The sequence below is a fragment of the Gasterosteus aculeatus genome, chromosome 18, assembly GCF_964276395.1.
Source record: "Gasterosteus aculeatus chromosome 18, fGasAcu3.hap1.1, whole genome shotgun sequence".
Taxonomy (NCBI): domain Eukaryota; kingdom Metazoa; phylum Chordata; class Actinopteri; order Perciformes; family Gasterosteidae; genus Gasterosteus; species Gasterosteus aculeatus.
The window spans coordinates 7,638,751-7,782,929 of record NC_135706.1 but is presented as its reverse complement, the minus strand read 5'-3'; the positions used below and the strand labels follow the sequence as shown (position 1 = coordinate 7,782,929).

The 144,179-nt window shown below is 43.1% G+C and overlaps 3 protein-coding genes across 20 annotated transcripts in view; 1 reads left to right on the top strand and 2 right to left on the bottom strand.

The window, feature by feature from the left end:
- The window catches only part of lama2 (laminin, alpha 2), a 126,285-nt gene extending 103,069 nt beyond the window's left edge, over nt 1–23,216 (top strand). For 4 of the 7 annotated variants that reach the window (XM_040160306.2, XM_040160304.2, XM_078093078.1 and 1 more), the window contains 27 exons: nt 113–295; nt 1,284–1,438; nt 1,816–1,959; nt 4,126–4,259; nt 5,006–5,165; nt 5,249–5,373; nt 5,680–5,842; nt 6,233–6,377; nt 6,585–6,723; nt 7,093–7,104; nt 7,694–7,814; nt 8,002–8,157; nt 8,555–8,608; nt 11,137–11,288; nt 11,400–11,576; nt 13,339–13,483; nt 15,165–15,251; nt 17,635–17,747; nt 19,093–19,186; nt 19,604–19,699; nt 20,090–20,170; nt 20,336–20,413; nt 20,557–20,635; nt 20,870–21,001; nt 21,116–21,246; nt 21,562–21,781; nt 21,897–23,216. In XM_040160306.2, coding sequence (XP_040016240.2) covers nt 113–295; nt 1,284–1,438; nt 1,816–1,959; nt 4,126–4,259; nt 5,006–5,165; nt 5,249–5,373; nt 5,680–5,842; nt 6,233–6,377; nt 6,585–6,723; nt 7,093–7,104; nt 7,694–7,814; nt 8,002–8,157; nt 8,555–8,608; nt 11,137–11,288; nt 11,400–11,576; nt 13,339–13,483; nt 15,165–15,251; nt 17,635–17,747; nt 19,093–19,186; nt 19,604–19,699; nt 20,090–20,170; nt 20,336–20,413; nt 20,557–20,635; nt 20,870–21,001; nt 21,116–21,246; nt 21,562–21,781; nt 21,897–22,057 — 3,437 coding nt within the window. In that variant the 3' untranslated portion in view covers nt 22,058–23,216. The remainder of the gene's footprint in view (nt 1–112; nt 296–1,283; nt 1,439–1,815; nt 1,960–4,125; nt 4,260–5,005; nt 5,166–5,248; nt 5,374–5,679; nt 5,843–6,232; nt 6,378–6,584; nt 6,724–7,092; nt 7,105–7,693; nt 7,815–8,001; nt 8,158–8,554; nt 8,609–11,136; nt 11,289–11,399; nt 11,577–13,338; nt 13,484–15,164; nt 15,252–17,634; nt 17,748–19,092; nt 19,187–19,603; nt 19,700–20,089; nt 20,171–20,335; nt 20,414–20,556; nt 20,636–20,869; nt 21,002–21,115; nt 21,247–21,561; nt 21,782–21,896) is intronic. The other 3 variants (XM_040160309.2, XM_040160308.2, XM_078093076.1) reach the window with 1 other exon arrangement.
- A 1,620-nt stretch (nt 23,217–24,836) lies between these two features.
- Nucleotides 24,837–67,312, bottom strand: LOC120807874 (regulator of G-protein signaling 6). Of its 3 annotated transcripts, none has more exons than XM_040160312.2 (18): nt 67,043–67,312; nt 63,511–63,879; nt 37,121–37,217; nt 35,797–35,847; nt 35,236–35,342; nt 33,294–33,345; nt 32,939–33,003; nt 32,639–32,715; nt 32,159–32,240; nt 31,935–32,009; nt 31,550–31,651; nt 30,968–31,029; nt 29,281–29,391; nt 28,253–28,378; nt 27,062–27,248; nt 26,253–26,342; nt 25,803–25,856; nt 24,837–25,546 (listed from the first exon to the last, which is right to left on the bottom strand). In XM_040160312.2, the coding sequence occupies exons 2-18, from the start codon at nt 63,751–63,753 to the stop codon at nt 25,496–25,498; spliced, it is 1,632 nt and encodes a 543-aa protein (XP_040016246.2). In that variant the 5' UTR covers nt 63,754–63,879; nt 67,043–67,312; the 3' UTR covers nt 24,837–25,495. The 3 variants fall into 3 exon arrangements, with proteins under 3 accessions (XP_040016246.2, XP_040016248.2, XP_077949205.1); XM_040160314.2 differs by having other exon boundaries at nt 26,259–26,342; XM_078093079.1 differs by lacking the exon at nt 67,043–67,312 and having other exon boundaries at nt 63,511–63,888.
- A 5,452-nt stretch (nt 67,313–72,764) lies between these two features.
- sipa1l1 (signal-induced proliferation-associated 1 like 1) lies at nt 72,765–135,023 on the bottom strand. 10 transcript variants are annotated; one of them, XM_078093069.1, is made up of 27 exons: nt 134,748–135,023; nt 128,419–128,545; nt 116,059–116,120; nt 108,317–108,389; nt 103,654–103,832; nt 101,866–103,447; nt 101,529–101,751; nt 101,105–101,235; nt 98,502–98,690; nt 97,139–97,313; nt 95,821–95,924; nt 95,460–95,617; nt 89,859–90,438; nt 87,868–87,966; nt 87,463–87,638; nt 86,871–87,158; nt 86,141–86,290; nt 85,505–85,638; nt 82,489–82,586; nt 81,816–82,330; nt 80,840–81,031; nt 80,108–80,276; nt 79,019–79,253; nt 78,448–78,618; nt 78,017–78,128; nt 77,687–77,765; nt 72,765–76,544 (listed from the first exon to the last, which is right to left on the bottom strand). In XM_078093069.1, exons 6-27 carry the CDS (start codon nt 103,321–103,323, stop codon nt 76,401–76,403), a joined length of 5,580 nt encoding a protein of 1,859 aa, XP_077949195.1. In that variant the 5' UTR covers nt 103,324–103,447; nt 103,654–103,832; nt 108,317–108,389; nt 116,059–116,120; nt 128,419–128,545; nt 134,748–135,023; the 3' UTR covers nt 72,765–76,400. The 10 variants fall into 10 exon arrangements, with proteins under 10 accessions (XP_077949195.1, XP_077949194.1, XP_077949196.1 ...); XM_078093068.1 differs by having other exon boundaries at nt 103,654–103,787; XM_078093070.1 differs by lacking the exon at nt 116,059–116,120.
- Nucleotides 135,024–144,179: the final 9,156 nt, after the last annotated feature.

Below are 144,179 nucleotides of genomic sequence, written 5' to 3'. Positions count from 1 at the left end.
CTAGAGGCTTACAGTTCACCAGTACGCCGTGCACCGCTATTTTAACTGTGATATTATTCTGTATGTAATGTGTAAAGATTTGTGTTCCTTTTCCCAATATTGTTTTTTACAGACACATCAGCTAAACTAGCAGCCACAAAGGCTGTTGCAGCCGATGCTAACGCCACAGCGATCGACGTCCTGGACCGCCTCGGGGATTTGAACCTGCAACTCCGTGGCCTACAGAGCAACTACACCGAGCTGGAGGACAATGTCAAAGCAGCCAATCAGATGATCCGAGATCCAGAGAAAAATAGTAACGTTCTTCCCCATTTTCTGGTTAAATGATACCATAATAAGTAAAAGCAGCAAGAAAATCTTGTGTTGACGTTCTGGGGGCAAGTTCTCCATTGATAAATGCCACGTTTTTGATGTTTTAACCTCGAAACATTTGAGTTTCACAAAAAAGAGTAATAACTGAAACTTTAGATTTTTAAATGCTGCTTTTAAATTTCTCAATTTCTTCGGAGGTGTTGACTCAGAGCTACAACATTGGTGAAATCAACCAAAAACTGACATTTGGTTTCTCTGTCTCTCTCTTTTTTTCAATCCCAACAGCCATCAGTATGTATGTTTTAATTATCTTATTGTTATAAGTGGTGCACCAATACTTTGCTTAAATTTCCAAATAATGACGAGGGTCATGTTAACTACGTGCCAGAACAAATTAGAAGTTATTTGGCTTTCTGTGTCATAATAATAATAAGGACATTTTCAATCACCACTAAAGAATCTATTGTTTAATGGGTTATTTTGAGCCACATCAACGACAGAATTATCTTTTCCAAAAACGGTATCGGTGCACCGCCCATTAGTTTTATGATCATCTTTAATGGCTGTACAGTAAACTGTAGTTGCTTCTAATAATGCCTCAGTTCCACCTCGAGCATGACAGCTCTGCACTCTGCAAAGCATGGAACTCTTATTCTTTCTATTTTTCTTTCTTAATTTAAGTCTTTTTCAGTATCAAACTTCTATATGATTTTAAATGATATAAACGAAAAAGCTGTCTTTGAATGCTGAGCTACACTAATTGTTCTGCTCTCACTGGATGCTCCACCCGTCTCGCTTGTCCGACACATTTCTCCACCTCCTATGAGTAATATTGCTGATTTCCACAGCTGCCATTTTTTCCTGCTGTCTGAGCAGCAATGCACTGTATGGCATCGATGACAATGACTCCTGCGAAGCTGTGTATCACTACTCCACTTTTATGCCCCCCCCCCCCCCCCCCTTCCTCTCAGTCCACGCTGCAGGAGCAAAAGTGAAGGTTTTAGAGGATGAAGCTGACAGGCTCTTGGAGAAGCTGGAGCCAATCAAAAAACTGCAGGACAATTTAAGGCGAAACATTTCACAAATCAAGGAACTGATCAACCAGGCCAGGAAACAAGCTAATTCAGTAAGTTTTCAACCCAGTGTCCAACTGCCGGCCTTCAACGGAGTTTAAGTGTGTGACGACACAATCGTGTCCTCAACAACTGTGTCACAATAATTTATAAAAACTTGGTGGTCGAAAACATGAGTAAATGTGCCTTTTCATGTAATTAGTTCTTCCTATGAATGCTTTCCTGCAAAAATAGTTTGACTGTGGTGATTTATTTGTTTATAGTGGCTGTCCGTTCTTCTTTTCTTTCCAAAAACCATGTTTTCCATAACAGTCACTGAATGCTTATTTTCACAGTCTGAATTATACATTTTGTCGATAATACTTAATTAATTAATGTCTTCAAGGTTAAAGGGTCAGTTTGGGTCACAATGCCAATGTTCTTGTTCCAGATCAAAGTTTCGGTGTCATCAGGGGGAGACTGTCTCCGTAGTTACCGCCCCGACATCAGGAAAGGGAGGTACAACACCATCATCCTTAACGTCAAAACCACCACACCTGATAACCTGCTCTTCTACTTGGGATCAGTCCAATATGTAAGTATGCTATTTACTGAGTATATAGCATAAATTAGCACAAATACACAAACTAATCTTTTAGGAAATATGTCTTTGTCAAAAGTAAATTCTCATTGATTCGGAGATATTTTCGGTAAACTTATTTTAACCTCAATTATTACCAGGGCAGCTAAATGTTTAACTGCACTCCTCAATCAGAAATCAGCTTCTTTTTTTCCCATTACATCAGGCCAAAATATCAGAACTGTTCTAAAGACCAGGGGGTAGTCATAACGCTATCAATCTGAGCTGTATTTGCATGATAGTACAATGATAATAAAGTCTGCTTGGGTAACTAATCTGCCTGTTTCGCTCTGGTGAAATAATGCTCATTCTTTGTCCATATATGGCTGCAGTGTTATTGCTAACTAAATATGAAAAATCCAGTTGAAGATTTCACATTTTTTAAATGTTTCATATTAAAGCATAAATCATATTTAATCGAATGTTGAGTGGTGTGTATATTTTGAAACATTTATCATACTGGGAAAATGTGCACTCAATACACACATAGAATGACACATGCACAGAGGAACGCACACAATTGGGTTCCCGTTTCTCAGTCACACAGAGTGGTTTGTCTAATGTCAGAATAATTAATACTTCCTGACACATACTCACTAATACCCTTATAACCGTAGCACACTGCTGTTTCAAGGCACCACTGATAATCCCTAAGTGAACGTATGTGTGGCAATGTGTTTATTCATATGTGTGTCTTAAGGAGCACCAGCAATTAACCAGGAGTTTATGTCGCTATCTGCTTTAGCCTGATTTCCCCTGAGAAATCAGTGCTTTGCTTCACCTGACTGTCTCGCACTAATATTCTCCAATAAGGAAGAATTCAGTATGAATAGTAATGCTGTGTTGGTGTGTGTGTCTGTGTGCGCACCTCTACCATTTCACTAATAGTGTGTAGTGTCAGTGGAATAATGACGATGCTGCCCTGTGATCTGTGCTAATGAATAATGGTCATTACCCCAGAGAGACTACAGATAAGTGTGTGTGGTTATGTGTGCGTATATTTGTAATTTGTGTCTTCTAACGTAATTCCCCAATAATATTAAATTGTGCACAATACTATATGATTAAAAGATATATATAATATAAAAAAATATTAACAATTAATTCTGTGAATGCGTAGTTCAAAGGACAATAACCATTACATTACATTACATTACATTATTACATTACATTACAGGTCATTTAGCAGACGCTTTTATCCAAAGCGACTTACATTACACTTTTTAAACCCATGGCTTTTTCACATTTTGCCCGGGGAGCAATTAGGGGTTAGGTGTCTTGCTCAGGGACACATGGAACATGGGGGAGTCTGGACTCGAACCACCAACCTTGTGCTTCCCAGCACACCTTCTCTAACCCCTGCACCACGATGACCCCGTAACCAGAGGATAGCATGATCTAAAAATGCTAAAACATTACAGAAATGTCCTTAAAAGACCGAGATGGAGAAAGCTTTAGCATTAGTATAACAGTATAACTCCAGCATTCACTGATTCAATATTCACTTCATGATAACTTCTCTGTTGTCATTAATCGCAATTTGAATTTTGGGAAACCTATTACTCGTCATCATTTTGCATCCATGAGTTGTTCTCATCTCAGGAGCGCAAGAGTTGCATTATACAAATTTTGACAAAAACAAAAATGTATAGAACAGTGACTAATAGTGCTCATTGACGTCGCACTGAAAAGGAAGAAGCGCTGTACGGTGGTTTCGTGTTTCCACCCCGGGCAGATTCCCCTTTACCCCTTTGGTTGGCGAGGAAATAAAATCCATGAATTGATGCAGGCCTCTGTAGATCCGTTGATTTCTGTTGCTTCAGTCGCTTACATTATTCTACCGAGGTTAATTCCAGTATGATCCGTAGGTGTACTGGTGTAGTGGGAGGGAGGGGGGTGTTACTGTGGGGTGACGTCACTTTATGACCTCTGACCTATGACCCCTGATGTGTTGATTGATTGTTCTCCTTATCTTTGACATCCAAATTTATGAAACTGCCAATTGGGTATCTTTACTTATCAATCGAAGGTTCCGGTACGCCGCTCTGGATCGAACAAACAACATCTTTCAAAAACAGATCAGACACAGAATGTTGAGCACACGTCTTGTTTGTCTCTCAGGTTGATTTCCTTGCCTTGGAGATGCGTCAAGGAAAGGTAAATTTCCTCTGGGACGTGGGCTCAGGAGTGGGCAGGGTGGAATATCCTCATCACACCCTGCATGATGGGAACTGGCACAGAATAGAGGCCTCTCGGTGAGACAGACACACACACACACAGTACATGCTTATGATGTGCACCTCTGTCTCATATACAACAACTGTTGAGCACATACGTATCTCCAGGTCCCACTCTGGAAAGTATTACCTCTTTTTTATTATCTTCATGCCATGGCACTGATCTTCAATATCAAATATTAAAAAGGACTAATATATCAACTTAACCCTTCAATATAAGCTAATACAAACAACAACAATGAGATTCTGCATAAGCCAACAACCACACAACATCATTTCTATCCTGATGCGATGGAAATCATGTTGTTTCACTTGGGGAATTCAGCCTTCGCAGTGTGGCACATCGTTGCGCTGACGCAGTGTAATCGAGTAAATCTAGCTTTTCACTGTGAAAGCTTAAATCGGTGCTGCATACATCGCATCCCACAGCAGAGCCATTCACGCCAGGCAGACGTCCTACCTGCGTCGCATATTACCACGCGAGAGATTTCCCATGTGTTCTCCAACGGGATCACACAGACTATAAGTCTTAAAAATACCCCCCCCCCTCAACAGAGAAATGCTGCCCGTGCTTTGAAAACAAGCTCCGAGGTGGGAGATTTCACTTTACAGCTGCGAGGTTGCACTGCTGCAAACTTTCGCTACACTTTTCTATCACTCATCTTAAGCACCGAGACTTCATAAAAACTGACTCCAAGTGGATTCAATGTCTTCAGTCGTTGGAAATCTTCTTGACCCGCTGTGCCTTTTCTCCTCCTCTTCAGAAATGGGTTGAATGGCACCATATCAGTGTATCCGCTAGAAGGCCCCATGGCCGGTATGATGCCGACCCCGGCCAGTGCCAACTCGCCCACGGCCTTCACCATCTTGGACGTGGACCAGAAAGCCTACCTGTTTGTAGGAGGAACAAATGGCGCCGCCAAGGCATGTCGATCTCCCCGTCTGCGTGCAACAACACCAATAAATGTCTGTCGATCGCTGAAGATTCTCTCCTCCCGTCTTTTTAGATAGCAGATGTCGTGCGAACCACAACGTTCAGCGGCTGCATGGGGGAGACCTTCTTGGATGGTAAACCAATTGGACTCTGGAACTACAGGGAAAGAGAGGGAGACTGTAAAGGATGTGTTGTCAGGTATACAAACATTCATTGATAAAGTTTTCACGTCGTGTTCAGGACATTGTGAGAGAAGCTGAAGGGTCACTTAATAAGTAGCCTGGTCATTTATACCTGATGGTTTATTTAATAAGCGGTATGCAGTACATACTGATTTACGTGCACGGTTCCTGTGAGGCTCTTCACTAGCCAAGAGAGAGACAGACAGAAAGAGAGAGATCTTTGTGGCGTTGCAATTTATTTCTGACATTTCCGACTCCTGCGGCAGTTGATATCAAATAAAGAAATAGTAAAATGGAATATTTCTCATCTGTGTTTTTTTAGCCCGCAGCGTTCTGACGGCGAGGGCACAGTGCAGCTAGACGGGGAGGGCTACGCCGCCGTGGGACGACCCACCAGGTGGAACCCCAATGTTTCCTCCGTGACCTTTAAGTTCCGCACGTTCTCCTCTGAGTCTCTGCTCATGTATTTGGCGACTGAAGATATGGTATGTGTGCAACACAGCGAATGGAGTTGAAACCAAAATCATTACAGCATGTGTAAATATCACAACTGATAGCCAGGACTTCCTTTGTATAGTTTGCAATGAGAATATATATATATTTAAGTTTGAAAGTCCCATTTTAGAACAACGACACAAAGTTTCGACAAACTATAATCACAACACACACAAACACAAACACACTTGTCTGATGACAAGTTGAGAGCAATGTCAAGAATCTGCTCTTATATTGTGAAATCCATTTTAAATTCCCATATTTTACCCTCAGTTAAGGATGATGGGCAATAAAACGTATCGATTAATTCCTGCAATACGTGTATAAAGTTAAATTTAAAATGTCAGTTCCTCACAACACGTTCCCTGCTGTCTCTGTAGAAGGACTTCATGTCCCTGGAGCTGTCACAGGGCAAGGTGAAGGTGAACTTTGACCTTGGCTCAGGGGTTGGCAGTGCCACGTCAGCTAACCGCCACAATGATGGGCTCTGGAAATCCCTCACCATGTCAAGAAACAAGAAACAAGGTACACACAACAATCCACACTATGCAGGGATACAGTTGACAAGACAACAACACCGTGAATGAATGAGATGGAACAAACCCGAATCAGTATAAATCCACGTCAAAGAAAATAATTACAATATTTCTTTGTATCATTCATTTGTACAATTTAAATATCATCTCTGTCGGCCCGTTGTGTTGTTTTTTAAGTGTCTTTTTGTTCACAAAGCCACGGTGACCGTAGTGGACATTGACAGTGGTGTTGAGGAGAAGATCGTGTCCTCGTCACAGGGATCAGCCACTGGTCTCAACCTCAAAGAAAACCAGAAGCTGTATTTTGGTGGGCTGCCTACCGTTGGAAACTACAGGTACGAATACAAACACACAGATTCAACACATTCAAGTTGCACATTTAGACAGTCGCATGTGTTTATCGTAAAGCACGCGGTAATAGGTCTTCATTTTGATATATTTCATTCAAAGGGAGACCAGAATATTAAATTGATAATGCAAGAAGCTTTTCAAATGTTAACCAATAACCAAATGTTCCCAATGTAAGTGTCCAAAAACACTTAATTGAGGTTAAATTGAGCTGATCAAACCAATTCGACAATTTCTTTTTACATCTTTTCGTGTGTCACTAAACAATCCATGTGGCAGAACGTCAGGTGGAAAAAGACTTGATTCTGTGTTTGTGAAGCGTGCTAATGTTTTGCCATTATGTTTTGTTTTAACAGCATGACAGCCAGGTGAATAAAACCATTTTGATTTGTATCGCACACTGCATGAGGCTAGCCATGCTGACGCTGTACATGTATGAGTAAATGTGTATGTGTGTGTTTGTTTGTGCCTTGGCTGTCTTCTGAGAGATGCTGCTCTTCCACGCGGCAGATGGAAATCGCTTCCCTTATCATTTAATAATCTAAATTTGATGTTTCTCTGGGAAATTGTGTGAAAAAATACATGACCCCGGCTTCCTTGAGTCGTTGCCATGAAAGGATTCAAATTGTAGTTCGTAGGCAAAGTGTCCGTCCATTTTGTGTGGCACTGCACACAACTATTGTGTGCAGTGCCTACCTAATTCACTAAAAACAATTTTTATCTGACCATTTTTTTTCTATGCGTAATAGACTAAAGTGATTCATAAATTCTATTATATTAATTTGGACACATATATTGAAACTTGACCTACTGAATATTGACATCCAAGCGTCACTCTGCTTCTGTATTCATGATGCAATAGCTTCCCTGCTGCAGTAATTCAGCTTTTTTACTAATTGTATACCATTGATACCATTGAAATTGTCATTTATTAAAACCATTGTAATATTTCTTCAGGTCAGAGGTCACTTTGAAGCGCTATGCTGGCTGTCTACGGGAGATTGAAATCTCCAGGACTCCCTATAGTCTCCTCCGCAGTTCAGATTACACCGGGATCACTAAAGGATGTAACGTTGACGTAAGAGTGTCTACAGCTTTGCTCGAAACATGCTCCCAGTTTCTCAACCGCTTTAACATGTGTGTTGAATGCGTCGTTCACCATGATTTATACGCACAAGTGCCATTCATTCATAAAAGCATGCATCGATGTGTTTAATGTAATTTAGGGCTATACTGAAATACTTGTGATGTTCTCCTTCTCACAGAAGCTGTATACGGTCAGTTTCTCTAAGCCGGGTTACATGGAGCTGGCTGGTCTCTCGCTGGCGGTTGGCACAGAGATCAGCCTGTCATTCAGCACTCTGGTGGACACTGGGACCATAATGCTGGCCGTAGGCGGAGCTTCACCAATCAGCCTGCAGGTTTGGTTTCATATCTTTTTTTTTTTTCATTTAAATTGTGACTCACTCTCTTAATGTTGCAGTTTATCTTGGCTTCAATAATTGACATAATTATGTATGTATTATCATCATCATCATAATAAGATTATTCATTTAAATCATATGGTTAAATATAAAGCAATGATTTTGTCTATGCGTCTGGATAAATTATTGAAACGGATTATCTGGAAGTTGACAAAATTAACTTTCTCTATTTTCCATATAATATATAAAACAATATGATTTATACATCAAATTATTACAAATGGTTAGTCATGAATCCCTGAGTTGGAAAATATAAAGAAACCTGGTGATATATAAACAGAAACAAAGAATTAATCCATTTATTTGCCCCTTCACGAACATCTTTCCATCACAGGCCCGAAACACCAACGTCGTGAGTTCCAAGAGGCGACGCAGACAGTCAGGAGAGGTGGGTTCAACACACAGACACACTCATACACACACAAGCGCTGAACCCCTTTACCTAATGATGTTTTCATAAGTGCGTATTAATGAGATTTGCATTTTTTGTCATCTGGGCTAATTGGATTGTCTTTTATCAAACACACATACACACACACACACACACACACACACACACACACACACACTGTGTGTCCATTGATAGATACTTATAGTGGCTGCCCTAGCTTTTAGCTGACCATGCAGACACACTCAGTGAATGAAGTTTCCATGAGTGCATATTAATGAGATTTAAGTTTGTTGGCCGCTTTGCTGATTAGATTGTCTTATGGCTACAAAACTTCTTATGCATATATATGCAGATGCATGCACATGCTGATCCAAACGCACGCTTCAAATACTTATGCAGCCCGGTTTTGTTCTAATCACTGATAAATACCCAAACCTTGCTGAAAACAGCACATTGTGTTGCGTTGGCCAAAGATTACAAATGTGTGCGTATATGTCTCTCTTCATGGCTGTGTGCTTGCCTGTTTGCATGCCCAGGCAAAAACATTTTGTGTGTACCTATGTGTGTAATGCCTTGGTATGATGGTGTTGCTCACATGAATGCAAAATGGCAAGTGTGTGCATGTGTGTGAGCGAGCAAAGAGGACAGAGGGTTACCTCCAGCTTATCCATCATCACTGGTTGTTGGCCGCATAAATCTATTTTTACTAACTATGCTGGCAGGCAAGGCGAGTGTGTGTGTGTGTGTGTGTGCAGAAAGGTTAAGCGAGGTTAAAAACACCATCAACTCAACTTGGCCTTGACTAATGGATGTTTTAGAGAGGGACATATAAACAGCGGAGAGGAGGAAGGGGACAGGAGACAATGGATGGAAGGGTAGCGGAGGGAGATTTAGAGGTGAGCGGAAGGGGAGAGGGGAAAGAGGAGAAACGATACGATGGGGGAGGAGAGGAGAAGCGATGGTCGATTGTAGACAGAGAGGAGAGATGAAGAAGCATGGAGCACAATAGGAGATAAAGAGAGTGTAGTGACACAAGGGAGAGCCAGAGAGGGGGGGGCGGGACAAAGATGAAGCCAAAAGGAAACACAGAGGACAGAGGATTGAGAAGAAAAACATATCCAGCTTGACCTTTCAGAATATATATTTCAGATACCATTTTTGCCTAAATAAACAATTTATTTTAATGAGCACGTTTGATTGGTTCATGAATATTAAACAAACCGCGCCTCACGTAGTCTGTATTCCGAACACCGGGTCGGTCTGCTTTGCTTACACAACCTTTCAACAAAATTGGCTCACTCACCAAACCCGAAATATGATCATACATGTATGAACTTCAAAAGCTGGGAGATTGAAAACACCAAAAGTAGAATAGATATGTGCGCTAGTGTGGGTTTTGTGTGTGTGAGTACATTTCATACGAGTGTTGGCTCCGTGCATATCAACTGCACAGTTTGTGGCGTACTATTTCGTGGTTGTACACGTCCGTATGTGTGTGTCTGTGTGTGTCAGTCCTCTGTGTGAGTTCATCTGTGAAATGTGCTTCTGTCTGTACGTGTGCCATGTGTCTGCGTCTGTGCACACGTCTGTGTGTGTGTGTGTGTGTGTGCGCGCGCGTGCCTTTGTATCTGTGTAAGTGTGTCTGTGTGAAGCAGCGCAGCGAGAGGCATGTTGTAGCTACATCTCAGTTCAATTTGTACCCGACCTCAAATTGAAATTCCATTTTCAGGTGGTAAATTGTCTCCCACTTCGCCCTCTGGCACACAGTGAATTAAAATTCAAATTAGCCTGACCCCGGCACCACTGCTCTCTAGCACCTCTCTGTCTGTCTCTCTCCTTCGCTCTCTGCCCATCTCTGTCTCGCTGGCTGTGTTGCTCTCTGGCCTCTCATCTCTTCCCCCTAATATCCTCTCCTTTCTGTTCCTCTCATCTCTTGTTATCCTTTCCTCTCCTCTTCTACTCCTCTCATACCTTCCCCCCCAATTTCTATCTAGAAGTCCCACCTCCCCATACTCATCTCCTCTTTTGCCTTTTGACTTCCCTTCAATCCCCAGTGTCTTCTCCCTCCTGTTTGTCATTTGTCCTCCCGTCGATCTTGTTTTTTTCCGCCTCATCCTTCCTTTCTCCTCCTCTCCTTTTCCCCATAACACGCAGGAGAAATATTTAATGGGAGTGTTGAGAACTTTCTATTGAAATAACTGCTGATTTCTTAAATACAGATGTTTTCCAGACATATTTATTTTAGTTTGAAGGTATTAAATAGGTCTCATTTATTATTCTTATTAAGAGCTGAATGCTGTTAATGCTTGGCTTATTCAGGTTAACTCTTGAAAACAATTTATAGTCTGATTGTTGTCCGCAATTTCATTCATTATATTATAATTACCTTTTTGTTTACTTCTGGCCTTCAGAAGTCAGAAAACACGCATAAAAATATGTTTTTTTTAAATCTCAACTAGGTTTGATGGCTGTATGGATTTTAAAAAATGTACCCAGATCATAACTTGCATCTCCATCTCCTGCAGCCCTACCTCTCAGTCCTGCTGAACAAAGGCTCTCTGGAGGTCTTGCTGTTCACTGGCAGCCACAGTCCGCGTCGCGTCACCCGGCGACCAGAGCAAGGCGCGCTGAACGATGGGAGAGAGCACTCGCTGCGCATCGAGAGGCTGGCCGGCAGGTTCGCTGTCCTCTTCAAGCCGCGTCGATGTTCCTACCTGTGCAACGGCATTTAATGTTAATGCATTGCCGGTTTGACGTGCGCTTGTCTGTGGGTGTTTTGTCCCGCCAGATCCTTCGTGGTTCAGGTGGACGAGGAGACCAGGAGGGAGGCAGCGCTTCCCAACGACCAGCCAGTGAGCTTGCAGCGCCTCTTCCTCGGTGGTATTCCCGCAAAGGTGGAGCAGACCTCCAACAGAGCCAACGTCCCATTCCAGGGATGCATATGGAACCTCATGGTCAACGCTGTGTATGTGACATCTCATCTTTATATAAATGCATCCTGATTTATTGAAAAAGACTTTTTATTCAACATAGAATCTAACATAATTTACCATAACATTTTTTCCTTTTATATTAAAATGTACAGCATGTCCTTTATTTTTTTTGAAGTACCAGTGTTAGACCCAAGTAAGTTTGTGTTCTTTATTTATTCAATGCTTTATCTTGAAGTGATTATGGCAATGAGCATCTTAAGTCTCAGGCTACTTCTAACAAGAACAAAATCAACTCAATATTTGAAACTCAATTACGCAAAAATAATAACAAATAAGGAAAATAAAATATACATTGATTGCAAATTGGGTGGGGACTTCAAAGTGAATTTTATATTTCAATTAACAATTCATTTCCCCTTCTTTCCATCGTATCTTTACGCTATTTGTTGAACTTAGCCACTTCCTCCATGTGGACATTCTGACGGAAGCAAAATTGATCAACTTACTTTACTTCACTTTAACTGCTCACCTTAAATGAACCGCATTGGTACGCATGCTGTCATTTCCCAATTGTTCACCCAAAAATGTTTCTCGGCAGTAAAAGGCAAACCTAAATTAGACCAATTTTGTAACTAAGATTTATATGGTTTCAGGAGGTCATGATTATGATGATAAAGTCCACGTCTCTTTCTGCCTCTACAGCAGTAATAGAGCTGTCCAATACTCATAAATCAAATTATACTCCTCTCTCATCTTTCTGTGTTTATGATTAACTCTGTTTGTCTATCGCTCACCACATTTCACCCATATCATCCGACGCTGTGACTTCTACTTATAATAATAATAATAATAATCACTCGTTTTTTGGTTACTTACAGTGATTTGTATTAAAAAATGTAACACTGTTCAGTTATTTTTATCTTTTATACCTCCTTCCTTACATTTTTTTATTTAATCTAATGTACTGTATTGCTGGTGGGTTGTGAACAACATGCCATATTCACAGAAGGCCAAACGCTCTCTTGCCAAAGTTGCCATACGACCAGTTTTTGATGTAATGTAATCACATTAAAACAGCATCACTTTACGGGGGACGAATGCAGACGAAACAGCACCACCGATCCGAGTGAAGCAAATATTCTCTGGTCTGTCGAAAAACTAACTTGTTCAACTGTCTTTTTGCAGTTTAAATCAGTGGTCTCCCAACCACCGGGCCGCAGACCGGTACCGGTCCGTGGGCCACAGCCGCACCACAGAAAGCTTATATTTTTTTTTTTCCTGAAAAATGTTTTATTTTGAAAATTGACCGGATTTTCTCCTAATAACGCATCACCAGGCGTTATTCTTGTCCTTTTACCGTGCACGGCATCCCCCCCCCCGTCGGACCTTCTCGACCAGTCCGCGAAATATTGTCTGAAATGAAAACGTGAGGTAAAAAAGGTTGGGGACCACTGGTTTAAAGGACTGATACTTGGTTATTGGTCTCACAGCAAAACCCCGCAGCAGTTGGAGGAAGCGCGCCACCACATTCGGCTTTAAAAAAAAAGGGGTGCTGGGGTTGAATGACATTGGAAACACTTGCATGTTTTGAACCCCTGTGCTGTTTTCAAATTAAAATGGACCGCATACACACCAGTCAAATTCATCCTTATCAAGGAACGGGAAAATGTAGTTCCTGCAGCATTCAGTGTAAACACACTTTTAACAGTCCCTGTAGCGTTAAACCTTTGCGGTGTCCCCCGGTGGTGTCAGCTTAACATTGTTAAAATTGAATTACTTTTCCATCTCTCTCAGTCTCTCAGATTTCTCCCTCCCCGTGTCCTTTGAGAATGCCGAAATCGGCCAGTGTCCCAGCCTCGCCCCTGAAGGGTTGAAGCCACCCGGTCCTCCGTTGACCCCGACCACGGTAACCCCAGCTCCAACTCCGGGTCCTCCTGCTGTAAGTGGGTCAACTTTGTTATGGTATCAACATGTTTTAAATATGTTAGAAAGTAATAGTCAATACTTTTGATAAGGCAGCCTATATTAAGCTGTTTGCCGATGCACATGCAAACAAAAGAGATACAGTTTAGTGGAATGTAGCACAAACAACCATATTCCAAACATATTTACACAATACTATCCCACCATATTGTCTTGTTCTGGCCTACTCACACACATAAACACACAGCAGTTTCTCTGATTAAATGCAGCCATGGCCTCGCGCTGTTAGTTTAGCGCTTCATCATTTTGCAGTTGAACAGCCCATTAACTTTTCTTTATGGTCCCTTTAGCCTTGAGCCACAAACTCCACCTCTGGCAGCCTGTCATGCAGTGCGGAGCCAGGGTGCTACGCTACGCTAACTGCGTGTGCCATTTATGCTTTATGAGCCCACAGGAGCCAAAACACTCAGCTAACATTTAGCTGCTGTGCTAAAAGGCTTGTAGGCAATCATTCACATCATAAGCATCGGGATAGAGGACTTGTGGACATGTATTTAATATATTATCAGCTTTGTAGGGTTCATAGTTTATCAGTTACTCGCTAAACTACACCCCTAAAAGGACATTGATCGTTTTTTTTATTTTCATGGGCTGTAAGATCATTTGTAATATACAGTAGACTAAAGGCTGTCAAAAAGATATAGATCTACATTTTCCCATCGGCGAAAGGTAAAGTTTCACCAAAGTGAATTGGTTCAAGTTTGTTGGGTGTTTTGTTAATCTAGATTTTGTTCACCCTCTGAACATCTTTCCGTTACAATTCCAACTAATGTCACAACAATGATATTTAATTCACCAACGGATACTGTATGATCGCGAGAACCAACATCTCTTGTGATTTAGTTCATTTTATCAGCCTCTGATTTATGTGTCAATATTTAATTTGTAGAGACACTAAAGTAGTTTCCAAGTTTCTGTTTTGACGGATCATGTCCTGTAGTTAAACACATAACTATGAAAACGTTTTTTTATAATAAGTAATAAGTGATTGGCACAATCTTACACAATCAGTACATTTTTGTTTCTATTTTGAAATGTTTGTGCGTCTGCAGCGCTCTGCTCACAAGTTGCTGCGTGCATTTCTCATCAACAGCAAAAGGATATAGTCTGATTGAAGAAGTAATCACAGCTGACAGTAAACAACAGCAAGTGCTAAAATAAAAGAGGCTTCTCGATCATCCACTTTCCTGTCACAACACATTCTGTACTTGTGATTCTTTTATATATCGGCGAACACACATTTAGGAGGGGACGAGGCCGTAGAACAGACACGCTCCGGTGACCCTCTGACAAATTAAATTATTTCTCTATTCCTTTTCACTTGTTGCTCTGCTTTATCTGCCTCTAATTAGCCGTTAGAACTACAGCTCTCTCTATTATCCCTTGCTTAGTCTTTTACATCCAAGACGGGCAGTCTGACAAGAGACTTCTATCGAGTATTGTTCAATGTTCTTGTGGTAAATTATGTTTCAATTAATGGCCTCCAACGTTTATGACGTCATTGCTCTCCTGTCGCCTTATTGGCGAGCCAGGTGCTCATTGTGAACATGGTGTGCGGTTCTCTCTCTGTGGCTGAAAGTAATCCCCCCCCTCCTGTCCACTCTCCACTCTCCACGCCCTGACCGCCGACCCTGCAGGAGGCCACCCCACCTGCGCCACCCGCTACCACACCCACTGCTGCTCCCGCCCCGCCCACTGACAGACCCGAGCCCACTGCTGACGTGGTATGCACACACACACACACACACACATTTTCTACATTGTTGTCTTTAACATCGGTATGCTAGTATCTAGGATGTTATCATTTAGGACTTTCAAGTCTGATGATTTCAAGTCAGTTTACAGCTACTTTTAATTTGTATCATTTGAATTGAGATTTTAAGTATATTTCTCAATTAAGCAAACTTCTTGTTCAATGAATTCTCCCCCCCCCCGACAAAACAAAGTTAACTAAATCTTTTTTAGAGCCCTGGACATTAATTATTGATAGGTTTGATACACTTAGGGTGAGGTGTTGTATCAGGCAGCTCACGATTGCATTCGTTTTTCAGGCGATTTGCTTACGTCGTGGTTCAAACTGTAGCTGAGTTCTTTTAAATTGGAGTTGAGCAGTGAAACATTTGCATGTAACACTAATCACGGCCAGAGTCTGAAGGAGTAGCTCCTGTGAAAACTCCAGTAAGCAAAGCCAAGACTTTTGATCTCTCCAGAGTGGCAGCGGTCCTCACTATTATACAAAATCCAGACTGATGACCTCTGTTGGTGTGACCTCCAACCAAAGACCAGCCACTCTGAATGGAAGACCGTCTCCCTATTGTTAGCTAAATGGAAAGATGCAGAGGGGATGAGAGAGAGCGAGGGAGGAAGAGGATGGAAGACAGAGAGAAAAGGTGCAGCCGTGGAGGGAAGAAAGGGAAATAGAAAGAGAGTCTTTCTGAACAGAGCGACCGCCGCCTTTTGTTGGCTTAATGGAAAGACGGCAGAGAGGAAGCCAGAGGAGAATGAAAGGAGAGGCTAGGAACGAGCTTCCAAGCAAGTGACATCTCCCCTTTGTTAGATAGGGAGAAAAGTGAAAGAGGAAAAAAGGGGGAGGTTGGAGAGGAAGAGCGGATATGGGGACAGGCAGTGATAAGAGGTGAGTGTCAGCGGTAACAAAGCAAGGTCACCGTGTGGGGAATGTCTTCACTTGAAAGAGAACAAGAGAGGAGAGGAGATTAAGATACACGTGTGTGCGTGTGCGTGTGTGTGTGCGCGTGTGTGTGTGTGTGTGTGTGTGTGTGTGTGCGCGTGTGTGTCGGACAAAGTTAGAGTTACACACTAACAAAGTTAGAGAGAGGGAGAGCATCTAGTGGGAGATGCATCCGAGAGAGGAGGGAAGAAGGGAAAGAAAGACAACCAGAGGAGAGAGGATACAGAGAATAGAGATTGAAAAGGAGTCAGGACCAAGTGAGGAAAGACATAAAAAGATCCGTTGCAGGCTGGAGTGGGGGAAAGAGAAGAAACATGCAAAGTACATATGGTAAGACAGGAAAAGAGAGAGCAAAATAGATAAGAGGAGGAGGCTGAGCAGAACATGAAGAGGAATGGACGAAAGACAAGAGAGCTAAAGGATGAAGGGGCTGATGAGATGAGATTTGACAAGGTGGAATAAGTGAGAGGAGCAAGAGAAGAGGGTAAGTGACTGGAAGGGGGAAAGAAAGGTGAGATGTGGGTGAAGAGGACACAACGTACCCTGGTAACCTGGAAGTAGTGGGGTATTAAAGTAGAGAAAGGCAGCAGGAGGAGCCTTAAAAAAAGAAAAGATGGGAGGTGTAAGGAAAGAGAACACTATAGAGGACATGAAGGTAGAAAGAAGAGGGCTGGTTGGGAGGAGACAGCAAATACTACTAAATAAAATAAATAATGGAGGGTGAGACGGACAGGCAAGAACAGAAAGACGCAGATGGAAGGAAAGGAGGTACAAGGAGAGTACTAGTAGTAGAGAGAAGTAAGAAATGGCGACGCCTTCACTTTTAATGCTACACTGACATCTTCTGGTCAATGAATGAATTGCATGTGAACTGAATTACTCATCTTATACTTTGTTTAGCCTGCTGCCAAAGTGAAGCACAAAGACTTCAGTGTGAATGACATGTGGTTCAGATGATAAGGAAATGTGTGCAGGATCTATTATAATCAAACTGTGGGGGATCCATTCATTTTAAAGTGGTATCGGCCAAATCCACCTTGGCAGCAAATTATTTGAGGAGATGAATAACAAAAAAAAATTAATTAATTAGAAATTATTATAATTAAACCTATTGTGATTGTCCGAGGTGGCTGATTAAATCTAAAGCATTTTGTATTTTAAACATTTTCATTGCACATCTAAGGCCCAACTTAGCCACAAACCCAAAGGGATGTTTATTAACTTCATCTTCTGTGAGCTCTTACAGAAAGTGTTATATCTTATATATAAGAACATGACCCATTTTGACCAATCGGCACTTCCGAAACCCCATTAGCGTGATTGACGTCTGCTCTGCTCAGGCTATGACTCCCGTTGACACGACGCAGTGTGGTGAAACCCTAAGTCAGCGTGACTGACATGTTGTGTCCAATCACCAGGATTCGTGTGCATCAGCCGCGGCCCCGACGGTGCTCGACAACGCCTATCAATTCGGACTGACCAGGAACAGCCACATGAAGTTTGCTTTTGATGACGCAAAAGTCAGAGAGTGGTATGTATTCACAGGGAATCGTCACATTAGTATTTCCTTTTCTGCCGTACAGCCCGACTGGAAGCCTTATTCATTACCGCGTGTACAGTTATGGCCTTGAGCAAAGCTTATCAACTAAACCACTGGGCTCACTGGTGCATTAAAAAGCTTTCTGCCGTGCAAACGCTTTCAAAATAGCTTTGAGCAACTTTTCTTGCAGTTGCACAATAATTTAACTTTATAGATTTCACACGCGGAGCATGATTGGCTAGAAAAAGATCATCCCTGATGAGATGTGATGTCAGATGAGACACAGCACTGGCTAAAACCAACTACTAATTAATCATTCTGACAGCTTTGGCATTATTGATGTGAAGACGTCTAAATTATCGCACAACTTGCAATGCTAGTAGCCCCCCCCACCCCTCCGGTTAGCAGCGGTTATGTAAACGAATCACAAATAAAAGTGGCCTGAAAAGTTGCCTAATTGTTTAAATGTTTTAGCATTATTATTTATGATGGATTCACATACAAGTGGAATCTACTGTTGAAGTTGGTTGAGTGGCTCATCGGAAATACGTTATATTGTGTTCAGCCATCTTTGACAAAGCCTTGTATTTTGTGAGGCCAGTGTTGGTTTTGCATTTAAAAATTTACGGAGGTAAATCATGAATTAGACTTAAAGGCCAATGGTTCTAATTACATTACAGGAATTTGATGATGAATTTATTTGGTTCCATTTCACAAACCGCGTTGATACTTAGCTCCCACGCTGCGGAATACTGCGCTAAATAAATAAGGAAAGGAAAAGCAGAAGTGCGTGAGCGATGGTTTGGTCAGAATGCAGGAAGCAGCCTCTATAGATGACAGTGGGATGAATTACTCAACATGTTCTTGACTTGAACAATACTGAAACCCACCGGATTCACAAAAACTGACACTCGCAGAACAAAAACAAAATGATCCAAGGATGGCGAATTAATTCCATACGGACAAACACCCAGTAATTCTTTAGGTAATGATTTGTCTACTGTGTAAGTACTGTATTTATCTAATCGTTTTGTTGCTGGATTAGCAAAGTAATGGACTACATGTTTTAGACTCTGACTTCACATTGATTTATTCAACCCCTTCTTTAAGCTTGCAGTCCAAATCAAAATGTCAGTGCTGGTAATAATTCAATCAACAAGAAAGCTGACTGGCTTTGTGCAATTTGTACATTTATGTTGTTGCACTGAGAAGCCAGTTTTCTGTACTTCTTCAGCATTCCAATGAAAATGCAAATGACCACAAAGACGCATTGTACCCGTTTTATTACATGTTCTGTTATACAAGCAGAAGATTCATGTTTGTCTGCGTATCTCAGGCTGATATTGGAGTTTGAGTTAAGGACAAAGGAGGATTCTGGTCTCGTTCTCTACATGGCGAGAATCAACCATGCAGACTTTGTCGCCATACAGGTAACATCTGCTGCTTTCACCTGTCAATCTACAGCAATCTTCACTTTCACCGGTTTTTCTCTAGTTCTGTTCAAAAATGTAATCAGCGTTTGTTTAAGCACACGCACATTGCTTCTTTGTATTAAGCAGTCCGTTCTTTGACGTAAGCTTTTGAGCTGTTGAGCAGTAAATCCAACCAGGTAGCTCATAGAGTATGACAGCACTGAAGTGATGACCATTTGGACAGAAAACACAAGAAAAATGTAATCATTTGGACTTAGGGAGCCTCCCACTCCACAATCCTTTTATCCCCCACATGGTCTTCCGTCCGCACATAGTCACAATTTACACAGGCTCGTTTTGTTTGTTTCATCGAGGTCATTTTAGGGGGTTAAATTAATAAGCATGTCAGCTTGTGACGTCTCTCTCCTCCTGCAGATCAAGGATGGACAAGTTTGTCTGGGCTATGATCTTGGGAGTGGGAACATATCTGGCTGCGTGCCCTTCTCCATCAATGATGGCAACTGGCATACGGTAGGACAGCCCTTCATTCAGGCTGTTTATTGCTGAATTTCTATAGAATAATAGGTAATGCAAATACTGTCTTGGTGATATACTGGTTTTACAAGAGTCTGTTACTAGAGTTTATGTTAGATGGGGATATATTTTAGATTTAAAGATACTGTTGGAGACTGATCATTTTCACCATTTGCTTTTGTCAAAGCTTCCCTGTTCTATGCTTTTAATAAGTCACATCATCAATGAACACTAATCTCAATTTTTGTCGAATTTTGTCGAACAGCACATGTTGGAATAATGTTTTTTTTACATCCAAAACCACATATAGTGTGAAACTGTTGAGGGACTGAGCTTGAACTTCTTGTTTATTATTTGTCTACTTACCTACTTTATTGCCCCTCTCAGATCCGTGTGAGCCGTAACAAGCAGAGAGGTTTACTCCTGGTTGATGGGCGATACAGTAAACATATGAACAGTCCAAAGAAGGTATGGTTCTTATTTTAAAGATGTTAACCCTTTCTCACATAACGGCAGACCAGTGAAATATATAATAAATAAATAAATATATATATAATTTATGTTTATATATATTTTTATATATCAGATGTCACAGCTCTGTTTTGTTATTGCATTAATGACTTCTTTTCCCAGGCTGACCTGTTAGACGTTGTAGGAATGCTGTATGTTGGTGGATTCCCAGAAAACTACACCAGCAAGAGGATAGGACCGGTAGGATACACGTGCTTATTTGTATTAGGTTTGGTCAATTACCCGGGGTTCCACATTTTGGCTCATTTCACTAATAAATGTCAACATGACGTTGAATCATTTAGAAGCATTAACGAAACATTTTTTCTCTTTTTTGTTCCCAGATTCTTTACAGTATCAATGGATGTATCCGTGGCCTTAAGATGGTTGGAGGTGCCGTAAGCACCAAGCTTGTAGCTCCAAGTAAGGAATAGTAATCAGTCATCACAGTAAAGCGATTGAATATGATGCTGACATGTTTGTACTGTGACTTGGGTGCGAATAGGAATTCATTTCCATAACTTCCATAAGCGATCTGAGTACTTCTTCCACCTCTGTGTTACACAATTTATTCATGTAATCTGCTTGTGGTTTATCGCAGATATTTGTTCCTAAGATGGTTTTTTTTCTCATTCTGCCTCCTCTCTGTTGTGCTAGGTCACTCCGGTGCAGGTGGTGAGGACTTTAACATGAACATGGCCGCGCCCACCTCCAGTCACATGATTGCCAGATGCTTTGTTGCCACTGAGACCGGCACCTATTTTGACGGCACTGGCTACCTGAAAGCAGGTGAGACCCCAGCAGCTATGTCAGGACCACCTATCAGTGAATATAAAAACACAACCCCAGTCCGGTTTTACACAGGAAGGAAGCACGGTCACATTTTCCCTTCCTTGTCTCCAGTCTCCTCCTACAGAGTAGGTCTGGACGTGTCGATAGCGTTCGAGTTCAGGACCAGCAGAACCAGCGGAGTGCTCCTAGCCATTAGTAACCAAGGAAACGACGGGCTGGGACTGGAGATCGTCGGGGGAAAGGTACGCGGCCGTGACAGCGGGATGGGTTCAGCGTCTCGCCGAACGTTCTCGTTTGTCCTGACAGCGTTAGATAAAAGCTCGACAACCCTCCCGCTCTCGACCGATTCTATTGACGTGTGACAGTTGTCATTCGTTGTGGGAAGTTGAGCTGTATCGTACTGTGTAATGTTGAATTACTCAATCAATCTATTTGAATCTTTCTTCATGCTTTTCTATCTGGGTATCTGGGTTGAATGTGTGTCCTCCACAGCACACTACAGGTTATTGGATGCGTATATATAATATATGCTTTTCGTTTGCCTCCTGTGTCTGCAGCTGCTCTTCCACGTGGACAACGGCGCTGGACGGATCAGCGCGGAGCACGCGCCCGAGGGCGAGGGCTTCTGCGACGGCCAGTGGCACTCGGTCACCGCCGAGAAGCTCCGGCACAGGGCGCAGCTGGTGGTGGACGGGCGTCAGAGCCAAGCAGAGAGCTCTAACGCGCGCTCCAACACATGCGACACCAACGACCCCATCTATGTCGGAGGGTATCCGGGTACGACCGCGAAACCAAGCCTGAAAATAACAAATTCACACATTAGAAACGTTATATGTCAAATGAGATCCAGAGTAAAAGAGTAACTTTAGCATCACTTGTATTCTTCTCTCAGATGGGGTTCGCCAGGCAGCTCTCTCTACCAGGACGTCCTTCAAAGGCTGTTTGAGGAACCTGAGGATCACCAAAGCTTCCAAGACCATGGAGGTGCAGTTCAACAAGGCTCTAGAGATTAAAGGGGTCCAGCCTCTTTCCTGTCCTGCAGTAGCTGCCTAACCGGTACCATAGAGCTTCTCCTTGCTGTTTACCTAAAACATTACGGTCCGGGTCCCTGAACTTGCACAGAGCACAATGTTTGTATCAACGAGTGACACCTTATTTTGTGCAGGTGTGGAATATGAACAGTAGGTAATGTCTACATCAGGGGGACTAGAAAAGGTGTAATGCTTCCCTTCAAAAACAGTTAGTCTATTCATTTAACCAGAGTTTGGAGGCCCGATTCCCTCCTAAATAAGTCCCCATCTGTGGCTCATACCACAGAATTGTAGTCTGATCTCATCAAGTCCGCAAACTTATAGGAGTGACACAACATGCAAAGTTACTTGCTGCAAAAAGACAAGAAAACAGACAAGAAACGTTAAACCACTTTGACATTTGTCACCACGTATGACATGAATTTATCCTGCTTTCAAATTAAAAAATCAAATTGTTTTAAAATGTGTGGTGGTCCACAATGCAACGGGAGATAGTTTTAAGGGTATTCAAGCTAATGCTATTTTGTTATGTGTGAGAAAGCATTAAATCGTATCAGTTTTTACAGTTATATACTGTTACCTGAGTTACATAAACGCCTTTGGAAGAGAATTAACAATTCAATAGATGGTGTGTACCTACATTTGTTCATCATAAACCTTGTTCCCTGAAATGTTGTTTAGAAAATCGTATCACCATTGAAACCATAGAATAAGTTGAACTTCTTTACAGACAGAACTCACACGCGCACAAAGAGGCATCCGGTGATGTGAAGCTAAACAAAAGCTGTCGCACAAATGTCCTCCACAGAAGTCACATCCTTTTTACTCCAAGCAATTCGATTGGACATGAATACTTGCAGTCAATGTTAATACAATAAAAACTATGCAGATTAAGTGAATTCTATGTTTACACTTTCTTCAACATACAAAATGGTGAGTTAATGATGAAAGCAACGTTGACTTTATTTCGTGGTGCAATATTTCTTTAACATTCCACACTCCTCTCAATTGTTGTGCGTTAATTGAAGATTGTCACACGAGCTGGAGCTTGTTTTGCACCTCAGCGATATAAAGGTACAAGGTTTCCCAAGGACGCTAATGGTGGTGTATGTTCTGCATGGTGTGGCTGAAAATTCTTCAGCAGCTATTTCTGAAATATATTCTTTATCGCAGCAAATAAATCGTCCTGTCCTTCTTTGAGTATTACTATTAGACCACTTATATTGAAATGCATTAATCCAAATGATTTAGTAAGCAGTTATACATTTTTCTCTGACACTGCATTTAGGTTTTTGGGGGTATGAAAGAATTTCATCTTAAATTGTTTATTTAAAAATGATATGCTCATTGTCCCAGTTAACTAGAAGGAAATCGATATGGGTGTTTGCATGCTGGTATTAATATTACTATCAGTTGATTAATACAATTGGCAGATATTTAGGTCCTTAAAGTATTAAAGTATTTTCTGAGATGACTGAATGACTATATGACTTTATACATAACCAGGAAAGTTTTGATTCAAGGAAGTTTTGAAAACATTAACAATGTCTTTGCAGCTCAATTCCACATTACACTTGTGGTTGTCCACAGAAATTGCAAACAAAGCACATAGTTCCTCGCTTTCAACAAGTGGTCTTTCCTGAGCTGACAGACAGGCAACGCGTTTTGAGTAGCTATGTGGCAAAAATGTCTTACCAAACTATCGCTTTGGCCTTTTCGTGTTACCCTCAAATGTGAGACTTTTATAATATTTTTGTATTTCAATCTAATAGTCTTAAAAAGTCTTGGTCTTTCCTGACATGCTACCAAATTGGCGATTTATTACATATTTGACTTTTTTTCTAGTTAATAGTCCTTTGGCTATCTGTTTTGCTTTAGCTTTTTTTTAAATACTGTACTGTGACTACATCATGAACCATGATAATTTACTCCACACAATGTGACTATAAGCATGACTTTCAATTTAAATTCAATTCAATTCAAACTTATTAACAATATATATTTTGTAGCCAGGCTACCATGTCATACAATGTTTTTTCTATGACTCAAAAAGTTAACATATGCTTTAATTTCTATATTTTATTTATAAATACTTTGACAAAACCTTTTATATTTAAAATGTTTTTTTCATAACTTTTTACAACATACACATTTCTATGCATATTTTAGGACAGGCACTATTGCTGAATTAAAGTCTCTTACCAAATCCCCATCGCAAATAAGCCAATAAACAAGCACAACAACGTCCTCACAGCCCTCACAGACTCTCACACTCAACCCTTTACCAGGTGAGGGAGGTCAGGGTTTACCCTTCAGGGGTCAGGGTTTAGGGTTTCAGGGGGACGTCGGGATTGGACAGTCAAATAAACGGTTACATCCTGTTAGGCCACTTGTTATTTTCTGACCTTTTGTCGATTTAGTGATTCTTCTTTTTTTGTTGTGCTATTGTAATTTCATGACGCCATTCTTGACTTTTCTTAAATGACTTTATGGAATTTAGTGTTTTTTATATGTTCTCAATGCGCACAACGCCAAATGATTTGACTTTTTAATGACATATTATACCTAGAATAATCTAGTTTGGCTAAAATTAAGTCAAATAACTTCCACATTCCACAGCAATGATATTGTAAAAGCACTAGAGGGCGCTGTGTGACTACAAAGTTAAAATGAGTTCCTTCTTGATGGAACACCATTCAAAATATCGAAAAGCTGCTCCTCATGTTTCTGTCAGATTTCCCACGATGTGCAGGTGAACATCTTTGCTGCTTCTGGAGAAATAAAATGGACTGCTGCATGTCTTTTGTGCATTCTTCTTTATTATCCTGGTCCTATTTATATACGGTAAAGAATGATTCGAGGTCAGCCCAGTGACACCTTGTTACCGCCTGAAGTGGAATGTTCCAAAGCCAGAATAAAGGCCAACATTATATCGGATTGCGCATTTAAAGCACTTTTTTTGTTGTTCACATTCTTTTTGCCAGTACTGTCACATTCCAAAAACAGGTATGGTTGCCCCCCCCCCCCCCCTCTCCAGTGGGATAACACAAGATTAACAATAAGAGAACGTAAAGCGATAGCTCCTCAAAAACTACCATATTAATATGAGTGTAGATAGAAGACAAAGATAAATAAGGAGAAACAACAACGCCTGTGTGGTGCAAGCTTGCTGAGTAGAAATCTTCTAAGAAGAAGAGCAGCAATGTTTATCCTCTACAATGTGACAGCACTGTCCTGGTGTCAGGTCTGGTGACTTATTGCATGCTGTCAGTCCTCTTCAACGCATCCCAGTTGAGTTTCAGACGTGGCCGGCGGTCCGGTCCGGCGGTCCAGGCACGTTGGAAGCCATCATTCGCCTCCCGACGCCACGGCAAAACACCCCGGGATCCTTTCCCACGTGCTCCTGAGGGGCAGGCAGCTCCTCTGGGCGTGGGCCCCCCTACTCCTCATCCAGGCCTGGTCAGGATGACTGCATGAGGCCCGTCAGTCGTTTGCTCGCCAGCGATTTTCCCTGTTAGGAGGCAGAGAGATCGAGGGGGGGCTTGGTTGTCAAGTCAGAAGCTTTTCTGAAGAGACTAAAGACTTCCAAAGAAGTATCAAAGCTCCAAACAGGGATGGATGGTTAGTAGACAAGATAAAGCATAAGATGCCCCAAAAACTGTAACATTTACTTTCCTATTGTAAAGGAATTGGGGTCTAATCCAAACTACAATGTACTTTAATGAATGAAGTCCATGAGGTCGAAGTAGAGGAAAGGGGACACTCACCACACTGCGAGTGAACTTCTCCAGGGAAGTGCGTCGGCCCTGCTCTGTTTCAGGCTGCAGTGACAAAGAAAAGATTCAATATGGTATTACAGACATTGCTTTACTATAACTTTTTGTTATATTATGCATTTTCTTTTTGGATTCACCATGTTGTACAAAAAAACATCAAACAACAAACATCCACAACAGTGAAATACGACACACACGTCAATGCAGCAGTGCTATTAAATGTGATGTTAAGACACCGTATATTCAAGTATAAGGTAGCACATTTCTTTAGAATGAGTTACTTTGCAACTTTGGATCTACTTTCCCAATATAATACTTAAGTAAAGGATCCATATTCAACTCATAATATATCCACCGGTGTGGGCATATAGATCTGAACGGCAGAGTTTATACAACATACAACGTAAATGCTTTGTGAAATGATGACAAACACAAACACACATTTACTTTTTTCCTCAGCAGGTCCTGGTACACATTGGAGCGCAGGAAGCGTGCATAGCTGTCGCTTTTCATCAGCTTGTAGATGTGGTCCTGAGTGGAGGGAGGGAGGGACAGAGAGAGAGACAGAGAGAGAATTTGGCACGTTTGCAGGACTTGTGTGAGAGACGCTTATAAACTTGTCAAAGCAGAATTAAGGGGAGAGGCTACATTAGCAGTTGGCATATGCAAAAAATATGAAAAGCAATATCTTTTTCAGGCTTCTCAATGTGGTGTCCACAATTAAAAAAAATTATTATTACATGTGTATTATGCACGATTCATTTTCTTTCTTGAGGAGAAAAACCCTCAAAAGAAAAACGTATCAATACACAGGTTCTAAGGGCCTGTTTTAGATGTGAAACTAATTACAAATTATATGTGAATGAGTGACTTTCCGTTATTTATGCTAAGCTATTCTTTTGAGATTGAATGTGTGTCCGTCTGTCGGGCAGCCGTTGTGTTGTTTGATTGTTTTATTGAGCCTTACTTTAGCCAGACAGGTTAACCTTTCAGCTGACAGCTGGGACCAAACACGCCGGCCTCTTGCATCACCAGAAGAAACCCTGCATGGTATTTTAAGTACATGGATTTTTCCCCTCGGCCTTCTCCTCACTTTAAATCTAATTTGCAAATGTCAGCTGTATGGATCGTTACGTCCGCGTGTGTTTGACGCGGTTAATGAGGTTGCGTGAAATGGTTCAACTAGACTGGGAATGTCGAGGGGAGGCAACAGTAAACCTTTAACTGTGACGATGTTACTGTTTTCTCACCTGTGCGTCCTCATAGCTGTATCGCCCCGGGTCTTTCAGGTTTTGGTTCGTGCGTTCGTAGCTGTGAGAGTCCAGGTTGATGGAGCTGGGCGCTCCCTCCGCCAGAAACTCCGCCCAAATGTCTTGCGCCCTCTGTGCAACCTCCTGCTGGGGCATCCTCTTCAGGCCCTGCACCGCCAACCAGAATCTGCAGAACAGACAAATTCCCCTCAGGATTTAACATTGTCTCTACTGAAACCCCAAAAATACGTGAAATTATTTGGCCACCAGTGGCTTCTTATTGCACACACATGAAGGCAAAGAGTCTCCCCCACTCCACATTTAAACATATATGGAACAATCGAAAAGTGAATGTACTCAAACCACTATAGATTTGTTCTGCTTCGCTTTATCAAAGGAAAACCTTCCACGGATACTGTCCACAGACTGGGCTATGACTTAGATACGTTTTTAGCCTGATATCTCCATATTTTTTAGTGATGTACTGCCTGTAAGTGGTTTATTTTCGGCGATTCTGGAAATTAAAAAACCAAACTCTTCATCTATTTCTTAACCAGTAAAATATATATAAATATTTCACACTGGAACACTCACAGGTGTTCCCCTTCATCCTAACAGAACAAAATGTCCAGATAGACAAAGTAGTAGACACAGATATGGCCCTTTTCATCAAGGGGATTCCATTTCTGGAGGCCCAAAAATAGCCCGAAGTGCAACAGGATTAAGCCGTTGTTCCAAAGGGAGGCCGGCGAGGAACTGCATGTATGATGAACATCAGAGGCAGCAGAGAGCCTCAGGCTGACTGCCTCCAATATGAGTTTGGTATCTATATTGATCTGTGGACTGGTTCACGGGTAATATCATCGAGAGGGACACTTGGCGCTTCGCTGCGTCTCCCTCAGTCGCCCTCTTCCAGAAGCTCGCTCATAAACAGGAAAGCAATTACAGGTCAGAAAAAGGAGCGAGGGACAGGGAGACATGTAGGACAGCCAAGCACTGATAAGGGTGTATGCTGTCTCTGTCATGCACTATCTCCCCATGTAGCTTGGGTATCATGAGGTATCAATGATTTGTAACACAAATTTTAAATGAACCGCGACCATGCACCACTTTCTGCTACATGTCATTGTTTTGTGCAAAACTCACTATACAAAAAGTTAGAAATGAGTATTAAAGATTATTTTGGCTCACCGCAGGTTCTCAGAGCTGAACTCCGACTCCAGGAACTTTAGAAAGAGCTCTTGTCCTGCCGAGTCTTTCAGGGCCTCCTCCAGGGAGAAACCCCACTTCTTCACCCGCTGTAGACCGGGTTCCTTACTGGGAGGGAGGGCAGAGGGAGGCAGTGTAACTTCCCACTGAATATTCTGACCCCATGTCAACAGTAGGAGGAGAAATTATTTAACTAAAATGGAATGTATGAAGTAATACTCGGTGCAGGAGGGCTGACATAGAGAGTATTTTCTCCTCTGCTAGAATTAATAAATACAGCTGAAATAATAAACTACATTAGGCACAGTGATCATTAATTCCTGCATGATTCACAACAGGCCAAGAGCTGCAACTGCCTTCCCTAATACTGCATTACCTTTATTTGTCAAAATAACCTTTCAAAGGGTGATGAATTATTAAAATGGTCCAATATGTGTTTGGAATACAAACTTGTTATTTGGATTATTTGATTAGCTTTGATCAGTAAGCTGAATAACTTTTTCATTCCTTTCAGAAGAAAACGGGTCAATTAACGTTACCCATAAATATCCGGTGCTCTGTACTGTCTTGACTTGACAGGAGTTAATTGTTATGTTCAATTGTGTCATTGTTCAAGATTCAACGTGTTTTTAGACTTCAATAAACGCTCATACCGCAAATCCATATTTCAGCAAATATGGTTTTACAAATCTTAACAGACATATATCATGTTTTTGAAAAGAGTAGCCCACTGATTCAGCAATGCAGACCTGCAACATTGTCACCCTTGTGATGAGTTGTTGTTTTCAACAAAATTAATAGAGAAAAAGGAGATTTTTCATTGCACGCACCCTTCTTCAATGTCAAAACCTGTCACCTACATAACACAGAAAACACAAATTCACTGTAAAAACACCGATTGGCCCTTTTTATTGGACTCTGATACGTGACGGACCAGTTGAGCTCAATGGAACGAGGAGGACGTGTTCACTGGTTGTGGAGGAGACACCGCTCAGTTTGTGTTGTCGTACCTGGTCTCCAGATCCCAGAGGGAGGGATCATCGCTGGTCCAGGGGTTTGGCGGCTCCTGTCCCGTCACAAACGGGTCGTAATCCATGTACTGCTCAGTGTAGCTTATCAGACTGACCACAGAAACATGCACACACACACAGGACAGGAGAGGCAGAGGGGATAGACAGTCAAAAGTAGAGAGTTTAACACTGCAACCAATGCTTCAATAGGTTTTCAGTTCACCTGATTTAATTGTGACTTTAATGCTGTCTGTTCACATTTTAGACCAAAACTCAAGAATACATAAATCTGATTTGACAAGACATCATGTAAATGAAAAAAACAACAACGCATAGTTTACAATTTAACTGCCAGGACATGGTCAGAACTTATTTTCTTTTTAAAGAGCGATAATATAACCATAGTTTGTTTTTGTATTAAAACTAAAATTAAACATTTTCAATTATGACCTTTTTGATTTACATCTTAAAATAAAATCAGAGCTTACCTATAATAATACAATCTATTCCAACGTACTCACTGACACAAAAAGTACTCCCATCTGACAAATTATTAATGTGAAGTCATTCAAAGCCAATTGCACGATGCTAGTCGCCTCGAACGTTATTGCCTTAAATGATTGATGTTTTTCATATATTCGTTCTTGTGTTTGTGATGGTATTCTTTCCCAAAACGATGCTGAACAGTCAAACTCAACGAGTCAAAAGGTCAAAGGGTCAGGGAGGCGGAGCAGTGCAGCAGGCCGCAGTAACCCCAGTAACGGCTGTCCTGACTGACTGACATGTTGTTGTTGTATCTATAGGGAAGATGGACAAAATACAAAGAATATCTGCCCAACTTAATGCAATTCACCAAAATATCATAATAATGAGTAACATTTGTGACACCTAAAATATGTGCTTTGAGGCATTTTTATACCATTTCATACGGTGCAAGCGATGTATTACTTTATCAATTTGTTGTGTTCTTCCCCTAGAAATCTGCCAACATGGTATGTTTTTAACTTTTTGTAAAGCAAATCAGTTTGAATTAAGTAATTTAAAAGAAAATCCAGTGAAATGCGTCTTTGTTGTTTACATTAACTTTTATCATTTAGCCGACGCTTTTATCCAAAGCGACTTCCAAACAGTGCATTGAGTCAAGAGAGAACCAGAACAGCAACAATGTAGAAAGTACAAATTTATCAAGAACGGCAAACTACTAAAAGTGCTGCACGTAAGTGCTGATAAAGCGCTGACTAGTCCAGGTGCAGTCGGTACAGGTGTGTTTTCAGTCATGTCACAGAGTTTACAGATTACAGACAACTTAAAGAAGTGCATTTCTCATGCAACAGGTTGCAATATTATTACCACAATGATACATTTTCTATTTTTTCATTTTTTTTTTTAATGAAGTAAGATTTTAGGACAGCAGACAGAAATTTGCTTAATGGAAGATATACTTTCAAATGATGACGAGCAACCAGATTGGATCATCAAAGAGAGGTTAGAAGATCCAGAAAAGCTCTATGGGCCCTGCAAAAACAGGGTTAGGGAAGTAGGATCTTTTATTTGTCTTTTACTGCAACATACAAAGGAGAGAGAGTAACATGCAGGTGGGACTTGACCTTGGACCTCTATAGCAGTGAAAATCCATGGAGACTAAACTAAACAAATCCTAATCAGCCCGAACACGAGTTTCTTGTACCTTTCAGAAACTTTAGACATCTTCATACAGTGACGGTCTAGCTGGGTGTTCAGGAACAAGATCTGAAACAGCAGATGACAGAAGTCAGTGTTTGTTTATGCTGGTTTTGTCCAATTTAAACAAACTGGACTGTAAATCAGTTGGATTTGTTCAATTTCGTCTGCCACGTCTCTTGGTATTGCAACGAAAGTGAGTTGTCTGCCAGCGCCAGTGGAAACAGAAGTATTACTGTTTCCCATAATTAAGATCAATTGTTCCCATAATCTAGTGGCATATTGGTTTTTGTGTTGTATTCTTGTTTTGTCTCAAAAAACAATCCCCCTTTGTGCTCGAAAACATTAGTTCCTGCAATATTTGACCGTGTGGTATAAAGTGTAACGTGCAGAATAGAGGCTGTCAACTTTCTCAGCAACACTTTTTTGTCGGAATGACATTCATGCTGGTAACATTAACAAGTATTATTATTAATATTTTAATAACAACTTGCACTTATGTAGTAGTTAGAGTAAATATTACACATCACAGTAAACATGTATACACACTCATCTTTAAATAAGGTTTTCCTTTTGGCAGAATCTTTACCTCCTTTTTCACATCCTCCTTGGTGCCTTTCCTGCACAGTTGCAAGGGAGTGTGTACGGGACTCTGGGATTGCGTTGCCTCCTCCGCCAAACCATAAACCGACTGGGCGCATTGAAGCGGAGAGAGAACGCAGAGATACAGTGTGTGCGTATTGTTTTCCAGCAGCAAATATAATGCATGAAAACAACCACTTTGTAATTCAAAAAAATACTTCTGGCATGAATGTAACATTTCATAAAGAAACATTTCTGTTATGATTATGTTGTTTGCCAATTCATATCCACTGAAATCAAATTCATTTGCATGTTTATTCCTTAAATGAATTCCTTAAATGTTAACCTTCAATGACTTTTCACCAAAAGCTTTGCGCCCTCGGAGCTCATACCTTCTTAACTCGGTGGGGGTTCTTCATGCGTCTACATTTCCTGATGTCCATCTCTGTCGTGTTAACGCATCCAGGCTACACACAACACAACCATACAACCAAAGACAATAAACATTATTACAGTCAGTTCTGGTTGTCCTGAATGATCCCAGAGAGACCCGTGGAACGACGATGAAAAACAGGCAGTATGTAGGCGAAAGACGAGGCTACAATGTGAGGCTTACCACAGGCCTGTGGACGTCCCAGAAGGCTCTCTCCTGGCTGTCAAGGATCTTCCTCTCGGTTTTATCCTTTTTCCTGTCGATCCTGCAGATGGGATCAGTCAACGTGAATGCATAATTCAGCTGTGCACACGTAGCAGCGAACAGGACGAAAGGAAAAGACAGGAAGGGAAGATAGTTTCCAGATTATGAAGTCGGCGCACACTGGACAAATCTGCTGAAAGGACATCATGTGTTGGTAGATCAAACGGACAAGCGTCCCCTGCAGTGTCTTCACAAGCTGTAGCCATCTTGTCAGCATGTCCTTCCCGGAGAATAAACAGCTCAGTGTTCTACCGCGTTGGTTAATAGTCGGTTGATGCACTGTGACAGAAGTCTGTGATACGAGATGTTGCGCATTGAGGTTCTACTGTAGTATTTTTTACCTCAGGTGGGAGTGACATCGTAGTTTTACGAGTTTCCGTGGTAACAGAGCACACTTACTTGACCTGGGCCTCAGCCTGCATGTAGATAAACTCCCACTTCCTGGCAAAGGCTCTCTGCAGCCGGGCAAGGTTCTCCTGTTGGAGAGAAGAAAGACACACGTTAGGAAAGAAAATGTAAAAAGAAAAAACATGTTCTAACTTAATGGAAAATTAAAAACACAGTCTCACACGCGTTCTAGTTAGAGTATAGATCCTAAATGAACACAGTCAGAGATTGTGATTTTCTGCCTCGGCCTTGACACACAAATCAATCCTAAGAAGCATTGATCCGTGTGCAGAGGAGGAATCCAGCACTCACCGCCTCATAATCTGCCAGCTCCAGCCGGGTCTTGTTCTGCATGGTCCGCTTGCACAGGTAAATGGCTACACGAGGGACAGATACAATCGAAGACTGGGATCTATCAGAAGGCCCATACACACATTACCCTCCGTCAATGCCTCGCTCATTCCCTAAGCTCACTGGCAGGAGGTGTATTGGTGATTGACTAAACTGCACTGCAGTTCAGATATATTGGTCTGTTTAATCCTATGAACAAATAATAATGAATTTAATTATATCAAATCCCCCTTTTTTAACACCATATTTTATGATATTCATTTTAGGTATTAACATATTTTGTGAAAAAAATGAATCAAAACTGTTAAACTCTCACCATAGTCTGTGTTCTCAGGCTCCCAGCGGTTGGACGGCCAAAAGTACGGCGCCTGGGTGGGAAACATGTGGATCAACCAGTGGTTAGTGTTTCAGGGACCTGAAGTGAAACCTAGGGAGGCAGTTGCATACTTTGCATCAAAATCTAGACTGGCGACGATCCCCTTTGTGACATCATTATCCTGCTTCTGACTGTGAGAGCAACACATATGTATTCATCATCAGCACCGAACAGCTGACTCCTAAGACGTCCTCCTAGTAAGAGGCGTCCCGCGGCACAGCGGAGGCGTGGGAGTGCTGCAGTAACACAATGAAGCGAGTAAGAAGTTGGAACGCTGAGTAATAAAGGCAGCAGGCAAAGAACAGATGCTGATGGGATTGTTATTTGACGTAGCTGGCAGGGCTTTGAATCACACTTTTAAAACCATCTTTAGTTGTTGCATTGAGGAGAGATGTTTACAGGGTGTTGTTTTGATTTCCTCTCTTTGCCTTTGCGCTTATTTTGCCTTGAAAAAGGAAATGCTAATGAACGGTGATTATCTTCATCCGGCCTTTCTACAATGCCAAACTTTTCCTCTGGTCTCATTTCGCACTTCCCGTTGAAAGAGAACCAAGGTCAAAGGCAAAGTGCACTTCCATCTCGTTTAATTAAACTGCTCCGCGAGTCCTCCAACGAGACTCTGAATAGGAAAGAGGAAGATGCTTCACGGAGATCCTTCTTATCTCACCACGTGCTGCCTCGCTGTTCCCCGCTGAGCGATGTGAAATCATTGTTTCCTATTTCTAATTAGGAAATTCTGGAGGAAACTGTCAAACATAATTGATCAGTGTCGGCGTTGTTTTATCTGTGGACGATTGAGGAGCAGAATGTTTTTCTTCTCTAATACGTCTCTCTGCATTCGGGTTGGTGGCCGTTTATTCTGCCCGTACGCGGAGCTGCTTCCCCGGCTCGCTCCATGAATATTTTAACAGATCACCATTCATTTTTAATACGGTCACATGATCCCAACGCAGTACTGCAAAAGCTGTTGGAAAGCGGACGGGGCCTTTTGTCATCAAGAGCAAGATTGCTGTGTTGTAATTCCATTACGGAACAAGTAATCTTCCAACGGTTGATTAAGGTCTTTATGAGAAGCAAGTGCTCTCACAATGAGATCGACCCCGCTGGACTTTTTAATATCTCTCACACTACTGCGGGATTAGTTTGAGCTTAAGCCAAAGGAACAGGAAATTTGCATTTATTGAACAAAGCAATGGTAATCTGTTAAAATAAAGAGCCTTTATCTAACAATCAAGCTTTCTATTCTGCCATTCTAGCAGAGGCCCTTTCCTGCTGTATTCAAACCCTTTTTAAAACTCTTTTCAAAGCCTGAAATGTCAACGAGCAACACGCACAGTTCTATTCAAAGGATTTCAGACCATCAGCTTTTATGTTCTGTACTCCGCCACCAAAGAGCTTCATGCCAACACGGCGATATGTGTTGCTAGAATGAGAGCATAAGTATAGCTAGAGCTGTAGAGTGTTTCTTAAGACTAGTAACGTTTCCATAGTAGTTCTTCCTGTTGCTGCAGGACTTTCGAATGTTGAACCATAACATGGAGAATCTGGAACGCTTCCGTAATGTTTTGCGCTCACTGTAAAGTAAAACCCTTCACCCGTTTGTTGTGCAACCTCATCCAGCAGAAGCCTCTCAAAATCCAATCAGCGGCCACAAAATCTGATCCTGTCTCAGTTCTCTCAGCCATGACCTCACACATGTAATGGTAATAGAACACTGATTCAAAATCAATGCGTCAGTCGGCAACATTTGACGACACGCAAGGAGGCGTTGGGCAAAGAGCAAAAGTCTAAACATAGAGTATCCTATTGATACCAGGAGTAGCCGCGTCCGCCTGCTCCGGCCTCGTCCGTGTCCCCGTCCCCTCGGACGTCTCCTGCTCACCTGAAAGCGGTAGAAAGTGCCGTCATCTTTGAGGGAGAGGACGTGGTCCGAGATGGGGAAGAAATAGCCTTGAGCTGCAATGAGACTGCCAACGTGCATGGCCTCGGCTGCAGGAGGACAACAGGGAGGGATACATATATACATATATGTACTTGGATGGAATGAACTCAGAAGTATCCATATTAAGACAATGCAATGTAACCAGGGGAAAAGGTGTCTTCCGAATCAACTCTAAAGTGGAAGATTTGGGGGGAAAAAGCCACAGATGCAGTGTTGTGACATTGGAGGTCACACAGCAGCTGCACTCAAGGTGCTTGCTACCATTTTCCATGGCCGGTCCATTCTTTTGAATTTAAATTGGATTTGAGCTTTAGCATTCGGCACTGAAGTGGTTTGACTGGGGATGTGCTGCCACTGCTCCCCCACCACCAGGCCCCAGGTCGGCTCAACAACAAGCGCACAACGAAATGGACCTGTTTCATCTGTTTCTTAAGACAAAGAAAAAGAGCTGCAAAGACATTTAAGTTTTGTTGTCGTGATGTGCTGTTTGTAAAAACCTACCTGGATCGTCAATGGACAGGTTCTTCATCAGCCACTGTACAATATCTGTACCTGAATGAGGTCACATAAAAAGGTGTGATGGTTTTACAGTGTACACACATCTGGTAGACATGGCCTGGGATTAAAGAAATATAAGAAAAGTGGTGACAGTGAGAAAACCAAGATTAAAAAGGCATATTTTTCATTGATGCTCTTAAATGTAAAACGTGTAGTAACAGTTTTATCCATGTAATATTTTCATCAAAGTCAGAAAATGAATTCAATAAGGTTACATCAAATCAGCTGAATTTGAGAGGCTTACTTTTAAAACTGCATTTGCAATGAAATTAACTAAATGTACTATTTCTTTACTGAAAAAATAGATAATCTGCAACCTAAATTAAAGAAATAATAAAAACAAATATGAAAAATCCATTGAAAAGATATATATTCTTTACTGTATCAACCCCGACAAGTCTCCCGACCCCACTAGCGTTCAGATTACTGTCAGTTTTCTCAATTCTGCTCTCCTCGGATACCATTAAGATGGTATCCGAGGAGAGCAGTTAGGATTAGTTAAGATAGCAAAAACTTTTCTTTCTCTGAGTCCCGAGGGAGGCGGCGTTTAATTCTTCACCATTTATTGGTTTTCTGGCCCTCGGCACTCAGCGACAAACCTTTAAGCTACTGTTCTGCACGCCCATCCACCGCCGTAGTAATTGTGTTTATTGACATGCTCTGCTTATGGGAAACCGGGGTAATGCATTTTCCATGAGTGCGAGGACGGAGAGATTGCAAAAAAGAATGTTAATAGCCTTTCTTTGTTTCTCCATCATTTGACAGGAGCGTGTCAACGCCTCCCACTGCGGCTCCAGACTTTAAAGTGATGTAGTTTAGACTGTTTAGGCAATCCCCACCCGACAGGCACAACTGGCTTTTAATGTTGTTATTTTCTTTTTTAAATGTCTAGTCTCTATGTTTCTCATTAACGCAGTTCAACACATTGACCCTAGCTGCAGCTCTGCAGGAGCAGTTGGGGGTTGATTGCCTTGCTTTAGGGCACCTGGACAGTAAGAGAGCAGCATTATTCAATATGCTCGGCACCCTCTTTCCAACAATTAGTCATATGCTTTCCTTCTCCTTCCCCGTCAGCTCTATTCTACAGGTTGAAACAAAACCCACAATAGAAATGCAGCCACAACACACATACGTATGAATATCGAATCCCTTTGAAAAGAGAGATAGAAAAAAAAATAGATGAATAGGTATTAAAAATTGACAGGATGTCTGACAAAAGTATGTTACATAATACAACAGGATAAATAAGTGAACGCCTTCTTCTTACCTGTAACAACACTGGGGATCTTGGTCATAAAACTCTTCACAGTTCTGATGGGCACGCCGTCCGTCTCATCCTGGATGAGCGTGACAATGTCTTCAATCTGCAGAGGACGGCCGCCAAAGAGGACAAAAACGGGGATAAAGACGGAAATGGAAAAGGAGCCATTGTTAAATCGCTACTTAAGATCGAAGCCACACATCCGCGAGCTGACCTTTTGAAAGGAGTTCCTTTTGTAAAAAGATCACATTAAGGAAGTAATCCTGTTTCATGGGACTTTTAAACGTGACCTAATTTCATGGATGGTATTTCAACAACAACCAACCTCAGCAAAATTTAAAAAGAGCTGTAATCAGACCTCTGTACAGTTTCTGTACGTGGCCATTATATCTATAAAGGCTGCAACAACAGCATGAAGAGGATTTGATGTAAGAGGACGAGCTTCAGCTGGATCAGCACGTACCACCGGCCTTTTATCACAACCGTACGCCTGCTGTGCTGTGCGTGTGTTGTAGTAGTCAGATCTGCTCTCTGCACAGATGCTTTCTTGTTTGTGTCAGCGAGTGGGACGTGATAAGTTGGTCGCTCTGGAGACGGCTCGCTCAAAGCGACCACAGAACTCAGCGCTTATGTAAAAGAAAAAGACGGGGGGGGAAGGGGCTACACTGGTTATTTACACCTGGAGCACTAAAAATATCACAATAAAGATATGAAATGCGTCACGAGTCCGTTCACATTCATGGATGAACATAGAAGAAGAACAGTACTCACACAAAGAAAGTGAATTACGTTAGGAGGGAATCCTCTTTTGTACATACATCACATGTCCTACAGTACAAAAATAAGTATTTTGTTCCAGCTGTTCCATATTTAGAAGCTTGAAGAACATGTGAATTATTGCAGTAGAGGAACCACAATGAGGATGAAGGCGAGAAAAACAGAAGAGAAATGAAGCTGCTTCTTAAAAACAAAACGGACACCACAGCATTTTGCACAGATTGTTGGAGGTTTTTTCTGCACACTGGCTTCCATAGCGGGAACCTTCAGTAGGTTTCTTAAAAAAATGTTCCAATTAGTTATTTTGTATGGTTTCATTACATGACAATCATCTGACATATTTATAAGATACCACATGCTAGAAGTAATTAAGTACTGAGCAACATCCCTACAGAACTAATTCACCAAAGCAGACGAGCAATCATGTTGCATTTAATATGTGTTGCAGTTTTAAATCGACAGCATGTTGTCATCAAAACCAATGAATCCGGTTCTGATAAGTCTTGGGCAGGAACTCGTTGTTTAACCCCCGATTCCAGTTTTCCTCCTCAGCTAAGAGTTTCAGAATTGATTAGGGACACCATCACAGAAAATATGAAGCACACGTGATTCCCCACCAAAGACTAAACGTTTCCAGTCAACATGCAAACTGACAAGATGTCTGTTTTTAAATCTGTCTTCTGCACATCTGTTCCTCTCTTTTGCTGAAAGAAATTGATCTTGGCTGTCTGGCAACACATGAGAATCAATTTAATAATGCAAACCTAACAAGACCTTGCTGGCGTGGAGACAGATTTTTAAATGACTAAAGGCTTTCGCTATCAAGGGCAATTTACTCCCCACCAATCAAATCAAATAATCACTGCAGGTTTATTACAGAGCACATGCTCTGAAAGAGCACCTGCACCTTTTGAATCTCTGGTGCTGAAACAGCTGCATCTTCTCTTTACATTTCTTTGGATCATTGGAGCAGAGACAGACAGGTCAATACGGAAGCTATAATGAAGCAGGCGAACCTGCTGCTGAGACAGAAAATGTCAGCTGTGGCCCAGAGGATGTTTGCGCACGGACACCTGGGAAACGTGCTGAGCACTGGTTTCTGGTTACAAAAATAACAATTAAATGTAAAGCATTTAATTCCAATGCTTTCAAACAGTGTATCATGAGTATCATCATTCTTTTTCTACCAGATGGAAGGTTCAAAATCGTAAGTCGGATGAGCTTAAATATACTTTGAGGGGCTAAGTGTTTGATTAGAATATACATATGAGGCCATTTGCTGATTAAACTCCTTGCACAACTGCACAAATGACCTTTAGAACACCCTTCACAATCAAATCCTGAAACACCACACTGATTGAAACACGGTCTTCTGTGCGTTAAGTTGCACTTGAATGCTGACAAAAGTCACGAGAAACCTAAATGAAAAGGAAATGTGAGATGCAGGGTGAAGTAACTTGCTGATGGCCTCTCAAAACAGATAACTATCGTGCATTGACAATATTACATACTGGCTGCAAGCGTGTGCTCATGTCCTGCCATGTGCATGGTTCATGAATGATGGCGGTGGCCTAAGTAAAGAAGGGCAGAGTTAACCAGCACCGAGGAAGAGGAACTGTCTACTGGGTGCAGCGGAGCGCTGCAGGAATGAGTCGGAGAATTCATTATTGCGCTTACGGTTCACTTGTTTTTAACTCAATGTTTTTATTTATTTACTTTTGCCGATGTTGTCATGCTTAACAAATCAGAAAAGTGGTGAAAGGCATTTTGCCAAATAAAATTGCTAAATAGAACAAAAGCTGTTTTGCAATAATCCCAAATCCAACAGAATGCATGTTCATATATGAAGCTTGTCAGATTCCAATGCTGTAAGTAGTTAACTTTTATGTTAAATGCATGTTTTTCCCTTTAACTTGTGAGCGTTAAATAGATTCAAAGAAACTCAATCTGCATTTTAGGTCAATGTCATGCACATATTTTTCATATAGTATGTTTATTTTGGAGCTGTTTCAAAAACCTGACACAATATGTATGAAGAGACTCATTATCTATACCTCCCAGTTGGGTCGTTTTACATCATACATCATACAACACAAACTAAAACTTTCACAACATTTGATATGTTGCTAGAAATAACTTCATTATAATCCCTTGAAATGGAAAGCAGCTCATTTCAGTAGAAATATGGTGTTATGTGCAGTTGACACAGAACGTTGAGCATCATATTGCCGATAAAGTTATTCAAAGACCAAAACAATTTGAGTTAAGTTGTTTAGGAAGGTGGCAATAAATGTCGACCATCCATGTTGTACCTCATGGGGTCAATCATGTGTATAGGTAGGCTTTCATAGTGTAATATAATGTCAAACACTTATGTTTCTAACGTGTCCCTATGTTTACCCTGTTACAATCAGAATTTCTGTGTCTGTTTGATGCATCCATCCCTCACTTTTTATCACTTGCTCTGAGCCAAGAATACTTCCGTATTTCTACTCAAGTCGCTCCAGACTAGCCGGCACAAAATGATAATCCAAGAGCAAAGGAGGTTAAAGCTTGTCACAGGACCAGTGGTCGCTGTGCGATCCTCCCCAAAACCGTTATGATGTGCCAGAATGTCAGTTCCAAATCCGATTCAATACTCAGTGGTATTTTATTTCCTATCAGGAATCAGGAAACATTTATTGCCAAAATAAATAATAAGTGTTCATTAGCACAGCACGGTTGATTTAATAATGCTGCAATATCAGAGAGTCATCAAGTTGAAACAACCTGTCTGTAGTCGTACCCCAGGCAGACAACCGTGGAGTGAGTGGTGTGTGCGATGAGGTGCGTATAGACACTGGGAGTATGAACACTGTGTCATCTCAGGTAACTGTTCCTTCTGAGACGTGGCTCCTCCATCGGTAGGGCAACTTTCCTCCCCTACGGTGCCCGAATCCCACAGTTGCTGCACCGCAGCAGAAATCACATGGGTCCTTAAAGAGCAGATCACAATCAGGCTAAGATTAGACCTCCCGGGGGTCATTGTGGGAATAATATTTTATTTATATCCATCTCTCCGGTGTTCTGGTTTATCCCTTATTGCTATGCAGGATTATGACATTGTAATTTTATTTTCAATGGTCGGAGAATAAAGGCTTATCTGGGTTTTGTCAGAATTACATTTTCAGCGACAGGATCATGACACTGTGGACATTATTTCATTTGGTATTTAAAGGAATCTCAGATGTGCATTTTCCTTTTTTTGCCTGTGGTGATAGTGTGTATAACTCCCATGACTCCCACTCTTTCATTTCCCTAATCAACATATCCTCAGAGAGCCTTGTGCTATGAAATATGTCAAAACCGTGTTCTCAGTGACACAAAGAGGCTAAAGTTATAATGTGTTGACCTTTTGTCAAAGCACGCCATTAAAAGGTTGGGATAATGAGTTTTCCATGCGAGGGAAACCGTTTCATAAAGTCGGGGCACTTAACAGTTCACGAGCATGCGCTTCCATGAGACTGGTGCAATAAGGGAGAACCGGTAATCCAACACACAACCTAATACCTCATGCAGCATATTAGCATTTGTTTTATATTCATGAAGGGGATTAGCATGCCAACCTGGCAAAAGTCAAATTAGTTTCATTGAACTTATTAAATGAGGTGTCAAAATGCTTGTGCGTGGGCATCAGTCACACATCAACACAGCGTCTCGCACTCTCAGCACATGAATTGGCGTTGGCGCAGAGTGGGCGTAATGACTGTGGAGATGGCGAGGCCGTCTGCCCGCATCAAAATGGGTTCATGTCTGAAGGTCAGACACGACGGCCGTGTGACAGTTACAAGGAGCCTCACTGGTTTCAGCCCAGTGCACCTGGCAGCAGGGTGACGTGATCGTTGATGGAAGTGCGATGACCACAGGACGGCGCCGACACGGTCAACTGCCAGCGCATCGCTGCCCGACAGTCCGTGCCGGCCATTAGCAATTCATAAGGCCTGCCGGAATTCTGGAGGACTAGATTTTTTTTTTTTAATCTGCTCCGTTCAACTGAAACAATTCATTTTGTTTTCTCCAACAAAGCGGTGGTCGAGTCCTTTTAAACAAATGCAGACCCGAGGCTGCTGTTCATATTGAATGGAATTGCTAAAAATGAATTAATGATTCCGTTACAAATAGGTTTTGTAGGAAGATTACACTAATAAATATATATATATATATATATATATATATTTATATATATATATATGCACACACAAAATATGATAGTGGCTTAACTAGAAAAATGGTAACTAAGTACTGCTAAGAAGTAATCCTGACTTTCTTCCATCCATCCATCCTTCCAAAAGGTAAAATTCTGCAACACGTTGTTTACCTTTTTGCCTTTGACAAAGAACAAAAACTACTGCCTGGTGGGCGCCGGAGTCCAACGGAGTAAGACAGTCAGTAAGAAACACACTAATCCATCACGCAAATGCAAAACTAATCCGTCTGAAGCTCAGCCTATAGTGAAAAATATGAAAATCATTATTTAAATCAGCTTAATGGCGTATGTAACCGTGGGCGCCTGGGCAGTGTAGGTAGAAAAAAGAAAATCCTTGATATTTAATTAGCGGCAGCAAAGATAGTTTTCCTGCTCACTTTTACAAATAAACATTTAGTCCCTGCTTTCAGTTGATGACATGTCAACAGTCACCAATTCACTTTTTTATCATTAGTTGTTCAGTCGAGCCCATCGCTGATTGTTCTCCTACACAGGATTCAGACGCTTTACAAAAGGTACGAAAAATACTGCTGCCAATCTAGGCCTCCATTCCTAAAACCATCTGTTTTCTTTCAAGTATGTACTACAGCTGTAAAGTATGTGCAGTACGTGGTAGTATGTGGTATACCTTCTGAGGATTGGAACGCATCAAAGTGTCATCTCATCAAAGCGTAATATGGCTATTCATATTTTTGCATTAGCCCTGTCGATCTTATTATTTGCAAAGTAGCAGCGTTCTTTCAAGCGGTTAGTTGCTGAATAAATGGACCGATTATAATAGTGAAGGCTGCCAACGAATAAATAGGTAAGCAGTTTGTAGCACTGTGCAGTCAGTGCATCAGCATGTGGTGTGACAAAGTTATTTTATCTTTTCTCTTCAAAGGGGTTGAATCTTATCCAAATTCAACCTTTGCACCATAATCTGCACATGGGAATCCATCCAACATTTGGTGTTATTTTAGACTAGAGGCTACACAAAGACGCCGCATGCATTGGGAACATTAGCAGTTTAGTAATATTTTTAAACGTTGCATACTACATTGAAGTGGTAGTCTTAAAATATGTCATAAAATAGCTAACTCAGTAAAATGTGTCCCTGGAGGTTCCAGAGGGACAAACGGCTGCTTTCATTGAGAGCATCAAGTTTAATTTAGTATCTGCTACGAGCCTCTATTATTCCTGTCACATAGTTTAATATGCACTGTAATATTCTATCCCTAAGGGGAATAGACATTGTGCGATCTGATGTGACGGGTAAAGCTGCTGCTTTCCTTTAAACGCCCACTGAGCGTGTTACAAACTTTCTGGTAAACACCTGCCTCAATAGCTGCTGATGCTCTTATACTCACTTTCTAGTGTTACGTGGCCTCAATGCGGCTACAACGGTGGGATGATAGTGCAGATCAGCTGAGCCCCAGATCTTGTTTTGGGTTCCAGTTTGCATTTTAAACCACCACGCTGGACAAATGCACCAATGAAATAACTTCTCACTCCACAGCGCTTAGCCAACCGAAGCTCTTTTAGCCGTAAAGACAAAGAGGAAATAATGAAATCCTGGTGCAGAAAATGTTAAGAGGTCAAAGTTCTCCTCAAAAACTTTTTCCATCTGGCCGAAAAGGCCACAGACAGCAGAAAGTGAGACGAGGCCAGACGTCGTCCCGGGGCAATAATCTATCCAGAAAAGATGGGAGTCCAACTCGCCCGCATCCATTGTGATTACTTTGATATCAAATAACCACTTTTCCTATACAGCCCTTATACGCCAAAGATAAAAAATGGCCATTTCATTATCATCATCATCTTTATCATTAGCTGGCGATGACGTTTGGCTACTGCAAAAAGATTCAATAGTGTCTTGAAAAGTTGGCACTTCATTTCCTTTCCTACAAGAGACGGTGCCCGTTTCAAGTTCATTCTTAATTTGTCGGCGAGCTCCATTAGGCTACAATTTACTGCACTGTGGGTGGACGGCTACGTGGGCGTCGCTGAAGCGGCACTCATTAAACTATTTTTCAAGGATCCAACATTAAATAGCACTTGTGGAATGATGTCAGGACTCTTTCGAAAGCTGTTAGGGAACTCATTAAAACTTTTAAGTCTGTCAGAACCACATGAACTGTGGAAAATGCACGTGTTGTGCCTAAAAACTAATCATGCTTCAACTCTCTCCCTCAAGATGCTTTGTTGTAAAATGCGCAGTGCTTTTTCACATGTAGGTGTATAACAGTAAAACCATCAGCAGCTCTAACGATAAGGTGTATGTGGCTTCCGTAGCTACATAATAATTAAACACAAAGCTCTGTAAATGTCAGTCGTCAGTCCGCGGCGGAAGTATAGCAATGACTCTCTGGGACACTCGGCCCAGGTATTTATTGTCCCAGATGATAAAGATTAGATCGATTATATTTAATAAGAGCCGTATGGATGCTGGTCCTTTCATTTTTTCATGCCGTTGCAGGTGTTGCTACATATAAAGAGACCTGCCTGTCACATTACATGACAAATGAATGTATTTGATCATTATGATCGCAATGACTGTCATAAATACTGTATGCTTATAATTACCGCACACAGACCTGGTTCTTTTAAACAAAACCTGCTTATGAAAATCACATTTTTACACACTGACACACACATTTGTTCTCATTTTACAGTCAGATCAGGCCAAAAAAGCCACACTCATGGGTAGAACCTGAACAAATCGCTCAGAATTAAATCACTCAAACACAAACGCAAAAAAGCTTCCTGTGCTGTGTGATCTTTGACATTTCCTATTGATCAGTGGGCGACAAATAGCAGTTCTCAACGCTGTCATGCGTTGATTTTTCTTGTTTGGGAATATGCAGAAGAAACAGTGAAAGCTGGAAGATGAATGCATTCATTGGAGACGGTATTAATCATTAATCGGCAGCAGATGCTGGGGATTAACAGCTGGTGTGAATCTTGTAGGAACCACTTTGCTTTGCACCCTCTGTTAGACGCCATTCTCTGTGATGCAGGAGCTTCAGCTTGACTTCTTTTTCATTACATCTCTGCTGGAGATGGATTATGGATGGATCTCGAGAAAAAGATGAGGATGTTAAAAGAAATCCTCCAAACCTTTGGTCCTCTGTGTACAAGCTATAATCTCATTTTCAGCCTTGCGCTGTTGAACTGGTGCTGTGAGGAAACCAGGGACCAGAGGAGAGAAGAGAAACGCCTAAATGTCTTAAATTATATATCTTTTTCATTTAATATTGTGGCTGAATAAGTCAAAAGTTCCTGGTGTTCCTTTCTACTTAATTCGCAGTTTTGGATGTGCACACAGATCAAATATAACATCTCATTTTGTTTAAGTTTACAAAGTAAGTCCGTCAAAGCTGGTCTGTTATACAGAAGCAAACTCTGAGCATAATGACGTTAGAAGGGTGCGTGTTTTGGTCAGGAGTTTGGATCATGTAACGACTGTGAAGCCTGAGAGACTGAAGGTCTGGGATAGTGTGACATGATGTCTACTTTATATCCTCAGAGGTCCAATTAAAGTGGCGAGTGAGTCTTTGACACATTTTAAGTAGCCTGCTGAAGTCGAGCCATGAGGTCTTCCACAAAGGATCCCAAGTGCTTTCAAAAGAAACCACACCGTGAAAAAAGTTTTTTTTCTTCTCATGTTTATTCATAGAATCTGAAATGTGTATACTTGATTTCTACACATATATTAGGCTGCTAGCAGGGACTGTTGATTTTGAAAGGGTCATTAAGTCTGAACTTAATTATTCAACTTTATTTGTAATTTCTAATCCGAGCTTTGTGACATTTTCCTTATGACTAAATTGCAATTCTTCACTTCGTACAGCGTTGACTGTGCTTAATGAGCTTGTCAATATATTTATAGTGTATTATATGCTCAGGATCTACTGGCTCAGCATTTCAGCGGCTCCTTTCATTTAACCAATATGGTCTGACACTGCCTTCATCTGCGACCAGAGGTCTGTTACCTCCAGGTATAATTAAACTGAGGTCATAAAACTCTCATCCGACATGAAAAAAACTGAATGACATCCAAATAACCTCAGTAAATAACAACTCAACTGAACCCTTGTTTTATTTTGCATTTATTTGCATATCTTCCTTTCAAGGAGTTCACTTTGAAATGCACCAAGGGTGTTTTGCTCCATAGCTTTTAACCAAACCGGAGAGCAGACAGCTGTATTTGCCATGGATGAGAGAAAGCACGTATCCTCCGAGGGCCCAGAACAGACCTGCTCGCCCTGCTCCCGTCTCAGAGCCAGGTCCGTGTTTCTCAGAGGTGAATATTCCCATTTAGTTTGTATGAGCGGAGATTGTCCGTTCCTGAGCTGCCACTGCTATTATGCATTCTTGAGAGCCCTGGACATGCAGGGGAAGTGCAAAGAATAATGACGGCAAGTGTATATCGGGGAGAGAAAGAGCTCATTTTGACTTGATAGCACCAGAGGACATGTTGGATACGTCTCATGGGCCAATGAAGAAGCAGTTCAGACTACAGGATCACTTTAGCTCAGCTGCACTGAGAGCCCCTGGCCACTCATGAGCAAGCTATGGTAAAATTAACTGGGGTTAAGCAACTATGTAGTCAGTCAAACCAACTATTCCCCACTCATCACATTTTTTAAAAATCGTCACAAAAAGAGTTGAGAAGTTTAGGGGCTGTAACGTCAAAAAGTCTGGGATTTACATAATAACAGTGTGAGGATTTTACATACACAACCTTTTTCTCTTTGTATTGCTCTCCCAAAACAAGCAGAAATGCTATAAAAAAAGGATCTTTTAATGAAAACAGAGATTATCTGGAGTGTTCGCGTGTCGTAGTTGAGGCGCCGTTCGTTGCCGGCTTGAGCAGTCAAGGAAAGCCACAACGTTGGAAAGTAACTTCTTTTCAGCACAGCGTGGAAGTAGAGAGATAGATAGCAGCAAGACTTCACCAAGCACCAGGAACACAGAGCAGATATTCTTTAGGGCAGCCAGGAGGAAGATAATACACACACACACACACACACACACACACACACACACACACACACACATCTTCTTTGGTACGTCAACGTTCTCACACATATGTCGCTGTGTAAAGGACTTTCTGACAGCAGCACTGAACTCATCTCAGCAGATGGGTTGGAGTTATTTAATTCACTTGGCAAACTATCAATAATTTACTCGTGCGTGCAAACACTTGCATACATGAGGAGAAGGCGTGCGTACTGCACACATATGCACACTTATATGACCAATTGTATTTCGCAAAAGCACAATATTAAACAAACTAAATGTTTTAAACCTTTCATAATATACGTACATGCATGCGCACAACACGTTCATACTGACAACAATTGTTTCGCCACCGTTAATCCGTGATGCTATTTAACGGTGCGAGGTGATAAAGTAGAGCGTTGGGATACCTCCAGTCACTTCTTGGAACTGTTACAGGCCGTTATGAATCAGCTCATGACAGAAAAAGGAACCTTTGGCCGTGTTGACGAGGTGATAAACCACATACCACAACATGACATCGCACCCTGCTGAGGGCAGTGCTGCTACAGCGCGTTGGAAGTCACTGAAACGCCTCGCGTGCAGACTGGCGTGCTGAGGCAGAGCTGCTTTGGATGAAATGTAAGAGTCAGAGACGTTGATCTATGCGGCTAAACCCACAGAAATATACCAAAAGTATTTCATCATGATTGATGAGGGTGAAAATTGAAAGATCTTTCACATGACAAGCTCCGGAAGATCTTTTTTTTCTAGCGCTTCATTCATTACATTACATTACATTACATTACATTACATTACAGGTCATTTAGCAGACGCTTTTATCCAAAGCGACTTACATTACACTTTTTAAACCCATGGCTTTTTCACATTTTCGCCCGGGGAGCAATTAGGGGTTAGGTGTCTTGCTCAGGGACACTTCGACATGGAACATGGGGCAGCCTGGAATCGAACCAACAACCTTGTGCTTCCCAGCACACCTTCTCTAACCCCTGCGCCACGACGACCCACATTCCTTCAGTTTAATGTTGTATTTGTACGCTAACAAAGACATGCTCACTCCTTTGCACCCTGTCACATGACTTCAATGGAAGAGAGTAGTTCGGACCACAAATAACATAAATATAGATAGATATAGAACGACTTTTATCTCATGGTTCCACAGGACCGTCTCTGAATTATATCCTTAGAGGACTAAAGGAAAGCAAGTTGAGGGAGAAAAATCGTCCCCACAGAACAAGCTCCCCTTCAGGAAAACATTTGTATACTTGGGGATACTAAAGAAAACTGTTGGTGATCGGCCCAAAACATTTGTTGTATCATAAATTCTTTGAGGGCCGCATCCGAACGTCATGTCACTTCGTCCAGAAGCGAAACCTCTCTGGTAATAAAACTGGTGGTGTACCAAAAAAAACGATTTGACCAGACCGCTGATTAGTAAGCAAATGTTAAAGCCAATGTGGTGTGAATCACGACAGATCACGAGGCCATGAAGTCTGGAGGTGTTGTTTGGTCCTCTGGGTTAATTAGACTGCTGTGAGGCTTACTGATGAAGCAGCCTCTTTGAAAAATCGCCCGGTCTCTACTGATTAGTCACACAAACACACACACACACACACACTCACAGACACTCTTTGTGTATTTGTGGGGTTGGTATTCATACAATAAGCCTTGTAGAAGCATGGATGCACACACACGCCAGCACAAGAACCAAGTCAACGAGGGTGATGATGACCATCAAAGAACGGATGCATCAATAGATCCAAAGGTGAGTTTTAGATAACACGCAATCACATGATGGCAGAAATATAATTATGTTTGCACATTACAACCCCCTGACACACTCAGCCAGGACGTTGTTTGAGTTTTATAAATATGTGCTTTTGTACGTTACGAAGCATCCAGAGCCTTCAGGTCACGACGGACAGGTTGGTTTTAGTTTCCATGCTCCGAACCCCCCGAAGATTGGCTGAAAATGTCTGTTGACATTTAAAAAGTTACATTTATTGCAGCATTCTTATTAATTAGACATTTATTTGTGTTCTGAAACATTTTAATTTTGCCTTTTGGCTTTTAATATGTATCTACTTATTTGTTTGCTCTTATTGTAAGTGTGTTTTCCATTATTCTTTGAATGTGGAGAGACAGATTCCATTTTGTCTTCCTGACACCATCATTTCAGTCGGATTAATTTGAACACACTATTATGATCACTGTACCTCAACGTAACCATCTCCAGTTATATGAACCAATTAGATACATTTCAAGCATCTAAAACTTTGCTATGAACAAAGAGCAACGTTCAAATGAATGAATTGAAATGAAAGCAATGTCACTTCTCTCTCCTCAAGTCTTCCACTTCTTTTACTTCTGCTTGGGCGAGTTCCCACTACGTGTGTGTTTGCAGACTGAAGTCAACTTGAGTGTGCAACACACACTTTCAAACCCTGGAGGCTTTGAGAATGAATACGTTTGATGGCTGTCAGTGTCAAAATCTTAACCTGCCAATTACCTCCGGATGAAGAAAAATAAAAGAAATTAGCTGCGGCCAAACCGTCTCCGTCACAGCGGGCAGCAGCTGGACTGAGATAAAACACTGCAATTTGGAATGTGAATAATCACAGTCCATTTTCTTCTGCCACACTCTGATGTTAGATGTGCTGAAATGCCCTGCACACAGGCTCCATTGCCTGCGGTGGCCATTACAGATGATGCATGAATACATGAATGATACATATTTTTAAAAAGGTGCTCAATCATTGTAAAATAATTGCACATCTCAACCCAGTGAAACTTGCTGCTCAATAATTGCTTTTCTACAAAGCAAATTGCTCTCCCTGACACTCAGAAGGACAGAGCAGATATATGATTGTTATAACCATCATTCAGTGGGTATTATTCTCCATCTTACATCTTATATTCTATTTTTATCTTTTATCTTTTATTTGATAAAAATGTGTCTTATGCACTTTGTCTCTTTGCTTTTCATTTTGTAAGTTTCAAGCAAAGCACTTCCTTGTTGTTAAAACTTGCGACATAAATAAACTAGACTTGCCTTTCAAGTCTCTCTTCATCTGGCTGACTGAGAGCCCCGGAAGTCAGAAGTCAGCTGGCTTTACCTCGATTACAGAACTACATTGGCCTTCAGGTAAAAAATTAACGATGACCAACAGCATAACAATGCCAGATGCTTTCTCCCAGCCGCAGTTTGACCTTTAGAAACGAGGCAGTTCAACACAGCGCACCACTGTGTAGATATTCGATTTGGGTGGTTATACGTAGATGAAAAGATTATTCGGACTTCTATCGGATCTCCCAGAATCCTCCGCACTGAATATGTAAGTGAAACTACTAACATCACATCAGCGCCACGTCTTTCTCTCTGCATTCTGCACACCTGCACATTTGAGCTGTGATCAACTGTAAACCACCATTGTTTGTGGTCTGATACATAGTCAGCCATGACACTTGGAAAGTATCTTATCTAATTCAGCCACCATATTTGGTTTTATTGCATTTATAACAATCAGAATAATGTGTTTCAAATAAAGCAAAGTATATCACCATGACTCATTTGCTCCTTTGGAACTGCTGTGTCTGGCCCTGCAGGGGAACTTTCCTCACACGATCAACACCCTGCCAGATAAAAACGATGGCCATTATGGCGCAATGAAGACCTTCTCTATTTGTACTTTAATTAAGCCTCCCGTTGAACTACCACCTGTTTCATTATTGACTGATCTCTGCTGCCTCACACCGGGCCGGCTACAGCCAGAGGGCTTCAGTCGTGATTGATTGCCCTTAATGGCAGCAGAACACTTTTCTCATCCTTTCCAGCGCTTCCACTATCTGATGTAATTGCTTTGAAAGGAGCCATGACGACCATCTGTGAAATGAATGACAGAATCTCAATGTAGAAACTGGAACAATTGTTTCTCATGAACCCAAACTGCTGTGGCAATAACCATCAGACTCAATAACTCTATTTGTTTTGAACCAAACTCGCAGCCTCTTGCTGCGGCAGCTCGATAAATGCCATCACAAAAAAAGTGGCATTAAGCTACAGAGAAAAGCAATAATGCAGACCCAGTCTTCACCATTCAGTGCAATTAAGGACAAATAAAATAATCAAGACTCAAAGAGAGTAAACATCTGTCCATTCTTTGGTTCAAAAGTGCCATCGGTTTCCAAGGCGACATCTCTGTATTTGGGGAGCAATCCCTATCGTTTTCAGTATGGCTGCTATGATGGTGCCTAAGTATCACCTCCGCGTGACAACATGATGCGTACAATTCAAATACCAGGTAACGTCTTTTAGATGAAGGCAGCAGCAGCAGCAGCAGCATAGAAACAAAGAAAACAATCGAAACCTGGTGTACGTCAATAAGCACCAATTTGAAATCTGAATACCTGATCCACCCTAAAGCAAAGTGACACAAAACCGGGTCAGAACCAGAACCAGAACTGCTGTCGTGTTCATGTGATAAATAAATGTATCAGTATTGAGGATTATAGCCTCGGTATTATGTCATGCTCCTTCTAAGGCAGAAACACATAGTGCCTCTTACACAACTGCATTTTTAGAAACAAAGGCCAGAGGTCATGGCTGCCTACATTACATCGCTCCTGGAGCAGCTTGAGGTTAATCAGTTGACTTAAATGGCATTTCAGAAAGGTTAAGGGGCAGAGGCGGTGTAAAACCCTGCAGCAAGGGAACCAGCAGGTAGACATCGTTGTCGTTGTCGTCGTCGTCATCATCATCATCATCATCATCATCATCATCACCACGTTCTGGCAGTAAAACATTGGGGATGAATGAATGATTTTTAGTCAAAGAGCATTCAACACCAAAGAAATAAACAAGCATTTAAATATTAAGGGAAAATTACATCAGACAAATTTGTTGATTTTTTAAATGGCCACAACCATCGGTGTTGCAAAGAAAGACCTCCAATTATTTAGGCAGCTCTCTGGAGCTCTTCCATAGCCACAAGATTTAATAAAAAGTGCATTTTCATATGGTGCATTTCGAGATAATTATCGGATAATGTCAAAGATTATGAATATCTGTCTGTCATCATCAGTTTTGGTCCGAAACTAGATCAAAGCACAGATTGTTATGTCGTGTTTCAGATAAATTCATCCAATATGAATAACGTAGCAGCATTAAGTTCGGGAAGAAAAGATAATGACAATTTATTTGAAAACAGCAGTCTGATTTACCTACACCTGGTGTACCAGCCACATTTCTTTTTTGCATTTGTGCATTTTTCAGGTGTTTTAGGCCGGCTTTCAGGTCAGAGCTGCATAATTGTTACTGTTAAATTTGTTCAATAAATAAGAAATAAATCACCAACGTGCTGCAAGTGATTCCCTCTTCTCCTTAAGGGGGTCACCATCACGTAGCCTAAATGGCAACATTTATCAGATCAACGCCCCCATCTTCTGCAGAGTAAAATGTCTCATCTCCTCCTTCCAATCTATTCACCTGGGCTTTGTATTCGACTCCCTCCGGCGTGTCTCCCTCTCTCTCCGACAAGCAGCATTTATTCACAACTCGAAACACGGCCTCAGTCCGAGGCAGGGGAATGACTGTGACTGTGGAGGCGGCTTTGAAATGAGATTTTATTAGAAACGAGTCGGATGGGTGGGCTTCCCAAACGGCGACAGTTACGATGAAATAGACCTCAGTGAGATCTCCATGCAATCTTTCACTAACGGCGACCCGCGGGGATCGGAATATGACAGGACGAGGCAATTCTGGTGGGTAACATGGAAATGAGAGTCGCATCACAGGAAGACATTCACGCCGTGCTAAAAGAGACTATCGCCGCCCCAAGAAAAGGCAATTTAAAGAGACACTGACATACAAGCCACCAAATGCACGTCACCTTCAAAAAAACATGCAACCTTTTCCCACACGCAAGGGATGTTGCAAGGTGTAAGAAACCCAATGTGATTGCTCAATTTGTCAAGGGTGTGTGTCAATTGCGGCGAAAAGCTGAATGGATTTGCCCTTTAGTCACTATTGATTCCCTCCAAGCCGATTCTTCAGATGAATCCCTGTGGCAGTTCGCTGGCCACGAAAACCTGTCACGTAAAGTGGTTTCAGGGGCAGCAAAAAGTTTTCTCTCAGTTAATTAATGCCTCAAGGAGTAGGAACGTGATAACGCATCACGAGACGAGAGATGAATGTAATGAGGGCAACTTGATGATAAGGTGGTGGGAGCCAAGAGTGCACTACAGGCTGTTGTTGTTGTGAGAGCGAGATGGATGATGGGAAATGTCAAACTCCCAACCACGTTAAACAAAAAACTAGAAATACTGGAGAGAGCAGTTAGACCACTTCTTTAAAACACTACAACGCCTGTATAAATATGTGTGTATGTGAACCGCCTCCGATGTAGTTCTTACAGTTGAATACAAGTTGAATACAACCAGACAACCGGAATCGTCGCCACCTGCTGGCCATTTGAAAGAATGCAACTTTAAGACACTTCTGCATTATCTTCACTTTTCAGAACCGGAGGTCGTTACCTGGGCGGGACTTAGTATTGGTCAATTGTCAATTGTGGTTTCCTGCACTAATCAGGTCCCGCTGATTGCATCTATCAGTTCTCTGTACGTTGTTGCCGGGCTTTCTCCACCAAGCGCTCTTGATTACAGCTCGTCCCTGATGGATATTGATCACTCGCTTTCAGAGAGCTCTGTCTGTCGGTCTAATACATCTCAACCCCGGCTCCACCTCTAGCTTATGAAATATTAACACCTCCTGCCACAGGCCCTTGTAATTGTTTTTTAAATGTTTGCCTTTAGGAAGGAACTTATAGAAAGACTGAATACATAAAGGCAATATGTATCCAGCGATGCTAACAATGCAAAGATTATAGGAGGATGCTTTTGGACGGAAGCACCAAATTAGCAGATTCACTACAAAGGAAAGTTTGCCTAATGGCTTAGAGGGAAAAACAATAAAGAACAAAACATTACACAGGAGGTGAATTAAGGAAATTGTTTAGTCATCTGCGTACATGATTTGTAGGGGAAACGGAGCAGTAAAGAAAAAACTAATTAAATTGAAATGGAAAGAGAGAGATTCATAAAATGAGACTGGGTTCATATAACTGAACCAGAGCCGAGTCATAATACATCAGCCTGATGGTTCGATAGAGCAGCAAACGTCTTTTGACGGATGGCTTGACGTCCTCGTCTTAATGGGCTCTATTGATAGAGTAGGGCTCGGAATAAGGGATCTATAAAACCTCTTTCATCTTTTCTTTTCTGCATTAGTGGGGATGTCGTGTGAGGAAATAGCTGTTGTCTACCTTTCCTGACAGGTTTATCTGGATCACAGTGTTTGATTCATCACCTGACTCAGTTGTTGCTGAGTTATTCGCTTATTATTCGCTCCTTCATCGCGTTGGTTATTCTGCCACCAAAGCTTCTTTGTAATTGCCATTCGTCTGAGTTTAATAAAGATGTTCATACTTTCCTCTTCATTTATTCCTTCCTCATTCAATTTGTTCTTTCCCATTGTTGTCTTTGTCGCGTCCTCCGAATCAATCAAGTTACGCAACAATTGTAGCGCAGAGAAGGGGGGCACAACTAAAGGACTGAATTAGAAAAGCGTTTGGTCAAACATCAAACAGTGGAAAACAATGCATCATATAAATATTCAATTATTAATTTGTGAAACATGGCTTCATACCAGCCCCCTCATTACGCACCCTTCAACCTGTACAACCAACTACAAAATTTTACACGGTGTCTTGTCTTCTCTGCAAACAGAGTGATGGGTTACGGTTTGGGAAGGATTCAGACAGCCGGGATAAAAGTGTAGTTTCAATAGAGGTTTCAACCAACACATTTTAAAGCAGTCTTCATTCCTAATAATGCGGGTTTTGTGTGTTTTATAACCCTAACCAACACAAAGGGGAAAAAAAGAAAATTTGGACTTGAATAAAACTTGGCTGGTAGGGATGCTGCATTGAACGCAGCTAACAGGCCAATTGCTGATTACATCCTCTGCCTGCCATCGCCAAGCACACTGCAGTTTGACTCGTTTCTGTTGATGTTGTTGATGTCATTGTGGGAACATCCTCTGAAATAAGATAAATACACTCGCTCCACCCTTGCCGAGTCCCTGTGGAGGGCACGACTCGGACTGAAGCAGAAAGCTGATGTGGGGCAGTTTGAAGAGATATTGGAGCAACGGCTGGAGGACGTGGAAGAGACGAGGAGAGCCTCAACTTTTTATTTGGAAAAGTGTACTTTTTTGTTGGTTTCCACCGAGCCAGTTATTTTTGGGGCTTGCTTTAAATTTGGTTTTGTTAGAAAAGAGAAAAGAGTTGGACGGTTTGTATGAATGTACGTTATTAATCATTACACCGTTTGCTTTAAGCTGCTTTGAGGTAACCTTTTACAAGACACAACAAATACATATTTTTTCATAATTGCATTGCTCTTTTTTGATTTTGATCCACAAATTGGTGACACAGATTGCAGTTGATCGGGTAAAAACAAAACAAAAACATAATTATGATCAGCAACCGGCGGTCAACAAGATTGAAGGCAAAGATTAAATCATTACTTTAAAATCACAGATAATTTGAATAATGTGAAAGTGCCTGTCGCTTTACATACATTCATCCCTCAGAGACTTACTACATCAACACAGAGCAAATTCAAGCCCATAAAAACAATGAGAAGGAAGAACCGCGTTCCCTCTCTTTCGTTGCATCTATAACTTCTGATCAGAGGAATAACAAGTGCACCAAATCAAAAACACAGCCGGCGAATCAGTTCCAGTCGTATCAAGTCATTAAATGACAAAATCCTTTGTTTACACCCTCTGGAGGATGACACAATAAATCCTTTTCTACTTTTGGCATGACAATATAATTCTATAGTGGCTTCCAAAAAGATCAATACCGATGTTGACTTGCAGTTGTAAACGTTTGTTGTTTGGAGAGAAAAAAAAAGATTTTTTTTTCTTGGATTTTACTATGAAATTAGCTTTTTTTTGCTTAAAGAAACGCACTCATTTTTACAAAGTTGTGTCTTTTTTTGGTAATGTTTTTTTTTTTAAATGCTGTACGATGTTTTATCCTGTCACTGCACTGAGAGAATAATATAATTACTCTTACCTATGGAACATTTCTAAACATAAACGGACCGTTGAGATTTTTCTTATTGTATGAGTTTATCAAATAAAGCGTCTCAGACAAGATAACACATCCCATCGTAATGTGTCTGTTTATATGAACATTGTCAAGGGGCATCGATTCAAATCAAATTCGTTGTATGTCGTGTTGTGTCGCTGAGCGGTTTGGCCTCAGGCTTTAAGTGTTACGTGTTTATCAAACAAAATAGCTTGTGGAAAATATTGCGGCAGCTCATCACAAATCATTACACATGTATGAAAGCTTAACACACATATTCCCAAGAGCTTAGAGAGAACAACTGGATGCTGTTTCAGGCTGGACGTTATGCCTTCATATTCAACTTTATTGACAGACTTCAATAAGAACTTCTCTGCTAAGTTGACTCAGTGGTTGAACACCTCATACAGGCAAACACAAAACTATTTTCCAGACATCACAGACATTTTATATTGCAGATTCCCACCTTCACGGTCCCATTTCACATCTTGTGTGATCAGGAGGTACGGTACAACTTCATTGTTCAACCTAACGGCGGCAACATCGTCTTTCCTCTTTTGCATTTCCATGATTACGTTTGTGCGCGTGGGGATGCTTTTGGGGACCAACATTACAACCACAAGTACTTTGTTGTTGTTTGTACAATATTGGAGCATGAGGCTTTGATATTGTGCTACAGAAGTGAGGGCTCCCAACATTAAGACTCTCTACATACTTTATGACACAAAGCGTGCAGCTCCTCTTATAAACCGCCTCCTTCATGGTTCATTTTTATCCTGGAGGTCACAGGTCACAGAGACCTCGACTGCTTGTTCCAGGCCAGTTCAGGCCAGTCAAACTTCACAACCCAATTCCACCTCCTCTGCATGCACTTGAACTGCAATGAAAGGAATATGTCAAAGGGCAATATTGTTAGGGATTTAAGCCAGAAGTGCACCCCTAGTCAGGAAATTATAGTACGTGTAATAATGTTTAGTGTTAGAATTATAGTTTGTGTGTTATTAGATATTAGTTATTACATTAACATGTTAGATGAAGTGAATGCAATTTCAATCAAACACAATTCATAGTCATTTAAATCATATAAACACTGTACACATTAACATTCTGTCACAATGTGATGTTAAAACCTGGGGACGGATGCCAATTGCCGTCCTTTATGGATTTCTCCCAATTTTATCCCCAAAGAGGGTTTTTTGGGAGTTTTTTCTCCTGTCAGGTAGTAAATGAACAACTTAATGTAAGGCAGCCGACTGAGGCAAATGTCTTGAGAATTGGACCACATGAACTGTCTTACGTCTTATGATGAAGTGTGATGAACGGTGATCATTAATGATGGGCTGTTGTAATGAAGGTGTACTAGTTATAAGATGAAGACTTAAACGATGTATGCTTTGTTAAATTCACTTATTGAGGCATGAAGCCAACTGTATCTACATTGAGTGCATTGGAGTGTGAGGGACAGCTAGGACAGAGAGGTTTCAGGTTACAGCTGCAGCTTCACACCTCGACGTGAAGGGGACAGTCCAGGAGGTGACCCTTTGGAGAAGAAGCCAATGACATTCAAATGCACCAAGGAAGACACACCTCAAGAGTTTTCAAAGGACCAAAGCGGGGAAAGGATTCTCTATTTCGCGAAATATTTTACTGTTCGCTTAGTATTTCACTTTGTAATTGCATTCCCTATAACGTTGTTTAGTTATTAAATACCTTTTGATTTTTGAATTTAAACGAATTGACTCATTCGTGTCCTCGTTTCCGGCCGGGACGAGAACAAAGGAGTGAGGCCTCCCTCGAGAGCTTTCTGAAACCCTAACAATATGACCAACGGCTTTTTTCTATTTAAGAACATTTTCAGTTTTCTTCAGCAGGAAACTCCAGGAAGAAAATAATAATGCCATTATCGTTTGTTGTGACGATTCCTTCATCTACTACCTGTAACCCTTCATTTACTTGTTGCAGCCTAATAAGCCAAAAGCTAATTCATAAATTGCCCCTGCACTCAGTGTACCAGACTTCTTTATCGAGATCAGATCTGAGATGATGATGCAGAGCGGTTTTAACCCCAATAACTCCACAAGCACTGAGCTGCTGAGTTTCTCTTGGCTCCGTTCCCAGTGGTGCTGAGGTTCAGTCAGGCCTACTTTCCCTTTACTGAGCCATTATTCTCTGCCAACACGGATACGAAACTGTACAATAACAGATAAATGCAGTGTACGCAAAGAGAGAGAGTCTGGGCGGCATTGTGTGCTAAACAATGTTCTTCACACGCTATGATGCTTTGTGTAGAAAACGCAATATAATCCTGCTTCAACTTTACTGCCATTGGAAAATGTTAAAGGTATCTGAAAAGTGCTCCAACGCAACATATTACTGTTTCCCCTGTACAACCCGGGGTAGTAAACTTATATATTTTAAGAGATTAGTTGGATTGATTTGACATTACAAAAAACAAACCAACACAAAAATAAGACAAATAAGACAATAGAGTTTGATGTTCTTAAAAAGAATATTCAAACATATGGTCATTCATAAAATTATTTCTGGTAAAATATCTAAAAGATTAATTATAAAAATGCTTCAATAACTTTAACCACACATGTTCTTCCTCAAACCTCAACCAGGAGTTTAAGTAACTTTAAACTCATGTGGGTCACAGAACAACTCCTCTGTTCAAATAAAACATTTCACACTTTCTGTATTTTGCCAGTAAATCCCGATCGAGATTGTGATCCTCTATCCCAATTCAGTGATAACTAGTGTTCGCCTTTCAGAAGCACTTGGAGATGATGTAGGCCCCCTGTGGTTCAAGGCTCTTCTGAGCCACAACATTGGCAAAACGTTTTAGACATCGACAAAAAGCCAGAGCTGTGAAACACTGCAGTGTTGAGTGTTCGGCTCCCTTTGTTGTTGTCAGAAGCTCTTTTTGATAAGTGGGAGGCCAAAGCTATAATTGCAGGATATTCCCCCCATTAAATCAGGCTCATGCCATCTGAAGGGATGTCCACACGCAATTGCCTTTGTAAGTAAATCAAAACGGCCCCTCTCCGTGAAAGTCTCCTTTAACAAGCTGGATTATTTGGAACCTGGAAACCGCCTTTAAAACATGTAAGAAATGCCGCCTTTTCAACTGTAACAAATAACATTATGACCCCGATCTCTAGTGATTTCCTTATCCTGACCACCCCCTCCACCACCTGCAGGGACAGCGGAGCACGTTCTCCAACAGACTCCTTCAGCTCCGCTGTCACAAGGACCGATACAGGAGGTCGTTCCTGCCCAGTGCAATAACATTTACAATAAATCATCCCTGGCTAAATAATGACAATAACAACCCTGTACTGCTGTGATGTTGCTGCTCTTCCTCTTCCTCTTCTCCTTTTACAAATATTATTATTGTCTATTTTGGAAGGTTATTCTTTTGTTTTTGTTTATTTTATTTTATTTAATATTTATCTTATTATATTGTATATAATCTGTATATTTTTATTCAATTTTCTTCCCTGTACATGCTGCTGTGATACCAAAATTTCCCTCTTGAGGGATCAATAAAGTATCAATCTATCTATCTATCTATTAACTACGGCTCTCAGTAATTCTTTATTCCCTATTGACGCTTGTGTTTCCTGTCACAAACTGAGGGTGATTGTTATTCCTATCAACTTTAGCTTTGATTGTTGCAGGAATCATATAAACTATAAACTGGTGGAGACCGATGAAGAAACAGAGATGACTGTGGCTGCTCTGGAAAATGTGTGTATCTGTCAGTAAATTAACACACCTGTCAGAAAATGAAAACTGGATGAAAGTCTGCATCTACCAGGATGTTAAAGGTGAAGAGACAAATGTGTGCTGAAGAGTGACCGATTGTTTCTGGCAGAATAAGAGACCATGTTTGGGTCCTGCTTCTGTATCATGCATCAGTCAAGTGGGTGTTGCCTCCTCTCTTCCTTGTGTGCGTTTCTCCTGCGTACCTCCTGTTCTCCCCTAGAAACTGCCTGCTCCTTTTGTGGGAAGGAACAATCTGCCCCTTTTCAGCTGAATTGTAGTCATTTGACTTCTATCTGTATTTAGCACTTGTGTTGATGATTTCTGTATTCTTTATCATTTTTCTATATTCTAGTTAGTAATAAATACTTAATCACAAAGCGAGTTCAAGATACTTTTGATTTCTCACAAATTTCCACCACAGTGTCCACCCAAGTCCTCTAATGGTCCCGAGTTACACGGGGAGCGCGCCAAGCAAACGTTCTCATTCCTTAATCATGACCTGCTACTTGACGCTGCCCCGATGCATTTCAACCTCTTCACACAACACAGAACACTGGCCTGGACCCAGACAGCGGTGGCTTCATGCTGGGTCCACTGGCGGCAGCACAAGTGTTCTGGCAGTTTGTGTGAGTACTACTGGAGCCTTTGAGCTGTGGTCCATTAACTTAAGTATCGTGCATTAGCTTGAATGTGCAGCTCTACGATGGATTCTTGGAGAAAACCAACAAGCAAATGGAGAAGCATACAGTCAACTATTGTTCATCTCATTATGTTATTCATGCGAAATAGACCATCTGCAGGATTTGTTCTTTGTGTGTTCTGTTAGTTGACACAGATTTGAAAAACGTTATCTGCTCGAGTCTTTCTTCTCAACGCGATGGATGGACGGGCAGGCAGCTGATGAAACGGAAAAGAAGGTCGTTAGCACTGATTCGTTAGAATATTTCTAACAATGCCTCAAAATGAATGCAGAGATAATTCATTGATGCTCAGATGCTGCACGTAAAGCCTCCCTAATTTATTTGAGACATATTTTCTATTTTGGCACCTGTGCACCGGCTGCTTGGTGGGCTCCTTTGAATGGACGGAGAGAGCAGGTGTGGACGCAGCTCTACGCCGCATTAGCACAAGAATGGCTGCAGGTGTATTTATTCACTGCTGAGCTCCAACGGCCATCAAAATATTAACACCTTTCCTAATATATTCCCTTCCACTTTGAACATTTCTGCCACTCGTCTTTCTCACGTAATGATGTCTGCATGCAGGGAGGATGTACGTGTTTGTGTGTGTGTTAATAATAATAACCTTTGTTTAGCTGAAGTCTTTTGATTTGAAGTCCTTTGTTATTTCTGCCAAAATGTGAGGTTTGCGCTTGTCTGACTACAACCAAGGCAACGCCCGCTCGGTTGTTCACCTAACAAAACAAATGTTAATACCCATGACACCATGAATGTCTTTGATATTAATCAGGGAAAACAAGTGGCCATTGTGTGAAAAACAAAAAAATGGTCCGACAAAACCCAGATAAAACGCAACGGTTCAATTGGTTCTTATTTTCTAATTCATATATTTAATTGAAATTAAGACCGGTGATACAGGAACTCAGTGGGGACTCAGGATGTCATTATTTCTGCAATACTTCTTGCAAAGACGAACTGCGGACATTTTTTTCTGCAGTGACCCTCTTCTTTACGTCTCTATGAAGTCAGCGATTCAAACTCTTTATCAACAAAATGTTCAAAGTTTTTGTTGTTGCAAAACCAACCAAGTTCAAGTCCAAATCTCCAGACTGTTTCCACACACGCTGCCAGGTTTGACTTTGTAACGGTCAACATTGGATTGAAAGTTTTTTCAGCAGTCATAAGCCGTCACTTTGTGCAGCGTGAATGTCAACACAGTCTAAATTGTCAAATTAAATCATAGAGAAGTTTTTAACGTGTTGACGAATGGAATTTGGGATTGATTACTTCATTAAACATATTTTCAAGCTGGCCGCCTGGCTGTCGGATGCTGTAGGACGCGCACGCGCGATCATCCTGATGATTGACATCTGGTTCAAACTAACGAGACTGTTTGAGCGCCGATCCGCCTTCGAGGAACCCAGATAGCTTGATGTCTCAATCATCTCGGTAATTTGAGCTGGATAATCGGACATTTGATCGACTTAGTTGAACCACGTACGAGGAACAGGGCCCTCGTTAATATGTATATTGGATATTACGGAGAAGGGTTTTGGAGGTCTACGTATTGAAGAGGATTCTGAGCATGAGGGAGATTCATTATTTTTCATTCATTGGCTTTGACTGAAGGCTTTTCTCTCTGAGAGCCCCTTCAGTTAAAGGTGTGTATTCTCCTTCTGACACTGATCTTGAAACTGCAAAGACTTCATTTATGAAAAATAAGTAATAGTTTTCCCTCTGTATTGGTGGATTGTGGTGAAAGTGACTCCAGAAGAGGACAAAAAGAACCGATGCACCAGAAACCCATTCAATACTAAATCAATTCTCTCAACCTGACAGACGCATCCTAAGACACCTGTCTGCAGGTCAACTCCATCTGGGCCCTGTTCCTCGTATGTGGTTCATATGCTCAAAGACCTTTTTGACCTGATGCCGATTCTTTAAAGAATGGAAGCAGGTGGTGCACTCTTCCAAAACAAATAGTAAGGTCACTCCGGTGAGCCAATTCATTGTTTTTAAAAGAGCAAATGGATGGTTTGGGAAGACAGCAAAATGTGACTTTCTGGTGAAAATAAATGCATAAATGCTCAAATAAAGTCTGACCTGCATGACAAACTGGTGTATAAATAGTATTTATTGTGGCACTCTATATTCTGTTGACAACGTTATTTAAGGCACTCCACCGAGCTCTCTTTACGGTCACGTTACAGCAGCTCAGAGGAATATGGGAACAGGTGACTATACAAACAGCTTGCTAAGTAAACAGGCCTTCAGTTCAACAGCTACTTTAGTCAGACTAGTGAGGCCAAAGGATAATGAAAAATATACAACGGCGCTGTGCAAACAGACACTAACAGCAGTATACACGTACTCTGTCTCCTCTTTTTTTCCACTCATTTTCTTTGTCAAACAGACATACAAATGCACTATTTCTGAGCAGATGCTGGCTGGCAGGTTTGAACACATGCTGGTGAAAAGGCGGATCAACACCCTGGATTGCATCAATTCTCTTAACATCCCCTCCTCTGTGTCCTTGTGAGGTACAAAGGCGAATATAACACATACATGCACTGAAAGTATCACCTGTGGTGTTTTATTTACTCAGAGTCCCCCCTTTATCTCAGATAAACTAGATTGAAAACAACTAGCCTGAATGAATGAAAAAAAAGAATAATCAGACGGACCAGAATAAAAAATATACTGGCGGAAATGGGCTTCCATACAAACTCAACATCGTCGACAAGAAAAGGAAAAACCGACCTTTCTGTAGACGATCATGTTGGGGGAGTCGTCGTCCGGGTCTACGATGCCCATGGACCTCGCGGACAGTAGGGGTCGGGTAGAGGTCGTGTGGACACTCTCCTTAAGTTCCTCAGACCCTTCATCGGTCTCGGTCACCTCAGCAGTGCTCTGCTGCTCCTCCTCCTCCTCTTCTTCCTCCTCCTCCTCCTCCTCTTCCTCCTCCTCTGGCTGCTGCGGCTGCAGCTGCGGTGCCTCGGCCATCACTAGTCTCCCTTTCAGTCTTCTTCTCCTGCTGCGTGGCGTTATCCTTTTTCCTCTAACAGCGTCAGTCTTTTTCTTCCTCCTCCTTTATCTCTCGGATGCCTTCTCCTCTGTGTGTAGCAGCAGCTGTATGTGAAAGAGAGATGTGAATTACAACTCACCAGTGGTCTGTTGTCCTGCTTTCTTGTCTCCTGTCAGCAGGCAGAGGAGGGTGAATATGAGGGCATCATATGTTCTCCGTTTTCTGTGTCATCTTTTCTCTGATATTCCTTCTGCTTTGCTGTCACATGAGATGAGGTTAAAGGAGAGTAAAAGACATCATTTTCAAAGTATGCACTATTTTATCCTATAGCTTGTTTCTTCATCTTAAGTCATCGATAGATACATGGATTCATAAAACAGAAACACCAGTACAACAACATATGGCCCAATGCTGCACACACAAACGCACACTCATGCAAACCAATTGCTCAGCCCTGTCGGCTCTTTCCTGATGGACTCAAAGCTGTCAAAGTATTGACACCTGAGGACAGATGAGTGAGAATAAGGAATAAAAAACAATAACAGTGCAGGAAAGGGTTGTTTGCAGGAAGAAGAGAGGAGAGTAAAGAGAACACACAAATATGAGGTTCCTGGACGACCTCTATATCCCTCTACGTGTCTGACCGACTCAACTCCACTTGTTACAAATCAATGGGTAAAAGCAACCTGCTTTATCTCAGAAATGTTTCCTGGCAGATTGAAGTACAACACTTTTGAGAAGATCAACACACTTCTAATGAAAAGCAGCAGTGCAAGAAGGTCCAAACACTCGTAGAAGAGATAAAGCGGCGCAGGCCTCCCTGGACTTTCCCCAAATGGAATCCCAGAGTGTTTATTGACATCAGAAGGAGCACAGCTATGCATTGCAGGGGAGGTGCTCACGGGAAATGCAGTTCTCAAGTCGTGCAAGAAAATCCAAAGTTCATCGGACAGAAATTAATATATTGTATCTCATTCCTTTTATCGAAATAATTAGTAATGAAATGACCTTAGAGAGGAAGTTACAAGATTTTCAGACAAATTCTAAGAGACAAAGTGAATACTCATATTCCCCAAATTCCAATGTTTGACAATTATACCGTATGACACGGTGTTACTATTAGAGTTTACACACGTTGCACCAGACATCAAACAACAAGTCCTCCAGTTTCAAAACTGACTTTTAATGCCGGCTGGCTGTGAACTGTAAGTAGAGCATTAGACATGCAGACTGTGTGTGTGTGTGTGTGTGTGTGTGTGTGTGTGTGGGTGAAAGGAGACAGATATCGGCAAAGGTATTTAGCTCCATGTCAACCGTTTTAAACCCTTAGATCAATTCTTTCATCAGTCTCAGAGGCTTGTTTCATCGTTATTTGTGCACCATGTGCTCAACAGTTATTCCAAGTCAGAATAAAAAGAAACGGCTGATTTGCTTCCCCGTAACGTGCGTAAAGTTCACAGCCCCATTGCTTAATCCTGCTCATTGAATCACACGTAGCCTGCATGCTGCCCAGGGATCAACACTCAGCCCCGACTCTTCATTTTGCATATAAATGAAATGTTCAGGTTGAACAGGCGCGTCTGATTAGCCTAAATTGCAACGTGACTTTCTTTGTGTGACAAAAACACACAAACACATCTGATGTAATGTCTCATGTGTCTTTCTGAAAAGAGATAAACCTGCGGACACACAAAGAGCCCAGATGTTTACTGACGTCTGATGGTGAATAGACAATACAAGAAGTGTTTCTATGCCTCACTTTACGCCAAACGAGTAGTGACTTTTGCTCTAAATTTAAAGATCCTTGACACTCTTAGATGTATTTAGTGTCTGCTAAACACTGAGAGGAGTAAATCAACTTTTTTTTCCTCCTCATCACATGCTAGAAGCGGTAGAAGCGGAGTGAGACTTCTCGCTGTTTCCCCTGTGGAGCCTCCGCAGCGCAACACACAACCAGCGTTTCCTTCCCCACTCACCCTCAGGCGAGAGTGGATGTGGAGGTCTGGCTGTTTCGCCCTGAGGGATGGATGTAAAATAAAGGACAGCATCCATCCAGCAGGCCGCCATCTTTTATGCACAAGGAGGCATAATGAACATGCCTCCTTGTGCATAAAAAAAACCCAATCACAAACAGTGACGTGTGACACCAAAGAGCGCTCCTGTTTGTCCAGTTAAGGATGATGAACCATCTTAGTGTCGAAGCTTCTTCTCATGAATCCATTTACTGAACAAACTAGACTCACTACACACTGCCAACAAGTGAGAGTAAATAAAGACTGGATCTAAAGTATGGTTGATACACAGAAAAGTGTGTACTGTAATGTACTGTGCTTTAGACAGCTACCAGTCTCTGCTCTTCTGGTTTTACTTTCCTCCAGGAATTTGGTTCCCTTTAAGCGAAAGAGCATTAGTGAGGTCGGACAAAGACGTTGGACAATAAGACTCGGTTCACATTTTGAATTCCAGGATCACGTTCGTTTGAAGCAAACTGGGATAACAGTTTCCTCAAGATAAGATTTTATCTTACCACATTAATGTTATTCCTCGACAAATTGTAAATTCGAAGGTGAAAACTTATTTGGTGATAAACTGGGATGAGATTCATCTGAACAGCATTGCACCGGTTTGACATGGACTCGTGACCACGAAGTCTGAGTCTGATCTGGACTGAAAAGACAGTCAAACGATGTATGACAGCTCGTCCACGCGTTACTATCCAATACATTCAACCGAGTGGAACCAATGACTTGTGTGTGATCGCCTGAGTGAAGCTTAAATCCACAAGTTTGGAGAGTTGGAAGGATGGTTTGAGAACATAGACAGAGATCTCCAACAACTGTCTGTGATCTCTCCATCCGATCCGCTCCCCAAACACTCCCCCTCCCTCCCTCTCTCTGCATCCCTTTCCACGGGTCCATTGCAGACATTAGAATGCACATTTTACGCCAGAACCCAAATGCCTTTGGACCCCAAATTGATAACAAACGCAGTGTCTCTAAACTAACCAGTCAAGCGCGCGCTCGTTTCAATCACAGGTGCGCGCACACATGCACATCTCCGTCATGTGCAGGACTGTAACAGCATCCAACCAGCGGAGATTAACATCGCACCACCGACAGCATCACAGGGACATCAAGGAGCGCGCCAACAGTCCTCTTTCAGTATGATTTACTTTACTCTTAAAGCTACTCCCTCCGGCTTCACCCCTTCATCCCCCTCCTCCCCCTCTCCAGTCCCCTCTTTGCACCGTCCATCACTCCTGCTTACCTCAGCGCCCGCTTTTCTCTCGCTTGGAGCTCCGAAGGCAAAAAGCGGCTTCAGCAACCCATCAGAGCGCTGAACACGGGAGAGAGAGAGGGAGAGAGGGAGAGAGGAGGGGAGAGAGAGAGGAGGGGAGAGGGAAAGAGGAGGGGAGAGAGAGAGAGGGAGAGAGAGAGACCAGGAGAGAGAGGAGGGGTGTGAGAGAGAGAGAGAGAGAGAGAGCAGGAGAGAGAGGGGGAGAGAGAGCAGGAGAGAGAGGAGGGGAGAGAGAGAGAGCAGGAGAGAGAGGAGGGGAGAGAGAGGGAGAGAGAGAGAAAAGCTGTGGATGACAAGCGGCTGCTTATACTACTAATATGCAGACCTTTCTATTTTGTGTGTTTGTGTGCGTGTTGTGTGAGTTTCTGTGCGTGCGTGTGCGTGCGCTTGCATTACTAATTCAACGTTTCCACAGTACATCATGGAGTCAGATAAAGTTGATCTATACATTTTGATTAGGAGTACTTAAGGAGTAAGCTTTGGTTGATAAGTATAGGGACTTAATTGGTAAAAAAAAAAATACCCTCAAAAAAGTAATCAAGTAACTAGGGCTTGAAAAGTTACAGCATTGTTTTCGTGTTAACACATTCATTAATTAAGAGCAACAATTGTGTAATTGCAGGTTGACGCAGTTTTTTTTAATCATTATTATTTTTAAAGTCCGTTGCTCACTGGCTCAGAATACATGCACAGACAAACTACGGATCACAGGAGAGGTGGTCTGTGGATCAGCATTGGCTTGTCACCACACCAACCAATGAGAGCATTTGGGGGCGGGCCCAAATATGCTACAGTGATGACAGAAAAATGCAGGAAGGTAGCAAACTCTCACGTGGACCATTTAATTTCTTTAATCTCTTCCAGCCGGTGGATTTGGGGATTCTCCAGAACTGATTAACCGCTGATATATTTATGCGAATAATTGCAGTTAAAAAAAAGGTGGTTCTGCTGCTGTCCATGGTGCTGATAAAACTTTCATGGAGAGAGAGTGACTTCACTCTATGCTCATGTAAATATTATTTCTCTATATCTTCATATAGCAAATTGTTTGCTGCTTTATTAATGCTCTGATTGTTATCATTTCACAACAATCACTACTTTGTTTTGTAAGGATCTTAGTGTATGATAATTCCCTTATGAATTATACTCTTGAATGTCTCAAAATGTTCTGCTTTCTATAAGACTCTTTCCCTGTAAATGTGTCTAAATCACAAGGTCTTTATGTGGTTGTTGTCTTTCCCGATTGAGACTATCAAATTATGTGTTTGTGAACCCTTGCACACTTTCTAAGGACAAAGCAACACTTCAGTCACGACTTTGTTTAGAAGAAGTCTAATGAAACATGAAGAGGCAGTTAATTGTCTAAAACTATATTATTGAATTAGAGCAAGAGAAAGACCGGTTCTTTGTTTGAGATGACAACAGAATCCTACAATAAAATTACATAATTCCGTACTGTACAGTTATGTGTCTCAAATATATAGATAAAAGCACTCACAAGTTGCATAATAGGGAGAGTAAATGCTCTGGATCCATCTGCTCATGTAACAAAGCACATAAACTCAAATGCTTTTCCTTCCTCTTAAAACCTTTCTGCATGTTCTCCCTCCCATCTTTTCTCTGTGTAGTCTCCTAATTTCTCATCTTTAGAAGTAGGTCTAACAGCTTTTGGGACGAGCACAGAGACACATTAAAGCATCTGATGCAATGATGGACTGTGGGAGGAAACTGGCTGCTTTGCACAGTCAGGACGGGTTACACTCTCACTATGTGTGTGTCTGGGGGTGTGGATGCAACCACATCTCACATGAAAGCATGTCAACACACAGCGTGTTCACAGGGATTCAGCCAGAATATTCCCAACCGCTGGTGCTGGAGACTAAAAATATATTTGGTGCTCTAATTCAACAGAAGATTACTGGGACAGCGGGAGAGGAAAAATGACAGCGCTCATCAGAAGCCAGTTGCTTCTCTCTGCCTTCGCTTTCTCACTTTCATCTGACATTACGTGTGCAAATGGGGAAAAATGGACGTCAATATGCTCACAAATCAATAAATGCACTTACCAACTAACTGCTGTCAAAAACAACATTGACACTAATGGACCACTCTGACCTGACTGATTGACATTGACACGCACACACACACACCCCATGCCACTACTAGCCTCCACTCTGGACTGACTGAATTATTGAACAGTAAACAGGAAGAGAGGATTCCACTGGGAAGGTGTGTGTGTGTGTGTGTGTGTGTGTGTGTGTGTGTGTGTGTGTGTGTGTGTGTGTGTGTGTGTGTGTGTGTGTGTGTGTGTGTGTGTGTGTGTGTGTGTGTGTGTGTGTGTGTAAGGTTGGGTGGGAGTTGCCCGACGTTTTGTGCTCCTTCACAGCTACATGTCTCATGACATGCATTAACACACATTCACCCACGTTTGGACATGTCTTTTAGTACCATGGAGGGATTACTCTTGCTTGGGTTGTGAAATGATCTCAAAGAGACACAACAAAACCACAAAGAGATGCAACACTACCACAGAGATGCAAAATAACCCAAAACAAACTTTACTGACCTCTTAGACATTCAAAACAAGCCAAATGAAACATCACGAATATATGCAAAATTGCTGCTGAGATTTGCAATAAAAACATTGAGATGGAACACTTCACAGAGACACAACAAGTAACAAAGAAGGACTCAAAAAAAGCTCTCAAAGGGCTTAACTTTAAAATATATTAACCTCAGATATTACTATTCAAAAGGATATATTTACTTCTACATTCTTTTTTTAACCATTTTGAAAAACCTACTTTAACATTTAAAAAAATCCTGTTTCTACTGCTAATTTAGGTCTGGGAGATGATGGTAGTACTGTAACAGGGCACCGTGGCTCCTTCCTCCAGCTGCTGCTGGGGGACCCCGAGGCACAATGGGATGTACAATCCCAGAGTGTGTTCTGTGTCTGCCCACAGGAAACGCTTCCAGTCAAATGTGCTTTCACGTGCATCCAGGATGCCTCTCAATCAGACCCCGAAACCAAATCACCGGGCTGCTCGCAATGCAAAAGACCAGCACTACTGGTCTCTATCTCATGTCTACGATTGGGTGGTGGTAGGAGTTCAATGTTTTTCCATAAGTCATTGTCAATGTGCTAATTAGAGCTTCTCACGGTGCTTCACACCTTATAAACCAGCGATATCTAAAGTACAGATAGCTGTGATACCATCATCTGCTCACACAGCGGCAGGTTTATTGTGTAAACCCACAGATCACCAAAGGGGAAATGTTGGCATCTGGAATGACAGCAGACAACAAAGCTGCGCCTCCGAAGAACAAACCGCCCTCTACTTTCCCTCTTCTTGAGGGTCTGATAAGAGCCGAGAGCCGCAGAGAGACATGAAGGCGTTGTGTGGGCTGCTGGAGAGTGTGGGATAAAAACCATCAAGGTTCCACACAAGAGGAAGAAAAAGAGATGACCACATGCTGCTGGTAAACAGAGATGGTTCACTCGTTTTTTCTTCAACGTCACATGCGGCAGAAATATAATGAAGATATGTTAGAATGGAAGCTGACAAGCTGATATGGATTTGTTGTATAAAACTGTTCCTATTTGACTGGGATATTTAAAGGTGCCACTAGTGCAACAATGCCACTGTAAGCAGATATTTTATTCTGGTACATATTCATGATACATATTTGTGTATTCTTTATGTTGCTTTCAGCCAACTCATCTCAGCGTTTCCAGATCAGATACATGTTGATAAAACACAGATCAGGACACTTAATTCTTAAGCCTTCAAAACTGATACGATTTCCACTTTTTAAATGATTATATATATACTTTCTTTACAGTGGTAAACTAATTGTTTAACTGTAAGGAAACCGTAAGGAAAGTGACTTTCTAGGATTAACAGCTTTGACTTGTGTCCATTTGGGTGTTTTATAACGTTGTCTAATTATTACAGGTCAAAGGCCACTGAACTCGTGTCTATCTGTATACTGCCAAGCACCGAACCCCCGACAGACCAAGATAAGGATAAAATATATGACGTTTCACTGTTTATCACTTTAAAGTAGAAATTTGTCACGAACACAAAGGAGAAACAATGTTTTTGACTTAAAAAAAACAAAAAAAAGATTTTCATCTGCGAAATACTGACTCAAACATCCCATTTGCTTTTTGCAACCTGCACACGCCTGATGCTGGAGCGACTTAACCGTGGCCTCATTTGGAAAAAGGCCCCAGTTAGGCATCACACACTTCTCTCTCTGTACAAAATCCTCAAAAGAAACCCAGGTGATTCAGCCCACACATTTTCCACCTTTACCAAAGATGACTAATCTGTGGCCTCCTCCGCAATAAACCTTCCTCCTCCTCTGCACCGAGACGGCGCTCCCCGCTGCGCCGGCCTCAACCAGCCCTGAACGATCACCCCGGGAGAAACCTGCACGGGTCAATCTTGAACTGCGTTGGTCATGAACCAACAGGTGTTGTGTACAAATTAGTTTAGTTTTTTACAGTTTTCTTTAAAAAAAAACATAATTTTACTGCATAATTTTATTTGATCAAGGCTTAAATGCCCTGCTGGTTATCTTTGGATATGTCAGCGTCATCAATGTGATGATAATAACCACGGCGACATCGAAGAGAAGCAATATTGACTCTGTTCGGTCATGACTTTGGTCTAATTGTAAATATGGCAGCAAGGTAAACACATGTTTATCTTAAAATCCATGTCTAAACACAAAAGCATTATAATGCCAGCATCGTTTCAACATGATCGGGGGAAATAGTAATAGGACAAAAACAAACTCAAGGTTACTAATATTGTTGTAATGTAACAACACCGCTGGATAAGGTTCGGGTGTAGAAAGCTCCTCTGTCATCTGTGTGAGAAAAACAATATGGAGTTTCAGGAGAATCTCACTCAGCATCTGCTGAGTAACGAGTGCAGGAAGGAGGAGTAAACAAACACTGGTGAGCAGAGTTCCTGCTCTGACCGGGAGGGAAGTTAAAGTGCAATCAGGTGAATCAGTGCGATCCGGGAACAACAGCAGCCCGAGGCGGACGCAGTCCGAATCCCAGACCTCGACCCTCTGCTCGCCCTCCGAGTCTCGCTCTGCAGAGACGGCAGCTATTCTCTTCTATTTGAGGCATTAATTGAAACTTATCAAAACTAAGCGTTTGAAACGCTGTATGAATAATTAATGTATGATTTATCTGACGTATATTTATTAACATTTAAAAAAAAAATCAAAATTAAATTTATATAGCCTTTTCCACCCAATATATCTTTTATTATCCTATTCTATATTTATTGTATACTATTAGGACTGGATATTATCTTTCCACTGAATTGACTTGATACAAAATGGTTTCAAATAATTACATTGAAATAAGTTTGGTTGGGTATGAAAGAGATTAGAACTAATTCTAGTATTATTTATTAGCTATATTGCCCAGTCGTTTTTGTTAATGGTCATCTTAGTACTGACCTTTCATTTAATTAACTGATAGTAGAATCACCCAATTGAAGATCAATTGGAATTGAAAGTACTTTTGGTTAAATCAGAACAATTGTTTAAATTATTTTAGGTAAATATATTAAGTAGATAAAGATTTCTCTCACCATTATACCGTTTTTAAGTAACAAGTGCAAAAACCAACAAGTCAACAGCACCACGAATCAATACGGCATTTATTTATTTCAGAAACTTTTAATACTGTGATCACTGCAAATGTCTTTTTCATACCTTTACATTTTACAAAGACAATGGATCCGAGATGTAAACAGTATTTTCAACTCTGTATAACGAATGGTCCTCTTGAATTAGCGTGCTTCGTCTGATCCCTTTTAATGTTTGGTTTATTCTCCCAACAGGGGGAAACCAAATGGATCCCGACACAGCGATGTAAGCCGTCAACTCTGAGCTTTGTGAACCCCCCCACAACGACACGCAGCCCACTCTGGTCTGTTCAGTGATGCATGAGGGCAAATAAAAGAAGGGGTTCTGAATAGAGTCTCACTTCTTCGCTCTTTGTCAGGAAACTGCATCGGCAGGAAAACAACAGAGTGACATCAAGACACGACGGCACAGGAACGGATCGATTCACCCTTCTTATCCAAACCCTGTCGACACAAGGATTTTTATAAAACATTGTGCAAAGGGTTCTTTAGAATAAAAGAGATTACAAAATGAAACAGAACATTCACATTTTCCCATATGCCTCAGAAAAGCACCAAAAACAAAGCGGAGGAAAGAATCCAAACTATACGCACTGTAAAATAATCTATCGTTGACACTGGAGTAACTAGTGTGTGTGTGTGTGTGTGTGTGTGTGTGTGTGTGTGTGTGTTTGAATAAAGTGTGTAACTAATCTAATCTAGATGCACACGTTTAAAGATGCGAGCAAAAACATCTGCACAGCACAGTTTGTCATTTTGGCCATACTTCATTTGGAATACAAAAAACTAGAGCACTTTCCATGTACAATAAAATACGAAACATTATCTATCAGTTATTATTGAAGCATCGACATACTGTAGTTTCGGTAAGGAAACCAGTGCTCAGAACAATTTACAGTCAAAACCTGGATTTAGAAACACTTCTGCCAATACAAGTTATATTTTCTGTATCATTTTGAGGATTTCACATTATTGGATGACTATTACACTGCTTTACGCAACTGGCCAACTTGTTAAAACCACCCAATCAAATCATCAAGGGCAACATTTAAGCGCTTGACTTTAGTGTATTCTAATCCAAGAGATTCTTAAAACAGAACCGTTCACGTAAATTGTTAAGACTTCACCGATCTCCCTGCAAAACTGCAGAGCCGAGTGTCCGTTATAGTAAACATTTTACCTTCAGCCTTTTCTATATTCTCTCTACATTCAGACCGGGGGCTGCTTGTGCTTTTTTCTGCAGGGGTTTTAATTGCAGATTCATGATGCAAACATCTCTTTCATTGGAAGGGGAACGGAATTAAGGCTTACAGCAAGCATGTGAACGAGAGTTTCAACGTGCGTGCTCAAGTTAAGCGACCTGAAATGACCCCAAATAGCTTCGTGGCTTCTGCTTGGGTGGCAAGTAGCTTTTATGGGTTTCAGGGAATATTTTTTTCTGATACGCTCTTATCACAGGGGCCCTGAAAGACACACTGCATGCAACTGAATGCAAAAGGCGCACAAACACACACACGTCGCCATACACTACTCGGCGCTGTGTCAGATCCCCCCCCCCACGTGCAAACTTTTACGAGGTCTACAACTATGAGTATTTAAAACTAACGTGTGTGTGTGTGTGTGTATAACCATGCGTGTTTATTTTTCAGGATGAAGAAGAAGCCTTTCCCTTCCATCCGTTCCCCAGGTGCTGTTTCAAAGGCACGTCCCTGCTCTGCCTGGGAGGAAATGACCTAAATAAATGACTATAGGCACGACTGAATACACCGATGAACATTCAAACAATGATACAACGGTACTGCAGCTCCTTCTGATCAACGGCTTATTATCTAATCAGGTACGTCGTTTTTATTTTCCCCAACATGTACTGGACCTGAGGAAAATCTGTACATGTTGAAATGTAAAACACACCCGCTTACATACAAGCACACCGTGGTTCTGCCCCTTTTATCCCCCCACCCCCCCAAAAAAATCTACCTTTGATTGTCACCCAAAGCAGGTTTCTGGTTTCCTTCCTGATTGGTGTACGCGTGGCCTCTCGGTCCGTGTCTGACTGATTGATTGTTGGATCGGCGTGGGATTATTTACAGGGTGACTGGCAGCACATTTAATAATCATGACATTTCCACTGGGCATCACTAGAGGGCACTGTAAGCAACACGACAGCAGGCTGGAGCACTACAAAATACAACATAACACAGAATTAAAAGCATATAGTCCGACTATAGCCAGAATTAAGAAAGAAAGCCATTTAAATAATATCGCTAGTGACCATTTTCTTGAGGAACTAAACACTGATGTCAGTTTTATTGTACGAATAGAACAAATTATTTATTGGAATTATAATACAAGGAAATAAATTAACCTGGGGGGGGGGGAAAAGGTCCCTTCTTACTTTTCCCTCCCCCAAAAAATGTCTCTGTCATTGCAGACAGTGGGATGCGAGTGGAGTCCTCTTTCCTTTTTCCTCAACGCACGGTGCTCACTGCTTCAATGGAAGATAAGAGACCGGCGTCTTTTCTGCGTGACCTTAAAAACATCTTCCCCAGAGCAAACTTTCGCTTTTTTTTGTTGAGAGAGACATGACTTCTTCCTACCGTTTTTTAAGACACATATAATTGGGATGGACCAAAGCACTCTGGATATCAGTCACGTTCAATGGCATCTCTTGCCGATGGCTTATAAATATACTCCTCTGCCAGGTGTTGGTTTGTGCTGTAGAGACCAGCAGCAGGATGCTCCAGATCCAGATATAAGTGACACGGAGGAGAGAAAAATATAATAAAACCTGTACAAATCCATTTTTCTCATCCCGTTCAGACTGGCGTCAAGCTGCTTCCATGTCAGCGGGCTGTAGACGGCCACAGTTGCGGATTTGAGGACAGGAAACACCACAATTTGTTTACACTCCACTCACACGTGAAGGGGACGAAAACATCTTCTGTTCGGTCTTGAGGCTTCAGATCCGTCGTGGATCGCCTGGCCGGACCGGCAGCTTTTGTCGCAGTCACGTCTTTGCGTGCCATTTCGGAGACGTCTTCTCTTAAGTCACTGGGCAGTCGTCTACCCTCTGCTGGGGCGGGTTAGGTTTGGCGTTAAAGACTCATGACACCTTTTAGGGGAAGCTGAGCAAAAACACAAAAAAAAGGGACAGAGAGGTAAAGGCCGGGTATGAACTGCGGGTTGCCCCTAAAGTGAAGCACATCCACTGAGAAGGCCTGGCATGGCAGGGGGGGGGGGGGGTCTGGTGATATTTTGTGTTCACGTCGAGGCAAAGCGGACTTTTCCAGAGAGAGAACGGAGGGCGAAGAGATTCATTTCTGTTGGCAATTTTGGGGGGGGAAAAAAACGCTTTTGGCACAGCGAGACGAAAGAAAGATCAATTCAGCACGGCGGTGCTATTGGAGAGTGGAGGTCAGTCCTTTGTAATTTGATAAACAACACCCATTCTCCTAGAGTCTCGTCCTGAGAAGGTAGATGGTCGGAGGGTTTAGCAGCACCAGGCTGATTGGGAGTCTCACGTTTCCTTGTGCACGGTTTCTTCCCCCTCTGCCCCTCCGTCCAGACTGTGTGCGCGCTGATGTAAGCGAGTGTGTGTGCGTGTGTGTGTGTGTGTACGTGCGAGAGTTGAAATGACCAGGCCGGAGTTAGTTCATGTCGATGGTGTTGAAGACCCACTCGGTGAACTTCTTGAGCTTAGCGGCGGACGTCTGCGACTCCTCCTTGAGTCTCTGGTTGTCGTCCCACAGCCTCTTGATCTGACCCTGAAGTCTCACCTTGTCTTCACGCTCCTGTGCAAGGTGGGGAGAGGTTAGGTAATCAATCGATTAAACAACGGTGCCGCACACCCGAGATTCAACTGAATTTATACGGTCCGTATAAATGTAATAAACACTGTTTGGTGTTTACATAAACATCTCAGCTCTGGAAACTGAGTCTCACTGGACAAAACTTTGAGAGCTTTGTGGGTATTTTATCAGTTGGCACAGACAAGAGGAGGAAAAGTGAATCAGCTGCACGCTGAGCAGCAATTTTGAGGAGGAAAACACTCCATCACTGGGGACATGGCTGGATTGTTAGCCGGGCAACAGACGCAGAGGACCCTTTAGCTTTCAGTCAGCTAGGAATGGTTTTAGGTTTTTTATTGCCATTGTTGTTATACAACTAAATTTTGTTTGGTAGCCCCAAGTCAGACAGCAGCAGTGAACAACAATAAACAATGTACAAGGTACATGATACAATAAACAATGTACAAGGTAATGAGAGACAATACAAGAGAATGAAAAAAGATCCTGATGCTGCTTTTATAGTAGAATTGTCAGAGTAGCGCTTGTGGTAAAACGGGGGGGAGGACACATTGAGCGGTGTTGAACCAATACAAGGTATATAGAAACTATCTAGCTAAACCCTTTTTGCTGACTCTCTTCACAGCTGCAATCTTTTGTGGTTCCTTAAAAAAGGGGGCTGCAATTCATTGTCTTTATTTGACTAAAAAGGGGATTGCAAGAGTAGGTTTACAGGGTTTTTGCAGTATAAATTTGCTCAGATATCTACAACAATTGTTGAACACTGGCAGGTCAGCATGGCTGAAGATTGCATCTAAATGAAACCAGTCCTTTCCATCCAGGTGTTTTCACGTTAAAATAATAACATGCTTGTTTCTAGGGAAATCAAGTGATAAAGTGATTAAGTGCTCAACAGCTGCCTGTGTATATTATATTGAAGACAGTGTTAATTAACACCATCTGCTCCTTGTTCAACTGTATGCAAATCAACAGTATTCCTTAATGGCTCTGGAATAGTGCAAAACACAGTGTGGATGTTGTAAACATGCAGACAGATGTTCTCTAAAACCAATCAACTAAAAATGTGAAATACAATCATAATGTGTTCGTGCATGTGTGTGCGCACATGTTTTGGTCGGCTCTCCCACCTTCTTCAGGTCCTCCTGCAGCATCTTCACCATGGCCTCCAGCTTGGTGACCTTCCTCTCCAGCCCTATGTGACCCTCGCTATGGATAAGAAAGCAACACATAGACTTACACTAACGAAGAGCAGATAATACCATTCCATTCTGCAGTACTATGAGCATGTTTTACACTACGTGTACCTACTCACAAAGCACATGAAGAAAACAGATTTAGTAAAAAGTTTTGTGAATGTGTCACAGAGCCGAGACTAAGGCTTTTAAATTTTTTTTAGATGGATACATTGAAATAGAAGGCAAGGAAACCGTATGTAGAGCGCTTCAGTGCGGGGTTACCTGGAGGAGGGCCGTGACAGGGGCGCAGGCTGCAGCTCTATGTGTGGCTGTTGGGGACTGGACGCCCCGCTGCTTCTGTGGTTTGAATCGCCGAACACATAACTTCTTTGGACTGGAAGCAGGAAAAAATGCACATGTCATGCACAAGTCATGTTAGGCAACCGGCGCACACAATCTGCAACAGATTGTATAGACGATGCCTCTGACTGAAAATATACAGCTGGTAAACCCTTTCATAATGTAAAATACATACATGAGCGGTGTGTAGGACCGCAATGATGACAGTGAGCATCATGATTACTTGATAAAAACTTTAAGCCAGTTAGAAGATGTATCTTACAATACTTTAGAGCTTATTTCAGTAGCTCTTGCCTGTAGGAGAGAAATCCCACAAAATAATTTGTGCATTCTTTTTTTGTAATAGGTAGTACCATAGTGTGTGTTCCTTTCAGTCTCAAAGGTATTGGCCACATCCACCAGATGTGTCCACTCCAGGGGACTGTCTCTGTCTTGAGAGGGGAGGGGCATCAGCTCCTGAGGGAGGGGTCCCCGATGACGCTCCACCAAATCCACCAACGATGTGTCGGATGCCGAAAGGTCACCTGTAAACAATGAATAAGTTGCACAAAGAACAGAATGTAAAACATTTCAAGCCATACAATATGGCCAGAATCCTCTAGAGAAAGAATATGTATAATTTTTATAAATGACCAGTAAGAGAAAACAACCTTTCACAGGGTCATACTTCATACTGCGGTTCTAATGACGCTCCTCAGAACGACATCTCCCTCCCCAAAATTCAGCCTACAGCCTGTTGCTATCCAAAAAGCAGTAGCAAACTGTTGCTGTTAATGGATTGCTACGTCAACGTACTTACAACATCTGGAGCGGCACGCCTCTTCTTCTCCTGCACCGTGCATGTATAAATCCCCAGAGAAACCTCTTTTCCATGTGAACACGTTCCAGCTGTTGTATAAATACCACCAACCACCTCCGCCTTACCGTGGAGTTTGACTCCCAGCTTATAGGAGGGCCGTCTGAGGGGAACACCCCGGGTGGTGGGCGAGCGTGGGAGGGTGGAGCAGCTGAAGAGAACATCTGCGGCGAGGGTCGGTTCGGTAATTGAGGAACACAGGGTCGGGAGGCGTTGGCCACGGTAGATGCTCTCGTCCGATAGGGTGCGATGGAGTGAGCGCCGGTGGCTGAGAGGCTGGCTCGATGGGGATTTCTGGCCGTGCTTCACACGATGGGAAAGTGTTATTGTTACAGGGATCCGAAATATGCACCCATTTATATTGTAAATGAAAACTTGTATGAAGGCCACCGGCATCGATACTGCTGCATGTGGGAACGTTCAGTCCTATCCAATAGGTACAACTCACCCACAGAACGATCATTTCTGTATCAATTACTCGCTCCGCTAAATTAAGAGCCTGGAGAACAGGTTCAAAAAGAGGAGAAAGGTCTCCATCCATCCATCCATCCACCTGCACACCGCTTATCCTGCACACAGGGAGGCGGGGGGGGTCTGGAGTCTATCCCAGCCAACTTCGGGCGAGAGACGGGATCTCAATGAATTGAATTTAAAAAAGGGTGCCACGTTTGTCAACAGCAAAACTATATAATAAATCTCTCTCAGATAAATCCAAGCGTCTAAACCATAACTAGTACCTAAAATACTTGGGACTCAGGTGTTCGTAAGGATTTGAATATTAGGTGTTGCATAGTTATAGTAATGCAACCCACATTCACTTTAAAAAAATCAATAATTTTCCTTGTGATTTTGTACTCTACGTGGAAGCGTGCCAGAAAAGCTTTTCTTCAAGAAATTCCAAGTAGCAAGGTTGAGTAATTGATACACAAATGTAATTTTTACAAATATAGGTGCTTACACAATTTACAGGAGACTGGATTGAACAAACACAGGTAACTTCTTTCCTCACAACAGTAAAAAAGGATTCACTGAAATACAAAAGCTGTAAAAATAGAAAACTGCTAGCAGCATGTTAGTCACGATAGCACCTGTTCCTAGGCATCTACTTACAGGTTGTTCCTGTAACATAGGTCACACACACCAACCCGCGGACATACCTTTTCCTTATGTCTGCGCGGCTGTGGTGGGCTGTCCGGGGCGCAGTGCCTCTTCACATCTTCCTCCATGGTAGATTTGGCATGAGGCTGCGGCGAGTGCATGTCCCGGAGAGAGGGCCTGGCTGCCGGGGTTGGAGCAACTTCCCCTCCACCCTCTCCCGGAGACTTCCTAATACACAGGGAGATGCGTTCCAGGCGGTGCGGCGTTAATGCATTATCCTTATGCAGAGGTAGCAAAGATGTATTATAAAAAATATGCGGTTGTCAGTTTCAACAGTTGGGCCTACATTAAGCATCGGGTGTAATATGCTCTCCAACCACAAGGGGGTAATGGAGTCGTATGTATATCATTACTACAAAAATACATAAATACGGGGTGGACAAAATGGGATCAAATGCAGGCGTATGAAATATTTCTACCATAGAAACTATCACTAAAAATGTTCCATTTTTGGAGCAGTGTGAACCTTGCACCATCACCTCTGACACGTTCTCAACATAAATGCAACATTATAAGCTTTACATCGGGTATTATTGACTGATTGTTATTGCATTCGAGAATAAATTGCATAGTGCAAGTACTCTTCTTCATCTGTCCAGTCCCTGTGGGAAAAAAACAGGGATAAAAGACTAGGGATTCCCTTCTAAAATAAGAGCTGAAAGTAAACAGAATCATGTGCCATAGTTTTAGACCCACATTGTTTCGTAATTTCTCGCCTGCTCTATCCTTACTTGCGTGTGTCCCCGAAGTCAACAGAATTGATGGTGGAACCGGGTTTCCTCCAGCCAATCAGGTACTTGGACTGAGCTCCTTGGCGGGGGTAGAAGCTCTTGGGCCCAGGGGAGGATGAGGACTGGGAGGAAGGGGAAGTGGCTGAAGAGGAGGATTCCTCTCTCGGGGAGCTGTGGCCTGAATGCCTGGCACTGATGGAAAAGGGAAAGACGAATGAGAGCGTTTTTTACAATATAAGAAAAGCTCCGACCCTGGTACATTCTGCATCTTTAGGCAAGACATGTTTGTTTATGGCCTATCTGGATAAGGAGGAAACACATAATTGAGTGTGGCTGTTAGGGACTGGACGCCCCTAACAGCCACACACAGAACTGCAGCCTCCTCTAGGTAACACCATACTAAAACGCTCTTCACCACTTTTTCACCTGCAGTTGTCAGAGACCTTATTATTCCCCCTTTGCTACTTTGACAGAATACAAATGTATCTAAAATGCTGTCCAGGGCCATAAACCGAAAAGGGACGGATGGAATAAGACTCAAAGAAAACAAACAAATCGCTAGAGTTCTCTCACCTCTAGGCACCAATTCAGCTATGTAAAGGTGAACATGTGCAAATTTACTGAGGCCTAATGTGGAAAAATAAGATTAAAACTGCTCCCGTGCTTATTTTCCACGAAAGTCTTAATGAGAGAGCGAGGTGATCTAGTGTGTGGTCCTCTTGGGTGCAGACATATTGGCCTGAAGAGAATTGGGAACATTCTGCAGAGGTCAAGCAAATGCTAAGATGACGCATGACAAAGTGGGCGAGACCAAATTCGATGAGACTGTCCTCTGCCACTTTTATTAAGGGAGAATTGAGAGAACAGAGAGAGAAAAAGCAAACCAAGTATTCAAATTGACCTTGCCAGTCAACATGTGGTCTCATGCAGATAAACAAACCCCCTCACACACTTAAACGCACACACACACACATACCTGGAGTGTGATCCAGCCTCGCTCAGACTGTAGGTGCTGCTGTCTCTAACCAGGAGATGAGTAGGGGGGCTTCGGCCCGTCCCCTCCAGGCTCCTCTCCGCCGGAGGCCCCGGGGACTCTGCCGCAGCCGGCGACCTCTCCAGCATCCGCCGGCCTCCCTCCGTGGGGCTGTGCCACGGGGACGCCAACCTCTCCCTGCTCTCTCTGCTCTCCCTGCTCTCCCTGCTCTCCCTGCCTCCGCTCGGCGCCAGCAGGGAGGTGGTGCTGCCGTGGTGCGAGTGGGGGTGCGTGTGGTGCGAGGCCCCGTAGGAGCTGGTGTCGATGCCGCTGTCGGCAGACGTCCCCTGCAGGTAGCCTCCCCCGCCCAGTCCGTTGGGCTCCGGCTCACCCTGGTCGCCGCTAGAGCCTCCGCCCGCTCCCATTTCGTACCACTTGTCGCTGTCGCTGTGGCCCCCGCTGGAAGCTGTGCTGGACAGCGTGTTACTGCTGGAGTGGCCGGAATACGGGCCGTCCGACTGCAGGAAACAAAGGGAAAACCAAAATGACAGTTGAACTTTAGACAACAGTTTGATCTACTTGGATTACAGTTTGCCACGTATGCAAGCGTATATACAGAAGTCATGTGAGCCACAGAAGGAGGCAGAAAAGAGGGGTAAGAAGTGTGAAGCCTGACCTGGCTGCTCTTCTTCGGGGACAGGTGGATGACCTGCTCCTGTCTCTGGATGCGGGGACCTCCAGAGTAGCCTTGACCGGACTTGGAGACTGGGGCCTCTGCAAAGAAATAGGAAAACATAATCAGCTGAGGTTGGCGACAAATACACGCAGAGCCTGCGGTACAAACGGATGACTTAATGATTCAGCAGAGAGGTTGTTCTGCTCTGCGCTCACTTGTGTGTACTTTGCTACTACAGCACTCGTGCTTCCTGGAGGTTCATAACGATGACACCGTTTTCACTCCGACTCGGTGTCCGTGGCACCAAAAACACAACAACACATCTCTCGTCTTCAAAAGTAACACACATCAAAAAGAAATGCGTCCCCAGACAGTTCCTTCTGGCTTTGTTTGTTCGGGCCAAGCTGTTTCGCGTGTGGAAATGAGTGTTTGTGTCCTGAAGGAAAACCTGCGGTGTAAAACTGTTGTGCTGATGTCTGCATGTTATGCAAGAAGACTCACGGAGTAATCAGCTAATGACCAAGACACCTTATGAGGCAAAGCTAAGGGAGGCATTATAACATCTGGTAGGCTGAATCTAGCAACGTAGTGCCACTGCACTCCCCTGCATCGTGGCCCATTGGGCTCCCTTCACCAATTAGAGATGCTTGTTCGAGTGCCTGTGCATGTAAACCGCTCAAACTAAAAAAAGCACAACAGATCTCAAATGTTGAGATAAGATAATGATGGATATCTATACTGATATGGACAGTTTAATGTCTTAGGAACGGAAAAGCCACATCTTTTGATGGAAATTACATGACAGGTCACGACGACCCACTCAAAATAAAGGTTTTAGCGTGCCAATGCCTCCCCATACCATCACTGAGCCACCACCAAACCGCTACTAACTGCTTCTCTCCTGGAATCTGCTCCATGTTCTGGAGATTGTGGAAGACACATCAAATCTCCTTGCAGCGGCACGTGTGGATGTGCCATCCTGACAAGAGTTGGACAATCTGTAGCCTGTAGTGTGACGAAATGGCACATGACAATGACTCTAGCTAAATCTAACACTAGTGGAAAATTAGTGAAAGAGGGAGAAACTTGAATTGGCCTCCACGTGCAAAACCTGTTTTGGAGGTCGTCTCATTGTGCTCTAGTGCACCTGAAATTGATTAACAACCCATTCTGCAACTTACCCGACAGGATTATTATCAAAGTGCAATTGAATTCATGCCATACCCGTATAAAACATTGTTGCTTTAATAGTTTTGGCAGTGTACTGGCAGTGCATGTAACTGCATTTTTGGAGTTTGGTACATTGTTTTTGTCTGATGTGACTGGTCATCCAGATTCGTGGCTATGACAACTTATTTTGCGACGGACCAAAGTGACGTACGTCCCGGCCCCTCAGCTCGGCGTGAACACTTATGAAGGCTTCGCTCAACAAAAAAACAAAAGCACTGTTAAAAAGTAGCTCTGAAGGGGAAGGGAGCAAACTTACTGCCCAACGCATGAATTAAATATAAACCTGCCACAGGATATCAAATGGAAATTTAGGAATTGCTGTGTTAAAAAGATAAGAAAACCCGGGGAAATAATTAATCTAACGGCTGCCGTGGCTCTTCAGAGAGGCACAAGCGACTGGAGCTCACTGCTCGGCTCCAGGTATCGCTGCTCGCAGCCTTGTCAACAATCCACAGTCTGCAGAGGAAAGCAAAAGTAAGTATTCTGTCCTCTGCCTGACTTGAGTTATTTCCGGACAGAGCACGGCCACATCATCATTACTGAGGACTTGACTGGTCAAGGGTTTAAAAATGAAAGGAAAAAAAAAGAAAAAAAGAGGACAGAACCAAACCACAGACACAGCAGACAGTGTAGGGCAGGACAGCTGGCTGACACAGTCGAAGAGCTGGCTCAGCCTGCATTGTTCCACGCTGACCAATAACGACATAAGTGCTACACAAAACCACGAAATGACAGACTTGGGCCTTTCTCGGAGATTGTGGCGGTCAGGAACAGGTTGAGGACACGGTTGAAAGTAGGTTTACAATCAACCAAAGCGATGACATGCTGGGATTCAGAGGGTTGGTGGAGGAGCACGTTGTGTGTTTTTTTTATGGCTTTTCAGAGACCGAGCTGGAAAACAAAAAGGGAAACTCCCGGGAGAAAAAACAACACACTGCATGGGAGAATAGTCGTAATTAAATGAAAGCCAGTGTATAGGACAATAAAAAAGATGAATGAGAGGCCAACAGCGCTCATGGAGAATGAAGAACAGACTGGAGGAAGTTGGGGAAGGAAAGCCACACAGAGAGAAGCTCGGCCAACTGTGATGGCAGGAAATACAGGAATGTCTCCCCTTTAATTTTCTTCTGTATTAAACCTCATAGAATTGTGACAAAAGCCATTAACTTAAATTGAGATCACTATCTATATAATTCCTTCCTTAATAATTATCATTTTCCTTTTTCGGTTTGTCGCCCCGCCTTTTTCTGTGTTTGCAGAGACATCAAGAGCTGCTCAGTGAAGGCAACATAATTCACAGCTTGTGGAAGAGGCGGACGAACAGAGGGGGTGGAAGGAGAGGAAGACTGTGGATGCTGTCAAAGTTGGTATCTCAGCGCCAAAAAACTGTCACTAGCCGATGAGGAGGCACACACAAACGGCATACACACACTGGAATTACCTGTCATTTCAAAGGATATAGTAGTATGATTAATACGAATGATTTGTTTTCTGCCTTCTCTGTCCCTTCCTCCCTCCCCAGCTATTCAAGACGCATTCCACACACAACCGCAGACAAGTGTTTAGAAAACCACAGAGTAATTAGCACCTTCCGCTCCTATCAAAGAGAATTTGAGTATTTTTTGACATCTAGCATATTTTCCCATGTTTTTGTATCTAAGTGATCACCATCCGTTCACCATCCCTTGGAGACAAAAAATATAGCAGAATAGGGTTTGAAAAGATACTGCAGTACTGCATTGATTTGAATGTATACTCTCCACTGTTTCTCAATAAATATATTCACCTGTTGACCCTCGTTCAGCCCCTCCCCCTTCCTCCATTCTCGACCAATTGGGAGTGGACTTTCCACTGGAACCGCCCTCTCCAGCCACCTCTCTTCTCTCTGTAGACATTGGAGAGTGCCGGCTCCCAACAAACCTGGTGAATGAGCAAACAGGAAGGAGATCAGCATACTTCAAGTATTCTTCTATTTTTATAAACCGTCTGTATCGACTGATTAAACATGTAGTGCGAGAAATAACAGAGTTTGATAACAATGCAACCGACAACAGGTTGCAGTGGGTGGATATATAAAAAAAGATGTTCTGCCAAGAGCGTTGTAATGTACAAAGACACAAACGCTTCAACCTCCCTGTCCTACACAAACCTATCACGCTGTTACAACTGTGAGAATTACAGAATCAGCCGCGTAGTATAAAACGATTAGTTATTATAGGTGGAAATAAATGATGCTGTCTAAAAATGAAAACTGAGCAATAATGCTCTTTGTAACTCAATAATAATTAACTCTAACTATTACTAATAGTAACTATTCAATCGAGACAACTACAAGAATCTGTATGTGATACTCAAGGACTTTGATGCTTCTGATATGCTTTTCTGATACGATAAATCGACACCTCTCCCCCCGCGTCCTTACTGCTCAGGCATGGACTTCTGTCTCCAGTGGGCGGAGCTTCCGGAGGCGTCGCTGGAACAAGAGAGATTGCTGGGAGAGCTGCGGTTGTGAGGAGAGCGACCCAGCGCCATCGAGGAGGCCAGGCTATAGCTCTCACTGCCCGGAGACATCCTGGTGTACCAACACACACACACACACACACACACACACACACACACACACACACACACACACACACACACACACACACACACACACACACACACACACACACACACACACACACACACACACACACACACACACACACACACACACACACACACACACACACACACACACACACACACACACACACACACACACACACAGTAAGAATTGTGGATGGTGGAACTAAAACAAAATTTAAAAAGCACTGCACTTTTAGAGCAAATTGCTTTTAATGCTTCCTTCAGGAGGAAATTCAGTTGCTTGCTACTTCGCAAAAATGCTAGATGAGTAAAATTACAAAAATACTCAACATCTTCTGCTTATAAATATAAACTACATCCCCAATGGCTGCCTTTGCTTTAGAGATTGTTTTTCAACAGTGTTACGGCCGAAATAAGAAACATTTTAAAAAGAGACAAACAAAAAATTGATGATAACTTAGATTTCTTTTCCCGTTTTTCCTGTTGCTTCGGAAGCAAAGCTCACCGCCTCCTTCCAATTTAAATATTACATCACAACCCGTATGTAAAAAGCCTCTAACCGCTTGGTGTCGAGGGGCCGGCCATCACTGCTGACGCTGCGTGGGATGACGGCTCCCCGCTCCAGCCGCTCAGCGGACAAGGTTTTCCCCACCGAGCTTCCCAGACTGATGGCCCGGTTGGGCTGGTGGGGCTGTGGCGAGGCAGTGAGTGACTGCTGGGGGCTGCTGGACGTCCTCTGCCACTTGTTGTTGTTACTGCGGAAGGGAAACTTGTATTCGAAGGAGCCGCTATCGCTGCTGCTGCCCTTGTAATCTGACACAGGCATCCGATAGAGCTCTGAACAGCCTCTGTATGAGAGGAGGAAGGACATTTTGTTCCAGAGGCAAGTGTTGTGTTTGGTTATATAGAGCTTATATAAAACTATATCGTGGCAGGGATGTGTGACTTTTTAAATATCCAATGACCAATACAACAAAGCAGCATCTGTTTATATATGTTATTCGCCGGGAGCTCTAGTAGGCTTTTCGATATCTCTAAGGGTCCGGTGTGCAGGGTTAGGCCATCGGCAGAAATGTAATATGGTATTATTAATTGTGTTTTCAATTATATATGACTGAGAACAATTGATTGACCTCTCCCATCCCCACCTACCTGCGAGGAGTGGCATCATCGTGAGGTGGAATGATTACGACACGGACCGTCACTGAGGTCCGCAGGAGGTCAATCATCTGCTCGTGGGTCAGCGTTGCCACAGCAACTTTGCAGATTTCGACCAATCTGCTTCCCTGTCGCAGGCCTGCCTGCCAGGCGTAACCATATGGCTCCACCTGTTAGGGCAAAAGCGTGATGAGGTTAGAGCGGCATTAGGGAGAAGTTTAATTATCCATTCAGTAACATCCCAGACAGTCTTCACCTAGTTAAAATATTTTTGCTTTCCTATTTTGTGACTGAGTCGCGGATGAGAAATTACCAAATTTGGAATACTGGATTTTTGTTATGTACCTGTACACAAACGTGAACAGATTGTTTCAGTCCATTTTTTACACAGACAGTTACCTCAGCCACGATGCCCTCGTAGTTCACGTGGAAACCCAGTTGCCCCAGGCCATTCCGACGGAGCGTCATCTCGGATGTCTCGCAGCCCTTAGTCAGGAACTGTTTAGAGAGGCAAGAAGCACTGAGATGAATTATCAGGGGAGCGATTACAAGAAAGAACCACAGAAGTCAAGCGTTGAGAAGAGAAGGCGGGACACGGGGAAAGAGGACATTGGACTTTCTCACAGTACAAACTCAAATTTAGGGTGGAGGACGTGGAGGACGTGAGGACGTAGCCACGCGGCCCTTTAACGGTTTACATTTCTCAGGGCCAAACGGATCACTGATCAAACTGCTAAATGCAAATATTCTAGAAAAAAGCCCATCCTTATTCCTGGCTCCTTGTTCACTGAGGTCAGTCACAACTCATCCCTCTCTTTATCTTTATCCATCTGGTACCGGCAGCTTCAGGGCACCTTGCATTTCTTTGTCTGAGCGGGGCAACTCTCCGTTAGTCGAATTCAGAGGCGTGCAATGAATAAATAAATAATGCCGCTGACTGATAAGAAGTGTTATGATGCCCTCTGATGTTTGTGAATGTGGGAGCGGGAGAAGAAGACAGTAAAAGGAAACGGGGGGCGTTGGGAGAGCGGAGAAAGAGAGTCCCAAAAAAAGCAAGTTGCCTGAGGCCACTTCCCCCTCCTCTGGCGGGAGGTAGTCCAAGTGATTGAAGATTAACGCTTGCATAAAATTCAAATGAAAGTGGTTTATTATTGAGTACCAAGCCAAATAACAGTGTGTGTGTGTGCAAATATGTTTGTATGATGTGAACATATCGACGGTGGACTCCTTCCAGGTTACATAAATGCATGATAAAAAAACGTCACTCAGTTTGAATGTAAGGAGAGCCTGAATGTCAGCTGAATGTATTCTAAAGCACTGACGGTTACATAAGAAAACACCTTTTCTCCAACCAGTTTCCATGGAAACAGCTCAGGAAGATCTAGCTCCACTGTGTGTGTAGGTGTATAAACCATTAGGAGCATGTTGTCCAGTAGTAACTCACTAAATAAGTTAGGACCAGTAATGAGACAGCAGCTTTGGCATGGACACAAAACACGTTTTCCTTCTGGCAGCTGACAATAGCAGTAAATAGTAGGATGGACTGTGGGGGGGCAGGTACATGAGCTAACCGCAGCTTAGTCCATTGAATTGGTTTCTGAGATCCGTGATCTGTACGGATCCTCCTTCACGGTTCGGCACTCATGTGAACCTTGAATCAACTACCCGCTAACGATCAGAGCGTTTAATAAAGTTCTACTGCCAATCCTAGAATATGCGATTCGGGCATTTGCATTTTCATGCTTTCTGTTCTTCAATCCCTAATATGGTTCCATTGTGAACAACTAATGCGAGATGAAAGAGACCGGAGCAGAGCTGGTTAAGTGGCTTAAAGACAAAGAACGAAAGCTGTATGTGATACATCCTTAAAATGACTAATTACAATATCTGTTTTCATCAATAAATATCACAGCATTTAATGTCTGAAAAAAACATCAAATGCAAAAGTAAAACAATGACGTTTAGAATTTTACGGGGATCTCTAAAGGACTGCTCTCTTGTGCTGAAATGATCTAAGATCCTTTGAACTTTTATGCACCACTATTTCTCATGTCCTGCTGACATGAATGAACGTGTGTCGATTCTTTAACATTTATTAACAACCACACGGGCTCCTCGCGTGACGAGTTCCACCCATCTGGTAGGAAATAAGTGTGTTCAAATGGACTAACTCAAATAACTGGATTATCTTTGTCAATTATCAACTGGCCACAATTCGATTTCTGCTCTGAAGTTGCTCTTCAAATATGACGGCGGCAGACAGGAAGTCCAACAAATTAATGTGATTGTGGAAACAGAGCAACTGCTGATTAATTATGTTACAAGCAAGAACGGGTCTGTGTCACCGAGTAGACAGCCAACGACGCATCACAGTTTTGGTGCAAACTAACCTCCAGGCGCTTGACCACCTCCTTGAAGTCCTCCGTGTTATTGCCGACGCTCCTCAGGGACGCACTTTCTCCCCGCTCGTAGAAAATCCGCAAAGACGCCGGGCTGCTCAGCGTCCAGCCGATCACGTCCTTGGTGGCACAGTTAAACACCACCGCCTTGGCCTCCTGGTCCAGCAGGATGAGGAAGTCATTGGAGATGGCCATCAGGGCCTCCAGTTCCCCCCCGGTCCCGTGGTCCTCGACGTGGACCGTCCAGGTCACCGCCCCGGGGCTGCGCAGCTCCGCCCCTCCGTACGAGAGGCTCTTCTCCTTTTTCTTGTGGGCCAGCGAGATGAAGGGGAACTTTCCGGAGGGGTCGATGGGGGTGCTGGTGGTGTGGCGCTCCGCCAGGTCGCGCAGGTACTCCTGGCGCGTCCGCGTCGCCATGGCGCGGAACTTGTTTGACTTGTGCGCGGCGTTTTCTGCGTTGATGACCTTGGCGAGCAGGAAGTCCCGGAACACGGAGGACTTTGGGAAGGTCACGCCTTCTGGGATGGGAGGCCCGAAGGAGGGGACGTCTTTGGAGCGGGTGACAGCCACACTACGGGGAGGGGAGAGGAGGCGGGAGGAGAAAGAAGGAAGAATGGGAGGAGAGATCAAAAGAATTCAATGTTGTGTCACAAATCGGTTCAGATATTATCAAACATGTGGCTTTCAATTCAGTATTTTATGACTAAGCTTAATCTACTTAGAACATTACATCACGTCCATTTTATGAGCCAAAAGAAAAGGCGTCCACAACAAACCGCATGCTGTTTGCTCACTCGAGTACGGCAACATAAAAGTCACAAAGACAAAACCATCAAGGCTGAATTTACAAGTGGAAAAGGAAACAGCAAACAAAGTTTCTTTTCTTTGGTGCAAAAATGATCCTCATGGTTTCTGTATTATCGGATTCAAGTTGTCTGGAACGAGCTCTCTGAAGACACCAAGACCGCAGAGAGCCTTCACATCTTCCGCCACAAACTAAAGACACACCTCTTCAGACTCAACCTCGACTAAAGACTAACAAATTGTAGCACTTAAATTGTACTTGTAACGTCACTCATCTATAGCAAATTGTAAAATGGCTTATTTGAGGAAATTGCACTTTCTTGTTTCTTGTTCTCCTGAGTTTGTACCCTATGGTTGAATGCACTTATTGTATGTCGCTTTGGATAAAAGCGTCCGCTAAATGACATGTAATGTAATGTATTGTCTTTATCTGCCCACGTTCTGTACATGCTAAGTTTAGATAGTTTCTTGCTATTATGTTTAATAAGCCTCATACTGCAGCTTGTGCTTGATTTCCACGTCCTCTACAGCCCCGTTCTCCCTGCTCTCGGCCTGGCTTCTCCAAACCCCCTTTTCCTCTGATTAGGTCTCTGGAATGGCCGTTCCATGTTTTCCCTGTCTGGTATGTCGGGAAGTCAGCTGAGCAGCGACTGAGAGGAAGGCGAGCCAAGGAGGCGGACGAGGGGAGGAAACTTTTCCAAATCTCCGGCCCAAAAGCCCCAGAAAAACCAGGGTGAGGGAAAACGTGGCCTTGAAATGAGGACTGTGTGGGGAAAGTATAGGAAAACAAAAGTACTTATTCTGTTATATGACACAAACAGACTGGCAACCATATGAAAGGGCCTTTTTTTATATATATATATGCGTCTGTACAGAGGCGACCTTTCCTATTCTCAACCTCTTTGTGAACGCATGAGCTCGATCACGCATCCTCTCTCGGGTGATAATTGCTGACGAGCACCGGAAGTCGGCGCCCTCGTCCCCCGCGCTCCCTACCCGCTGACACGCATCAGCACACAACGACTAATTGCTTTGTCTAATAAGCAACTAAAGTCAAAATTTCACCCACATATTTCTAAACATACCTCAGAGACGTGTGGTGTTCAATTATGCCAAACGACAAACTGTTGACACCTCATTCTTCACCTTTCATTGTTTGTGACACACAGAGAAAAGAGAGGAAACATCTTTTGATGGCTGAATCCGCATGGAAAACAGGGACCTTTTTTAGTACAATATCGATAATTGAATGATAATACATTAGGTAAATGCGAATACATCGAAACTGCTTACATTTCGACTGATCTCTCATGGACATAAACAAGTTGGGATGGTAGTGTGCGTATACGTGTGTATTGGGCGAGTAATACCAACATAAACGTTCCTCCCCCTGTTGTCTGAGTTATTTCCAAATAGAGAATAATCCGAACAGTTGAATAAAAATGGCATTTTATTGTCGGTTTACACTCCATCTTGAGGTTAAAATGATTACCTCTACTTCTCTCCAAGTCTGGGAAGCATTGGTATTTTGCATAAAGTGCAGTGGGTAAAAATAATAATCGCTGATAGTGTAAATGTAGGCAGAAATTTAGATTCTGTTATAAGTAGATAAAAATCAGTAGATAAATACAGCTTTTCTGGAAATTCTGGAGACCTTTAAATTCCTTAAGCAGGTGGATGCACATGCTCTTCCAAAGCAACCTATTTGGATGGAGCAGCTCGTAGCCCACAAACAATTATCACAACATTTTGCAGCTCCCCTCTAATCGATTCAATTGAATACACTAAAACTGGCCAGAGATAATAATCAACGTTCCACATCGATGTTGTTTCCTGAAGGAACCGGCAGCTAAACGACACACATTGAACGACAGCCGCCCAGCACAAGACAAACGCACAAGGGCAGCGGCTCTCTGGTGAATAGGGGAGCATTAAAGAAACAACATCTTTCTCAAGGGTTGAAAAACACTGCTCCAAATTAAAGTAATGTTGCTCCGTATGTGCTGAATGTATAAGATTCAGTTTGTCAATCAATTTAAAAAGTGCCCACATGTCAGTGTTGTGTTGTGTTTACGGCTTGTTTATGCTGAGCCAAAGTGTCTAAAAGGGTTAACTAAAAGATAACATTCTGAAGCTTTATACTATTGATAAGAAAAATAAATGTAAGCCGGTGTGATTGCAGCAGGAAATGAGCAGCAATGTTTGATATTGTATGCATATCTTTCAATATTTGAACAAAGCAAAGCTCAGATTAAAAAAACAGAATCCTTTTAACTGTTTTTTCCATTTGTGCATACTAGCATAAGAAATCAAAATGTTTAAACTGACAGCCTGGATACAGTCTAGAGGCAATATTCCCCTCCTTTTCTGTAGATGGCAAATGAACCGTGTCTGGTATTTCACAGAGGACCAGCTGAAGAGGCTGTGAGCAGGCCGCACAAATGGTTGAAAATAAAATGTGACCTTTAATTCGTATTCTTCACCATCTCTAGAAACGTCACTCAATACATCACGCTGGAGCTCTAAAAGCACTCGTACGGGTCTCAAACACCTGTGAGTCAACCAGAGCCCTGTGACTCATGCAGGACGGAGACGGGCGACGCAGAAAGAGGAAGGTAGAGGTGTGAAAGCCAGAGAACAAGACGGGGAGAGAGAGAGAGAGAGCAAAAAATAACTGAATGACAGTGAAAAAAGGGAGATTGAATGAGAATACAGGGCGGTGGGGATCGCTGTGCCGTGTGATCCTCGTGGCCGGAGGTTTGGCGCTAGAAATGAAAGAGCCCATTCCTGTGGTTTCGTTGATTTGCGGTCTTATAAATATCCAGTGTGTGGGCAGCAAGACTCTTCCAGTATCTAGGACCTGCTTCCCACTGAGGCAGGGGAAGAAAGAGAACATGTCAATACCTATTGGAGTGGGTGGCTAAGAGGTGTGCTGTATGCATGTGTGTGTACATGGGGACTGGGTAGGCTACATATAACATGCTTTGCTATTCATTATTTATAGATCTTTGCGCAGTGGTGGTTTTAGCTCTGGCGCATGCAGTGCTGTGTTCTAGATGTCAGAAATGAGGGAGCGGCCCCTATCTACCAGACGACGTATAGAACGTTGACGCCACACGTTGGGTTCGTCCTCGCTTTGCCGTGGAAATCCTGTTTTTTTACATGACCACAGGCGACACGAGGGGATGGAGCGGAGTGCAACAGAAAGACAATTTTAGGCAAACAAAACGTATTTTACTTTTGTTACTTTGAACAACTAAAAACACAGCCAGAGGGTTCAAGTTCTCAGTTGAAAACACAGAGAATACCGAGCCAGGACTTGTGTCAAAAGTCTCCTCAACATTTAATGCAATTTGAGTGCTAAAACTGGATAACTATAATCAACATGTGTAAGGAAGTGAGTCATTTCTCACACCAAACAAGACGTGTCCACTGGGAGTCACGTTCAGCGTTACCTCTTTCTATGAGACGCCCGTTTGTCGAGTGCAGTCATAGTCTCACAAGATGCATCTATGTGTAAAAAAATAGAACTGCACTATTTTACAAAGCATATGCAAGCACTCGCAACTGAAGACATCTCTGAATTGTTGCATTGCATTTTTGTTTTTTAACGAATCCAAGAAATACGACAACAATGTGGGCTATGTTTTCCTGACCTCTATGCAAATAAAATACGAACCAAGATACACGCCAAAGCTTCAAAGCATTTAGGTCAAACTTACTTCATACATCGTGACTCAATTCCCCGTGCTCACAACAAATTGGAAATCTACAAACGAAGATATTTATCCTTTGCGGTGTGTGAAATTAGTATTGACTTCAGAAAACCTAATTCACGTTTATGTATTACAGACGCCACGGGTCAACGGTATTTGCTTTATATTCACTTTATTCCTGCGCCCTTTGTTCACGTGTCTGTGTGTGTTTTAGCTCAGTAATGAAGTAGCCCTACAGGGGAAAATTAAGACCTCGCACAATGTGCTCGCACAGCAATTAAAACAGCCATTAGCGGGAGAGAGCGCGAGGAAGAGTCAAAGAGAGCGAGATGAGAGAGAAGGCCAGAAAACTAGATAACAAGACAGAGGCAGGAATAAACGGAACAAAATGTCCTTCACGGCTGAACAGGTAGAAAGTTCATCATTTCTTCAAAAGGACTGAGCAGCAGCGTAGAGAAGGCTCCCCACACTCACAGCCTGCTCTTTAATGGAGTGGTTTGAAGCAACAGCTAAGAGCATTATTATTTCAGCAGTGATAGGAAGGGATTCATGAAAACAAAAATGCATGCATGCTTTCGGGTAAAACAAATTCCAAATGGTCTTATCTGGACTTTTTCTATACACGCTTTCACTACACTGGCATCCATATGAGAGGAGACACTACAAAGCAACCGCCAATTACTAGTGCAACCCCCGCCTTCGGATGAAATGTATTATATTATATATTTTTACAGAGCTGGTTATTAAATGCCAGGAAACTGACAATCTGCAGGCTAATTGTCTTTCTAATTCCATTTTACCACCTGATGAAAATCAGCATGAACCTCTGAATCCAGCACTCATGTAATTTCAAAAGCCATCAGCTGAATAATTTGTCGGTTAATAGGACTTCCTTCCTTGTGTTTTCCAGTCACACAGACACAGTCTCATCTACGATTGTGCTTTAGGGACATCAAAGGTTAAACAATTACACAGATGGGGGAGGCATGATATTGTGAGATAAAAACAGTAATAATTAAATGCAGCTGCAACAATAGAAAATACCCAAAGTAGTGACACAAGTAAACCTCACCTGTAGGAGCTGTTGTCTGAACATGGATTGTGAGCACGCACAACCACAAAGACGTGCTGGAAGTGCGAGCGGATGTTTTTGGGGGTGAAGGGGAGGGCCCCGGGCTCCTGGAATACGATCGTGACGATATCATTCCCGATGTGACGCTTCCGCAGTAACTAAAAGCGCACAAAGACAGCAGGAGGAGCTGGTTAGATGTTGAGTAATACTAAATAATAGCGTGGGAACACACTTTAAAAGTGTGCGCTGACTTTATCTCTTGCATAATCGAGACAATTGCTACTTGAGCCGCGTGCAGAATGAGTTAAACGATCATCGCGACACATCCTGACGGAGATGTGAAATGCTGCTGTTTACCCACCTGTTGCTTATTGTTGGGCGTGTACGGTAGCATGGTAGACACGTGGAACATGATCTCATAGTCCTTGTAGGTGGTGTACATGGAGTGGGTGCCCGTCGAGTCAGCTGTGGAGAACAAATGCTGCTATTAGACGTATAGAATTGTTTATAACTCGTCCAAGGACATTAACTGAGAACCTCAGACAAAAAAAAAAAAAAGATTCAAAACATGCGATATGTACCTTTTTCACTCCCATACTATGAACCCAACATTATCCTCATGTTACCGGCCTTCCTCTGCCGCCAATTGTTGTTCAGTTGGCAACGTGTTCCCTGAGATCCCTGCATGTTCATAACCAGCTGCACAGTCTATTGGTGCGCTCTATTCACAGAACCATCACAATGTGTTTAAAAGGCCATACTTAAACTAGCTAGATTAGTTCAATTAATTACACTCCTTCTAATGGGAGTGCTTTGCGTGGCTGCGTTTAATCAACTAGGGTCCACTGAAGGTTGCATTACATGTCTTGCTAGACAACTGAGTGGGAGTTTTTGTCTCACTGAGCATTATGGTGGATTACTTAATTGACATGGGGTTGAATATCAAAGCAGACATCGATCTTGTCTCAAGCCAATGCAGAGATGGGCGGGTCAAAGGAGCGAAGACCAGAATATATTGGCTATCAGTTTCTCCAGTAGAATAATCTGAGACCAGAGGCCATCTGTCACATGTCTGGTATTAAAGGAATGTTTGATGTTAGTGCAGCGCATGCAGAGGACACCAGGGTCAGGAGGGGTTAATGCACACTGGGACTTTGTCACTTGTCACTTTGTCTCTTGTCTGTTACTTGTTTGTTAGTGCACTTTATGCTTAATATTTTTCTTTTTAACTTTTTAATATTTAAAATGTTTTAACTTTATTCCCTTGTTTTATACTAACCCATAGCCTTATTCTACTAACCCATTGCATTAGCATTTCATCCCACTTTATTTTATTACTTGTGCACTGTTGTCTTGTCTGTCTACTGTCGCGCACTAACCGCCAAGACAAATTCCTTGTATGTTTGACATATTTTGGCTAATAAATGTTTCCTGATTCCTGATTCCTGACTTTGGGGAAGCAGTGCATGTACTAAAGGCGTAGTGCTGTAGGCTGTGCACCTTTAATGTGCACACATGATTATTTTGCCCACAATGAGGCGGAAAAACCTCTTTAAGTACTTTTTATTCTTAATTCATGTAATAGTTTGAAATCCTCCCGCAGTGTGCGTCCATCAACCCGCTCAAGGTGTTACCAGAGTATTGGTAGGACAACTTGGGATTCCTCTACATGTACGTACTTTTGGCGTCGAGCTGGGCCCGGTACTTGGTGAAGCCTTTGAGTCGGACCCTCTCGCCCAGCAGATGCAGGAACTCCTCCAGGGCAGGACCAGCCGACTCATTGTTGTACATCTCCTCCTCGCTGCTCTGACCCGCCATGCAGTACATCACCCCAACTTTCCGCTGGAAGCTCAACTGTAAACAGAACATTGTTGCAAGGTGAAGGTGGTGGGTGGGGTGGAGTGGGAGGAGCGTACAACACTGTGTAGAAATAATGTCGGCGTAGCCATGTTGACATTTTGAGAATTTGGGCTTTTGATGATTGCATAGTGACAGCGAGTGTCAGAGTGGCTCTTGTTCTGTATTATTCTCCTATTTGTGTGTGTGTGTAATAGGGCTGTCAAAATTGCTCAAAAAGGACGTTCGAATATACGCTTTAAAAAAAGACAGATTATCGACTATATGGTTGTGCATTAGGCACCTCAATAACAGGACAAATTTATATAACGAGACATAAATAAATTCCCTATACAAGTAGTTAAGTTAAACCTATTTAACAACATATTACCTGCACAAAAATAAGTAAATGAACTAATGGCCAAGACCGCAGATCTCTTTCTCTCTCTCTCTCTCTCACCGTCGCGCTCTCTGCGCAAAGCGGTTTAAATGAACGACAACAATAAACAAAGGCTGAGTGCTGATCAAGAGTTTTGTGTAAGCAATTTGAGGTCACTATTCTTGTCCCACATACTGTATGTCAGGCTTCATTCAGTGATTGAAACTGAAGGTTTTACAGTACCGACATTGAACGCTCTGAGCGAGCTGTGCTGTAAACACGCAACTTTTCCTTGGCATGAAACGGAAAATAATCAATCCAGTGCACGAAGCTGTTGTAGCCTGTTTAGTCAGTTTTATTCATGCAACATACAGTCAGTAGTCAGGCGCGCGCCCACCTACTAAGCAGACGCGGCGCCGGTTTTTGCTTTGTTTTTTGTTTGTTTTTTACATACAAATATTAGTTTTCAACAACTATTCGAATATATATTCGAATATAGAATATTCGTTGACAGCCCTAGTGTGCAATGACATGAAGGAGTTTCTTTACTTAAATTATTAAGTATGAACAAAAATATCTATCTATCTATCTATATATACTGGTGTCCTCTGGCTATATATATATATCTATATCTATATAGATATAGATATATATAGATATATATAGAGATATATATATATAGATATATATAGAGATATATATATATATATTCGTACAGGATAATGTCAAGGAAACGTGTGTCTTTAATTAAAAAATAATTAATTATGTTGAGTGGATTGTATTTATTAAGATCAAAAGAATAAACCAAATCAACCGTGTCCACTCACCCCCTGCTCGTCCAGCTTCATTAGCTGCTCAGTGACCTTTGGTGTGTTGAGCGCCAGGCGGAGGCAGTGCACGTTGAGCTCCGGCACCAGGAACTCCAGCACCTCTTTGAGGGGCAAGCCTCGAGCGAGACCGTGCTTCGAAGTGGACGGCACTGCGTCTTCCAGGATGGAGCCCCTCAGGGTGTTCAGCTGGAGACAGGGCACCCAGAAGGCGAGGGAAAAGATTAAAGACCGCACATGGTTTTGTGAGTTGTTTTACACGGTTGTGTTTTTAGAGCGGTGGTTCTCCAATCGGGAGGAGGTGTACCCCATTCGGGTAAGTGAAGGCACTCTGTGGGGCGCGTGAGATTCAAAACATATATAATTGGAATTATATACCATTGTTATCAATGATTTGATTGAACCTGGCACAAGCCACCCATCATTAACTGTCAACCGCTGCCACCTTGAAAAGGAGGATGGAGTCGAGGTTGAAGCGCGGCGGCGAGGCTGCAGATTGCACGGAGGGTCGAGTGCCAAGGAAGGCAAACAAGAGCCGGCAAAATTCCATCGGTATTCAGAAGAATATGTTTTGATGGGATCTACGTCGACGAGTTGCAACACACCCACGTTTTTTCATTTCTGTGGGTGTAAAATATCAAACTTATTTTTTTACGAGGCTTGATTTCACTTATTGCCTCCTCATCTATGTTTTCTACTGTGGGCGGAAACCATCAGCAAGGACTTTCATGCTTGGCAGCTCTACCTTGGAAGAGAGACTTTAAATATCCTGGTTAGTCAAAAATGCTTCTAAAGAAAATCCACTGAGGTACTATAAAAAGGTGTGATGACGAGGACATAACGGCTGAAGCAGTCAACTATTAACAAAATGTGTTTTTCTCCATTGATCAGAATAAAACTCTTTCTCTTATAAGAGCTACTGAATTAAAACATTTTAGAAAGCTCCCCAGAATCCATCACACTGGAGTATTGCAGATTCTTGGTCACAATAAAAGAACCAGATTTAGTCTGGCTCAGTTGTTTTGCGGTGCCTCCCATTCAGCTCAGAAAGCCATCAGAAGCAAACTAGTAAGTCTATGTTTGGAAACTGCACGAAAGCCTGTTATGAGGCCTAAAGGCCTGTGTAATTATATTCAAATTACAGCATAAGGCGGCTCTTTTTGAAACACGATCATGGCCATTGATAAACAATGGGCTCAAAATCTACATTTATCCCGTAAAAATCCTGGATAAAAAAAGGGTTGTGGCACTTCATTCTGTGCTTATGCAGGTAAAGCGTCTGCGTAAGAACCCATGCAGTTCTTTAATAAGGGAAACTCCTGCTCGAGGAAAACTCAGAGGACATCCATGAATAAATCAAGAGGACAGTGAAAGGACTAGGACCTAAATATCCATCAGGAACAGCTGGTTATCCGAAGTGGGCCGGAGGCTTTTAAGAATCGCTTGTGTGTGCTGTGCGTCTCACCGTAGCGCTCAGTATGCTGAAGGTCGTTGCCAACAAGTTACAACAAATTCAAGAGAAGTACTCTCCCTTGGAAGAGGACAATAGCCGTCCTTAGTGGACACTGGACAAATCTCCTCAACATCAGCGCATGCCACGCACTCCCACAAAAGGCAGATCTACACCTGCCCAGCTCCCTTTTCTGAAAATAGCAATAGAAGAGAAAAGGACAACATGCACAGTAGGTCGTGCGTCATCCCAAGTGATTGGATGGTGCTCTTAATGCAAGAGCGACGATTTTTCTTCTCTACGAGAATACGTTTGGAGCTATTTTAGTTTAATTTATCTTTGAAATGGCACAGCTCAGTCCTTCACAGATGAAAGCCGACAAAGATGGTAGGTGGGCGTTCAGCTCAGAGAACGATGACATGGATCTCTGGCTCTAGTGTCTATAAGGAGGGGAAGGCAGCAAAGCCCAGAGGTGTTCACACAAGCTTTCCGATGGCTGCGAACTGTACATTGAGTGTTGTGAATGAACAGAAATGTAATCGAAAACGTACAATAATTTGAGGCGGCGTTAAGGAATGGAGGCGGATGCATCTAAAATCTTGAGCTCGAAGCTTTTATAAAGTCTCCCTCCAACTGTGTTTTTCAGTCAGCAGGGATATGGTATGTTACTCCTACACAATTTGAACTCTTAAGACCGTCTTAGTAACAATCGCTCAGTACAGAGTGTACTAACTACTGACAACTGTGAACGGCTACAAATATGATATATGCTGGTGAGTAGATCATCACATTACACAACAATCAAGCCAGTAAAAACATATATATGTGTGTGCGTTTGTATTTCCTGATTTGTCACGGTCAGATGTCTGTTAGGCCATCGCAGTCCTCCAGTCTGCTTTACAAATATGCTATAAAATATGCTACCTTACTCTCATCTGGACTGGAAAATCAATTAATAACCCAAGAGCATTTGGAGGTTAAAATGACTACAACAGAATTCTCCCTGTAACCTTTGGGAAATGCAAACGTGTAAAGTGTAAATTCATTCATTCATTTACGAATTACACTCTCTTTTTCTCCGTCTTAAAATAGTCACTATTGACAGAAAGAAGAAACGCATCAGTATCGCAGTTGACTGTCCATTATATTGTACCTCACTGGTTCTGAAGATGACCCTGTAGTTATACTGCTGGCCATGCTCCTTATGTTCGTCCAATTTCTCCCTCCTCAGACTCACTGCCACTGGGCCCAGGTTCTCGTCCACGCCCAGATAGTTCCAGTGTTCTAGGGGTGAAGAGGATTAAGATTCGAGGCAAGGATGAACAGATAACAAAATAATGCAAATGAGAAATTACAGAAGTGAAGCGAACTCAGGAAATTGACGACTTTGTGTCGCTCCACTAGTCTAGTGAATGAATGGTGTAAAATACTGACTGAATAATTACTGTTTGGAATGAATAAATAATCTTTTGCCAATTATCTAAAAGACAGTTGAAGCTTGGCTGCTAGCAAAAAACATCATTATATACAGTAAACAGCATTTAGTAGGAAATGCGGTTTACTCTTATTTTGCTCACCTCTGAGGTAGAAGTACTTTCGGTAGTAATAGGTGCCCAGGTCAACGTGTTCCACGATGTAACGTTTGGACCTGTCAGCATGTTGGCTCGGCCCGTCCTTGGTGACTTCAAGCACTGCCACACCAGCGTTGGTAAAATGATTAGTGAGGATGGCATCCAAAGGTCCTTCCTCTGTACTGCCCGAAGAGTTGCTTGAGCTCCCACCACTTCCTATGCTGCCCGGCTGGGAGGAGGAGGAGGACACGAAATAGTTGACAAAGTGATCAGACATCCAAAAATGTCATATACATATATATATATATTAAATCTAATCATCCCTTTCTTGGACAAAACATACCTGTTTAGCAGAAGCGATGTTCCTTTCGCCCTCTCCGCCGATCTCATTTCTGAAACAAGGGCAGCTGAGCACCAGGTCGTTGCTCTTGTCGTCCCCGGGGTCCAGGGCCGGGTTGGTGCCGTGTCCTCCTCCTACGCCCTCTTTGCTCAGCTCCTCCTGTGAGCCACAGGGTGACCCGTACACCCCGCTCTGATTTGAGGAGAGGGAGGACGTGGCCGAAGCAGAGGCGGCAGCGGCCGCCGAGGCCCCGGTAGTGGTGTTCTTGCGCTTGGACCCGGATTGGCGACTATGGATTACCTCATTGAGGTCGAAGAGCAGAGACTGGACATCGAAATGGGCAAAGCCTTTTTGACACGCCCAGGGTTTGGGAGGTGGACCACTGTCATCTCCCTTCCCCCCATCCTCAGCATCTGAGCCGGCTCTCGATGTGTCCCCCTCCACCTTCACACTGCGCAGCTTGCGGAATATCGACTCGCCGCCCGTCTCTGACTTTGACCTCCTCTTCAAGTGCTTCTCTCGCTCCTTCAGCCGACTGGCGGGGCTCCCTCTGGCTGGACCTGAAGGTCCGTCCGGCAGGTCCAGGGCGGCCTGCTTCGTCGGGGCCACGGTGAGCAGCTCCGTTAGCTTCTCCGGAGCTGGGCTTCGCTGGTCGGGGGCCTCAGAGGACTGGTACCCTTTCAGCATGTCGAAGAAGCTCTCCCCCGAAACACCGTGCTTATCTATGGACGAGGTGCTGCCGTACTCGCGGTGCATGGGTGTCCACCCGGAGAAGGACCAGCCCTCATTGCCGTCCACATCCAGCTCACTGATCGTTATGTCACTGTTACTGCGCTGGCGGATGCGCCTCATGCCTTTACGCGGCGAGCCCAGATAGCCATCGGGTGACAGGAAGCGGTTGTCCTTGCCCTTGCTCTGCATCTTGTTCTTGAGAGTGTTGTGGATGTTGCGCAGCATGGACGAGTCCTGCGGGCTTATCAGGTGGCCGAGCTTGGCTGACAGATTGCTGTGGGCTGTGACGGCCGACACCCCCCCTCCTCCTCCTCCTCCTCCACTGCCACCACTCCCACTACCACTCCCGCTACTTCCTCCTCCACCTGGTCCCCCTCCGACAAGTCTTTCTCTATCACCACTCCCTGACCCTGAAGAGCTGGTGGTGTTGGTAGAGCTGGGGGAGTCCGTTTCCACAGTTATGTGCCAAACACCGCCGCCGCCGCCTCCTCCTCCTCCTCCGCCGCCGTCCTTTCTCGGGGGCCAATCAGCCACACGAGCCCGAACCCCCATCTTTGGGACGCCAGGGTTGGAGCCGGCGGTGGTTGAAGAGGAGATGTGGGCGCTCTCACTGCGTGGCGGTGGCGCCCCTCCATTGGGCAGTCGCAGGCGGCGGGTATAGAACTCATCAGAAGCCGGCACTGAGCCCCCGACCGAGCGCTCTGTCTGAGAACGCTTCAGACTGGTCATGATGGAGATGGGAGAGGGGAGATGGGAGGGAAAGGTAGGGATGAGTTGCTGATGGATTTAGTTTCGGGTCAACATTATGCCCACTGAGTGAAGTAACGAGAGAGTCTCACGGATACATTTGGTGCTGCAGAAAAAGAAAAGAAAAAGGAAACATGAATAGGGCATATGGACTAAAAGCCATGGCTGCATTTAATGTAAGTAGGTATCATTTCACAAACACCCTGAAATATATCTTATGAAGGAACAATAAACATTGGGCCCCCCCCCCACCATTAAAGTTCAAGACCTTAAGTTTGTATTATTTCTAATTTAAAAAAGGAGATATTCTACCTTTCCGGAGCTGGACCTTGGGTAAAGGAAACGGGTTGATGGTGAACCTTTACAGCGGGTCTCTAAAATGCAGTCTGCATCGCAACCATGCTGCAAGAAGACTAGATTCAATCTGAATAGGACCAGCTCAGCGGCTAAGAGAGGAAGGAGAGCGATGGATTAAGTTAGGGAACATCCATCTGTAACAAAAAACAACAACCATAAAATAATAGAGAATTCAGACAAAGCTCTGTGAGAATGTCGAATACGTCGCTCAGGTTCTTAAATATGAATAAGAAAATTGTACACAGGCAATCAGGGCACGTAATTTTGGGCTTGAATTAATCCAGTATATTTTTGTATGACATACTGTGTAAAGTTTTCCCGCGTAACCGACGATCAATTCCACTCGTTCCCTTCGCAATAGGCCTTGCTGTTTCATAAAACGTAACACGTCACTGTTATATAATTATTAATGCGTAACGCAGCACCGACAGACAAGTCCGATCCCTCTCACATTCAGATTTCTCAAACTAACTAAGCTATCGGCACGGATAAATGCCCCAAGTGGTCTGAGCACACGTGTCGTGTTGTGCCCTTGTCCTTGAGGCACTTTGTTGATGCATTCTGCAGCTTTGTGGACAGTTCTGATGACACTACCGTATGTTCTCCACCAACTCTGGTTTTGAGTCTTTCAGATGGAGCCGTTTGAGCAGCATGACAGCCTGGCCTCGCTTTAAACACACAGAAAAAGTGATTGAAGTCAAACAGGCAGAAACTCAAAGGCTGCTGGTGAGAATTTGTGTGTCTGACTGGGAAACCGAGGAAGCTTTCAATTAAGGTTTTTCATTAAAAATTGTATTTTTAGAAAATACTGTGTGTACTCGAAGTTTAAATTTAAATTCTTCTTTAAAATAAGCCACTAAGTGAGTCATCACAACTGGTGTACAGAGGTACAATTATCTTCGTTGGATCACAATTAAACACCTTCCATTTGCTTCCAGAATACATGGTGAAAAGTTGCAACTGAAAGGGCATAAATATAGATGAATCTCCTCAGAAGGGATCCTTCAGCTAAATAATGTGAGCTTGTCAAACTTTACTTCACTTCAAAAATGAAAATGAGTGATTCACCACTCTTTCCAAAGCTCATTCAATTGGAATTGAGGAGCCTCAAAACCAGATTACAGAAAAATTATCGCAGTGTCACCCAAAAACTCCTTCGTACGAGTAGGCGGTAAAAACCCAGTACAGTGTGTTACAAGTGGCATAAACGCAGGGAAGAAAGTGCTGTGATGGGGGTTTTTTCCCCTCATGTATTGCGAATTACAATTTGTTACCTGATATGCAGGTAATTTGGAAAACAGAAAGAAAAAAGCAGCAGTTCAAAGCTACTTTGCCAGAGTCTCCTTTCTCAGTTTCCCTTTAAGGCATTCTGAAGAGGCTGTTCCGCTGATAACAGCCCTGTTTGCACAGTGGAAAGCTCACTACACCCAATCAAGATGCCTCACTGCAATACAACGCGCATCATAACGTCCCAGGCGGACGGCACGGACTTTGCAACGGATTAAGAAAAAAGGGTACAACTTTTATTCCCCCATAACCCAAGCAAGGGATAATATAAAGTTATTTCTCAGATATTTCTATTAAGACCGTACGCAAAACAGTACAATAGAAAAGTATCAGTCACACATTAGCGACACTGCATCGCCCTCCACTGAGCCAGTGAGACTTGGGGGGAAAATACTGCACGTTAGGTAAGGAGACTGAAACGATAAGGGAGTTGAAACAAATGAATGTGGCGTTGCGCGCCTTCCTGCAGTCGCAGAGGACCAATTACAGCGACGGATAATCAGTAACCTTTAGCAGTGTCAAAATGAGGTCGATTCCGAGAGGTAAACATGGAGCGCCACTGCTCATTGGAGCAAAACGCTGCCACGGTTGTCTGCTGGCCTGGTCAACTGTAAACTGATAGCAGAGGGACTGATTCCATCTCACATTAAATGGTGGACCGTAAATACCATTAGCAAAGCACAAAAGCGTTTTGGTGCACCCTCCCGCGTTGGATGGTAGAGATACAACATGCACGGTACAGAGGAGAGGAGAGTGAGTTTAATGGGCAATTCTCCACAGATGGCACATGGGACGACACAAACAACTCAAGTGTCATAAAAACGGCGTCGGGTGACTGTAGATTGAGCCTTACTTTGCAATTGACCTATAAAGGGATTACTTAAATGTAATTATGAACAGGAGGAATTAGTACAGTGAACAATTCCTCTTCTGTTGTGTTTCAATACAGACGAGTAGATTTCATTCTAAATATTTCACCTTCTGTGAAACACCGTAACAGCAGCATTTTGCGATTTTATTGTTGACATCGCCGCCTGTTCAACTGACCTGGCGTGCACTCGCTAACAACTGTAAATAATTATTTCATAACTGCTTTATTTTAACTACCACTGGAAACAAATTACAGTCTTTTCTAGAACCGTTCCTGTGAATTTAGACTTGCATATACTAATAAAGTGTTACCAAAAAAATGTCGATGAGCGAACATTCATGAATTAATTAATTCACAGACAATGCCATGAGGGGGGCATTCTTTATACTATGGTGCAATGAAAACATTTTAATTGTATTGCACTTATGTGAAATGTCTTTGGCTGCTCCGGTGTGAGGTTGTTGTTGCCGAGCAGCACGGGCGTACCGATGTGGACACCACGTGATCATGACTAACTGTGATGGAGCAGATTACTGAACGACTCAAAGAGACCAGAGCTGAAAAAATAAAAGACTATTAAAGAGACTAAAGAGACAGTTGAGCTGAAGATACTGCAAGTGATTTAGTGTGTGTGTGTGTGTGTGTGTGTGAGTACACACACACACACACACACACACACACACACCAAAACCCTATATATGTCTTCTCTCCATTCTCAGAGATACTGTCATTTGGAACCGGCTAAATATCTTTACACAATTGCGAGTGTACTAATGTTCGGTAGTCATTAATCAGCCTGTATTGTGGATGAAGAATGGAGTTCTTCCAGGCCTGTGTTTAGCAGAGATCGCCCACTTGCAAACACAGAATTGAACATTTATTAAATGACAGAGGCAAAAGACAAAAGAAAACCACAGTTGGAGGAAAAAGGGAAATACTATCTATGAGCTATTGTCCATTGTGTTGTTTCTTTTTGACATTACCTCATCTTTGACAGTTAAACACCCGATTCCGGGCAGACAGCCTTACCTGACCGACTGGTGAGTCAAGTCAAGTCACGTCGTGTTTTTCTGTGAGAACCCGACAACAAACCACAGAACGTTTGAGACTGAGCTCAAGCTCCCTACGGGGACAGACAGGAGGACACAGACAAAACAGAAATAATGGAAAGGAGCTCTCAAGTGTAAATTCAAAAAGAGATGCCCTTTCTCAGATGGCTGAGGGTGCGATAGGAAAAATGCCAATTACAAAAAGGAGCGGAAAGAGTGAGACACTCGCTCAAACTTTGACAGCAAGTCGTCTCAAACACTTGTGACCAAGATGCCTCCGGGCACCTGTGTGACCGTTAGTCACAGATTTATTCATGGGCAGGTTTAGATACCGCCGGTAAGACAAAGAAGAAAACAGATTCTGATCTCTCCGTGTCACACTTTTATGCACACACACACACACACACACACACACACACACACACACACACACAAAGAGGAGTGTTGCATCACGTCATCTTTCTCAGGATCAGTGGCGTTTTTTTTGTTTTCAATCGGTTTCAACTTGATTTTGGCCTCAACTGTGTCGTCAAACATTATTGAATTAAAAGAAAAAGAAAGGAAAAACGAACCGACCGCGGTGGGTATTCCAAACCTCCCGTGTGTCACAACGTGTTAGCAGCGCCCTGCAGTTCTTAACTGCTACGCAGCCAAACAGCTTCGCATCTAGATTGTCTGAGTGCGGATGAGGAAGCGGCCGGCCGAGACACACACACACACACACACACACACACACACACACAGAAGATAAGAAGGGAAAGATAACTCAAACATTATTCTCTTTGAACGTTGACAGGCAGTCCACTGTGTTGGAGTTTTCAGCTCAGAGCATTTCAAAGCAACATTGTAATTGTGTGGAAAGATAAAACGCGCATTGCTTTTGCCTTTTCTCCTCCCTCCGCGCAGCTCGGCGGTCGGGTGGAGTCTTTGCTTTGGTGAGACGTAAAAAAAAAAGAAAAGAGGGGGGCTTTTCGGGCGAGTCTGCCGATGTTGTCTTTTTCTCTCTCTAGTGTAAAATTGCAAAGTCGTTCATCGGCGTACGCTCCTCTCCTATCGCAGAGTGAGGAGATGAGCATGGGAATTTGAACGAGTCATGAGAGGGGAGTAGGATTCATTCCAACAATAGTCACTGTCAACTGAGCAACTGTCACTACATAATGGGAATTCTGTGGGAATTTTGCTACGGTCACAGGTACCTCAAAAGGTCTTTAATATAAACATCTTTAAATATCACTTTGACATAAAGAATGCTTTGTCTTTTAGTGGCCGCTTCACACACATCTCATTTCCATTTTCATAACTCCTTTGACTTCAATATTAGTTGCATTGTGAATAATGATTTATTGAGATCATCTGTCTTGCATTTTGTCAAAGCCAGCACAGGACTTATGAATGTATAAAATATTCTTACCTTGCCAACAACAACAACAACAACCGCTCTCCTTTGACTGTTGATGTCTGGATCTCTTGCAAACACAAAGCCCCTGAAAAGAAAAAAGTTGCATGTTTCGATGAGGTTTTCTATGCAGCATATACTTTGTCCATAATAGATCACTCTCGGGTAAATGTCTTTGCCGCACATAAGGCTTGCATATCATTTATTTGTGACATGTAGTTAGAACCAATGCAGCTTCATGCTTCCAACTTCATGCCTTCTTTACGTTTATTGAACCTGTAGATTCACGTGCTGTTGAACTGAATTGTTTTCTACGAAGACGTGTTCCCAATATTTTGTCCAGCCCTATTAATTGTGAGTAAAGAGTCTTGTAAAAAGACCAAAAAATACACCCTGAAAAATAGATTTTAAATATCAAAAGCAAAAACGTTCAGTTCAGAATACATTTTAGTAGAATAGTTTTTTTATTTTTTTAAATATATATGTTGTTGCTGCTAGCTTGTTAGCTTGAGACCGTTTCCCCGCAGACCATCTCTCTGGTTAACAGGAGGGGGGCATCACATGGGTTTAGAGGAGAGAGTGACTAAGGCTAAGTGCCACTTTGGGTTTCAGGTCCACAGCGTGCAACAATGACACAAATAGCTTCCTACACCCACTACATGCAAGTGTGACCATATTGGTACCGTTTCATACAGGGAAAAAAGCTAAAAAAAACATTAGTTACCATGTGCAACAATAAAAAGAATCATGGTCTACAACATTGTGTGCATGACTGCTAATTCTGCTAAAGAAAGTAGTTTAATCAGAGCCACAAACCATCTACACAGCAAGACAACGATGCCAACTAAGGTATCCTCTCCTCTGTAAGCCCATGATGCAATGGGTACTGTTCTGCAGTCATTATGCATGTACATCCCTTGAAGGTGATGTGCACATGCAAAATGGAATGCAATCAATATTAATGAAATACATATATAACTGCACACGCAGCAGTTGAGACTGAACCCTGCATTACCTGCATGGATGTTACAATGCTGGACATTTGTAAAGGGTTTTGTTATTTGTATAATATTGAGAGGTCCTCATGTTATTACCAATGGCGCTTCTCAATCCTAATTAGATGACATTTGAAAGTGCTGCTGATCCAAACACAACCATAACCACCGTGGCTCCACACCAGTCACACGAGAGGAATACAAGTGGTGTGAGCATCGAGGAATCAGGTCCATTCAGACAGTCCTCGTGCTGGTGCAGGTCTTAGTGACGGGTTGATTTATTATTTACGGCAAGCAGGGAGGATTTTGGAAGGGTGGAGGGGGTTGGTTCGTCTGTAGTGAAACAGTGAAAACCATCACCATCATTTAAAGATCTTTGAGTTGTCGCTTTTTATTAACAAATCCACTTGGGGGCCGCAGCATGTCCTCATTGATCTGCCCAATAACACTGCCAACACGGATAGCTATGCAGTTGTGCTGCTCTGGTTAATTTCAGCATTAACTGGTAAGGGTTAGATGAGGGAAAAAAACAAAACAAGAAGGTCCCACTAGTTACTGTGAGGTTGTCTTTGATCCCAACGGCATTAAATATTTTTGGTCTCTGCAGCCCACTACTTACAGTACAACGAGGGTGCACGAGGTGCAGATTCATTAATGGGGTCGGACATTGTGCCGCAGACGTCATTCTGTGGAGCAAACACCATTTAATAATAAGCACAATTAGTTCGGGCTCACTACCCGCCTATGAAACAGGCAGTGGACTGTTGAGGCGCAACGAAAGGTCAAAACATTCCGGTGGCACAAAAAAATCAATCTAAAAAGAAATCAGTGGACATAAAACCACTTTGCCAAAAACATACGCCCTGACTTTGATGGGATGTATACATAATTGGTCAGATTTAGCCCAGTAGAGGGTTGACACAAGGTCCTGGCCATACTGCAACAGTGTGTATAGAATATCTTCTGTATGTATAATGTTTCATTTAGCTTATGTGGATTGATGTTATTTTGTTACTGCTTATTTATAATTGTGTGATCCTTATTTTTACTATGTCGCTGCATGCACTTTACCTTTGCTGCTGTAATCCCAGGAATTGTCCTGCTATGGAACAAATAAAAGATTTTATCTTACCTTATGTTTTTGTTTTCCTCATGCTAAGCCATGGTTCAGCAACTACTACTGACGACAACCATTGGGGAAGTTGGATGATATTTAAATATGACGATATCCCAGTTATATTAACTGCAACAACCTAAACCTAAACTCAACCCAAGAGGGACACAAAAGAAGGGGCCATCTATGAAAAAAACTCTTTGAATGTCCTGAAAAGTTACCATTTCTTTCCCTGAAACACCTCGACAGTTGCTGACATTTAATGCATTTATGCATGCTGTCACACTGTTCACTCTCGGGTGTCTTCATAGAACAATAAATAAGTAAACAGCAGAGAATACTCACACACACACAGACTAGAAGCACTAGGGCTCCTCGGACACTTTCTGCATGGCGCGTGTGCTGCACTTGACATTCAGTATTGGAATGATAGAGAAAACAACAGCTACAATTTAACAAAGGCGTGTGTTCTGCCAGCGTATGTGATGTAAAACTAGCAAATTAAACTAAGGAAGGGAATAACTTCAACGTCACGTTTGTGACACGCGGTGCTCAGAAGAAGCCGACCACTCGGGGGCAAGTTGTCAGCTGTCAGGACGGCAGCTGAGCAGGCATACAAGTAGCTTTAGGGAATCCTCTGAATTAGGATTAGGATGTTTTGTGCATTAATAGTAAGCAGTTTAACGTTTAGGAGAGTTGTTCCTCTCACACCTACCCACAATTTGGACAAAACATAACCAATCGATCAGTCTTCACGCATGTAATGTATAATTACTTTCAAACAGAGTAAATGTCTGTACAATAGTAACGCACGCCTGGCAAGCGGCTCTGTCAGCTGTACTCAAAGACAGCCGCTCGGTCCTCTGCGGGAGCCACCTCCGCACCGGCACCGAGAGCCCTCTAATCTGTGCCAATCAGATGACGCCAAACAGCCATTTGATGTTGAATGGGGCTCCAGCACACGCCCCCTCCTCATTCCAACAGCCACTGCAGACCCCGGCGAAACGCTGGCAACGTAGCAAACGCAGGCACAGCAGCAGCGATGGTGACAGAAATAGCAGAGTGGTGAATAATAATAAGACAAAGGGAACTGTGGTGCAATTAATGTGGTGGCTCAGGCCTGTGGGGACAGAAAGAAAGGGAAGGGAGGAGAGGATGGGGAAGAGATATCAGAGATTGGGATCTATAATAAAGGGACACTTTCAGAAGAAAGAAAACAGCAAAGAGGAAGTGAGAGGGAAAACTAAACTTTCGTCCTGCCGTCGAAACATCTGCCGAGTAAATACAATCCCAGCAGCAGACCAATGCATCTTACAGTTCCATCTCACTGGCTTTGTTTCAAGTGTGTGACGCAAAGCTCACTTGTAACTGCCAACTACAGGGTGCAATTTCATTCCCCGGAAAGCAGGAGATGAGGATGCCACATTATCCATTGCCTCATGGAACAGGTGACTTCTTAAGCCACAGATTACAGCCGTCAGGAAGGAGCTGCAGATTTCCAAAATGGCGCAGCGCTGCGTGGGCTGGAACAGCAATGCAGCGAGGAGACGAGCGAGTGGGACCGAGGGGAGAAAGCAGCTCACTCTTGTGCATGCGTAGCTCGTGCGCAAGAAGAGCGAGACTGACAGAAAGATGGTGGGTTGTGGAGTGACACGAGAGAAATAGAAGTATGAATGAGGTCACAGAGAGATAGCACAGCTTGTGTACATAACAATAATAATAATGGATGATCTTGGGTTACTACGTCTTGAGCCACGAGGTATTTGTCAGAGGATACGCGCTGAAGAAGTGGAGAGCTGAATAAGCTAATGAATAAGCTAATCTAAAGCAGGGGAACCCCGTTCCCTCCCGCAGAGCCCTTTGCTTTGGCCGAGGAAGCAGTTTCACAATCCAACAGGAAACGCATCTCATGCACTTCCTGCTTCCCGTGAGGAAGCGGCGGGTCAGATGGGGCTGAGCGAGTCACGCTCGTGACTGAAGTCAAAAGGGAAATTCAAGAAGAAAAGAGAAAGAAAAGAAAAACTAAAACTGGTTTGGGTGTGTTGACACGACTCTGCTTCCACAGAAACAACCTGCAGCTTCCACTATTCACACATTATACTAGTGCAACAGGCTAATGTGTGGGGCCTCCGTACAAGTGTCTTCTCATACTAACAGATGGGTTTTATTCCTGCTGGATGTTGTTACTGTAAACAGTTAGCTGCTCATATTGTGTGAATAAAAGATATATTTCTTAAAAGACACAGCATTTAGACTTTGCTACACTTTTGAAGAAGCTATGAATCAATCCATCAGACTCCAATTAGTCCCGGATGTCACACACCTGCCTTCTATTTTATAGCACTGAGGGACATCTGTGAGACGACATTATAGATAAAACATAGAAGGAGAAAAACATTAAGACTGGGTTTACCTCCTCGGCTGGTTTTACTGCCACACAAACCAGTTTGATTGTAATAACTGGAGCTCTGCCAAAAGCACAAAACAAAACTGCCCAAAGTTGTTTTTCTTCAACGTTTCCTCTATTTCTTCTTCTTTTTGTGCTCAGCTCTCACCAGTTACAGAAATAATTATGTCTTACATCTTTAAACACCACAACAGGGTTTTCCCTGGAGAATGTGAAAGTGACTTTTGTCCTCCACTACTTCAAACCCATTTAGGCTTGAAACGCAAACGTCATTTGTTGAAGAATTGTTGCTGAAATTAATAAAACACAACATGTTCCATCTAGGGACTAATTAGGCACTCTTAAGGTACCGTCCATGTGAATGAAAATCCGTAATGTGGAATAAATGATGAAAGAAAACGTGTTAACAGTAAGCCAAAAATTGTATAGCAAAGATAGCGGTGAGTCAACAAGACAAACCCCCTTTACTGAAATTGACACTGGACATCGTCCAAGCCGTACTCCGTGCTAATAGACGTGGTGGTAGAGACTAAATTGAAGTTCCCGAGACTCCTGCTGCCTGTTAGGCAGATTTTTGTCATATCATAAGGGGGCAAGAGGCATGAAGCGGGATACGGCCGGCCGCTAGATTGGACCTAATGAGGATGCGGAACGATTGCTGTGGGACTGGAGAGACACGCGCTCATTTGTGCCCACACAGCCAGCGCATTGGATTGGTAGAGGGGGGCCAGAGTGAGGAGAAAGAGAGAGCGACAGAGACAGATCGAGGGGAGTTAATGGAAGTGAGAAGGATTGATTCCTCACTCACTGTGAGAGCATGTGGGAGGAGATGAGAATCATACACTGAAAGTGAGAAGGAAAGATACAGGATGAAAGTGTGCAGTCAGTCCATCGAGTCAATTATTCCCCCTCTTTTCTTTCCATCCACCCACCCATCCATCCACCCAAATACAAACCCAGCTGACATAATAATGCAATTCCACAAAGTACAGTCGGTGCAAACACATCTAATGCAATGAATGTAACGCAACAAACTGTACTGTGTCACGGCCACGCAGCGTTTAATAGAAGCGGAACAAAACCTGGAAAATAAGGGTGGACATGGGACAGGCAGGGAAGGCTCTCGGTTGTGTAGGTGCAGCAGTCCACTGCAACGGGCTGAATGCAGAGCTTCTACATCCTTTGCATTAACAAATCCCAAATGATGCAAGAGCTGCAACAACAATATTTATGGGGAGGGAGGGAAAGTCTGCCTTGGTTACCAAAAGTCAAATTTAAACCTCGTGTGATGAACATTTTAACGGCCCCTCGATATCATCCGAACCCACGCTCACTGACCACCACTGGTTTCTCCATGAAAGGCCTGACATTTGGAGGATTTTTTTGGGCTCTTTAAGGCTTCAAAACATGTTGAAGGCTAGCCAGCCACTCACAGCTAGCGGTGCAAACAGACCCTACGTAACAACAATACGGCAAAAGTGCTGGCAGAGCCGACAGCGTTTACCTGAAGGGTGAACTGGAAGGTGTGTGTCACGCTGCCGCGCCCACGCTGCCGGTCGAGACATTATCAGCCGCAACCGAGGGAAGAAAAAAAAAAACTAGTAGGGCACGCTTGCATGCAATAACGTGCACTAAAAGCCCAGACGGCAATGTCAACGAGGCAAGCAGAAGATCAGGTGACAACACACATTACACCGAGAGAGAGAGAGACAGAGAGAGAGAGAGAGAGAGAGAGAGAGAGAGAGAGAGAGAGAGAGAGAGAGAGACTTCCTACTCTGCACAGGCAGGCATTACTCCACTATTTATTCACGTGGGAAATTGTTCAGGATGATAAATACAGCTCCTGTTACGATGGAGTATCTTATACCTCGCCTGGTGCAGTTTCATGTCAATATGTGGAATAAAAGAAACTCATTATTTTCCTTTATTCCACGTATCTATCGCCACGTCTCTTCCCTGGTGGGAGGTTTCCTGTCCCCCTCGACCGGCGCTCAAAGCGGGCCGGTACTCACCTCTCTGCAGTAACTTAAGTGCACAGTAACTTTTTCTCATCCGCGCCCTCCTCTGCCATCTCCATGGCAGGATGATTCATGGCGGCGCAGTCCCAGCCAATATCTCGCCACGCCTCATCAGGCGCACAGACATTAAAACAACGTTGAGAGCATCTGGACGAGCCGTCACGCGGCTCCGCACAAAGAAGCCGGGGAGAGGGGGGGCTGGAGAACGAGGGGCGAACTGTGAGCAAATTGACTTATGGAAAAATTATTTGCAAGGATCCTCATCCTTACTGGGACGCTGCTCCTAATTGAATGAATATATCCCGCCCTGTCTGGCTGATTCCAGGACATAGGCGTCCTAAAATATATTACTAAATGATGTTATATGATACAAATATGACAGGAAATAACTTTAAGTACTAACACAAAGTATAGATAGAGAAGATGTATATCCAAGCATTATATTCTAACCATAAAATCTGATTATGACTGGCATAACATGCTGAAGAAAATAATCAACAAATAGGAATTGGTACACACAAACATGTGAGTTTGAGGAGTACTGGAATGAATTTTTTCTATATTTATTCCCCCACTGCTCTCCACATTCTCTCTCATTCCTGGTCTATCCCCACTCCCTCCTTCGTACTAGTGTCAACATACTGGTGTCTGTATCTGTATGTGTGCGTAGGTGTAAAAGTGTGTGTGTTTGTGTGTGCGTGGGAGTGGAGGAGAGAAGAATTGCTGGCTGGAGGAGGAGGTGAGAGGAAGAGGGAGGGAGAGAGAGAGAGACAAGCATTTACTGGAACAAAACGTGCCGTTTCTGTCTCATAGATGAGGGCCGCCTACTCACCATGTTTTATCACAAAGCAGACTACTCCCCATTTTTACAATCTACACTATTCCTTACGCTTTGCATAGTAAACAATATGGATATTTCTATGTCTATCGAAAACCGAAACATTATCCCTTTGGCATTTTTGCCACCAAACTGAAGCACGAGTTGCTAGACACACCATCTGTCGAGTTTAGGTGAAGGAGGAGGCATTTCAACTTTTAAATGCTATTAAAGACCCACTAATTTTATATCAACAAATGTTCACCCAAGGTGGCAACGATGACAAACTAAAATCGGTCTTTTGTGACAGCTCTGTAATGAAGGGTAATTTCCTTCAGTAAAACTGAATAGAATCAGCTTGCGGACCACGACCCCCCAAACCCACGTGAGAAAGTTGGACCCTCACCGAGGTTCCCAGTAACTTGTCCGGGACGCTGGACTTCAGATGGTACAGCCCGTTGGGTAACCCTGACAGAGAGACAAATATATATATATGAATGACATATTAATACAGTATAAACAGGCATGTGCATCAGCACGAGTCAAACCGGTTTGAACATCTTTTACTGCATCGTTCTGCACGAGTTGTGTGCGGGTTTGTAAATGGAGGTTTTGTTGTGGTTTTGCAGTTTAATGAAGCTCCAATTTATTTCAAACCCTCAAGACCAAACTCCCAAGTATATTAAAATATATTATATAATATCTCTCCTCTTCTTCATCATCAGCAAAACACCCGGGTGGCAGCGTCTCCCCTACCCTGAAAATGGCGGATGACTGACGGCTGTGCACTTCTAAACTTTCTTCTTTTTTTTACCGTTTCCCACGACTCCAACAGAGCGACACGTCTTCCCTCAAGCTGCAGAAGTCTGCTCACTTCCAGCATCTGGATCAAAGGGTCTCAAAGGGTAATTGAAAGACATGTTTTCATATTCGTTGAGACTTGGTTTCCATGATCGATGATGCTCATAACCGGCTCGTGATGACGGCAAAGGCTTCAAACGCACACGCTGACTGGCACAATACGTGACAAGGAGTGCAGCGTCCAGTTTTTATTCACAGCGCAGTAAGTTATCCGGCAGTGGATTTTCAAAACACACACACACACACGCATATTTAAATTCCTCTCTGTGGGGGTGGGCTGGATTTCCTGGAGAAGTGAGGAGGAAGCAGCAGCCTCTGACTCTGCAGAGTGTGGTCCTGGGAATTCATTGGCTTTCGCTTGTGATTTGAGCTAATAACTGTAACAGTCTACTTCCCACCAGATACCACCACTAACATCTAGTCAGCCTCACTAACAGCACCATGGTTTGACAGATCTGACAAACACAATGTGCATGGTTCAAGTGAACCAGCTCTGCTCAATGCAAATTGTGTTCTCATAAACTAGTAAAATGAGCTGCTTTTTCTTTAAGGGGATTGCGAGGTAAACACTGACGTATCCAAGATAACACGCAGCACATTGTCTTCACTGCCACATAACTGAGATTAGATCGCACTGGAGTATCATTTCAAGGATTTCCTGGCTTTAACGTCTAGTCTCCTGTGCCATTACCACATGTATTTTCGGCTGTCTTTAACACCTGGTAATGGTTTGGGAAGTTGTTCAGCAGAGGTGGTAAGTGACGCGAACATGATGCGATAAACCACTTACTGTCTTCAGATGAGTTTAATGAGACAAACACTGACACGCCTCATCTCAGCTCACTGGAGGATAGCAGGTTTCTCCCACATTGAACATGTATTCTTTACTGTGTGACACATCTAAAGATATGGATCTACGGTACCAGTCGGACGTTTGGACACCTTCACATTGACATAAACACATTTTAATCCACATCCCTAACTACAACATGCTGCAGCGGCCCTGCACTTGACCCTTCGCTGAGCCCTGAGCTACTCGCTCAAGCCGTCAGAGCTACTGTGACCCCCCCCACACCACCACTCACTGCACACATGTTATTGGGAAAAAAGAAGAACGCAATTTCAGAGAGAAGCAGATAGAAGGGTCTACAATATGTGTTTGGATCAGTGTATCAATCTGAAGCTGAAGCCTTCCAAGTTTAAAAGTGAAAAATAACGTGATCTGGCGATGGAGACCGTGTTTAGGACTAACTAAGGGAACTAACGTTGCTATAGCTGGTAAATCCTGCAAGCTACCTGTCCTTTTACAAGCAGAAATAGCACGTGCAGTATTTCCGCAGAGGGAATTATGGTGGGTGGACATCAGACCTTCTATGGGGATCCAGGGTCAAACTGCCCCAGAAGATATTTTTTAATTAGACGCATCGACCTGGCCCTTGTGGAGAGAAAAGGAAGGAAGGAAGTTAATGAGAAACAGTGTATAAATTCAGTGACCCTTCTTTAGTTGAGCTGCCGACACTAGTTAACGAGTATCATCACATGTGCCCAGAAACAACAACAATCGCAGTAACAACAAACCTATTCAAATATTAAGATTCCATCCCTTTCCTACAAATTTAAGAAAAATGCAAATGCAGTTGGCCTCATTACCATCCCCTCATATGCGGAGCTATTAGCACAGACCGCTAACCCGGACCGTGGGCCGCTCCGTGGTCGCTTTCTGCTCGCTGGCACTCAGGCTAATGAGGCTTGCTAATGGTCCACCCGTGTCAATCCGGGGGGAAACCCGCTACTCTGTGCGCGCCGGGGACACGTGGACACTGTCGCTCAGAACGCACTCGAAACCGCCGCGCAGGGTCTCTCAGCTGATGAAAGGACACGTGCAACCCAAAGCCCCAGTCGACTTCACACCAGGCCTCTGTCAGGCATCCCGTCGTACGGTTTCCCCACACTCTCCATTCGTCTCTCCCTGCTCCACACATCCATGGAGGTTATCCCGGGCCAGCAAAGCCTGCACGATTTAGGTTTTCTGAAGTTTATGTAATGACACACAGTTTTAGGAACTAATGACAAAAACACTGTAATGAGACGTACGCTACAGTGGCTAAGTGAAAAACCTTTTGTTTCACCCGACCACTGTTCCACTGGGACGCTGCTGCAAGTCCCACAGCCACACGCTCACAGGAGCATTAGTCATGCTCTGTTGACGTTACTGGTTAATGATTGCCAGTCGTGTAACGACACATTTATAAAGCATGGTCCGTTGGTTCACACCACATAGTTTCGACCGCTTTGTTTCACAAGATCACAAGAAAACTTGAAACAGTGTGTGTGGTTCTGAAGGAATAAACTGGTGACCTGGTCAACATGGTCTAAATGTTAGAAATGCTTTAAAGGAAAACGGCAATAATTCATTCAAGCTTATCCGGTGCAGGACTGCAGAAGTTCAACTATGACCAATAGTGTGACTGATGACTGCACAGGAATGAGAAGGAGGTGCAGGATTTGGAGAGCTGGCAGGAGAGTTCATGTCTTTGGCCAAAGCCACAAGCTTCTCCACGCGCTTTTACACCGGCCCGTGGAGCATAAATTTTAGGAAATATTTAAAAAATGATCTGTCTGGGGGCATTTTTGAACCGTGGGGCTTCATTGAGAAGTTCTGATTATTTTTTGCAAATCATTGCAGCGAGATATGAACATGGATTTAAAGACCGCAAAGTAAAGTACTCAATGTCAAGTTCAATTTTCAAAACTTAAATGTAAAAGTTTATAGCAACAACTGTGTCTCCATCCAATCATGTGTTTTTGCTGTATATTTAAAGCACGTTCCATTCATTAGCCATAAAACAAAAACCCAATATGACCAAAGAAAGATCTGTGATTAAGAAGATTGTGGACGTTGGCGGAGACTTTCTGCAGGCAGCTTAACAACACAAATCATGCTGACGCTGGTGTACCGAGTTCAGACCGAGCATTAGCTCAGGTTGCCGGTCGTAAAAGAGACAACGTCCAGATGTCTGGCAGCCTGCACGCAAAGGCAGAAGAGGACTTGAGGTATGGCTGGTGTTCATATAGTTCCTCATAAAGGATCAAATTATTAATGGGAACCACGCTGGATACAACAACGGGTTTGTCTTTCTGAATTTGAAAACTTTAAATGTTTGTATTTTTCCTACCGAACACATTAAAAAAAGAATTATGAGTATATATATATTTTTTTTTTTTGTTTTTGTTTTTGTTTTATTTCCTCAAATTCTGGCCATACTACTTTACAAACAGTGCGACCTAGTGCGACAGTGTGGCTTATTTGCGCTTTTTTTTAAAATAGTTTCACAATGGCGTCTTCTTCATCCAGACACACATCCGAGAGATTTCAGAACAAATCTCGTTTGGCTGAATTTTTGGCTACTAGTATCCTACTATATGGTCATTAGGCTGGCCTTGGATGTGCCATCATTTCACCACATAAGTCCTTATAAAAGAATGCTGCGAAGGGACTCTGAGGAACAAAAGATGGATGACATCAGGGACTGGGAACGACCAAGACATACTTTTTCCAGTTTTGGTCCAGTCTTTGTCTAATCATTTTGATAGTGAAAGTATGCGCCTCTCCCCTTGCATTACAGACAGACAGACAGGGGAGAGTAATGATCGCAAAGAATTCCATTAATGATAGAGTAAAACAAAATATCCCTGTAAAAAAAAAAAAGATTTGTTTCTGCATTACAAGAGCCATTGGATGAGGGTTAGTGGGGGAATACTTATACCCGTATGTAATACGTTACATAAAGCCCCATGCAGGTGTTGGGGACAGCTAGAAACTAAAATTTCCCATTGGATTTTATTTCGAAGCCACCGCCAGGCAGCATAAGCAGTTTGTTCCTTTGCCACCGACCCTCACCATGTGCCGGTGTCTCAGCTCCCTGCTTTTTTACATTCCTCAGGTCGTGCGGACTTTGCTTCTTCCTCTCCCACACTCCTTCGGCCCTTCAGGAAACCGGGGATACGGGCTGGCACAGCCGCTGTATCAAATCTAATTGTGGGTTAAGCCGTCTTCAGAGCGGAACCTGGATTAGGCCTGCTGCTATTCAGAGAGGCCGCTTTGCTTTGCCATGACGGGCCGAGCTACTCGTGCAGCGCCCGATATGCAGGGGGGATGTTCACCTAACAACTACAGAAGCCTCCGCTATACTGTGATCATGGTTCTAGCGATTATTAGTGTGTGGCTAGGATTATTCATTTGCAAGTGTCTATGACAACGTGTGTGACTACGTTCGATTATCAAATAACTATTAAAGAAAACTAATGTCAATCAATAGTTTTGATGGACATTGCTGCAATATGGTCCCCTTGTAAGTAAAAAGGATAAGCAGGAATAGGGGGAGGAAAAAGAAGAGTGTGTCTGCAGAAGCCTCGGTGCACAAAGGGGAATTGACAAAATGTGGTTAGGGGAAAAAAAAGCATGACCGAAGTAGCAGATCTTCTGCTTTAACGGTAAATCACACCAGGACTGAAAGTCCACAAGGGGAAGGAGCGAGAGAGAGAGAAAAGGTGGGGAAGAGAGGGGAAGAGAGGAAGAATATCAAGTGTTAAATCAAGAGAAAAGGAGCCAACCCTGACAAATAAAGAGGGGTTAAGAGCCAAGAAGAGTGATAGAAACAAAGATGAAGTGAAACCAAATAATGCTAAAGGGGAAAGGAGTCCCAACTTGAGGTTACAAGTTTAACTGAAAAAAACTTTTCCATTCCCTCACTTTCCCCCTCTTCTACACTTCACAGCGAGCACACATATCAAAGATTTAAGTAGCCAAGAAAGTGTGTGTATCTGTGTGTGTGCGCGCTGTGTCCCTGAAAGGCGTCTGCACCTCACCCCGGGATACAGACCTGTAGCAGCATTCATATATAATACTTGTGGCCAAAGCTATTCGACACCTGTGTTTCATCGCAATCTGGCGGCGTCCATCCCTCGACGGTAGTCTCCAGGGGTTTCTGTGTGTCTGCGTGGCGTCTACTGGGAACCGCCGGTGGGCTGAAGCCTCAAATAATGAAAGGTATAAATCACAGCCACAAAGGTCATGAAGCTGCAGCCAACGACAAATCCACGCCGTTTTCTTGCGGTTCCGCTTGCCATCATCTCTCCACTCTACTCGCACGCACACACGATGAGCCGCAGCCACGGCCGGGCCGAGCCCGAACGAGAGCTCTTGCCTCTAGTTACGCCACGTTACGTTTCGTCTGGCACTGAGGAATATCTCCCAAAACTGGAGATGCTCGAATTGAGATAAGTGAAAGTTTGCGACGAGGACTGTGTATTGACTGAGAGGCTGCTATAGATGTTGGTACTTTGAGGGGTATTAATAAAAAACAAAATGATATATGTATAATATCATTGCAGAAGTGGTCACTTCCTACGCCAACTACTGTGCAGGTAATGGGATCCCAACTAGATAAAGCAAAAAATATATGCAACCACTTGGCCGTAGGTCCCAGTTGATATAGAAAAAAGAACGGCCATTTGAAATGCATAACGACGAATGAACGAAGTGCCGCAGCGACTCAAAGACAACAATGCGGCGGCGGTGAATAGACTCATGGCGGACCGACGCTGCACAAACAACAGAGTTGGCCAATGAACTACATTGCCCTTTTCAAGTAATGAGACCAATACATCCTCCCAATTTGAGCCCAAGGGGCGCTGGAGAGAAGGTGGTAGGCAATATGGGCCTTATTGAAAGGAAGAGCAAATCAATCTTAGGAAGTCCTCACGGAATGGATGACAATACTATATGAAACTGCTGTGAGCAGATAGGCTACATAACTTTTAAAGCATCCCTTGACTTTTAAAAAGCTCCCAGGTCCTGAAAATGGTTTAAAATAGCCTACCTACCTATCAACCCACCTGAATATATCCTTCTAAATTCAACTTTGACGTTTTAAGCAAATTCTTTTATCTCGCAAATAACCTGTAACTATGACAGAAAGAACAATGTAAATTGTGGAGGAGTACAACTCCATGGGAGCTACTATTGATAGCAACTAAAATGGAGAGATGCTTTCAGTTCATTAAAGTACATTTTAACACAAAAACAAGATGCCGAGAGGCAGAAACCAAGATGGAGCCGGACAAAATGCTGAACTCGTGTTCAAAACGGCCCTCCACAAAGACCTGAATGACTACATGGGGACTATAATATACATATAATATAATCATAACGTATATATGTCCACTTATTCAATACAGTCTATGTGGACAATAAAGGTTTCCTTCGTCAATTCATCTAAGAGAATTCATTGTGCAGGATTTAACTATAAGCATATGTCTCTTCGAGGCCTGTTGTTGGAGACCAATGGGGTAGAAGTATGCACTTGTATTGATCAGGTCGAAACCAGCTGAGAGGCAAATGGCTGTGAGGCAGTCGGTCAAAAGAAGAGGCGATTGACATGTGCACGTGTAATGAGAAGCGGTGTGCGGGGCTCCCTGGGTGATCGCCGTTTTAAGGGCTGCAGACGGCAATCCCCGTGACACTTTGACAGATGTGAGGCTTTGTTCCTCCCCAAGGGGCAGAAACGGAGAAAAGGCCTTTCAACGAGCGGCTCACCGCAGAGCTTTCTGCGCGATGCCCTCAGACCCGCAGCTCACGGCCAAAGAAAAGGGTCAAGCCGCTTCTTGACTACAGGCATCTGGAGCCTTTTAAACAATTAAGTGCGGGGGATGCATCTCTTAGAAGTCCAGCTCGACCCAGAGTGGTCGAGGATTGGAGAGAGGCGGGATTGGGGAAAACGAACGCAGGTTCCTGTCAGGTGTGTTTTCAGGAGTGTTCACTTGAGGGCCTGGGGGGGTAAATTCAATTTAGAGTGAAGGGATGAAATTGTTGAAGGGGGGAAATGAAGACGTTGTCGAGATCTTATCGCTGATTGGCCAAGAGACGTCACATCAAAGATGTTTTATTACGAAGATAACAACATCACCTTTTCTCCTTGTCTCACTCCAATTGCAGAACCCGGACAGTTGTTTTATTTTATTTAAATTGTACATGCAGGGTGACAAGCCCCTTCCTGGAAGACGCCTGCAGCGTATTATGTCTTTTTTCGAGGTTTATGTTACTTGCAGAGTCTGCCAAATGATACACACCACCAGTCCTCCTGAGGGAAATTATTGGTAACCGCGTCTTCACAGAGGTTAATTTCCATGATGACTGTAACGCGTTGCCAGCGCAGAGGGAGAAAATCGCACTAACTAGTGTGAGCTGCCTTTATCTAGAACGCCAGATGAAAGGATATTTGTTCTCGCTGCATTGCTCCACTGAAAAGTGGCTGGACAGAGAAAAGTAAATGGTACAGAAAAAGCAGGGGGGGGGGGGGCTTGTAATGACCATTGTTGGAACCCTGCATTATCATCACTCTCCACGGTTTCTCACAATACCAACAACCCTGCTGCCATGGCAACGCTGTGCCGGAAGAGAGGACGCCGGTGCTGCCGTTTCATGTTTTGCCCGCTTGAATTCGCCTCTGATCCATACTGCCGACGTGTGATCAGCCTTTTCGGGGAGGCAACGTGCTTGTTGACCCGGACCCCAATCCCGAGCCCACGCTGATGAGCGCAGGTGGACTCATCAGTCAGCTGGGCTGGCACCACTTCACCCATGGGCTGAACAACACAGCACAGCTGGGTTCATGTGATGTTATGTAACGCGGCACCACCCCCGCAGGCCTCGTTCACACCACCCCTCTCCTCCCACTCCGCCTCCCACTAGTGCAGCGCTGGCCATCGGCAGGCCGAGGTGCATTGTGATACAAGAGCGTTCCAGGTCTGACACAACCTGTGGGGCTATTTGTGGAGGATTCAGCTTTGGAAAATAAAAAGTATTAAAAAACGATGCATTGACGGGCAGCTTATTGTGTTTTGCCCCACAACATTTGCTTTGTGATTTCGATCAACTAAATAGAACAAATAAAAGGTAGTCATGTACTTTATTGAGTTGCGGTTTAACAGTAGCTGCTTTAAAATTCCTAAAAATGGTTCCAGGGTCGTATCCATCCTTAAACCTGCCCGGGATTCTGCCTTTACTTCTTGGACACAAAGTGTTACTAAGCAATGCTTGCTAAATGTGGAATTGCAACAGTTGCCTGGCAACATTAGCTTCTTGAATCGCATATGATGAGGCAAGGAGGACCCAGTGCGGCTTTGAGCTACAACCCTAGATACTCTTTTCATCCCCAGATACAGATTGTGATGTTTAAGTACAATCATTGTCTTCAAGTCACGTGATATCCCATCAGATCTTCACACGTGGCCTCTCCCAGTCATCGATATGATCCCTCCCAAAGCCACAGACCTGTCATTTATCAATTCTGTAAGCGTCAGCATACCCCGACTCGCTGCAAAGTACAAGCACCATGAAATACAGAAGAAGAGCAGCGGGTTTGAAGTGGGCTCCTTCCATTTGATACCTTCTCTACCACGGCATTTTTAAGATGTTAAAGATCCTCAGGAAGTCTCTTCAATAGATGAACAACCCCGTGGGCCCACGTTGAAGATGCTTTACTTCTAAACTGGCCTGCGGTGCAGTTACTAATGAAAAACAGCTTGCTTAAGCTTCCACAACTCTCGTCTGTTCCTCCTCTCGGCTGGACAGACCCAGCGGAGGCATTGGCTAGAAGCTTCCAAAACGCCACCGGAATGGATCAAAGCTCCGTGCGGGAAACAGCCTCCGATGACACTTTAAAAAGCCCTCCCGAACGCCACAGAGCAGAGCGCTCAATATGAGCGTCCGCGCGGACAGAAGCGGAGGAAACAGACGCGCTGGCAGGAGAGCAGCGAGGTCTCTCTGGAAGGCGAGATGGAGACTGGGTGGTGTTTTCATACAGCCAAAAAGAGACAGGTTACTGGCATGTGTCAAAAGAAACGGCGTGCAAACATTGGGATATTGTAGAATATTAAAAAAAACTACAATCTAAGACTGCTTTCAAGGGGAGCAACTCAGTTCTTCTTCAATTAGCATAATTTAATTAATCAATGAACTGCCCACAGTGAAAATGTTCCCCACAGAGTTTTCTCAGAGCCCAAGATGACATTTTGCTATATGAAGATAAAAGCAGCCTAATCAGAGAGGGTTTCAAATAGCTAGAAGAGCTTGAAAGAACATCAAAGATGATAACTATTTTAATTAATTAATATTTTGATTTATCAGTCTATTGACTTATAGATTTATCGCCTCATCGTTCTTTTAAACAAAAAAATAGAAATTACAACAGCAAAATACACATCTTTACTCTGACAGGCTGTGATTGGAAAGGCAAACAAATTGCATTTCCCATCAGTTTACAAGTGGGCTGTGCGATATATTGATATTAAATCAGGATATTGTGGTATACTTTTCCTGGGTTTAAAGGAACGTAATGTCATTTTCTGAATTTACCAGACTGCTCTAGCTATTCCGACATTTGCATTCAAGTCTGTACCCCCATTTGTGTAAACATATTTTGACAGCACCAATAGCCCGATTCTACAACATTCCCACCACCCAGGCTGTCTGAGCACAAGTTCAGCATAAAGCGAGGTTAGCATTGCATTCACCATCTGACGCCAATGCAACAAAGCCCAATGGGGAGGGCTTCTCTGCAGCAACACACCCCGGTTTGTGTGCATGCGTGTGTATCCCACAACATGCAATCCTGCTCCCACAAATAATCATTGATCAGTTAAACACTGAGTAAATATTTCAAAACCTCTGTAAACACACACAGACACACACACATCCACGTGGTTTGGGCACTGTGGTATGTAGATTTCATTGTTCTTTTCATGTTGAGCTTGGATGAAGTTCAAAACAATGAGGTCACCCCTTTGTTACACGCACAGCATTCCCACACACTGTGCAGCATTCCATTGAACATCCGGCTGAAAGCATGGCGGGATGATGCACTTTCACCAAACATTTTGGTCTTCACAAAGCCATGAGGCTGAGATCTTTTCAACCAAGCTAAACTTGACTTGACTGGTTCTCAAGGCCACATTCTCTCATAATGGCAAAGCATTCCCCTTCTGGGATGAGCAGTCAGCAGAGAGGACCATGAAGGGCCACTTTCCCGTTTTCATTTCTGCTCCAACCACCTGCAGGCCACATGTCGTGAACTGTGAGCTCATTTTTCTGTTTAAAGGGGAAAAAAGAAATCATCTGCAGTCCCATCTTCTACTGATTGTTTGTAGAACGGCACCATTGGAACGGACAACTTCAATGGGATTTTTTTCAGCATTGTCAGACATTTTCTAGATCAGATTTGATCCACAAATACAATCAAATGAAAATAAATAAGAAAAACAAAGTCCAGTCCTAAACATAGCCTAACAAGAGGAATTCACTGCTGTCATGATTCATCTCTGGCTTTGTGTCAGTAAATGGATCCGCGAGGCAGGAAAACTGTTGAGGGTTCAGCCAAAAGCTGCTGCTGCTCTCAGTGAATCAGGACGAATTTATGTGTTTGCCTCCCCGAGTAAAATCCAAGACCTCCTTGGAGCCCAAAATCCAACGGCAATATGACTTTCATTACGGGGACACACCAGAACGGTTTTCTCTTTGGCACCATGAGCCGCAGCCCTTTTCTTTTCTACATGAAATGAAATCTATGAGAATTCCCCCCTGCGTGCTTCATTATTCTACATTCCAAACGATTCATTTTGAAGAATCAGACTTTCATACCAACGTGCGATCACATAAATAGTTGATGCACTGTATACTGACTCAATTAGTAGCAGGAAGACGACCGGCACAAGAGTCGCTGTGAGCAAGCTAGCAACAACAAACATCCACCACAACGTCTGCCGCTTATTGTGCTCAAGGTCGTAGGAGGCCTTTAATGTTCTCCCAGCAAACATTCAGTGCACCCTGCAGCAAGTTAAACGAGCAAAACCATAAGCGGGGTAGAATACATTTAAGGATGTCAAACAAAGGCGATGGAACCGCATCGAGCGTCCTGATGAGGCAGCTTGGCTTCATCGGCCTGTGAGAGTTAAACTCTAATTGAATTATAACTTTGCTTAATCTTCCACAGGACAACAGAGAGCAGGTATGCTAATTGCAGCGCTGGTTGGCATCTCTCTCTGCGTTTCCAGTTTGACACACAGGTGGCACATAATCACTCTGGTGGAGGGTTGATGAGGAGCTTTGCTTACTGAGGACAGCGGTAGCGGTACCAACAAACCGCCCCAAACATTTGGTTTCGAAAGAGTCACTTAGTAAGTAAAGATTCTCTTGTCATAATATCTTAGGTACATCACCACGTCCATGCATAAATGTGTGTTTTAGTGTCCAGAAGCATGTGACAAGTGGCCACAAGATGATCCGTTTGGTTTGCTGTGGCTCAGTGGGTCTTTGACTTGCACGGCTAATTACAACACACTTAAATACATTTCATAGATGGGAAAACGACTCAAAAGGTGGTTTCGTTTAAAGCCCGACTTCTCTCTCGGAACCACTAATGCTTTGTCCACACCAAAAGCGAAGATAATTATTTTCGCATGAGTAGATTCCATGCAAAGTCAATGCAGACGCGAATGCTTCCAGGGGGACGCGAAAAAATATTTCAACTTCGGGGCCGTCGTGCGAAAGCCAATCAGCGTTGAGAGGCTCCGCTCGTCATCACCGGTGTCCTGCTGCCCAAGCGTGAATATGCTTTCTAAAACTGCCCCCGTAAGTTAGTTGGTGTCCAACACGTAGAGAGCAGAAATAGTGGTTATTTCCAAAGCGGACAGCGGAAGGGATAACCGTCTTTACAGAGATAAGCCACGCCCCCTTTCCGGCACAAATGAAAGAGAGGCGAATGAAAACGTCACATACAAACGGCAGCTACTTCAAAACCCTCAGACAGTTATATATTCTGCATGCATCACTTTTAAGAAAACTTACTGTCAACAGATGAAGGCCCTCCCAATGTTCAAGCAGCAACGGTTTCCTGCAGATGAGAGAGGTGGTGACGAGCAATAACCAGGAGGAGTTCCGTCCCGGGCCACTGGTCAGACTGACGTCAGAAGACCTACAAAATAAGGTAAGGAAATTGTACATTTTACAAAGCACAGACACAGCTTGGTCTAATTATTATGGATTAATTATAAATTGACTGAGCAAGAGCAAAACATCCAGCTTGATTACACTAATACTATTGAAATTATAATATTAACGTATAATGAATCCAGCGTTTACATATAAACACATCACCAACTCAAGAGGATGATTGGATTTTTGGTGCACTTCGTTTTCATTAATGTGAAGAAAGTAGTGAAGACTCACTGGCCAACCTGGACCGATAAAAGGAGAGATGTCTTACAACATGATGATTTACAACAGCAAAACAATAATATTGAATTCATTCAGTTACTCAGTCAGAGCCTCCGGTAAATGCATAAGACAGAAATTCTCTCATTACGTAATACAATTAACTATGCTCTTATTTCTTTCAATCCTTTTTAAGCGGAGTAACTCGGGCAACAAATCGGGTGGACGTCTCAGGCCATCCGAATGCTTGGATGACCACAAAGTCCCACGAGGACGCGTCAAATGTCCCAGGGGCATACGAGTGATATTAAATTAGCCATGCTCCTGGGTTAACTGGACCGATCTGGACAGAGTTTTAGTCAGTGCAAAAGTATAACAAGCCATTAATAATAATCCCCACTTTCCAGGAAGGTCTGTGAAAATGTCAGGTTTGTTCAAGAATCATTTTAAACACATCGCTGCACAACAAAAACAGCAGTTTGCTTATTCAAATGATTTTTATTTTTTAAATGTGTATCTGTTCACGTCTTCACTAAATTGCACTCCAACAGAACATTCATCGCCTGATGGAATGGCTCAAAAATATCTTGCAAATCTATTTTTCCTTAACTAAAATCTTTTCAATTAAAAAAGCTCCTCAGATCATAAAAAAGGCCCATAAGCATGCCGAAAAACAGGGAGAGTCGGGCTCCACTTAACAACAGTGCCTTTAACCTTTTTTCCGGGCCATCGTTGTGGACGCGTGAAGCCGCTTACAGTTCATCCTTCTGTGATAAAATGCTAAAACTCCTAAAAAAAGAGCCAAGCGCTTTGCATGCCGCCTGTTGATTAGCAAAGGTGGTTGACCAAGGGAGCACCACTTAGCTGACCTTCAGGCCGGAGCAGCTGTGAGGCCCTGTTTTGACCACAGCAACAGAGGCACTTTTTGTGAATGAGATGGGGGGTCGGGGAACGTGGCCTCATTGTTTCCCGGCGGTTATGTTCAAAACAAAAAAAATAACCATGAAAGACTAAACAGCGTATTTAATGGAGCGGCAGATCGCTTTGCACGAATACTTACACGATGGCGTGAACAGAATGAGGGCAACATGAAAATACTTGAAACCCGGTTCCAGACTCACAACAATCATTTCCACTTTTCATTTCCTGACAAACAGCCCAACTTGCATAAATTCCAGGTTGCAGCTCCGCACTTGCACGCTAACAAATTCCCCCACATAGCAGAGAGGGACGGCAACAATTTATTTTTGAAATCCAGTTGGTTCAGAAAAGCCCTTCTGCCGGCAACACCAGCGGGCCGACAGCGGCAGCGTCCTTTTCAAGCGAGACCGAAATCAGAGGAGCTCGCTCTGCTTGTAAACAGATGGCGAGGCAGTTGGTGGGAATTTTGGGAGCGTTGTCACCCGTGTCTGGGGATAAGATTTACAGCGCTCGTTTCATCGCGGTGTCGTCGGGAGGAAAACTTCCCACTAACCGCTCACGTCGCACACATTGATGCAGATTAGGAAGAGCGGCGCGTACGGCTTTGAGGGGGCCAGGAGAGCGATGTTATAACGGTCCTACAATCATTCAATAGCACAGTACTCCAAGATGCATTGATACATTACATCCCGCGAGTGGAATCACTGACTGAACATGTGCTGAATCAAACGCATCGATCTGAAACGCATTCATTCTGGATCGATGCTTTCACCTCGGGGGGGCCAGCATGAGAAAAGTTGCCCCGGTGCTTCTGTTAAGGTTAAGTTTCTGCTTTTTCCGTCTCATTTCAAAAGCTTAGGTGTTCTAGCTGGTAATAAAAAGGTCCACCCGGGCTTGAGCTTGAGAATTAGGATAGCTAGTGGACGCTAACAGTATTCATGCACGGTTCTCATAATATCCAGGCTGTTCTCGCTCTCGCGGCTCTCCATCTGTAGAGCGAGTTCCTTCTGTTTACTTCTGCGTGGATTAGCCGGCCTAGTCATTGTTTCATGGTGTTTTTATAGATTTGTTGTCCATCTGTCACAACTGAAATATGGCCTTTTTTAATACATAATCCATTCAGCTTTCACATGCTGTAATCCCATTTAACAGTCCTAATTACAGAGTTTTTTGTTAGGAGAAAGGGGCAAAACTCGCAAAGAGAAAGCGACCAAATGCAAGGAAGATTTAGTCCCTTCAAATTAACCGGGGCTTCTTGTGCCCTCGCTTTCCTTCTCTGCCATGAAAGGCCTCGACAGGGTTCCAGATTTATCCTCCGCAAAAGGACCATGGACCTCACATGTCAGAGAAAAGCCCACAATGGCTGCTCGTTGGAAGTGAAAACAATATGCTGGATCAACGCTGCATCAGGGTCCTCCAGAGTCAAGTATTTAAAAGTGACTGAGACAGTGTGTTTGCATCAAGACAACTACTAATAACAAGATTTGCTGTTTAAATTACAAACTCATTTCCATATCTTTGGAATTGTTTGCTTTTATAAAGATGACTGTAATACAGAATTTTGATGGTTAACAATGACTTTAGAGTGGTTTCTGGGACGGTGGTTTAAGGAAATGTTCTGGCACATTGTAGAACAGCTACATATTCCATCAAATAATCTGTAGCTGCCAAAATGGATTGATAATAATGGGCAATAAGTACCGGTGGCAAAATAACTGATGATCTCCCGTCAATAATATAAACAGGAAATATTTCTCACCTTCCATGAAAACTTTCAACATAGGATTTTCTCTCTGGTAAAAGGCCTCTGCGATGAACAGAAGGTTTTGCGGCACGAATGGTCATTCATTTCAGTTTACCCGCGACCTCTTTGTCCAGGGGACACAAAACAGAAGTAATGTGGGACCGTCACAAAACAGCACGAAGACCAACGCAATTAAAAAGAACATATTCCAACAATGTCATCCGTTAAAAATCATACTTCATGATGTCTCTTACTAGTGATTCAATGCAGAGATACAGATACAGAACAGGTGCAAAGTAGCATATGTAAGTAAAGCAGGTCATAAACACAGCGATCAACTTTTTCCATCCGCCTACTGCGTTTGTATGATCGTGGTTTAAATATTTTCACTCCAGTGAAAGAACCCCCCAAATAAAAAACATACAATAAAATAAATATAAATCAAAATATTTTCAACTTGAACGGGAAAAAATAGTTTATTTACATCCTTGTTGGTTCAATCCTAAGCATCTTTTTAAGGCCTGTCGGGAGCAGCGTCCTTATTTTCCGCGTACGTTGCCGTCATCCTGCTTTCAGCATCACCAGTTTGTTCACAGGAGAGTCGTCCCTCCGAAGGGGAACTTGTGCCTTCCATCATCAGACATGTTCTCAATGTGTTATGGCAACCTGTTTGTAATGCAAAGTATGCTTGTAATGGTCAGTACTAATCAAGGTATCAGAGTGGTCCTGTTTCTGTGATTGCAGCGTTCAACATAAGACTTTTCTAAAATTAAAAAGTGGGGGGGGTGGTTTCATGTCATGGTGTTTTCTATTTAGGGAAAATTGCCAGATTCATAGGGGAACTATTAAATCATTCTGCCCTGTTCAGTATCCACAGTATCCGTGATGCGACTCTCAAGGCTGAGGATCTACTTACGGTTAATAAGCGTTTGTTGATGTGGTATTTCATGAGGCGGCCTACTCAAAGTGAGACCTTACACGGGGGGAAGCCACATTCCAATCCCCAGCGTGTTGGGAGACAGAAACACACGGGAGAGGTGTGGGGGCGGAAAAGGGAGAAAAACAGACGGACGGATAAGGCGAGGGCTCCTGACAAAAATGACGAGAATGTCAAGAGTCTTTCCGCAACAGGAAGGAAGCAAGACGAGAGGAAAAGGCACTGCCGGCAGGCGGGAGGGAGGGAGGTGGAAGTCGTGGGAGGTGGAGAGCAAAGAAGTAGCGACAGAAGTAAGACAGAGGGGGAGGCCGAGATGATGGAGAGTAGTCACCAGCCGGGCATGGTGGTGGTGGTGTCGCAGGTGGGACCCCGTTTTCAGCTCCTCTCAGCACAGCGCAGGGCCTTTAGACGGCGAGCGTGCAGGCTGCCCGGCTTTGAGATTGAAATGTCCTCTTTCTCTGTGCGTGCTGCCAAGAAGCCGAGGCTGCACATTAGAGGGTTCCGACCGCATCCACGATCACAGTGCATCTGATTCCCATTCAAAAGCTCAACATTTTTTTGTTTTTTGTTTGCAAGCCCCGACTAAAGAAAAGCTTCCTCTGAACCCCCCACCCCCCCACAATGAAAGACCCTGCTGTGATCACGCCGGAGGGGGCTGAAGCCCCTTTCCGAAGCTAACTTTCAGCTAACCCCTGGAACACAAGGCTTCGGCCACTTTACATCCCAAAAGCCCTTTCAAAAAAGGCGCTTAGCTGCCCACCAGTGACCGTGATGAGGTTTCCTTTCCCCCCGTCTCCCCTTTAACAACAAGAACAGCGAAAAAAAGAAATCTACGGATACGGTGTCTCACAATAACGTGTGCGCCGCCACCTACTCACTTGGTTTCAACGGCCTAGTTAACATTGTAGAAGAAACAGCCTCCAGATCCGCTCAGCCTCGGTATACACGAGCACCACCGAGGGAGGGCTGGTGGCCTGAGCGATGTTTGAGTGCCGCTCTAACACATGAGCGTTTTTGGGGGGCTGGAAAGAAGGGACAGGGTGGGGGGGGGTCCGCACAGCGGCTGCAGTTCACAAAGAAAAGCAGACAAAGCAGTTGCAATGCTCTACCGGGGGGGAGAACGAATCTATAATGCCGCCGTTGTTTTTCAGGTTTGGAATCTGACACCCCCCGTCATCCAATGAATAGAGATGAGATGTCTCTGGCGTGTCCATTTGGGACTTGTCATTGGAGGAAGCAATGTGTTTCTGTGTGTGTGTGTGTGTGTCTGTAAGCCCCCTGGGAGGCTGATGCGGGTAGCCTGGGGAGACAAACTCCACAGGTTGAGAAGGCAGAAGTAGTAAGACAGTATCTGCAGCTGGGGGGGGGGCAATAAGGGTCCCGCAGGGTGTGATTAGGGCAGAGAGCTTCTACACATGGACTAAGTGCTTTAACCTGACTTATACTTAACTTGTTTATTCTGTGGCCATGTCCTTGCGGGGCACTTTCATCACTTAAATGTAGCACCGTTACATCACTGCTCAAATCTCTGTAGACGGCCATTTTGATTAATGAGACACTGGGCAGAAATGATACCTCAACTTGACATTTGATTTCATTCATTGAGTTCCTAGGCAAGTGCACTGTTTTCTTCTGAAACCGATTACGCACAATTGATAACATTTCAATAACAAAAAGAAGTCTGGTTTGCAGAGAGGGAACTCATGAACTTTCCCTGCAAAAAAAACAACAACAACAACAACACACGATCGCACCAAACAACCAACTACCCGTGCAGATGAGAGCAACGCACGACAGCAAACTGCGCTGCAGCGGTTCAGGGCTTTTGCACGCAGAGCTTTACAGAAGAAAAGAAGTGTCGTCGTTTACAAGCAAACACGGGGACAGTGAACCCACAGGAACGACCGCAGCCAGCCGTCCCACTTCCACTGTCTTTAACCAGACAACAATTACCTTTATCTGATTATCTGATGGCCGTTCCGCAGCGTTTCCCGGTCTCCCTGAGAGCCGCGGTGCCTGGCACTCAAACTGCCCGGTGGACCGCAAACGCTTACGACGCGCTCGATGAAAGAGATGCTTAACATGCAGATGTGAGCCAGAAAACAAGCGTGAGACGTGACGCTCGCTAAACTTTTTTTTTTAGTGTAGCCCCCCCCCCCCCTTCTCTTCTCCCCCCTCCTCCTCCCCACAAACGGGTTCACCTGAATGCCCCGCGCGCACGGACGTTACATTCAACCCAAGATGGACACAAAGACGACGAAGCGCTTAAGTCACAACTTGACTGTTCAGCCCGAACTAACGGCGTTGATGCCGCCCGTGTGTCCGTCGGGAGAGAACCACCGGAGGAGAGAGCGCGCTCACCTTTATCAACGTCCACCTTGTCTTCTTGAGAGGACAAATAACGTTGTCGCGGGCCAGTCCCCGGGAGACACAAACCGTCACGGCCCGATAAAGATAACAACAAACAAAAAAAGGAGCAGGCATGAAGGCTTCGTGGCAGAAACCCGGTGAAATCTCTCCACCTCTCTGACTGTTGTTGTCCGTGCCGACCGCCTCTCGGTTTGTTCAAATCAGAAGTTCATCTAAACTTGCAGCGTCGACGATGAGGTCACCGCCTCTCACGCTCCTCTGGGTCGTAGTCTCGCGATACTGAGTCGGAGAACTCCCATGAGAACACCGCGCGGTCTCGCGAGAGTGCAAGAAAACCGGAGTGGACGGGCAGAAGGCTGATGGGAGGATGGGAAGAGGAAGTGTTGCTCTGGCAACATGTTTTTTTTCAATGACGGCTTTTCTCCTCGAGAAACTGGTGCTGAATGCAGCACATGATGAAATTCCGGTAGCTGCTATCGCATCTATTGCAAAACCACTGGACAGCCAATCAGAAGCGACTAGCTGGAAGTCTGTTGAATGGAATTCAGTGTCCAATGACAAGACGACGCTGTTTCGTGACATTATGACATCATAAGAAGACCCAGTTATATTACCTTCCACCGCCACAGAGTTTAAAACAGTCCAGTGTCCAATGTTAATTCACAGTAGTTTTCACCCAAAACAAGATTGTTCAACATGTTCCAATATGCACCACCTTTTCTTGACCTGTTTGGTTTGCACCAAAGCGACCTGAGATGTTTGAATTCTTTGACCACTACTTACTAGCTTTCATGTCGCGCTTGTACTGTAAAATGATCAAATCAGAATGAACTCACTGGCTGGAAATGTCGGAAACAGCCGAGTTAAAAGTATTAATGACGTGAATAATGTTAGGGCAGTGATGACGCATGTAGTGAATGCATGTCAGAAGACTGATAACAAATTAATGCCGTAGGCCAAGTGTCGCAAATTCCACCTGCTTGCTTTCCTTAAATTTATTAATCATTTCAGCATTCATTTGAATTAGATAAGAGAAACGGCAGTGCCCTAATTAAGGCAGCTCAGCTACCAGTGTACGGAGTGAGTGAATAGCATTGAAATCACTGGAATTAATCTTTCTCTCCCAATTAATCATCTGCAGATAGTTTCAACCTTGTTATCTGTATTCTCTTCATGCAAAGTCTGTCCATCTTTCCATCCTTATAATATTACATTTGGTCAGATTCTCATCTGTTCACTCATCCTTATCCCATTTACCTCTGCTTTCCTTTCATTTCCACTTTCCATCCATGCAACCATTATTCTAAAATGTCATCCAGGATTACATAACAATCTAATAAAGACAAAGGAGAAGAGATTACCGTCATTAAAACCTCTCTATTCCTGTAGCTCTGTGGCTCCTAACACCACCCACTGCATTCTGTCACGGGCGGATATTTGTGTGGGTGGTTTGAATTGTTCTCTGGTGAAAAACTGCTCCCCCAGGATCAGCTCAAGTAGTTTAATTGGGTTTAAATTCCGTATGGATTTAAAGCATAGAGCACCAACGATAAATGGCAGAGAAACTTTACTGTTTGTTATGCCAATAAAATAATGAGCCATCAGCCACTTGGGGAGCGGAAAATAATGTCAACTTCAAAACACTTTATTAATCCAGTAGTGGAATTAGGAGGTTTATACTGCCTAAAAAGTGTCCCTTGTATTTCTTTTTATTTTATTAGAGCACTATAACGGGGTCTCTTTTAACCTCCCCAAACTACAGCTTCTTGATTATTGGATTAAAAAGTGAATGGCTCATTGATAAGACCCTGTGCAGCGCAGAGGCAGACTATGCAGCCTTTAATAAACTGACTTCTGAGGAGGAGGAACGCCTGTGTATGTGTATGTGTGTGTGTGTGTGTGTGTGTGTGTGTGTGTGTGTGTGTGTGTGTGTGTGTGTGTGTGTGTGTGTGTGTGTGTGTGTGTGTCCTTCTTGTGTTTGCCAATGATGCAACAAACACTTCACCAGCTGCGGACATTTGTGACTCTCATAACTCACTTTCTACCTGATTTTCCCTGAGGGGTAAACATAGTAATGAAATTATTTTCATATATAAACAGACGACTATACAGTGGGTGCTAGTAATCTTTATATTCCTGCATTCTTCATTCCTACGAATCCTCATAGCATACTGTTTTTGCATTTGATCAAACTGTGCACAACAACTACATTTAGTTTCAGGGGTTTTGACAATCATGATAAAGGATTCAAATCTGGTTATCAACTTCAATTCAAATTTAAAAACCATGACACAGCCTCCATTTCCATTACGGGGCTTCCCTTTGCACTGCATCTTAGCTTGTACCGCCATGTTCATCTTTGATGGTCTCTCTTGGGAGTATGCTGGACTCAGCTATGGGTAAACAAAGGATGTCAACGAGGGAGGCGGCTTTTTGAAGCTCAGTCTTTGACCCTCACTTTTACAGCACGCTCTTCACATCGCACCATCAAACGTTATGCCATCACATCTGACGGTGACTCTGCAGCAGCCAACTATTGCATTACCTCTGAGATGTATTAAGATGTCAAGTAGTGAAGGCAGACGTGGTGCGACCAACTATTGGATGCATGGCCGCAGTAACCCAGAGAAGGAGAGCGCTGGAATTGCCGGCCTCTGTTGCCCCTGGAAGCAGCGGAATGACAAGAATGGGCCCCATTCACAAAGTTCCTCTCAAGCGGCGCTCCTACAATAATAGAGATTGACATGAAGAAAGGGGACAAGTTGTTTTCACACACACTGGCTCTTTGTCCCGTTTTCTAAGGGGGCATTATGCAGACAGTGTGCTCTTAAAATAGACATCATTTGATGCGCTTGTTTTTTTGTACGTGGAGACCACGGGGCCCTGATTGGAGTGTGTGTGCAATTAGTGTTTTATTGAGCATTGTTATGATGAGAGTAAACTGTCGTGCTGCGGGATTGGCAGACACTTTAGGATGAACAGGGGGAGAGCAGCAAACAATATTCAGGCCAATCAGCAATTAAGAAAGAAAGTAAATTCTTGGAGATGGGCGATTTTTGGTATCTTGTCATCTTGACGTTGCTATGCGCCACGCAGGCCGAGAAGACACAAAGATCATGAGCACCAAAACACAAAGTACAACCAAGGCTGACGGAGTCATTTTTTTCCCAGATACGTCGCTGTAAACCGAAGTGTTGGACGAGGGATTGATTTGATCCGAAGGTGGCGACGGCTGAAGGTGAAACGATGGATGGGCGTTGGTTGAAGGGGGCACGTCATCACGAGGCCATGGATGTGGTTGAGAGCAAAGCCGTGGAACTGGAATCGGCTTGAAGCAGTTTGAGGCAGTCAAGCAAACCACTTCATCATCACAAGCCCCACGCAATCGGCTTTATTTGAACACGCCTTCAGGTCTTGTCAGCCATGCTGAATGCCAGTAGCTAATACAAACATAGCAAGGACAAGACCTAGGAACTGTGAATCATCAATTATTTACGATGTGTATATTCTATGGGTGCAGCTTCAACTGTATGCCAGAAGCATATCTAGAGGCAGACTGTACCTTCATCCACATTTTTTTGTTCATGAAGTGCACCTGGTTTTTTCCTAAAGCCACTTTGTAAAAGTCTCTCTCCACAGTTCTTCACATGTTCAGTCTTTCATCGACCACGGCGACGGGCAGGTCTCTCTCGTGGGAATGCGAGTTACGTGCCGGCTCCAACAAACGACCAGATATGTATTTCATAATACATATATATATATAAAGGAAAGCATGCTGATAGAGATGATATTTGTATATAGTGTTCTCCATTTCTGCAGGTGACTCTGAGGACTAACATCCAAGCTGCCAGTTAAAAGCCGCGCTGCACTGTGAGCCTCGCAAGCTCAGCCTCCCTTTTGGTGAGTGCAGGAATGCAGAGAATTGTTTTAAATATTTGTTGGAAAAGGCAGAGGAATCGACAGAATTAGAGTACAAAATACCCCCCCCCCCCCATTTGGCACAGCACGCACACACACACACCTCCCCAACTACTGCGCTGGAGCAGTGTGACTCACTGGTGTGAAACACAGCGGAGAGGTGGGAGGATGACGTCACAGCACCCAGCAGCAGAACAAGTATATCTCTATAGAAATATATATATATATATATATATATATATATATATATATACGTATACACACTCCTCCTCTGCCACCTCCCAATAGCACTTTGCCCTGCAACATCACTTCCTCACCAGAAATCACGTTGGTTGTCGTACGGAGCCATTGGAGTAATGTTTTTTATCCCAGACATGATGAGGGAGCCGGGGGGAGGAGGCAAGTCAATGGTTGGATAAGATACTGACACGCTCTGATTGGATTTGGGGGCCGAGGTCAAAAAAAAATTGATGATAGAAAGAAGAAGGTACCATCCACCTCAGATGTTCAACCCCTGCTGCGTAGGCCGGTAGCTTCTGTGACGACAGCACGAGTCGAAAGGAAGTGTGATTAATTATCAAACAGGAATCCTTTCCCTCCTGAACACTGCGCGCAAACGCACATGCTCAGTGTTTCCAACATGGTTGACAGAAAGGAGGCAGGATTCAAGGTTGATCCGTGAGACAAAATGCTGATGCAGGGATTCACCAACAAAAACGCCATTTACCATTTTCCCGACGAGCTTTTTGTCTTCCTTAGCTGATTGAAAATAGACAAAAACACGCTTGAGTCATGCAAAACATGGTCGCTTTCAACAAGACAATCTCAGCTCAAGTCAATGTCGTAGCTTATCCGAAGCGTTTTATCATTTATTCATTTGCTTTACAGAAATTGCTTAGTTATCATGGAATTACAGTGGTACAAAATCCCATACGATCAAAACAATGATTTGGAAGGTGCTCCGAAGCTCTCTAGAGAAAAGGGGAACTGCAAAGCTGAGTGGGCTCTTTGGCTACGAGCGACTCTTTTCACAGTCGATCCCTTTAAAATACTGACGAGGGCGGCTTTAAAGGGCTCTGTGTTTATGTTGGAACTAAAGCATAACGTGCACTCACGCGGCGCTCCCTGTGATGTGATGCTGTCAGTCAGGTGTGTTTTATTCTGACAATGATGGGACGAGAGAAGGGACTCATTTGAATTCAGTGTTTCTTTGAGTCCCCTGGTTCTTAGTTTGTCATCCCACATGGAATCGCATATGCTCGGAAATAACAACGTCATGCATGACTGTTTTTTGCTTTTGGTGTCAGTATCAAGGAGTAAAGATTTATTTTGGGCAGCAGTAGCCAAATTATAGGGAGATATCAGAGCATCGTTGGCCCTGATTTGGACTCTTGGTTATGAGTCGAAACAATTATTATAATTATAATTATTATATAATTATTATTATACGTGGACAGAGGCTAAAAAGAGGAAATATAGAATGAGGGGGTGATCCTTTCACAATACAAATATTGTCATTTGATCAATTGTTTATATAAAATTATTCAGTAGGTATTGTAGTTTCTTCAAGCAGTAGCAGAGCGTAAACGTTGAGTTGACGCATGTTCCTATTTATTTGGTCACATATCTCACATCGCTTCGCTCAGTTTGTGAAAGCCAACTGTCTTTTATTTATGCAATGTTCTCAAAATACAGCTGCCTTTCTTCCGTGAGTATCACCGTACCACTATACAAAACGTATATGTCACAATATTATCATACACAAACAAATGCAACGTGATCTCCAATACCTGTTCGTAAAAATGTATACGAAAACCTAACTGGCGGGGGTTAACCACGCCCCTTGAGTAAACAACATGCCGGACCATGTCGGATTCTTGAGTGAACGTCTCTCCGCCATGTTCGATCGGGGTGCAGGTCCCATTCACTTTGAATAGGGTGACGTCATCAGTTGCAGTCCGTATTTATTTTGTATGTATCACTACGAAATTTGTATGTTCAAGATTTGAGGGGGGAGATCGGGCTGAACAAATGACAGTCATCCCCACAACGGTGAAATTAGCCACACACATAAACATCTGATTAACTGAACGTGCAAATGCAACACACTACACATTTTGGCTCCTACAACACTGGACCCTAACCGTTTTGACAATAAACATTGTAAACAATTAACTAACTTAAATAAACAGGGAGCCAGGTTATGAGAGTTGGATGCAGGTAGCTTTGTAATGGGCCGATGCAAAACACTAGTCTTTGTCTTTATGCAGACCTGACGGACATGTCCTTTGTGGTCTGGAAGTGCCTTAATGACCTTCCCCATGACCCAAGAGTTTCTTGGCGCTGAGTCATCCACTAGAAGAACAATATCGCCCAGAACGAAATTCCTCGATGGTCTTAACCATCTTTGCCGCTCCTCAAGCTGTGGCAAATATTCCCTTGTCCAGCGTTTCCAAAATAAATTGGCCATGTATTGGACATGTTTCCATCTTCGTCGAGTGTAGAGATCATCACGGTCGAATAGTCCAGGTGATAATGCAGGTTTGCCCTTTAGCAGCAAGAGATGGTTTGGCGTTAGGGCTTCCAAATCGTTTAGATCGTTAGATGCTCTTGTGATTGGTCTACTGTTAGGGTTCATTAATTAATCTAAATTAATCTTCTAGATGTGTGAATATCTGAAAATATGATATGCAATATTTGTTATCCTGAGATAAACTGCATGAATCCCCTTATGCTAAAGGCTCAAGGGGAAAGCACTGAATATGAACTGCACACTTAAAGCTTTGATGACAACATGAAAGTCGAGCAGATTGTCTTTTGATTTTGGAGGGAGACGTTTCTGAAGTAGCCCCGCCCTCCTTTGTTTTTTACACTGTTGAGAAGGAAAGATGGAGATGGTTCAAGAACAAAAAGAGCCTTTTAAAAAGCACAGTGCAACCACAGGACGCCCGAGAAGACGGAGGACAGAATGAGTCAATGTAAGATCTGTCTGTCCAACCACCTACACTGCTACATCTGAATGTGTGATTTTCAGTCTATTTTCTCCACAGATTTCCTGGCTCCCTCGGAGCATAAAGTTACAGCTCCAGTTGGGACGGAGTCAGTGGCCAGAACACTGGGAAGTGGAGGGGGGGGGGGGGTTGTGTCTGGCTTAGCATGGTGCTACAGCAGTTAATTTAAACTGCCAGGTATTTCGGGATTAGGAGTGGGAGTGTAGAGAGGGCCACTCTGAGCATGAAGTTGTCATCTTGTGCGAACGCTTTATTGTGCAGATTGTGACTCTAAATGTACAGTGGAATTTGTTTAATGATTTCTTACGATTGGACACTGAGATATTGGTATGTAGTCAATAGGCCAACATGTGATTATTTCTTGTTTTCATTTTTTCCTGTGGTCACAGATATTATTTTGGCACAGCAGGTTTATTATTCTTACATACAAAAGAATTATTTCATGATGAAATATATATTTCAATAGCAAAATGGCCTGTCTCCAAACACTTGCAATGACAGAATGATTAGTCAAATCTTGGGAAAACAGCCATGAAGCAACAACAACTTTATGAAGAGATAAGAAACTGTTTTATTGTGAAAATGTAAAGCTGCAACAATCAACACTTTTTATATTAACAATGAATTAAATGACTGAGTGAAACAATTGGGTGTTTTTAGTCTATTTAATCTGATTGTTTTTGTCCACTGTCGTCAATGGCTCCACTACTTTTCAGCCGTGCAAAGGTGTCGGGGGAACCGACGTCCACACGGCCTGTGCACCAGGCAGAAGGACTTCGCAGCTATCCTGATGCAAAGTGCATGGAGAACAAAAGCTGAAGAAAAAGCTGCAGGAAGGGGACGAATGTTGGTCAAGTTGCATGCAGTTCCAAATGTATGCTAATCTTGCTCTGTCTTCCTAACTAGTGATCGCTAACCAGGCAAATAGCTCTGGTTCCGAAAAGTGAGCGTCCACTGTAATGGATGGTAGTGGGAAATGTATAAACAATGGTTAGATTTGTGCAACTTTATGGAAATGATGAACCGTTTCAAAACTACAAAATGCACGAGTGATTCTTTCACTGAGTTACAGCAGCTTGACAAACAGCGGCTGGCCTGAAAGCGATGTCACCACTTCTGGATTTAAATTGATTTATTATTTATTTATTATTTCTGGATTAACCATGCACATTGTATGTCTCGTGTTCAAGTCCAGGTGCCAGCGGTGGCCAGGGGAACTTCTTTGGTGACAGAATTTTGAATCGAATGGATGGCGTTGTGTGCACAGGAACAAACCTGCTCTCTGTAGTCTTCACTTTTTTGCTTTTCTGTCTTTCTTCTTCTGCTTTCCCACACACAGTCACAGTTTTACACCCAAACAAACACTATATATATATATATATATACACACACACACACGCACCATGTGGCCGAATGTCAGACAGCTGCATAACCTGGTGTAATGGGTTTGGGGGATTGTGTTTCAGAAAATTATGATGATGAAGAGGATGGTGATGATGTGTGGGAGCTACGTGTCAGTGTGCGTGTTGACTTGTTATTCTGTACGTGTGTCCGTGTGTCAGCCGTGTGACAGATACTGAGCTGTCATATCTGACAACAGTTCAGCATTCATATTCATCATTATGATAATTACAAGAGATTTTAATGACTTTGCCACATTAACAACTCCGATGAGGTGATATTTAAAAGCTTTGCAGCTTTTTTTTGGTAATTCTCACAGAGAAAACACCAACACTGACGACTAATTATAAATACTACTATGAGGTTTCTGTGTAAACTTCATCATGTGAAGGGAACTTTGCGGTCAGGTTTTAAAGGGGTTTTAAAGTGTCCATTCGTTTGTCTAAAGTATGGAAGTTACATTAATAAAGGTGCCCACCAGATGGCAATAGCATAGTCTTGTAGTACCAGTGGTTAGGGTTGTAAATGTTTCTTTTGTAACTCTGTGAGTGACTAATAATTGGCACTATAAACACATAAAGTGTTCTTTTATAGTGTAAGGCACTTAAACAAACAGACAAAAAAAATCAAATCTAGTCGGCCAATGAGGAAGTAATGAAAGTTTTGAGAATCTGCATCTATCCACCATATTATATTCATCTATATGATGAAACACCATCGGGTGTGAGTTCACCACGATGTTAAAACACTCAGTGCCTTTGTGTTACACAAGGAAATAAGTACCGGGAATACTGGGTATCGGCATAACCAGATATTACCATTCCACACTGTGCACAGATCACAACTGTTTTGAATAGCATTTAGTAATAAGTGGCGAATTAAAAAAAATGTAGCCAAATGTTTTTTAGTGATAGGGATTCTGTTTAGGTCTCAAACAGCCAACTCTGGTCAAATGCTATTCTTGCATGGCCAGTTAACGATTAACTTCATTGAAGCTGCACTAAAACAAAGGAAAGAAGAGTCAACTTGCATGCAAAACCCTCAATTGTCCCCTTTTATGTAAGAGGTGGATGGGGAACCTTACTGGACTCTG

Excerpts from the sequence above, each read along its gene's own strand:
- LOC120807874 (XM_040160312.2), bottom strand. The coding sequence starts at position 63,753 with ATGGCCGAGGCACCGCAGCTGCAGCCGCAGCAGCCAGAGGAGGAGGAA. Across the intron at positions 32,716-32,938 it reads AGCTGGCAGATTATGAGGCG|GAGAACCTTGCCCGGCTGCA; the intron begins GTGAGTGCTGGA and ends TCTCTCCAACAG. Across the intron at positions 29,392-30,967 it reads ATGTCTAAAGTTTCTGAAAG|TCTGATAAGCTACACTGAGC; the intron begins GTACAAGAAACT and ends TTCTGTGGTCAG.
- sipa1l1 (XM_078093066.1), bottom strand. The coding sequence starts at position 109,981 with ATGACGTCTGCGGCACAATGTCCGACCCCATTAATGAATCTGCACCTC. Across the intron at positions 87,967-89,858 it reads AGGTGGTCAAGCGCCTGGAG|TTCCTGACTAAGGGCTGCGA; the intron begins GTTAGTTTGCAC and ends CTCTCTAAACAG. Across the intron at positions 76,545-77,686 it reads TGCAGGAGGACCTGAAGAAG|GAGCGTGAAGACAAGGTGAG; the intron begins GTGGGAGAGCCG and ends CACCTTGCACAG.